The 144,179-nt window shown below is 40.8% G+C and overlaps 1 protein-coding gene across 1 annotated transcript; it reads right to left on the reverse strand.

Moving 5' to 3' along the window:
• Positions 1-23,147: 23,147 nt before the first annotated feature.
• On the reverse strand, positions 23,148-105,562 carry FSHR (follicle stimulating hormone receptor). Its single transcript, XM_063391209.1, has 10 exons — positions 104,999-105,562; positions 76,006-76,077; positions 51,878-51,952; positions 51,413-51,487; positions 44,057-44,128; positions 41,869-41,946; positions 38,231-38,299; positions 38,045-38,119; positions 33,038-33,223; positions 23,148-27,235 (listed from the first exon to the last, which is right to left on the reverse strand). Exons 1-10 carry the CDS (start codon positions 105,148-105,150, stop codon positions 26,008-26,010), a joined length of 2,082 nt encoding a protein of 693 aa, XP_063247279.1. The 5' UTR covers positions 105,151-105,562; the 3' UTR covers positions 23,148-26,007.
• Positions 105,563-144,179: the final 38,617 nt, after the last annotated feature.

A 144,179-nucleotide genomic window follows, 5' to 3' on the forward strand; every position in this document is an offset into this window, starting at 1 on the left:
TAATCACAGAAACAGGGAAAAATGCACTTCCCACCTAATCACAGAAACAGGGGAAAATGCACCTCTTACAGCAGGACTGGTAAAAGATGTATTCAGCTAAGCAGGGCAGGAGTCACAGGTACAGGTTTTAAAAACCCCCATTTCTGGTCAAAGTGACAAGACATTGTGTGGCCAGACCTCTCCTTGGGAGCTGCATGAATCTGAGCCTGCAAAGCAGTTATATGGCTCTAGGTCCTCGTCTGTGTGAGAGGCAGAAATTGAACTGGAGGTGTGAAGACATGGGAAAATTCATAGCATGCCTGGATGCTCTCACTCAGGAGTTTTAAGTGGCTGTAGATCTCTGTGGTTTATGCCTTGGAGAATTAAATTATAGTGAATTAAAGACTCTGCTGCACAAACTCCAGTGATTCATGTGGGGAAGATTTAACCGATTATCAGGCTGTTCCCTCTTCTAGCTGGAGACTTCTTCCAGCAGGGTCATAACTTGGCCTGCCTTCATCCTCTGCAGTGAGTGCTGCAGTTATCACTCTGTCTTATTAATTGCTTACACAATCAATTGCAGTTTGGATTAACTCTCGAGGCAATGAACTGTGGCACCAAGAATTAGAACTTCCCCGGCACCTGCACTTTTGCTCCGGTGCTAGGAATAAACAGAGAGGACAGGCAGGTGGAGAAGGCAGTGTCCTCTGTCATGACAGGTAAATCTTGCAGAGCCAATGTGTTAGGACCCTGAAGCCACCTTAGCATTTTTCTGCAGACTGAATGTGCTTTGAATTATGTGCATCATCTCCTGCCTGCAGTAGGTTTGCTTTGACCTTCCTGAGTGTGTGTGTAAACAGGACCCTAAAAAGAGGAGGCTCTACCCTACCCAGGCAAACAGGAGGGGCAGGACAGCTAAGTGTTCCTGTCACCTGTCACCCCAGGAACAGTCTTGTGGGAATGAAAGGCAATATTGCTATTTGCCTTTTTATGTTGTCTGGTTTTCTTATGGAAGCCATAAGCCCGAGCCTGTTGCCATAGGCAGAGATGCAGAGTGACAAAAGATCTATATTACCCACTCCAAAGAAAAATATGGCAGCGTGTGGCAGGTGTAGAAGGAGCTGAGCCCCATGGGGTGTAAGTTTGGAAGTGTCAGAAGGAAAGGAAATAAAGGGGAGTGAGGGCATGAATAGACTCGTACCTGACCTGGAGAGGATCCCCCGCCTGCAGTGGAAGAAGAAAGGGGATCCTGTGCCTGTGGCCTCTTCTGTGCCTGCTCAGGGTTCCCAAGGAGGGATCTGCACTGGCTGTGGAAGGAGGGCTGAGTGTCAGAAGGCAGAACAGCTCTCCACGTCTTCTGCAGGTCAGGAACAGAAATGCCACACACCGGAAAGCCCAAAGCAACCATCAGGGCCACAAGTCTGGCCTGAGTTAATTCTTACTTGAATTATAAGTGAATCCAAACCAACTCCTCCCCCTTTAATGCAACATTTTGCTGTGGTGGAGAATCAAATTTACCCTTGGGGAATTGATCTGATGATTAAATACAAATGTTATTTAAAAATTGCACTGGATTTTGAGCACCATTTTTTCTAGCCTCAGGTTATAACCATTTGGTATTTGATGTATTTGACTGCTAGATAGGAATTTTTAGAACCTATCCAAGCAGCCCCTGAGGCCTGACGGGATAAATAGCTGAAGCCCCTGGAGATGGTTCTTTGTAAGCGTGCTTTCAAATCCCCCAGTAATTGTCAGGAAATTTCTTGGAATCTTTTCCAACTTTTCAGAGTTGTTTTGAGTGACAGATGCTGTGTTTCCATCACAGATGGGTAAGTCGCATATGCAGAGAAAATCTAAGCTCCCTGCTTCTATCAATACTCTTTAATTATGCACCTAATGACTTCATTTGTCCAGGGTCACCGTGCTGTACTAAGAATTCACACCGAACTGATTATCTGCAAATCTGTCCTGCTGAAGATAATGTTTCCTGTAGAGAGCCAGAGGAATGTTTATCCCCCTGCTGCCTAAAAACACATGCACTTTTTCTAGGTGGCTTTGCTAAAACATGCAAGATGCCTCAGTCAGTGAGCCAGGCTTTCTAGCCCAGCCAATATTCTGCTCTGACTAGTCCATGTTTTACCATGTGAACGCGAGGAGGCTTTTGCAAGGCTGCCGTGTGCCACACTGGGTCTGTGCACACAAGGAAGAATTCAAATAGGCTCATAAACACCGAGGGAACAGAGGGAGACACAGCACAGCACCCGGCACCGCTCTCACTCCACATCCCATAATGGCTTTGTTATCAGGACTAGATGGACTTGTCAAATTTCCTCTCCCCTGCAGAAAAAGAGAGAGAAAAGCTGACAACAGTACATCCCTGAGGGCTGCACACCCGGAGCTAATCTCTGCAGCTCATCCCAAGGCTGTGAAGAGCTGCCTGAGGAACACCAGTTTGTGAAGGCAGCAGAGCCAGCATGCAATTTATTTATAACAGCAGTGAGACCAGGAGGAGCAGTGCTCGGGGGAGGGTAGAGCTCTCCGTGTGGGTTTCATATAATACAGAATGAATATTTAGTCTTTCAGGCCCCTCTTGATGCTGTGAGTTTGCATGGTGATAAGGTGGCTTGCCCATAACCTGCAGATATTAGAGGAGAAGCAGGTCAAATTCTGGTGGTCATAATGCCTAACATCCTAGGGAAATGATGTGATTAATGGGGCTGGAGGCACTTCTTATGTGCCACAGCAGTGAATTGCACAAATAGTAGTCAGCAAAACCAGCACTGTTAATAATTTCAGTGTAATAGGTACGTGTCACTGTGCTATATGGGCATCCAGAAGATTTCTGCAGTGAATGCACTTGGGGGGAGGAGGAGGGGACAGCTGGGCTTAAGCATCATGAAATGTATATTAGAGACATGGAGATACAGGAGGAAGTATATTTGAGAAAGGGTTTGGACATGATTCTCTACACCATAACTTTTAAGTGCCGTCCAAGTGAGAAAGTGAGAGTTTCATCCCTGTGTGAGGGATGAAACTCTGTGGCACTGCAGAGCTGTGGGTGGCACTGCAGAGCTGTGGGTGGCACTGCAGAGCTGTGGGTGGCAGCACATCAGAGGGGTGGTGGGGAGTGGCTGGCAGATGGGTGCCATGGGTCTGGGACAGCTGTCCATCCTCTGGGGAGCTGCCTGCCCAAAGGGACCCCAAAGACCTTAAAGCAGTGTACAAATGAGAGAGAATTAACAAATACTAGCAGAGCACATTCACTCCGGCTGTGTTACTCAAGGTTACAGCAGTGTAAAGAACCAGAGCACTGAGGCATTTGAAAAAAAGTAGATCTGTAGCAGCCTTCCTACCAACACAAGAAGCTTGGGCAATAAATACGAGGAATTACACATTAAAGGAAATTGGATGCCCTCAGGAGTACTGGAGAGCTGGTTGGATGCCTGAAATACCTGGAGTGCCCAAATACTGGGCATAACCTCTGCAGAAACATTAAATTGTGCAGAGAGGTGTGTGTTTTGGGTGCTTGTGATAGGCTGGAAGCAGCTCTCTATCAAAAAGGCCATTTGTACCCCAAAGTGACCTATTTCTAAAAGGCTAAGAGTTCTCACATGTTGATGGTCACCAAGAGGCCACCATCCCCTAATAACCTAAGTGAGTTAAGCAGAGGGAATAAACAAAGAAGGTAGAATTTTGAAGTACATGTACTTTCTTCCATTCACACCATAACCTTAGCATTTCTAAATATGACAGGTAGTTTTCTAAGCACAAAAATCCCCAGAGGTATTTTAAATAGCATTAAGAAAACCCCAGTTACATTTACTGATCCTGACTGGAAGGCAGACATATCCAGCAATTTCCTCTCTTGCTTCCTCTCTGCTTTGAAAAGGGATAATTCTCAAAAGAAAAAAATCATAATGAAAAAAATTGAAACACCAGAGTACACACAGTAATAGAAAACTCTTCAGGAAATGTTTATTAAATTTCAAGCCTCTGCAATTCAGCAGTGGGGGAAAAAGCAGACCACAACCTCCTGCCGATTAGAAGGAAGGGCAGTGATTGTAAGTGAAACCAAATAGGTGTATACACATTCCCAGATAGGAAACTGGGATGTGGGGCTGTTAAATTTAAGATAAAATTCAGAATATTGATAAAAGAGGCTAAAGACAGGGCTGAACAACCTGAGAAACGGATGAAACCTTAGCATTGGTACATGGAGAGTCATAGAGAAGGATGATAAAATTATCTAATACTAAATCTAATACGGATACTGTCTAATTACTATTACTATCAAATACTGATACTAAAAACCTGAAATCTTTATCATGAGGGTGCTGTTGGAACCATGGTAGCTTAAGGATTCAGGTAAAGCAGATTTTCCAGGCAGCGATAAAATCTTCTATTACATCTGCTATCAGCATGATCAAAACTGTTTGATAGTCCAACAAAGATATTGCTTTTCCCCAAAAGCTTTGCCTCAGGACTGTTCAATAGTTGTTTGTTCTTTGCCCAGAAAGAAGGAGAATGATGGTTTCATGTTAAGAACCTGTGTGGTAACACTTTGTCTTCTGTTCTTAATTAGGGAGGATGTTATAGAGCAACTACTGAAATTAAACATTTTAAAATCTCAAGATTACAGTACTTATATCCAGAAGCATTGAAAATGTTGCCTGAGGAGATTTATGAACTGCTTGTACTGATTTCTAGCAAGTCTTGGAGCAAGAGGGCTGAGGGATGCCAGAGCTAATATTATGTCACAATTTAAAAGGGTAAATTGAATGACCCAGCAAATTACAGACAAATTAATCTAGCAACTCTCTGGAGGAGACATCATGTAAAAATAGAAGAGGATCCATAAGTAATGAAAGAAAAATAATAGCAGAAGTATTGCTTTAGGTTTATGAAATATCAGTTTGTTTATCTTAATGATGTTAACACAGTACATTTTTATTTCTGAAAAACAACTGGACATTGCCAAATTGATGGAAACAGTAGTCTGGATATATCGTTGTGGGTGTATCGTGGATACTTGTTTAGAAAGAGAGATTAAAGTTGTTTTTATTACTAGGGTGTGTCTCATTTATCCAAGGCAGAGACGCAAGCTGTCCACTGTATAAATCCTACCCTAGCTAGAGGAGAAGCTGCTGGTAAAAGCCAGCTCTGTAATGCAGCAGAAAAAAAGAGTAAGGACAGAGATGGGAAAGATATTACTCAGGATAAACATAAATATATTTAAGCATGCTTTTCTTTCTTTTATCTTCAAACAGTGATATAATCACCCATGTTATGCTGGGGTCACTTAGATTTCTACCCATGCTTAGTTACCTTCCAAGGGGACTCAGCCCCAGCTGTAAGTTTGCTGCAGGTGATGCTGGGTGAGGTTGACTGTGCCAAGTGGGTACCACTGTCAGTATTGCCTTCCTGGCCTTAACATTTTAGAAATGAGGAATTCCTCGCTGGTTTAAATGGGCAGGGGCATCAGCCTGAAGGGGTGAGAAGGCTCAGCTGGCAAAAAACTGGAAATCTGCTTGGGTTTAAAGCCAGTTAAATATTGTGAAGGGTTGGGCTTTTTGGACAAAGCATTCATTGGTAGTGCTGTTTACACTGCCAGAATCACCATTTTTTTTCTCCAGAATTTTAATAATTCTGTACATCCTTTGCCATTATGTGAAGCTGGTTCTTTGCTATGAACACAAGTGCTCAGCTTGGAGGTCTCAAGACACCTTAACAATCTTCATCCCTGCAATAAAAGTCTCTGGATGGCAAAAAATGTAGAATACCCATCTAACTTTTGTGAAATCAAACACTTAGGCAAAACTCATTAAAAAAAACCAACAAAAACCCAACAACAAAAAAAACCCCAAAATACAGTAAACAAGCAGTTGGAAAAGAATGATTTTGTTTTGAAATACGTTACATGTTGCTATGTGTTAAAGTATATTTTGTTCTAATCTATTCCTATATTTGTAAGCAGGATCTAAAAAGAGATAATCTCATGCAAAGAGCACAGTGACCTGATACATTTACCATTACCATATACTTGTAGAAGCCAAATGAAACAAGAGTGTTTTCATTTCCATGTAAATAAATATGTATTTTAATAACAGCTAATGTTGGTTCATAAAGGGAAGCACACTAGGAGAGTTCTTTAAGAGAAGATTATACTCTCGGTGCAAAATCCTTTCCTAGAAAGTGATTGAAAAGAAATATGAACTTACAAAATATCATCTCCAACACAGAACAGTCTCAGCTCTATTTTTTTTCTGGCTCCCTTAGGAAAGTGGAAAGGCATTATTAAGACATATCAATCAATTTTGGTAGCACCTTTACTGCCTAATATTATCATTGTGTACATACTGATAATTTCTCCACATGCTGTTTACATAGCACATTTTACCCATCCCTGCTTCCTCCTTGTAACAGACACCACAAAAGAGTGCATGATTTGAATAATGCATGTGCACCAAGCGCTCAGTGGTACTTTGACATTACCCACCACTGGCAGAATCCACGAGAAATATAAACAAGAGATGGTCCCTTTCTCTCTGGTACTGTAACCCTTTGATATCAGACATGGTCTGTGCTCCTCACTGGCTTCTCCTTCGGGTTGTATCTTTCAGGAGAAATGTGTCACACAGTGGTGCTCCCAGAATAGATCATAGGTGTATCCAGACATTTAAAAACCTGCACTGTGTTACAACTCTGCTGTCAGACCCTGGGTTTGGCCAAAGTTCAGTCCTGTTTGGATCTCGGGTTTTATCCACACTCACTGCAGACACAGAGTTGTGGTCAAAACTCTAAGAAGTTGTCCCAGCACTGCTTTGGCTCTTACATTCATTGCTTGCTTAGCCTGCTACAAAATAAACTGAAGAAATGGGATGAAAGACCAAAACCTCCAAGTACAGTGTGTCACAGGACACCTGAGTGCATTTCCAGAGTCACAAAACTTTCAAAGGTGAGGCTTTAGCTGAAGAAAAATTCCAGACTGCCCTGAAAAGGGGCCCATACCAAGCAACAGAAAAAGATGGAAAGCAAAGAAACTAAAAGCAGTCAGTCAAGAAACAATGATTGTTGCAAAGTGACCTGTAGAAAAACAGGTTCGAGTCCAAACCAGATGATGAGTTTAACCCTGAACTAAGGATTAAACTGAGGAAAACACAGATGGCCACCTGGAGGGGTTTAAAATCACTGAGCAAACACTGCACTGTCTCCTGTGGACGAGCTCTTGTGCTTCAGAAGAAGGTGGAGAAAGACCAGCCCTTCAGAACCCACGCTGTGTGTGTATAAAGAGGAAGAAAAAAACGAAAGAAGCTCCCACACCTCTGTGCTGGTATAGAGAGGTTTGGGGCATGTGTAAGTAGACAATAAACAGAGTGTGAACAAGCACTATTAACAAGTGAGATCTGATCCACTCCCTGCTCTGCAGATATTGAGAATTTGGAAGTTTCAGGATTGATACAGCAGTCCCATGTCTTAATCCCTTCTTTATACAATCCCATTAATATATCATCCTCATTTTAAAACAGTGGGAAGATCCAGTTCCCACTATCTTCTATGTAGGCAATTTCAGTTTCATGTTTTTTATTAATCAGAACCAGTTTTCCTATTTCCAGTCTGAACTTGTTCTTGATTTACTCATAGCTACTTGATTTTGTATCAGTAGATTTTTAAACTATTATTATTTTCTTGGTATGTTCTTTCAAACTTGTTTAAAAATAATTATGATGATGGTGATGTCACCAAGAACACTGTGTTTGAAAAACAGAATTGGGACAGGCTACCTCTTCTGGCAATGAGCAGTATCTGTTGACTGATTGAGAATGTGACTACTCCTGAAACTTACATTTTTTGGCTAGTACTACTGAAACACTCAACCCATTTCACAATAGACCTCTTGAAAGTTAGAAGTGAGAAAATTATATAAGTGAGTCCAGAATTAGCATTTCAGAGACCTGGGCTCTCTTAGGACACACAGTGCAGTATCTGCATTAGCATCTTCAAACAGAACTGGAGAGTGGTTTGAAATTAATTTCCTGTCCATTTCTCCTCACTCCACTTTTGGTTCCCACTGTGGAGTAGTTTTGGACCACGTGGCCTTTCCAGAGCATGCACCTGATGCACTCTGCTTGTGAATGTGGGTCCAGGTTTACAGGCCCAGACTAGGAATAAGTACACAGCAAGGACTATCCATGTGGGTGCTTTGATCCCAACACAAATGTTGTGGTTCTCTTCGATTTTTCTCCCCACAGCTCCACTCCTTCTGGGCTGTGCTACTTCATCAATTTTAGACATCCTGCATGACCACAGCAAGGGGATTTCAGGATCTGTGCCCCATGTTTTTCATCTGCAAGGCAGGACTAACTTGTGTTTTTTCTTGAGACCATTACAATAATTGGTGACTTGGGCTGGGTCCTTACAACCGTGATCACTGCAATTTTTATGACCTCTTCCTCTTTTTGGTACCAGAAATTTCTCATTGCTGTTAATTAGCAACCAAATGAGCAAAGAAAAAAAACCCCACACCCACTGACAATTAATTTAATGAAAAAACCCCATAGTTTTTGAAGAACTGTTTTTAATTTATTATTTATTTTTGAAACAAAAGAATTCTTTTCAATGTTTTACATTACTTTTTAAAATTTACACAAAGTGTTGTTTTCCATTTAAATGTAACACAAAGTTTGCTTAAAATATGAGGCCTGATTATATAACAGAAAACTATATCCAGCAGAAAACTATATCCAAAGCATTTGAGTTTTAGGTTAAATGTGACCTTTTTACCTCTTCTAGAATATATGTTTCCTAGAGTTTTCCTGTGACATTTTTCAGGTAAATATAAATATTTTCTTCTGACCTAACACAAATTTCTTATAAATTATCAGATCAAACACAAAACTCAGAAAATTACAAACTCACAATTTCCTAAGTTATCCAACAAAACAGTGAAGCCAAGCAAAATAAACTGAGAGTGAGATTACTTCTGAAAGAAAAATCCTTGCGTAACCTCAATACTCAGCACAAGCCTCCTGTGGTTAAACTACATCACTGGAGTGCAGCTTTGAATCCTAGAACAGTCTTTGGTGCACTAATACATCATTAATGTGTCTGCCTTTGCCTCTGAGCTGGCAGAGCATCTCTGCAGAACGTCTCTGCTGGAGCCAAGGAGATGTGCTCCCTCTGGGAAGAAGGGTTTGCAGCTTCATGCAGCTCTGGCTCCAGCGAATGTCAGTCCTCAGGGGGCAGCCACCATAAACAACTGGGGCTCATTTGCAGATGTGCTGAATATATTCACACTTTTAAAGCATTCTCTTTACACCGATTCAGACTCTGCTAACAACAGTAACAAACACTTTTACCGAGATTTGACAACAATTCGGATAGTTTTCTTAATTTTTTTTTCTTTCTTTCTCTTTCTCTCTCTCCCTGTCTCATGAAGCAAAGCTAACAAATACATCTGAATTTCTTCCTTCTTATGCTTGAAATATATAAACTCAGTAACTCTCTTTTACCCAGCAGTGAGAAAGATTTTCCATCATACCCAAAAGTCATGTGATACTCTACTGGTTTCTGGTTCTAGCTCCAGCAGGGCTTTCTTTGAGATCTCTTAGAGACTGCAAATCTTAAGCATAAATTGCAAATGGAATAATTTAGCTGCCTCCAGAGCAGCACAAATTTCTTTTGTCAGAATCTCCATTGATTTGTTTCATGATCATTAATAAAATCCACATGGCAAGTATTCTGGGCCTTCATTCTTCAGAGCTCACAAACAGGAGTTGATAGAATAGACTCTTTGCCAGTCCCTGTTAGATATTTGTTATGCACCAGATTATTTATTTCCTTGTGTTTTTCATACCCCCAGTGGGCTGGATGTGGAAGGCTGCCCAGGTCTGTAAACCACAATTCTCCAACTTGCTTACAGGAACGGACACACTGATTAATTGCAGAGAGACAATTATTTAACACAGGATTTTGATGTTGTAGAGCATCTGTTCCAATAAAGACAGGCCAGTCACTTCAGATTCTGGAAGAAAAACAATAATGTAATGTGTAGCAATATTTCTAAAAAACTCAATTTTTTGCCTATGACCCTCCAATCAAGCAGACAATAAAGAAGAAGACAGATTTTTTTTTCAAAATCAGATTGGCTTGGTTTACCCAGGAGGAACAGTTCTGGGTGGATCTGGAGAGATCTCACTGCAATTCTGCTTTGTGTCTGCACAATTCTGCTTTGTGTCTGTCTTTGTTATTTCTGTCCTTATCCTTGAGGCAGCAAAACAGCTGAGGAGCCTTGAGCTAGCCCTAAGAAGCATGAAGTCTTCTAGCAACCAGAAAAACACTCTGTGCATACGTGATGGAGAGCTGGATGGTCCAGTCCAGGTTTACACCATGATTTAGGATATGAGCTGCTCAGTTTTGTCCCTTCCTGGGTTTAAGGTTAACCCCGCACTGTGATCCTGTGTTGTTAGGCTGGCACTCTGTGTGTTCATTGGGTAAATCATATTTATGTGATGTGAGGTAGAATGCCCTTTGTCTTCAAGCCTTCAGTACTCTTACAAGATCAGTGACAGGAAGGAAATATTAAGGAACCCCAGAATCACAGGATATGCTGAGTTGGAATGGACCCATCAGGACCATCAAGTCCAGCTCCCGGCCCTGCACAAAACACCCCAAAAGTCACACCAAGTACCTGAAAGCATTGTCCAAATGCTTCTTGAACCCTGTCAGCCTCGGTGCCATGACCGATTCCAGTGCCCAGCCACCCTCTGGGGATATAAAACCACATATGTTATGAGCATATGAATAAAGCACACTTTTTGTTGCAGATATTCCTTTACTTATTACTTTACTAATTAATACAATTCAGGCAATCCCATTGGAATGAGTCTCTAGTCTGCTTGCAGTAAGAAAGGCAGCAAACTAGGAATTCTATTTCATGTTCTGATTTTCCTGTTACACAAACCCCCAAGTATATTCCTCAGCAGACATAGATGGTCGCTAACACTGCTTCTAAGAAGAAACAAATATTTTCCAAGGCAGAGCCTCTGTCTATGGTCCTGGAAGCTATAGCTACAGCTTTAATGGGAGCAACCATCCCACAGAGAGCCCCTTGCTCCTCAGACTGACTTCTCCCTTCCATGGTCAGGTTTTGCTGTTGTTGGCAACCTGGCTGTACATTTTTTTTGGAGTCTTGTGGTTGATTGTTGTGGGTCTGGTGTATTGGCTGGAAAAACAACATTCCCTGGGCACTTTTCCCTTCTGGGTGACAAAGAACATTGAAGGGTTGTTCAGTTTGCTTTGCAGTGTTTCCTCTTTCAGAACATATACTGAAGCAGTGCTGTGGGTGTTTGGGGTTCATGATGAGCAGAATGCTTGCCTACATTCCCTCCTCAGGATTTCACACAAACATGACAACCTTTCCAGGAATAGCTCCAGGAACATGGTGGGGTTTCAAGTTTCATTTTGTGGGGGTTTTGCTGTTGCTGTTTTAATTTTCATACTTTTCTCAAATTTTACAAATAAATAATCTGTTTACATCATTATAATTAATAAATAAAGTGTGAACACGTTAAGCCAATATAGGATGCTTATATTCTTGGTATTTTAGATTATGGTGGTATAGGTAGCAATGCAGAAAAAATGAAAATAAGCTTTCTTATTAAAGAACACCAGTTTCTAAATGTAACCACCAAGGAGTATCTGATATTATTAAGCAAACTAAGGGAGAGCACCAGCACTGCAGCCCATCTAAGCTTCCTATATTCAAAATTTGTAACCTGGGCATCAACTCTTGTCCAAGGACATAGGGAAAATACTTATTCCCACAGTTTTCACAAGGAAACTCAGAGGTTCTTCCTCCTCCTGAGGATGTGGAGTGTTTTGTAGGAGTTACTGGGACCTCAGAGAGCTGACCTCTGTACAGGAGTTGTAACCTCAGTATAGCATAACTGACTCACAGAGCACATTGTCTTTTTATTGATACAATTAATCTTTTGTCCCATAAGTGGAAAAACACAGAAATGTATTTTAAAAAGTCCTTGAAAGCACAGTGCTAGTCTTTACCTGTGCAGAGAGAGAAATTCCGAAGTGAATCTGCATCTCTTGTAGGGCTGGAAATAGTCTATTTCTCTGAATTTCCTTCTAGGTGCAATATTTATCTGAGACAGAGGCGAGACAGCACAACAAAATGACATATTTGCAGCACTGTGTGACCAAAGATACATCAAGATGAAATCTGCCTTTTTCCTCTGAGCAAATCTCTTCTGTCAGGCTCCTGTAAGGGTTCATTCACATGTGCAGCCCTGTCTCCAGCTCCTCACCTGGTATTAAATGCATCCTGCCAGCCTCAACAGTAGGGGCAACCGAATCAAAATTTGGGGGTCTTCTACACAGCACAGGAGAAACTACAGTCATGGTGCCAATGATCTGACTCAGCCCTGTTCCAGCTCTTTTTTTTCCCTGTGCACATTCCAATTGACCTGCAGAAGTGCTGATCACTGGCAGAATGGTTGCACAGGGGTTAAATTCTCATCACCTGCCTATGCCTCAGGGATGGATTTACAGGGTTGGCCATGGGTCAAGCCCAACCCTGTGAGCATCACCTGAAGTTCCCTCTCACCCTCCCATGCCAGAACTGAGTGTGCACTTCAGAAACCCTCACAGTCCTTTCCTCTCCTCAGACCCCCAGGAGATGCTGGGTGCCTTGCTGTTTTCTATAGGTGGGACCACAGAATTTCCTTGCACACCCTATCCTAACTCCAAACAGTTGTCTCCCACAGGTGGGAAGCAGAGGAATAAGGAGGGCAAGGTCACAAGCCAGGGTGGAAGAATCCAGCCTCTCCCCTCCCTACCTGTGAACATCCTTGCATTTTGATCACACATTTTAATCGTGCATTTTGAGATAAACTTCGTGCTGTTGTCCTTAAGAAGGGGTGTTTCTCAGTATAGGCATGATGTAATGCTCCTTTTTTGACTTCAGAAAGAAAACAGGCACTGCAGTCTGTGCCTCACTAATGCCTGTGCAGTTCAATAGCTCACTGTGCAGCTGTGTGTGGGAGCACTCCACAGTGTCAGCCTCAGAGCAATTCATCTTCCAGGCACAGCAGCTCCGAGCAGGAACCTCCCTGGCACTGGGCTGACCTGGATGGGGGGAGCAGCCAGGAGGCAGTGCCATGCCAGAGGCTGCTGTGCCTGCTGGTTGCCATCTGGGAGTGATGGTGGATCCAGGCAAATCTTCCCTGCAAGGCATTCTGTGAACGAGGCAGAGTGAGCACTGCGGGATTGCTTTCCTGTGACAGACCTGTCCCACATGGCTCATTCCCATCACCTCTGGCTCCATGGCTCTCTCCTGAGCCAGAAGCTGCAGCAGGAGGGAGCTGCTGTACCCTCCAGTTTGTGCCCTCTGTGGGAGATTTCAGACATTCCCCAGGAATGAAAGCCTGTCCTTTCCACCACCTTACAAGCCTGATGTACATGAGGCATGGAAAGAAAATGTCAGTGTCTCTGTGGGCAGTGGGAAAAATTTCCCTAGATTTTCAGCAGCTTGAAACACTCTCCAGAGACCAGGATAAGGGTGAGCTACCTAAGCACCCTGATGATTCCAAGCAGGTTGGACATTTCATTTGGAGTGTTGCTCATCCACCCCTTTGGGATTATGTGCTTGCTCTTGGATTGCCCCAGGAGCCTGACGTTGCCACGGGCCATGCCCGTCATTTGTACACCAACTTCCCTGGCTGCAAGCTCTTCTGTATTCCCATAGGCAAAATGTCTGATTTTTATGCTGTTCAAAAGTTCTCAGTTACTCAGAAACTTCTGTCAGCTCCTGCTGCTCAGCCTTGGTTTTCATGTCCTTCTCTGAGCCTGAGCCTTGGGCATAAAAGCCTATTGTATTGCCACAAAGCAAGCCCAGAATTTATTAGTATTTTTGCTGTTTCACTAGCACAAAGGGACTGCTGTGAAATTCCATCATGATAAACTCCTCTGGGATGCCACGGCCTGAAACTGATCAAAGATGTTCAGGAAGCAGAGCAGTGAGTGAGCATTTCCAGCTGCTGCATGTGTGCCAGGAATGCTGGAGTCCCCGAGGACCAAAGCAGAGGAGAGTAAGAGTGCTCAGCAGTGGCCTGATGACAGCCAGCACATGGACATTACTATGAAAAAGGAGAGGTGCTTTGTTTTGTTTAAATGCCTCACCTAAATTTAATTTTGTTTAAATGCCTCACCTAAAAGCCTTGCAAGGTCAGAAGTTCTCTGGTATAATGAGCACATTTTCCTGGGGTGTGAAAGCATAGGGTTTGCTAATCTGCAATACCACATTATTTTTACCAGTTGAACTGGTTAGTAAACAATAAAACCTTTCTGCAACTCTTGGGAACCTTAGTTTCTAAGACAGAAAAATAAATCAGAGGTCAAAATGGATCTTTGACCTGAGTGGCTGTACAAGTCACTACATTTTACTTTGCAACAATCTCGAATGTGTCAGGACCTTAAGTCTCTGCAGAAAAATTTATTCCATTTGTCCAAAATGGCTCGGAGGTCAGTGGAAGCTTGACTGAATAGAGTGTGTGTTGCTATGTGAAGACTGTTGGTCTCTAACCTCAAAGCAACAAGCCAGACCTGGTTTTTCTTCTAGTACCATGTGCACATTTTCATTAGTCTACACTAAAATGTCACATTCCTCTTCCAGATAAAATAGAAAAAGCCTGGGAGAAATAATTTTGGTCTAGGAGAAATTTGGAGGAAGAGTGTAGCAGCTGCTTCTCCCTCAGTCATGGGAAGAGAAAGGGTTAAATGAGCTGTCCAGAAAAATTTGGTGAGGCTGAGGCATGAGGAAGCAGGAGGAAATACTCACTGCTCCTGGAAAGCCTGAAGTCCTGGCAGATGCACAGGTGAAGTCTAGATGGACAAACAGCTATTGAGCAGCAGGCTAGCTAATGCAATCCCTTCATATGCTAAATGCTGGATACTGTGGAAATCCAGGGCAGCTGCTTTCTACTTTAAGGGGAAAGGGAAGCTTCTGCATTATTAATAATGGAGACTGGGTATTCTATGCAACTGTGAGTTAATCCCATTAAGGGAATGGATAAGAAACCATGACAAAACTTTCCAAATACAAAAATAGCAAGTGGTCACAAAGCCCCAGGGTGCTTCCAGGGTGCTCTCAGAGAGCTGAGGTGCATTGCACAAGTTTGTCCTGTCCTCTGGCCCCCCACACTCAGCTGGTGGGGTCAGTCCATCACCAGGTCCCCATCTATGGATGCTGTGCCCTCACTGTCTGCCCACAGGGCTTAGCAGGCAGAAAGAAAATGTGCTAAGAGATAGGAATGTGAAGAGGGGAAAATTTCATGTTCACAGCAATTTCCCAGCAACTGGCATTTCTGCTTTCTGGAGCAGCTTCTCAATCCTAGGAGCTTGGCTGGGCCACCTGTGGAGTGTGGGGTTTTTACATCCAGTCAGCCTGATTTTGTGGCTGGGGGCTGCTTAACTGTGCTGCCTTTTTTTTTTTTTTTTTTTTTTTTTTTTTTTTTTTTTTTTTTAAATCTGCAGTGCTTTTAAAGCACAGCAGCTTTCTTTATTATTCCTCTTATTAGCTGGAAAATGCCAGCCAATGTCCTGTAAATAATGTGACAATGTTTTCAAAACTGCTAGCATCTCTGCCTCTCCATCATAATGTACATAAAGCTAGTCCTTCTGAAGGGTTCAGTCTTTGGTTTCAAAAGTCTATCCCAAATCAGGATGGACCCTTTGGGCTAGGCCAAGTTTTATCCTTCCTCTTCTTCTTCTAAGACCCTCAGAAAAAATTGTCCCACCCATCAGTCTCTTGCTCAGGCTCAGGCTTTCTGCCTTGAGCCTCTCTCATCTCCCCTCTCAGCTGCTTGTATGCTTGAGGAGCACAGAATATTCCTGTCAGAAGTGAAACATCCAGGCTGGTTCAAAGGAATGTAACAGAGAGGGAAGCAGAGAGCACTTGAACAAAAAAGAGAGAAAGAGGACACCTGTGGCTTGGGATTGGTGGAGGAAAACACAGAAGAGGATTACAGAAGAGAAATGTGGTACAACTTGGGGAACAATGAAGGAGGCAGGCAGGAGCTGTAATGGTAGCAGAGCTGCAAGTGCCTCCTGCTCCTTGTAACCAGACTGACTGTGTGCTTTCTCCTGCTCTGCACAAGTGGATGCTTTAGCTTTTAAAATGCTATGCACAAAGAGTAGGGGAGACCTGGGGGGCAAACTCTTCCCCCAGTCAAAGCCAGGGCCCTTGAGTATCTGTGGAGCTCAGCTTGCTCTCATGGACCCTGCACATTGAGCCCTTGTAGTTAATGGTGTTCAAGCACCATCTTATTTTGGTGTCCTGGCTCTTAGCAAGGAGCAAGGAGAAGGCACTAGCAAAGCACAACATGCTAATTTCCTCATTTCCCGAGCTCCAGTCCTGCTCCCTTGCTTATCACACGCACCTGTATAAAAACATTCTGCACTAGAACAAGAGAGCTGTATGGAACAGAGGGAGTGCAGGGACTCTTCAGCCCTCTGCCTGCTCTCCTCCACACAGCCCCCACTGTCTGTTTGGCTTTAATGCCCACACAGCAGGTGGGACAATATGTGCTCACTTATTTCACATGCTTTTCTCTGCAGGTTGCTTTGACGCAGAGCGTGAACAAAAGCAATCTGCAAAACACCAAGGTCTTGCTCTCATTTTGCAGCATCTACCAATCTTTCTGGGGAGAGCATGCCCTGCACATACATTTTTGGGTTTGCCATGCTGCACAGACCTGGCGACCTCTGAGGGGTTAAGTAGAGGCTTGAGTCAGTCTGCACACCCTGCTGAGATTGCTGATATTTGATATCATTGCCCAGGAAGCAGAGAGGGATGGGGACTGCCTGTCCCGTGCAGGCGTGTGGCAGGAAGAGAGTTTATTCTGCCACTAGTGGAGATAGCAATACCCTGAGCAGACATGGGAGGACTGCAGCAGTGGTTTATTGCACACAGGCTTTCTGGCACTAGGAAGGGCTTGATTAGGAAAAGATTTTTTTAAGGAAAATATAAGCTAAAACCTAGAGTGATGAGGCAGTGAGCAAATTGCATTCAGTAATGGTGAAAGTGGTGCTTGGTGATGAAATATGAGGGTATTTTTTGTTTATGTGTGTAAATCTGGCTGTAATTCAACAGAGCAGTTCATGTGGTTTGTCTAAGTAAGAGCAGATACAAATCCAAGTCAGAAGCATTGGCAAGCCCACAAGATAGGTTTGGTGGTGTCTCATCATCTTCCAGCCCTTTAACCACCCTCTTGCAAAAGGAAGGGTGTTGGCTTGAAGAGGCTGAGAGCTGAGACACTCAAATCAAACATTCCTTCCCTTTGTCAAGGCTTTCTTCCCTCTGTTTTTTTTTTTTCTTTTTCATACAGCTTGAACAGATAGGAGCTCAGGTGTTCCTGTAGCCTGTCTGCCTCCTTTCTGTGATTTTCAACTCAAAAAAGACTGCCTTGATACCAGGCAATAGGCCACCTGTCTTTTGGGGGAGGGTTTTGCCACACATTTTACTTTAAAGCAGCGTGCTGCTCTGGTGCTGTTCCGTGATGCAGAGCCTTGGAGCCCAAAGTGCACATAAACAAATGTGTGTTAGGAGTGGCTGGGGGTGACGGGGCAGGTGTAGGCCATTTCTCATGGGCAAAGACAAGCCTCCCCTCCTCAACATGCAATTTGCTGCAGTGCAGAGGGCCAGCATAAAACTTACACATCATGTCAGCCCCACTTTAAAAGGTCATTTTTTGTGGAAATAGTCCTTGTGCTGGTTCTGTGAACAGGGATGAATATTGGTCTCTGTGCAGAGCATTGGTGCCTCTAGGAGGCCCAGCTTAAAAAATTAAACAATGCTTTCTTTTTATGAGCCACCTCAGTGCAAATCTTTTCACTCCCCTCATAAGAATTATTTGTATAGTTTTATTTTAAGTAAAAGAAATTTAATTCTCCTTGTCATCCTCTCCCCTCCTTCCCCAACACTTTTTCATCAGAGTTTGCCAACATTAAAAAGAAGCATAAAGCCTTTGAAAGCCTCACTAAGACTCTCTCCTCAGACAGCCATGTTTGCTCAGCTGGCTGAAGAGCACAGGATATGGAAGATTTTGCTTCAATACCACCTGGTTTCTGGTTACACCCTTAAGAAAATAATTCTGCTTCTGAGATATGACAAAAGTTCTTGTTAAGTGCATCTTGTTTTCCTGGATACCATCCATCCATCCATCCATCCATCCATCCATCCATCCATCCATCCATCCATCCATCCATCCATCCATCTCCCTCCCTCCCTCCTTACCTCCCTCCCTTGTTTGCAATTCTCACTCTAGTAGCAGTGAGTGCTTCTCCAGGCTTAACCTTCAAAAGCCTTTTTATTATTTTGGTCTTTTGAGAGAAGAAAACCATGAGGATAAGAAGGGCAATCCTGGAGACCTGCCTTTGTGTCAGCAAGTATTAATTAAATTAGGGCAGATCATCATCTTGTCTCATGCAAAACGCTTCCCTCAAACAGTTTCCCCAGACTAAAGAGATGCTAAAACCCCAGCTTTCAAAGGAGTCCTCCCCATGAATGTTCATGAATCCTGGACAACAGAGGTCCCTCTGGAGCTCCTTGCCTGCCTTGTTCACCGTTGTCTACGTGCAAGTGTTAACTGGAGCTTTGCAGAGTGAGGCAAGTGTGGAGATGGCATTATGCAAACAGCCTCAGCTCCTCTCTCAGCCTCAGGCGCTGCCATCTGTGCCTGGCTGGCAAGGGGACGCCAGACACAGCACCGTGGTGTTTCTCACCTTTTGAAAAAAGGGACAAAGGGTCTTTAATTATGACAGAAGTAACCAGAAGCCACTTGGGCTACAACTCACAGAGGGACTTTTCACAGAAAGGAAATAAATGTATTTGTTGATGAATTATTCTGAGAGAGGAAACAAACCAAAGGATTCTGGATGGTTATTTTCCTGAAATTAGGTCAGACCTAATTAGTTGCATAATTAATTGTCTGATCGCCTAACTAGTTAACTCTTAGAGACCTTTATTGACTCATGGTGACAAATGAGTGCACGCATGCCTTACAGGAGAGGTCCCACTGTGCTTTGCAAACTGCAGCTCCAGCACGGTGAGTTCTGGGACACAGCACTGGTGGTGTGTGTGATACATGGAGGTTTATCTACCTCTAGCAACAAGGAGAGATGCAAAATTGTAATTACATATGTTTACACATGAGATTTGGCTGCCCTCCATGCGTCCTTGGAGGTGTTTGAGCAGTGGTGAGGCTGTTCTGAACACAGGTCACCTATTTCCTCCTCAATTTCTCATGACTTCACAGCTCGCCCTCCTCAGGGACAAAAGCAGGTCTCTTCTGGTGTTCATCAAAACAGGACTAACACCTACAATTAGGGCAGTCAAACTGGGGCGGGGGTGGGGTGTCTCTTCTGAGGATCTGAGAATTATGGCATTTGTCTGGTTTACACAAGAGCAGAAAGGACAGTAAAACTGAGACCAAAAGCACCACCAAGTTTGTGGCTGCATAATGGTGTTCTGTAGGACAGACAGTGAAGCTGAGCACTAGTTATGATGGTATTGTGTGGAAAAATATTCTGAGTGCTGCTATGAAGAAAAACAACACCTTTCTGGGAAAAAATAAGAGTGCTGACGCCTTGAAGGCTTTTTCAATTACTGAGTGTTTTGGTTGACTCCAGTGTAATCACAAGAAAAGACACCACCATCTACAGAAGGAAGGAAAACTGGTACGAAAAGTGGTGGTTGTGGGCAGCAGTGCTTTTTGAAGGAAGGAAGAACAAGCATTTTGGGAGAAAGTAACATTGGGTAGCAGGAGAAGTTCTTGAGGAAAAAAAGCCCAAACCTTGATTAAATTGATGTGGTTGAAAACAGTACCATGGACATGCCACCTCTAGAAAAAACTAGCTCAATGCAATTTTTTTGCCCAGAGCCTCTTACCTCTGCAGAGAAACAGTGTTTCAGCACAGGTAGAGCACTGAGCAAAATCACTGTTTCTGGTGCCATTGTTAAACTCAGTATTTGGCACAGCCCCCTGACAGAGAGACCCCATGGTTATATTCAGAGACCCCATGGATCACAGTGAATCCTCTCTGAGTGCAGGCCCTGGTGGCAGGAATGACAAAAATAGAATGGCTTTGGGCTTTTCTTTGATGTGGGTTCTGGTAGTTCTTGGAGCATTTGGGGAGTTACTTAAAAACTGCCCTGATTTGGCTGTGCTTTTCTAACTTTTGATGTCCCCACTTTATCCAGACTGTGTTTCCTCCCTCCTCCTTCCACAGCCTCCCCAGGGCACTTAGGGTTGCCTCATGCCACCATGACATCTGTGGGACAAGGCAAAAATGCAGCTGGCAACATGGGAGAGGAAAATTGTGGATTACCTGTGTAAAAATTTTGCCCCCCAACAAAGTCCAGGGAATATGTAGAGTCAGAGAGGGGCATCTATTAATACCACCCTGATTTTTGGAACTTGTCTGGCTCAAACAATGATTATTTCAAAGCAGAATGTCTCAGGCTTGACAAAGGGCCAGTCACCCTCACAACAGTCACTCAAACAAATAACCAAAAACAAGAGAGAGAGAAGCTGGAAGGCAGCATAAGAAGACTTGTGCACCCCAGAACAGAGAGCTACGAGCAGCATTCTGATTTCTGGAGAAGTGTTTCTAAGGGATGTAGATTCTGTTCTTTACACAACTGCAGGTAAAAGCAAAGCACTTCCAAGCACAGACAGCACAAACCACCATTGTGGAAAGGGACAAGATGGGATAAAGCTGAGGCAATGAAGAGACAAGAGTATAGATGTCCAAGGGGTGCGTCCCTGTCCACACAGCATAGCCAAGAAAAGAACAAAGTGTCAACATTTAAAGCTCATCAGGCATTTGTAGCTCACAATGAATACACAGAATTGCAGTGCAAGGGTGGCTGGTGATGGTGCAGTGTTGGTGCCTGGATGGCCCCTAAAGGAGATGCTATCTTATTTTTCTCTTCTTATACCAATCTTTTACTTTTAAATCCCACTGACTTTACCTTTAAAATTTATCTCTCCATAGGATTTTTCCACACAAATTTCTATTGCTTTCTTCCTGGGAACTATACTTCAGCCAAACTGCCCCTTTAATACAGAATTTTAGCACTGAATATTCAAATGACTCAACAGAAATGTCCATATTGCTCAATTCTGCCCTGAAATCTTCCACCCACTCACAAATACAGCACATTCCCATCTGTGCACTGCTCTCATTATGAACTTGTTGATTTTTCTTGTTCTTTTTTGGTGGGGGTACAACTTGGTGCAGGTGTCCAGGCTGGGGTAACAAAGACCCAGGTAACACATGGCAAACTCTGCATGAGAGAGAAAACAGAAAGTACAATATTTTAGTTACAGAAAGGTTAAACAAAGTATCCACTCATCATCGTACCTGATGAGTAGGGCCTGGAAACATTTTTTTTTTCTCACCCAGTATCATTTCTGCTGGAAAACCAATTCTTTACAAAAGATTTTCAATGAACTTGGAGAAGTGGAGGGAAAAGGGCTCCTCTGCAGTTTCTTAATGTTTGAAATCCATTCCTGAGTACTTTCATCCCTAATTAAAGGTCACCTACTGGTTTGTGAACAACTGTTAATGAAGAGTTTAATTATCCAGATGACAGCTATAAAATCCTACTCCTGTGCTTGAATATTTTAAAGCAACAATGCCCAGATTTTCAAATATGTGCTTGTAGCCAAGTACTTAGACAAAAGCTCTCACGGAAGAAGAGTGTGTATGTGCAATTCCCATTTGCATACACAATGGGAGATTGCATATGCCCATATTAAAGATGCAAATCTGTGAGGAAGTTTGTACGTGCTTACTTGACCATTTGAACCTGACCCACCTTTCTTTTCTGTTCTTTCATTCAGGGAGGGGAGGGATGGTTAAATTATTCCTTGAGGATAAATTATTTCACATTATTAACTCTTCTGAACAACAAAGCTGCATAAATTAAATGTAAGATTATCTGCTGTGTCCTCAGTGGAATGATTAGGAGGGAATCTACAGGAAAGGAATGTAGTCAAATGATTTGAAGACTTGCTAAATGGGATGCAAATCTCATTTTGAATTCCTAACAATCTCAAACACAGACCTGCCTTCTAATGAGTGAACTCTACTTGGCATATCTGTGCAACTCCCAGAGCAAAGCTGTGAAAAAAAGGGATCATGGTTCATTTTCTCTACTGAGTCAGGTTTTTGTTTTTATTGGCACTTTTTGACCAGGTGCTCCTGGTGCCCCTATTACCTTTACCCACAGTGGCAATTTTCATGATGCTGCCTTTAGTCTGCCAAGCTGAAGTGGTCCCATTTCTCATTTCCCATCACAAAACCTGATGAATGTTTCTTGGGGAGGTCAGGTTTGGGTTCTCCACAAGGTGCATGCCTGAAGGAATGATGCTTCTATTGAAAAGATCAAGAAGTTGCTTTTTGTGTCCTTACTGCCAGCACAGTCTCTTTGTGTCACTCTGGTGATGGCACCGTATAGGCAAAGAGAATTGTAACTCTTTAACTCAGCATTTTTGGGGGCTTGGTGAAGACTAAAATGCAATGAATGGCCACAATGAATGGCCACTCTACCCATAATAGACCAGTTCCTAGGTTTTTCCTGTGTATCAGAGCTAGGCTTTGATTCAGTTTCCTTGTTACCTTTGGCCTGTCTCTCCTATTTACATGAGCATATGTGCACACATAGACACACACTTACTTGTCTGATCAAAATACTAAACAAAAGAGAATTACAAGCCCTGGCTCTAAAAATAAGGGGAAAAAATTAGAATGCATCACAAAAGAAGAGCTGTTCATGTAACTTAAAGAGGAAAAATATGACTGTCTGAGTTCTGTCAGTGGTTAATATCTAATTTCATAAGAAATATGGGTTAATACAAGAGATTTGTTAAAACAAAGACAGGTCAGTCTTTCTGTGTTATTTGCTGAAGAGGTTTCAAGCACACCTTTCTGTGCTTTGTTAACTCTCCAGGAGGCTGCAGGAGGGCTTTCTCTGCAGAGTCTCTCATCCGTAGGTCACAGTGACCTGACTGTGGGGCCTGCACATAAATGGAGCTCTCCAGATAAGCAGCACAACATTTATTGCATACTTTGTCACCATATCTTTGGCCACACGCTTGTTCTCAAGGCACTCAGTTTTGATATTGGTTTTATTAAAATAGATTTCAAAAAAGGAAATGTAAAATAGTTTAGAGATTGCAACATAAATGTTGTGTAAGAGCTGAGGAAATCCACACCAAACACCAGCAGGCTTTTTTGTACATTACAAGCATGGACAAAATGTATCTTGAGGTATTTTTTTCTTATACCACTTTTTCAAATAAAAACACTACTGAAAAAAAAGATACAAAAGGCTAATATCTCACACAGGGAAACACACACGTCCCACAGTGTCCCTCACAATTTGGAAGATTATTAACATTAAAATCAAAAGAATAGCTAAAGCCAAGGAGATCTAAGGACTAGAAGAGGGAGAATTCTTTCTTGGTAACTGCACAGTCAATCTCTCAGCTTTGCATCTGCCACCAAAGCTCCTGAGCAGCATGTGTAGGCAGGATGACATGTCCTCCATGAGGCAAGGTGCCCAATTTTGCAGGCTTTACTTGCTCCTCAAGTATCAACTCGTGTCCTCTGGAAGAAGTCCCATGGGCTAGGTGGCTCAATCTTTTGGGCCTTGGTCTTACTCTGGCTACAAGACACAACCCTGCGAAGTGTCTTTTCAGGGATGTTTATTAGAAAAACATATTTAACTGTCTCCTGATTCTGCAAATGTCTGGGCAATGGGTTTGCATGAAGTAGATGGTCTGTATCAAGCTCATGTGCCTGATGTATCTGTGAAAGGATTTACTAGACTGGCTTCTAGATTACTATGACTGTGCTTTCCTGAGCTGCCAGGCCTCATTCCTGGTAAGTGGACAGAGCTCAGGCAAAAAAGCATGACGTGACACACTGTAACAGTTTTCCCAATTTATCATCAAAAGGGGGGTAGTATTTGCCAAAGACCATCCCTCATTTTTAGCCAAATGGTAGACTCAAGACCCTTTAAAAATATAACTAGATTATTTGTCATTTTGGCATATCATCATTCAGTCACTTTCACTGGGATGGGTTTTAATGGCTGCAGACCAGCACACTGTATATGACATAGAGCATTTGTGGAAAAAAAAATAAAAATTTCCTCTGAGTAGTCAGATGATCTTCCCAGAGATGAAGTGTCTTTCCCACTTTTCTCTTTCATTCTTCCTTTTCCTGGATCATGGAGGGAGTGTTACTTGTGTTGAGTAATGAAATTTCCCCTGCCAAAACACAGTGTCTTTGATCTCCCCTGTTTTATGCACTAGGGAGCTGATAGTTCCTTCCCCGGCTAGGACTGAATGAATAATCACCTCCTGTTGTTCACATAAGAATCAGATGCTGAAATGTGAAGCTGATGACAGGGGAAATTATGGATAGAAGCATCAAGATTTGCTACTGAAATTTTATGAGCTGTAGGTAGGGAACATTCGAAGCACATCACATTTAACCCTGAAGACTCCAACCTTTTATCATTTCATGGGGAAGAACTGTGAGCTGTTTGTGAGATGGGAATGAAGCCCAGGCTGCTCACCTGGTGTTTTCATAATGCACACATATCCACACAGAGACACATAATCGGCATGAGAAAACCCTACTCATCCATGAATCTTTGTTGCAATTTGGAATGATGAACCATGCAAAAATTAGATATTCAAATTATGTAAAAAGTCAGTCAGTACATTCATTGAGATGCTAGTAAAAACCCTTGTAAAATCAGGAAATCTTGATTAATTTTTTTTCTTTCTTCTTATAACCCTTTTCTGTTTGTGTTTTTTTTTTTTTTTTTTTTTTTTTTTTTTTTTGGTATTTCAACATATGCAGCTTATGATTTATTTCAGGTCTTCCAATCTGGACACGACAATGTATGTGTGAAATTTTTTTTTTTTTTTTTTGAAGGGAAGGAGAAATTCTAAAAGGATTATACAGAAAATTAGGATTTCACATGAACTTTTGTGCAGGGATTTAAAAGCCACATCTAGATCCACTGTTCTTTGTGCAGCCCAGGCCAACAACACAAATGCTGCTGTATAGCAAACCTGCCTCACATGTCTTGGGGAGCAGCCCATTGACCCATGCTGGCATACTTAAGGCTTCCAGACACACAAGTGAATTCAACTTTGTGAAAACAGCTTTAGAGAACACCCTTTTTATTATGAAGGGTTTCTCTTGCCCTCGTTCTTGCTCTTTCTTACCTTGAAAACAAACCCTAAACCAGCCAACTCTTTAATACAAACTCAGACGAAACAGGTTTCTCTGAGCCTGCCAATCTAAACCAACACGAATACCACCCAAAGTGACACTTCTGTGCAGAGTAAGGCAGGTCCACACAGTGTGGAACAGCAAAGATCCAGCATAGCTGGAGATGCCTCCTGCCTCCCTGCTGTGCTCAACAGAAATGGAAACATCACAAGATATTCTCATTCCTACCAAGTCTGTGCTAGAGGAGGGCTTAAACTGGCCTTCTGTCTCCTGTAACCCCAGGAGATATGATTAACAAAAAAAGCTAATTATCTGTATTGTTATAAAACAATTCACAGGAAAAGAAGTTAAGTCTATATATTTTTTGAAATTGTATATAACCACTACTTCATTCTCAATAAGCAACGAACATCTCCCTAGAATGAAGGGAATCTCTCCCTGCATGGTGGGAGATACCAGTTTATGTCCTCATTTATTTCTTGAGACAGTTCTACATGAAGACTTTGGCACTTTGTTCTTCAAGAACTAATGAAGATGATATGTCATCTTTGATGGTTGTTCATTGAACAAAAATAGGAAACTGGAAATAATCTTTTTTCATAAAACATAAGTTTGCATTTTATGCTGAAGTCATTATTAAAATTCACATACTTGCAAATGATTAGCACTCTGCCTCAGACACAAATTTATGCAAGTGTTTCAGTTCAAGTGATTCAGGGGAACCAAAGAATAAATAGTGCCATCACTGTTTTTAGCTGCAGGAGGGCAATGGCCATTTCTTGTGTGGAAAGTATGAGCAGATGAGGAGATCTCTGTTCTGTAAATCTGGGCTTGCATTTCACAGCAACCAAACTTGCTCAAGAGAATGAAGAAATCCCTGCGGAAATTCTTTGTGAAAATGGCGTAGAGGAAAGGGTTAGCACAGGAATTGATGGGGTAGAACAAGACCAGGAGGATCTTGGAATTGGACACTGTGATGAGAGGAACCTTGAGTGAGGCCGAAATGGCAAAGAAAGATATTGGTGCCATGCAGAGGAAGTCGGTGAAGATCAGTATGGCCATGCGCTTGGCGATCTTGGTGTCGCTGTTGGAAGAGACGACGTTGGGGTTTCGCACAGTGAAGTAGATGCAGGTGTAGCAGACGCAAATAACGACAAAGGCGAGTACATTCAGCACCAAGAGAAATATAACGTAAGCCTGGGCAAACGGTGTCTCTATGTCCATGGGCAGACAGATGCTGACCTTCATGTAGCTGCTGACCCCGAATATGGGAAGGAGTGCTGCTGTGAAAGCAAAGACCCAGCCAAAAGCCATGATGATGACGGCGTGCCGCAGGCGCAGCTTGCGGTGCAGCTGCATGGCGTAGGTGATGGTGTGCCAGCGCTCCAGGGTGATCACCGTCAGCGTGTACACCGACAGCTCGCTGGCAAACACCGTGAAGAACCCCGCAGCGTTGCATCCTGCCCCCGTCTGCCAGTCGATGGCATAGTTGTAGTACTGGCTTTTGGTCTGGATGTCTACAGAGGCAATAAACAGCAGGTAGATCCCTATGCAGAGGTCTGCAAAGGCCAGGTTGCACATTAGAAAGCGAGGAACAGTGAGTTTGTATTGACTGCTTATTAAAATAATGAGGACAACAGTGTTCCCAGTAATAGCTAAAATGTTGATGAACCATATCAGGACTCTCAGAATGTTGTATCCCATGATATCTTCACATGGATTGAAAGCATCAGGTTTAGGAGAGCAGGCTACCTTAACTACTTCATTGCATAAACCGTAGTCAAATTCATTCTCTGCTGGGTCAAATCCTATGCCGTAGTTAGAAATATAATCTTCAGCTGCAGACCTTCTCTGTAGTTTTTTGCCAGAGTTCTCCTCAAAGTCTTGCTTCACCTGAGATATGCTGCATATCGGATGTAATTCGGTCCTGAAATTGTAAAAAGAGCAGAGTTGGAAGCTAAGAGACACAGTATGAGGCAAAAAACCAACACAAAATCATCCAGTTTCCATTTAACAGCTCACTTTTTCTGTTTAGCTGATTAGATAGATTACCCTGGAGCCTGAAATTAATAGTGCGGCTGGTCCCTATTTATAAAATACTACAAGAGCATGTAAATGACTTGGAAACATCATAAACTGCATGGGGAAGGAAAACCTAATGTTTGCCTAATGCTCACAAAGTAGTTATCCACCTGGATAACACACTCTGTAAGAAGCCTCCCTGATTTGAAACAAATTTCTCACCTCAGCTGTCACATGACAAGCTGATTTGTGCATAGGGGAAATGCATGACAATGAACACCAACGTAAGACTGAGCTTTGAGGCATGAGTCAAGTCAGCTGTGCTCATAAGGAGTCTGTATAACCACAATAATGCTACTGTCTCCTAGAGTTATTTTCAAATTCTCTTTTTCCTAAAGGTTTTGACCACCACCACTGTCTTATAACTCTGTCAGGGCACATAACTCCATTTTGTGCTGTTCGTTTTTAGTACCTCACATCATGTTAGTGACTAGCCAGTAACACAAGTAAATAGCATAAATAAATTCACGCAGCTTTCCAGATAATCTCTAGACAACAGGTGCCAACAGAAACACAAGGCATAGGAGACCATTTTGCTTAAAATAGTTTTTTAAAAGAAGTACATTAGTAATCAAGTGAAGCCAAACCAAACCAAACCAAACCAAACCAAACCAAACCAAACCAAACCAAACCAAACCAAACCAAACCAAATGTTTTAATGGAAACAGTAGTTGCTTTTGTTTCTGTCAGAAAATATTTCTAAACATTTCAAGAATTTTTAATACCACAGGTAAATATTAGCATTTTTGATAGTTTTGTATTTGGCTTTATTCTGTAGAGTATTAGCTCTATGTCCTTCTCCATATCTAGACCTACAGAAGAAACAAATATCTTGGCTGAGATGATGAAAAGATGATCAGCTCCAACAAGACTGCAAATATTAAGAAATATCAAGTATAAACATGAAATGAACAATGAATTTTTACAACAGCTCTGTGGCTGCCTTAGAATTTGGCTGTCCCATGAACTTGCATCCACAGTTTTGGATGCAGACCTAATCTGAATTATGGAATAACACAGTTGAAATTTTGTTGTAAAACCAGTCCAGTTCAGCTCTGCCTACATTCAGCTACAACCCAGACTGCAGTTTAGATGTGTAATTTCTAGGACAGGACCCCAGCTTATCTCCCACCCTGACTCTGAGTACAGCTGACAGAAGAATTCTCTAGGCAAGTAAAGCTAAAATTTTGAACTGGTAGCAGCCTAAAAGGGAAAATTCCTCTTTGTAACCTAATTTTACCCTTTGACTTTCTGCACTCACTATGTCTTCAAAAAATTGAGTTTAAAGGGTCTGCAAAACAGGAAAACTAATGAAGGTCCAGCACCAGAAGGTGAGGGACATTTCCCATGAGATTCTGAACATCCTCTACTATTATCAATATTTTTTATCTTGCCTGTCAACTGAGTCAGAAAACTGATTTTCTGTGAGGTCAAATATGCACTATGAAGGTCACAGTAGCAATAACAAGGCATTACATTTTGCTCTCCTGTGTTCTACTCGCATAAGGATGAGTGAAGGGTCCAGAGTATTGATCAATATATCAACAGTTCTCTGGCTGAAAGGGAATATAAGCTTCCAAGGAGCAATAACAGGAGAAAAAGTCCCTCATTTTTTAGTGCAACAGGCACTTGGGGGCACTGAAAGCTACAGCAATTGGTGGTTCTTTGAAAATGAACCGAGGGAAATGTTTGTAGCCAATCATTTCTCAGCATGAGGTAAAAATAAACTTTTTCTAAAATTTTGAGGTACTGCCTGGACCTAAATATATACTCAGGCAAGAGTGCTATGTAAGGACAATTGAATATTTTTGATTGCTACAATTCATTAATTCTTACCTTAATTTTACAGCCAGTGTCCCAAATAAAACCCGAGTTCCAAGGAATAAGGTGCTTGCTCCAAGGAAGGGTAACAAGGAGTGTCCTGATGGTTCCCTTTATTGGAAGCAGGTAAGATAAAACTCCCAAGGGAAGGAAGAGTCATCCTCTGATACTGACTCCTTGTCATATCTTTGCCCTGTGTTTCTCATCCTTTGGGGTGTGCAGTGCATTTAGAGCAACAAGTCAAACATTATTTGCCAAGGGATGTGTGGGTCCTTGCTTCCTGTTGTGACTGTGGGTGTCATAATACAGTTAATTTATTCCCTCTCTTTGTAAAATTTTCTTACTGTTTAACATTATTTTCAAGTAAGCTCAAGTAAACTAGAAAAATAAACTGGAGAAAGGGCAACTTAGAGAACAAAAATGAAATTGGCAGAGTGCTCTTAACAAAACAAAAATTACTACCCTTCTACAAGTTGTTATTTAAGTTGTTATTTTATGCGCCTCGTCTGGATCTGGTGGCAGCAGGATCTTGTGTGCTGAGAAACACTCTCAGCAGAATAAATAGTCTTGACCTATGTTCTGAAATAAGGCCTATTCAAACCAATCATCCTCACCAAAAAGTGCCATTAAGTGAGTTGTGAGCAACTGATAGTATGTTCTTGTGAGACAGGCCCGAACACCATTCGTGATGCTGCCACATTTTTTGAAAAAATAGGATTTCAAGTGACAGCTCCTCCAAAGAATAACGATCAAGTGTAAGGACAGAGTCATATCAATGCCATTCTTTTGGGCAGAGGGTGATCTTTATGTCAAAGAAAGCCAAAGTCTTGCTGAAGTTCATAATGGTCTGTGTCAAGTTGAGGATTTTAACATCCGGCCTCTGCCCTATCCACACTTCAAGGATATTATTTTCCAGTCACAGAAAAACGTGAGGGGAGTTCAACGTACTGTGCTAGACTTGTCTCAAGAATGCAGCTTGCCTTCTCTTAGGCCAGTACCACAATATTCCATTGTGATCAAACTACAGACCAATATTTAGCATATAGTCCTTACTGGAATGAGAAAAACATCAAAACAGTCTTATGTTTTAACATGTGTCTCAGACTGACAGAGCTCTGCTTGATGTGGCATCCTCCAAAACTTAGGAAGCACTGTTGCTGTAACAGGTTTAAGTTTTCCATTATCACACTAGCATCTGCTAGTCTGCTGCAGACATTTTTTTGGAGAAGTGATTGAGAATGATCCACTATGGTAACTTTGTCTAGGGCCTTGAGAGCTGCAAAACTCTCCAAAAGGGGAAATCAAACAGGAATGGGTAGCCAGAAAGGGGCTGCACATCCCTGTCTTGATTCCTTCCCAGAGTTCCCATGTGAACATCAGCTGCTGCTGTGATCCTTGGAAATGCAATCTGGGGATGATGAGGCATCATTTTTATACTCCCTGGACTACCAGGAAGAATTCTGTGTGCCAAATGGCCACCAGGAATGACCATCTCCTGTGAAAGTGAACGACCAGCCAGGTCACACCAGGCACCACAAGCAATGCCCGCTGTGCTGAGCCAAGCACAGCTCTTACCAAAGGAATATTGAGCGATCAAGTACTATGCCAACTATCAATAACTTTTAAACAGCCTGAGCAGCCTTCAGTGCACATGCAGCTTGTGTCAGCTGTCATGAAAACTGCTTTGAAATGAAAGAGGCTGTAGCTACAGTATGTATGTGTGACTAATCTCTGCTGAAGTGTACAGTAATACTTTCAGTCTTCAAACCAAACACATGCATCCACTTCTCCCTTTAATCTGGGGAGAGAATCTCTGTTTCACACCAATTTCAGTACAAGAGACATGACTGTATGAAAGAAATGACAATTTTTAATTATTATAAAAAGCAGCTGACAGGAAAGGATCATCTAAATATGTTCTCATAATTTTGCATGTATGCTTATGTTTGGTAGAAAATATTAACAATTAAAGGCATAGATAAATATGTTCAATTTTGTTCTGTTGATCAGGGTGGTACAGTTGTGACCAGACTTGCTCCAGAAGCAGCCCCACCTTGGCATGGTGCTCCAGCCCAGTCTGGAACATCCGCAGCGGGGCTATGTGAGCTCTTCAAGGTCTCTTGGCATTTCTTTGTAAAATTACACTTACCCAGGCTGTGGAAGGGGCTGTGTTATGTTCTCCTTGCCTTTGGAAGCCAGGGAAAGGCTTCCAAAATTGCTATACTAAGGGGGAAGGGAGTGCTGTGGACTTCAATTCCATGTAGCGAGTGTGTGGCATGGAAGTTCTTCAAAGCCCAAGTGAGGGGACTAGATACTGAGAGCTTACCACAGGGTCAGGGCTATTTCCTCCTGTAGCTGTCCTTCAGTAGCAACCCTTACTTTGTTTTTGAAAAGTCCAATTGCCTGTTTGAAGGGGTGGATTCTGGGATATGGGTCCTGATTAGCCCAAGCAGCCCAGAACCCAAGTACCTTCAGAAATATAAATCACAGTGATATCAGTTCGTTTGCAGATCCAGAACTAAACACGCTTTCACTGGACTCATTGGAAAATAACACTTTGCCACCAGTTCTGGAAGGGATGGACCCATTTCTGCTTAGAAGCCACCAGGCACTGTGTCTGCATAAGACTGCACAAGTGTGTGAAAACATTGCCTGCTGATCAACTGTTCTAGTGAAAACTTAGCATTTTGGATGAAAACTAGGTGATGGAAGATGCATTCTGTCAGATACTTCTGTTATCACTACAGTCTCCAGCATCACACTTGCATTCTTTCCACAGTTTTGTAAACACATGTAGATGATATTTATTAGCTATCAGCCAACTCAATTTTCCTCCTTTGTCTGGTGACAATAGAATACTAAAAGAAAAGTAAATGGCTATTAAGGGTATTAAAATAGAGATGCTAACAGTTTATGTTTTCTCTGCATGGTTTTACTTTTCTTTGAAGTTTGTGCCACTTCTGAAGATGATGCCTTAAATTGTAACAATGATTCATAGTTTTTTTCCTGCCATGGCAAAGTCCAAGTCTTTCAGGACATACAGAAGAATTTCAAACAGTAAACAAGGGGTTTTGTAGGTACCGGTTCCTCATGTTTTCCAGTGGCACAGATTCAGGAGGTTCATTAATTACGAAATGTGAACATTTCAAGACTGTATGACTGAGGTGAAAATACTCAATGAGAATCACTGATACCTAAAGTCTCACCCCAACTTGCTAATGGAAAATTAAAAACAGCACGGAAAATTACCTTTGCAGTCTAAAAAGACACCTTAGCCTCCTACCCTGCTCTGTTGATTTGTATGAAATGGATCTGCCCTGAAAACATGTCCCAAAATGCTGTGAGTATGAACTCAACAGATAATGTATCCGTGATGCTTGGCTGGGCAGTGCTCCAGCATCAATGAGGCTTTCTGAAAGAAGAGTTTGGGATCACTCAGTGGTCCCGTTGCTCTCCTGGACTGATGAACAAGTGTTGACTAGCTTCTCTGCAAACACAGCCTTCTCTCCAGTTTCCTTCTGAAAAAGTTATCAGATGTTTTCTGTTTAATGTCTTCGGTGTGGCTGCAGGCTGGTCCCAGTGGAAGATGGATTTATGACAGGTGAGGGCAGGGTTGTGTCTATTAAAATTTAACAATTCCCTGCAATGGAGAGGCAGTGCACTGTGTAGCATGCATAAACCTGTATTTATTGTGTATTCATTTATTTCCATCCATTTACTTACCTGCACTGAAGAGACCCTTTTTATGGACATTTTGAGGAATTTTATTTAATTCACTATCAACTGCTGAAAAGCACCAAAAAGAAAAACAAATTAATTCACTTACTTTTGTCTTTTCCAGCTTGTAAATGCACAGCAATGGCTAGGATAGGTGAAGTTTGCCTCAATCAAAGATCTAAATTTGCTTAAGTCAGGAAGCTTTTTTAAATTGTATGTAGACCTTGCTCTTAGCTTCTTAATGAGTTCTAATCCATGACTTGGCAGGAAACTGATTTTCGTGCTGGAAATATCCCTTTAAGAAAACATATGAAAATCTTGGTAAAAAGCAAATTTACTTCTGCTCAACAATGGATATGTGTTTTAGACTGTCCTACTCATTCTCAGAGTAGTGACTGGGAACAGATCAGCTGGAAATCTGCACTGAAAAGATGATCCAGTGCTAAATTGGCTATTCCTCCAGCAAACTGAGCTAATATCCATTGCAAACAACAATCAAGTAATGCTGGTCTCTGAGAGCAAAACAAAAAATGTTCTGGATAAAAATTAGCAGGCATATAAACTATTACTGCCATATGATACTGGGTTTAGTAAGCAGCCAGTAACTGCAGCAATCATCCCAGAATACCCTTAAACAACAACAAAAAAGGCTGATGAAATCACAATTGAAGTTAGATATAGGAACATCACATCATGGGAAGGCTGCTGTGGAAAAGGCAATAAACACAAAGAGAGAAGCTCACATGTGGGTATAGATGTGAGGACAGGTTGGGGATATCAGATTTTGTACTCATTAGGAAGAAAAACAGACTAAAGAGAGACAGGGATGGCATTGTTCAGGCTGTTAGCAACAAAAAAAAATCCTAACAAGACCAAGACTTTTTCAGGGGTTTAGAAAACAAATATAGCACAGACTGAAGCAAAGAAAGGGACACAACTGCAGGAGGTTAGGAGAGATACGTGGAAGGCAATTTCTGTGAGATGGGCTATCGGAGGAAATGATGGAATCAGCAGCCATGAATGTACAAAGCAGAGCATTAGAGGGCTTTTAAAAGGAAATATGTTCTGCAAACAGTCTTGACTTGTGCCATGCAAATGAGGAAAGGGAAGGACAGAGGGTGCTCCATCTCCAGGCCAAGAGATACTGGGGAATCCATCCCCATAGCTGCAGGCTGTAACAGAGGGGCAAAACATCTCCACATTTCCCTTACTGGGACACAAACCACGTCCCTCAGATCATGACAGCCTGAGATCAACTCCTTTCCCTGAAGAGCAAAGGTAAAAGTGAACTGCACAAAATCACCCTTCCCCCTTTAAGCCTTGTGCTCTCTCAGCCTGAGACTGATCCAGGAGGCAGTGTTTGCTGAGGCTGCTCTGCTCTTTATTCTCCCAGAAAAGATTTCTCCCTAATCAAAGAATTGGACTGACAATATTTGCATTTTTCTCCATGTCCCCTTGAAGGTTCAGTTTCCAATTCATCTTTGACAGTGTGATGTCAGGACATGTTATTTGATCTCTATCACCCAACATGCACAAATTGTTTTTATTATCACATTAATACAGGAGAGTGGTGCCATGTGGCAGGGAGACCCGGTTTTAGCAGCATGTAATAAAGTTTAGACACAGTTGCTGTGTACCACACACACATTTTTCACCTCTGTTCTCTGGTCTAGAAAGCAAAATTAACACCAGGAAAGGGCTCTGCTTGAACACCAGCCAAGCCTCTGAAGTTAATAGGCAGTTTGTAAAATTGGTAAAGATGACCTTTGTGTCCATGTTGTGCCTACAGTTGAGGTTTTACATCCAGGCTCTGAAGGAATGTGCCACCTTCAACAACGGGACAATGGGCTGTGGCAGCAGAGGTGCAAACACAAACTCCATTTCCCTGCCCCAACCAGGGACCGTGACTTTTACTGGAAGACAGACTTGTGTACTCCAAAATGCTGTGAACTTCTGCAGGGCAGGCTGAGAGAATCCACACCTCTCACAGAAGAGGTCCTGAGGTCCTGGGGCTGTTTCTACAGGAGCTGAACCTGGCAGCCGATGAGAAATTTTAGGCTATCGATTTCTACCTTGGACGCTTTGAGAGGTAATTAGGTTGCAATGAGCAGCCTCAATTTTCACTCGTGCTGACTACTGCCCTCAGTGCTCTGCCTAATGAAAACTGTCACCCAGAGTATATGCTCATGAGTCAAAAACTAAACAGCAGGTTTCTGCTTAAATCCACAGACAGCATCACTCATGGCATCATTAAGAGAATGTAACTTCATAGTTCTGGCAAGAGCACAGAAAATGTTTTCTTTGGCTTTTTAGCTAAAAATCATTACTGAGTCCAAACTGATATTACATTGAGAGGAAATAAGCAATTATGAATAGGAACGGCACTTAAAAATATCTAAAAGTGTACAGAATCTCTCATCATCTCTAAATAGTTTCAAAGATATTAAATTTTTTTTCCACAAAACTTTTTTCTTCTTATTTAAGAAACTTTTCTGTTTATGCCAATTGTCACACATAAACAGAATTGAGTTAGGGAAAGTGCTTTGCATACCCCTGGTGGGTTTTTTCCAGTATGTCTGTGAGGGATAGCTATGGATACACCACTGACAAGCCCAGAAAATCAAACATAGACATTGTGCTGGTGGTTTAGTAAATTACTCCACCGGGTTACCACACACATACACCTCAGTGCAAAGGTTCTTTGGGATGCTGTGCTCTAGTAAGAGGCTTGATAAATTAAATAAGCCTGACGAACAAGATTATAAACTGGCAGTAGGAAATCAAACCAGAAGGAATCAGCAACTGAAATGTTATGTTATCGTTGTTTGGCTGTGAGTCATCAGCCTTGACAGAGCTGGTGCAGGAACAGCAAAATGAATCTACCTTCTCTTCCAATCACTTCCCTTTCCCACTGGGAGTCCCTGTTGGATTAGCAAAAGTACTGACCAGCTGATGAGGTCTGAAAGGCACCTACAGAAATGGCAAAAAATAGCTCCTGGATCAGAAATCAGCACAGGGTAGGTGGACTGGAGAGAACAATTTTCTGTGTGCTTGTATCTAAACTGATCTCTGGCTGGGCTTCAGGGACTCAGCTGTTGAGCTGGGGATCTAGTGGACCTCTCCTGCAGCCTCCCTATGTGGGATTACGAATGAAGACAAATTGCAAGGGTGGGATGGGCCACAGCCATACCTCACCCTGCATGGAGTCAGGACACAGCCCGAGAGCTAAGGACACCAGCAAAGGCTGGTGCAAGCCACTACAGCTCAGAGAGGAGCAGCAGACAATTAAATGAAACAGTGCAGCTGAAAATTGAAGCTATGAAACGCCAAGCTGGAAACAGAGTGTGTATCTATATAGAAGGAATATGTATAGTTTTGGGATTTATTAGCTATTTGATTTACTGTCCTGCTGTCAATGCCAAAATCCTTTAACTCAAAATTTGATGTCTTTCCAAAAGAGAGATTCTAATTCAGCCAAGAGCTGTAAGTCTGAGAGAGAAATTTATTTGGGAAACTCTGTAGTCTGTACAAGGCCTATGACTGGTGCTGTTTGTGTTTGTCTTTCTTTCACATTACTTTAATATGATTAATTATAAAATAGAAGTTGGCATTAATTGACTCCATAACATTGGTTCAGGAAGATCAAGAGTTAAACCACCTTGATGTTCATTCTATTAAAACACTGCAGTCTGCAACAAGGATTTGGTTGCAGCAACAGCAAAAATAGGATTTGTCCCAGCAAAGATATGATTATAGGTCAATCATTTCTACAAGTGAAAGCACATCCCTAGTGTACAGTACAGTGATGGATGAGTAAGAAGGCTCTTCTTTCATGATCTCATCCAGGATAAAAAGATAATTTCCCATCCACGGAATAGTGGATGTATTGGTAATGGAACAGAAAACTTTTTACACAAATAACTCAGTGTTGGAAATTGAACTATCAAATGAATCTCAGCTACAGGCAAATCAATTTGATAAACCTCCAGAATGTGATTGTATCAAGTATAGCTTGCAAAGAAAATGCATTTACTTTTCGCTACAGGAAACAATGATTTCCCAAAGTAACACCTATGACATTACTGATGAAAAGATTCTCCAGTGTCAGACTTTTCCAAAAAAAAGATGCTCTGAAGAAACAATGGAAGTGGAGCAGAATGCAGTAAACCCAGCTCTTTATATCATAGGTGCACTGACCATCACACAGTAGAAAATAAGACCTTCAGAAGAGCTCTAGACTCAAGGTTAATCAGGCATTTTTTCTTCCTCTTTTCAGATTTGTAACCACTCTAGCATGTGTGTAAAATCTTCCAACAGCTCCAATGACCTCTCTCACTCATTCAGGGCGACTTTTAGCCCTCTCTGGACAACCAGGGCAGATGCAAAGAGAGAAAGGTTCTCATGAATCAGTGAGAGAGAGAAGGAATCCCACATCTCTCTTGCAGCCCTTACACATGGTGGCTTGTGCTCAGAAACACTGAGACAGCTGTACAAACTCATATATTTTTGGACCCTATGGCAAACTGTGGGTTCAGGTAATGGTGGCTGAGATCCATTAGCATCCTTCTGCTGAATTTCCTACTGCTGAGTTCTTGATCGCCAGCTTGTCACCCACCAAGGACATCCTGCTGTAACTGTGTGGGATGTATCTCACACCTATCCCAATCCCCATCCCCATAGGATGGGAATTTTGCTTCAGAATTAAGCCGTACAGATGCAGGGGCAGATCTTTAGTGGCGAGTAATTCAGATTTCAGTTCCAAGAACCACTCATCTGGTCTTGATTTTGCTCAAACAGAAAACCAAAAGCATTTTTTTCTAGAGGAAAAAACAAAGCAGAACGATTCCTCTCCTGCACAGTTTAATAAACTGTGCAAAAGGAACCTGGATCTAAATCTCCCACCCTCAATACTCTCAAAAACTTGAGGACAAAGTATAAATAAAATTTTATACTGAAATTTCAGTTGTGGCTTTCTTTTTTTTATTCAGAACTAGACCTTTGGTCTTGAACTCCAAGGTTTGAAAGATGTTGAAATCCAGACTGGCATTCATATGTTCTTCTCTGACCTTTTCTAAGGAGTCAATAATGAGACAAATTTTATCCAAATATTACTTACAAAACAACGGGTCCATTGGCTCCCTGGAAGACCTCGTTTGGTAATTTTTCTAGGTTGTGATTATCACTTAGGTTTCTGAAAAACATAATATTTTATGCTGAAACAATCTGAGACTAAAAAGAAAAAAAAATCTTGCAGAAGTCACTATCTTCATTTTTCAGAATTGCAAACAACAGAAATAGTTACAGCTCATCCAGGTATGTTCCATTAAATGCATGATTCTCAATGTCCTGAATTCCATTTTTATTGAGCCATCTGCAACAGAGAAAAGAGAGTTGTGCTTTTATTTATGCTTCATGACAAAAATGTATGCAATTCAAAACAGGGAATCTCAAACAAATAACATTATTAAGTGGACATTGAAATGGTGAAATTTCTACAAATTCTAGCCTGTAAGATCCCTGTAAGTAGTTGGAGAAAGGCTTTGGAGGGGGCAGACATGAATAGGGTGGATTAGTGCTACCATCAGAGATGGCAGCTGGAGTAAATTCCTGAAGTAGGGGCAGAGCTGGTGAAGATGCTGGCGCTGCTCATGGCTCCACTGGACAGGCAGCAGAGGAGCCAGGGAGACCAGGGTCCTTCCTGTTGGTGCTGGAAGTGCCACTCGGTTTTACTCTTAGCAAGAAGCTTTTGAAACGCTGGGCCATGGCTTCAACTTTGCCAGTTATTAGGGACAAAAGCCTGCTGTGTGCCATGGGCTCACATCCACCGCCAGGTAGGGGGAGGAGGGGGGCTGACAGTCACTGAGCCAGGCAGGAGGGCAGGAGGGGGCAGCCAAACTGCCCAGAAAGCAGGTGATTCCTCCTACACTGCTGCCTTGACAAATTACACTCCCTGTCTGCTCAGCTCCCCAGTCCTACCTCCCCAGACTCCTTTCCCCACCAGGTGACACAGGTAGTGAACCTGGCAATGGCAGCTCCTGGGGCCCTCTGCCAAGTTTTTACTCTGGTGCATTACCTAATTAACGTTTAATGACCTTCCCTCTGTCCCTCTGCAGTCCTAAAAATTTACATTTAGGTCAGTTATATTTATCATCTTTATGGTGCAATCTTTCATCTTGCTTTAAACGTCACTTTGCAGCTCACGCCCTCTCCAATAGGCAATGACAGATTTGATTGATGGCAAAAATGGCCTGATTTAATTAAACTGTCAGCAAACCCAGACTCTTTCCTAATTCACTTTGAAAGCTGAGCATGCAAGTGACCCACTTATCTGAGGTCTGAGGTGGTGAGCTAAGGTCAGCATGGAAATCAGTCATGGGTCTGGCTGAAAGATTGCTCTTTTGACCATGACAGGCAGATGCACATAGCTCTGTGTCTGTAATGTCTGTCAGGCTGGATCAGGAGAACTGTCACCGTCCCCTTCACTTGCCAGCACTATTAGACATGAGTGAGCAGGCATGGAGGAGAGACAGGTCCCTGCTTACAGCATTTGAAACATTTATTATATTACATTGATCTTATAAATTTGTAGCTGCCAGGCTGATAGATATGTTTTTAATCACACTATTAGCACTTATTGCATTCTCTCACTGAACATGATGTTAATGCAATGAGATACTAAGGTTGTAAAACAGAGTCACTGTAGCCACACAGTGTGGACTATACACTCCTGTCACCTGGCTAATAGCATCTGAGTAGTAAAAAGAGCAAAAAAATTTACCCAAATCCCAAGACCTCATTATGGTACACATAGATAAATTCCTGTAGAGGCAAATTCTCCCCTCACTTCAACCAGCATCCTTACTGATTCCATTAACTCCTGCATTAGCGAGGTAACAAAGGAGGCAGAGATCCAGAGCTTGGACATGGGGACTTTTCCTTGTTGTTTCATGGCTACAGCAGATTTTTAAAACTCCAAAATTCACCCAGTGCAAGAGGTCACTGCCCCTGAGGTATCATTTATACCCTATTTGGGGACTGGAAAGATCCATCTTAGATCATATGTGGCATGAAGACCCGGAAGCAAGGTGAACTTCTTCCATAAATTTCTAGCAGTTCATTAACAAATGTCTCCTCAGTTCCCACCTGTGCCGATTTCATGTATAGCATAAGTTCAGAAGAAATCCAAATTACTGGTGGAAATTTGCTTGGAGCTTGCCACAGCTAAACCTATTGAAATGGTTTCTCCCTAGAATGTGGGGGTTCAGTGGGTCCTGGGTGATTTTAGTCATCTTGATATGCCTACTTTCTCTAAATGATATTGACGTAACCATGACTTTCTGTTGAGCTGCTGTGACTTCAGTTTTGTATAGAAAAACAGCAAATTTGTGTCTAAAATGGACTAAGTTCACCCGAGCACAAGGAAAGCCTCATCAGGGCCTCTCAAAGGGCACATGCAGGGCCTCTGTCCCGAATTGCTCCAGGGAGAACTAGAGCAAAGTCAGGACACTGTCTGACCCGCCAGGTGCTGGAGGCCAGCTCTGCTCACACAGCTCCTGCTGCTCCTGCGCACACTGGTGGGTGCGGGGAGCCCGCGACAATGGGGGGCTGCACCATGAAGGGCAAAGCAGCTGGAAGTGGACATGACCCCCCCACCAGGACAATTTTGTTAGCAAAGCAGCAGTCTGAAGTCCCCAGAGCGGTATCCTTCAATATCCAGGCAATAATCATACTACACAATCATAGTAAGGTTTGGGCTAGAAGGGACCTTAAAGATCACCCAGTTCCAAAGACCCTGCCATGGACAGCAACACCTTCCACTAGACCAGCTTACACAAAGCTCCATCCAACCTGGCCTTTCACATCCACAACTTCTTTGGGCAACCTGTTCCACTGCCTCAACCCCTCACTGTAAAGAATTTCTTCCTGATATAAGCAATGAAACATTTTCGGGGGAGAGGGGGAGGTCAACTTCAAGCTGCTCAAGTGGCACAGAGTGGTCAAAACACAGCAGAACTCTGGCATATTTATCTCACCCTTCAGTGGTATTATGAAAATAAACATAGTATTTGTTGTGCAGTGCTTTCAGAAAAGCGTGTGTGTGTGTGTTTAAAACTTCAGAACTTGAAGTAGAGAGAGGCTGTGCATAACTGATAGGGAAAAGGGAGAGATAAGCTAAATGACTTGTTACTGGACTCTCTTCACTATTGACGGTCTGACCTTGCTCCCCCCAGAATCGACGTGAGCTCAATCAGTCAATTCCAACCTTGCTTTTCTCTCTCAGTGTGCCAGGTAAACCACACAAACATGATGGGAATTTTTTCCAGTCTGGCCACTGGCTAAGTGAAAGGAAGGCACCTTGTTAGCAAGCAAACAGTATGTTTTGATATACAGAGAGAAAGGATCAAAGAAGCCAGCTAGTTCATTAAAATACATGACTGTTCAAATCAAATGTAGAGTCATCTAACCTTGCAGCTCCAAACTGCATTGTGAACGCACCCGTACCAATGCATTAACATTGTGTACAAATCAACCACATTTCCACAACATCTCCATACGTTCTGCCCAAGTAATAAAAGTCTTTGAGTGATGTGTCTGACTGTAAATATTTATGAGTCGTGCCATCCATTTGAACACAATTTGTATCACAGGGAACTGTAGCTGTAGGTGTTCAGCCTTGGCATCAGTAATTACCAAATTTGCTCTCTGATGTGCTTCTAAAATAAAGAGCAGGACGAGAACACAACAAAAAACCCCAAAAGCATTCATTTGTTTCATGGCAGAGAAACAGAATACAGAGATCTCAGGGGCAAGGAAAAATGTAAAATCTCAAATTAAATTTGGAAGTGTATGAAAAAGTGTCCAACTCCTGGTATGCTTGACCCCGTTCTGGAAAAGAAATGAGCTAACAAGGAGAATAATGAATTTGCTATGTCTACTCACAGAATCACACTTTCAGAACTCAGGCCCATGAATGAATTTCTTTCAATTGTACGTATATTGATATTGTCTTGAATATCTCTGAAAAATAAAATACAATAGAAGCTACAACTTTTTGTACTTCTGTGAGGTTTTCAATACAATAATCTGCTTCAAACAAAGTATTTTTCTCTTATATTCAATCTGAAGAAGTACTACAGACAGAGGGTAATAACCAAAGTTTCCAAGACATTTTTTCCCCCAGAGCACAAACCTTCCTGATAAAAAAAAGGCTGGAGCAGAACATTTCCAACACCTCCATACTTTCCTCCGAAATAGGCTGAAGGCATTAAAATGCATAAAAGCCCAGCTCTATAACCCTGAGGTGGATGAAATAGCTCCTCCAGCAAACATACTCCCCAGAAAATGCAATCGGAGGGGCTGCGAGGCCACCCCTTCTCCCAGCCTCCCATCCAGAAGGAGGAAAGCCATTAGCCTTTTTGGCCTGATTCAGCAGGGTACCTACCAGCCCATGAATCATTCCCCAGCTGATGTCAACAGGGTTGCTTATAAGCTTTGTATGTGCTTAAGAACTTAAATGCAGGACCCCTGTCAGTGCAGTTTGTTGAATGGACAAGTAGGAATTGCCGTCTTTCCTCAGTTGTGACTGATACAAAAAAAAAAAAAAAAAGAAAAAAAGAATGTTCTGTTGCTGGCTCAATATAGGCCCCAAAGAAGTTAAATAATGTTACTCATAATTTAGACTGGGGATATGGCTGTTTCCATGCTGTTTCTGTTGGAAAGCATGGAACAAAATTAATTATCTGCAAAGCTTGAAATTAGGCGCGGTTCCAAAATTATCTCATACTGATAGCTCCATACAGCCACAACTCTGCACTGAGTGACACTCACACAGAGGCTTCACTCAGCAAACTGAGGGCAGCAGAGGCAGGAACAGGAGAGAACACAGCATCCATGCAAGAGAACTGTATCTCTCTAATAAAGATTTAACCTTCATAAATTTCAATGCCTTTCTTTGGGACTTAAATATTGGCACAACTGAAGCCAAGGGGAATTTTCTTGTTGACCTCAGCGGGACCAAGGTTTGAACCGAGGTGTAGTTTGGGACTCAGTCAGTATCAAGGTCTATTTGTTCTTACAGGGAGGTGAGGAGTTGCACTTAAAAAATTAAAAGCTCTTGCTGGTACAGGACACAGTAATTCCTATCCAGTTAAAACTGATGATAAACGGTTTTGAAGAGCAATGAACTGAAGTTCTCAGAGTTACAGATGTCAAATGTATTCCTGAAATGGATTTCTTAAATGTCTGTATACTATATTCAGGCATTCCCCTCTATGTTTTACATGCATTTTTATTTATATTAATGGCTATTACTAAGATAGCCATTAATAACTGCAGGATTAATGTTTCTGCAGGTTGAAATCTTCTAATCAAAGATCTGAAGATGCAGAACTTTGGGTGTGAATTAACAATAAATCTTGTCCAAAAAGAATGCTCTCAGTTATACCAAGAAATGATTGAGAAATGTATGTCAAAATATTTTTCAGTCAAAAAGAAACGACGTTTTCCCGATATCTATTTTTTCCACAGAAAAAGTGAAATTAACAGCCTGTTTTCACACAGAATTTTGCACAAATCTTTTTTTCCTCGTGGGCACTGGAATTTTCCATAGTAAAAAAAATCATTCTCTGCGGAAAACAGAAAAGGGTATGGTAGATAATTCCCACAGTTTGGTGTTGAGTTTTGGGGTGGGTTTTTTGGGGTTTTTTTTGGTTATTTTTCTTTCCTGTGTGAAGTGGCCACTTGTGATGGAACTCAGCTCTGAGATCTGACTCTTCCTGTGCAGGTCAGAAAATTTTCACCAGGTGGCAACAGATTTCCACTGCCACCATCCTGGTTTGGATTTCAGCTTCTGAAACAGGAGTCAAAGGCTGTTATCTGTCCCCTGAGCCTCCCAGACACAAGCTCACACTGCAGTTAGAGTTAGAGTGCAAGTTCCAAGGCTTTGTAGAAGGTAGACCTGGAGAGAACTGAGACCTTCTGACATATTATCATCAAGGCCTAAAAAATTACAAATATGCCACTGCAGAGCTAATAAATAAACACGTGGGGAATCATGTCTTGAAAGGCCTCATTGGAGCAGAAGAACAGTCAAAAGCAGCCTTCAAAAAGTGAAAATGTTCAAACTTACAGCAAAACTTTCTGGAAAGAGTGAACCTTGTGGACAGCAGGTAAAAACCGAAGGCCAGTGTTTGATATTAACCTAAGGGGAAGAGAAGATGAAGATTATTCAGTCTGTCCCTGGAAAGAAGGCAGCAACTAATGAAAAAGAAAGAATATTGGTCTTAAAATGGTTTTCATAAAAGGCAGAGTTTAGCCATAAAAGTAGGGTTTCCCAGTAGGAAACTTGACATTGTAATTTAAAAAGTTTTTGTCCAAAGTACATGCTGAATTCTGCCCCACAGAGGTAAAGGGAGAATCCCTAAATTGGATGATAACACAGTCCCCTCCTGATGATCTCAGTAAATTGTCCATATTGATTTCCCAACAATATTCTAAGAAATCAACTGCACTGACACGGGAAAATTATTTTCATAGTAGTTGTTTTAAGACAAAAGTATCAACCCACCATAATTTTAACCTTCTACTACATTAGAGGACAAATTAATTCCAGGGGAAATTAATTGATGAAATTAGGAGAGAATTAGGACATCTTACTCCCCAGCATGTTTGATAGTGATGAGCCAAAACCACGGGAACATTTCAGCAGTTTGTGAAGCTGGAAATGGACCCAAGCCTGTGTCCTTCAGTACCTCCACAGAATTTTGTCAAATTCTGTTATTCAGAGCAGAAGCAAGGACAGGAAAAATGTGATGTTGCCATGCAGCAGGGGATGACTGGTGGGTGCTGATGGCTGGAAGGAGAGCTGAGTGCTGGAGGGAGGAGCTGGACTGGACTGGCTTCTGAACATTTGGGAGCTTTTTCCAGACACCAAAAAATCTCATGTTTACCTCACCAAACAAAGAGAAATTTTGGATTCTTGAAAATTTGATTATATCTTTGCATTTTTAGTATATGAAATGGTAAGAAAGGTAACCTTTCATTAAGAATATTGGTTTCTTAAGGAACATAGGATATGTAAAGTTTTTTATCCTAGCACAATATTCTTTTATCATTAGATGTGACTTTTTTTTACAGAATCATTCATGAATAGCTGAATTGTGATCAAAGGACTGGTTGAGACTGGAAAAAGGTAACATTGTTCATATGATGCTTTTTTATGAACCTAGATTATTTCAGGAGAGTTGCAGTCTTTCAGGTTTCATAATTTGAACTGAAACTGAACACCCCCATGTGACAACCAAATCCTACATTTGGGAACTCAGGGTGACACATAAGTCCATAAAAAAGTCATTCACTTGCATAAGTACTGCTCTGAGCTCCCTGAGATGGTATCTGGGTATCCTCAGATGCTGAAAAGCCAACTTTGATCTGTCTCATCTTGTAACAGAAAGCAATACTTCATATGCAGGGAAAAATTAAAGCAGTATTAGTGAATATTCAAGAAGCCAATTTGGGAAAGTTGCTGAAATGTCAAGACTGTTTCGTCTCAGGATTCAGAGTGGTCTGACACTGCATTAACTTAAAAATAACAGCTGTCACACGTGACCAAGAAAGCACCACAAAAATGCCTTTGAAAAACTATTACATATAGTTAAATAGAAAGCATGATTAATGAAGCAGGTGGATTACACAAGGCCCTTGTTACTTAAAATATTTCTGCACTTACACTTTGTAAAAGGACTTCGTTGAAAAAAATCAGAAGCAATAGGAGAAGAACATGTAACTCCCCCTTACAATATTTTAAAATACACTCTCTAAATTACTGGAGATACACAGGGTTTTAGTGGAAAGCTGCCTTTAATTTTAAATGAGTCATATGCTAAAAATTCATGCAATCCTCTTTTACAAGCCCCTTTTAAACACAAATTATGGCATACATTTCCCTTAGTAGGAAAATGAAGGAGACTGCTGCCAAGTGGTGCGTGGCTACTGCAGGACAGAGAAGACGTAAGAAGCTTTTCCCTCTACAGTCCTTTCCCAAAAAAAATCTCAGTCCTCATGGTGCAGCAATGAAAGGTGACAAGACTCTAACATCTGCTATTCAAACTCTGCTCCCAAGGGCAACTTAATCCCAGCATACCAAAATTCCACATTGTTATCAGGGCTTTCACCATAAACTTGAGAAAAACATCCCCAGTGCCTTGGGTTAGTTCTGATCTTTCCAGTAATTCCAAAGTGTTCGGGGCTCAATTTTCACCAGTGTCAACTGAGCAGCATGGGATGTAGAGGAAAGCATCTTTGACAAATCATTACATATTGAAGTAAATCTACAGGTGGTACAAGGCACTGATTGCACAGAGGCACAGAATGGTGATTAGGAGCAGGAGAGGATGTTCCTTTAATTAAATGCAGAAAAAGAACTGAAAAAATATTTAGCTAGACTGCAGCCTAGATCTTCCCTCTCTTTTTATTCCACCAGCAAATCTCCAGAGGCCTTTAAGTGGATAATCTTTTTAGAATGTGGATAATCCAATTTACTGAATATCTTTCCTGCAGGACAGCTTTGTCAATATATTTACCATACAATGTATACATCCTTAGTAGCCTCCCTTTAAGCAAGTGTCCTCTTTAATCTCTGTTATAACTGAGTCCCCCCTTGCCATGCATAAACAGCTTGGTGAGAACCTTTTATTTTCAGATGGCTGATGGCTGCTTTCCAAGGTATTAATTGTCTTTCTGAAAAGGCTTACTGGAGTCAGCACTTAAGAAAACAGAGCACCACAATCAGCAGAGGAAAAAAAAAATATTTCAGAAACTAATTCCTGGAAGATTCTGGTTGCTTATCTCCAGATATAGCAACGTCTGCTCTTTTTTTGTGCCAAAATGTAGGAGCTATTCTGACAAATCTGGGAATGCAGTTTACCTCATCAATTTACTGTGGGTATTTGCTAAATTGCAAACTCAAGGTAGGCAGAGATAAACACAACTTCACTCAGGAAGCATTATCTTTGTGTCCCTTAATCCCACTGGTTACTTGATGGTGCGTGTGAGCCTGATTCCAGTGAGACATTCCTCTGATTCACGTATCCCAGGCTTCATAAATCTGCAGCCCCCAGCCCTGGGAAAAGAAAGGTCTTTAACTGTGAGGCTGCCAGACAAAGGAAGGAGTGGACCATCAATTCTTCTTATTGAAGTGGCAACTCCAAGGAAGGGATCAGTAATTCTGTGGAATTTCCCCTCTCCTCCAACAATTCAGCTGTATGCTCTCAAAATTAACCTGAAAGGAGCGTTACATTCAAATCTTTGTATTATAAGCTGAGATTGCTAAATACAGGACATCAACACCCCTCAAAAATGAACCAAAGGACACAGATTACATATGAGAACTAATTTTGGAAAAAAAAAGAATTTGAAAAGCCATCACTACATTATTAAAAAGACTATGCCACAGGTCTCCCTAATGAGAGCCAGATAAATAATCTTGTACCCATGAAAAGGTCAGTCAGTTACCATTTTGAAGCAGTCTGTCTCTCTGGCTTGTACCCAAGAAGACCAATTAGCAATTCTCTTCTCTGCTTCTAAAAGACTGGTGAGAAAGTTAAGGTTGCCTGTTTCTAGAAGGTTTAGGCTATTCAGCACTGCATTTTTTCAGCATTTTCATCTCCTTTGTGTTTTTGCCATACTAGTAATGATGATGCAGGAGACAAAAAGAGCGAGCTGAAGAGGAAATGTATTTGTCTCCAAGCTGACAGAGATAAAAGCACATTAATATTCAACAGCTGGTGGCCACAATAAGCCCATGAAGCTGATGAGGGGACTGACAAGGCTAGCTACAGCTCCTTGCCTGCCCATAAACATGACCTAGTGGCTATACAACTATTTTTGTAGAAACACAGAGAAAGCCTTGCAAAAATGTGTTGCAAAGGTCATTAAACTAATGGGCTGTAGTACCTGAGTTCAATTTTGGACATTGAGACTGATTAATTTTTTTTTCTCTGTGTTTTCTAAATGAAAACCACCAGTAAATAGATTTTTTTTTCTGAAAGATTTTCTGCATTGTGTTTTAAGAGTTCTGCGACAGCCACAGAACTGTGTCAGGAATCAGAGCACATGTGTCTTGTACCCTGACAGACTCTCCCCTTAGCTGTGAGCTTCAGAAGAACCACAATGATCCAGGAATGGGCAGGTACCCAAGTCCTTGTGCTTTGAGATACTGGTTGCAACTTGGTCTCTCTGTACCACCTTACACAGTCAGACAGAATCACCTAATCTGTTATGTGACAAGATATTGACAAAATTAATGTGCTATTCCTTCCCAACTTCAAGCAATTAATGTGAAAATTAGGCAATGATGTACAGGTTTACAAGTTTCCAGGTTTTACAGGTTTCCTTTCACAGCCTTAAAATTTTTATGATTTCTGCAATAGCTGTTCCACACAGATGTTTTACCCTTTTATGAATTATTTTAAACTATAGTCCCACATGTTTATAACCTTTTGCTTGTGTATTGTATAGAAAACCCTGATTAACCACCACAACCCCCCTCCTAACTGAACTGAAAACCCATCAATCTATTAACCTCCTTGACATCTTACCTTATATCTTCACTATTGCCTCTTCCTTGCATGTCACAGGAAGGTGACTATGAGGACTGGGTTACCTTTACCAGATGCTGTTTTACAGCCTTCCATCAGGGTTTCTGCTTTGTCATTAAATTAACTATCCTACCCTTTCAAACAGCAAAGCTCTCTGCCTTTTCAGTTTCCAAAAGGGCAAGCACCAGTGAGTGAAGAGAGGGGATGGAGAAAATGGCATCTTTCCTCCAGAAGTGCAGGAGAGAACTCGAAGGTGTGGCTGTATGCAGAGAGATGATCTGAGCATGGTGCTACTCAGCATCACGCCTGGCTCACTGGATGTAGAAAGTCCCCAACAAGAACCTTGTGTCCTGCTCCTGGTTCCCATGTTGGGAAACGATGTAGCTCCATTGAAGCCAACAATATTGCATGAATTTATACCCCCAGTGCATCTTTCTCATCTTTCTCAACCCTTGTTATTAGAAAAAAACCCACAATCATCTATTCAGAAGCTCTGAGCCATGAAACATGCACCTTTTGTACACGACACCTCTAGAGTCATCCAAGAGTGGGGGGTTTTACCTCCTGAAATGAAGGCAGAGAGGAGATGCAGCATAAATCAATAGTAGAGTAAACAACAGAGACGGATTTTATGAACATAAATTAGAGAAAAGCTTTGGCACAAAAATGAATGTGAATTAAGGGGTTGTGAGCAAAACTAGAGGAAAACTTCTAGTCACCAAATCATTGAGTTTCTGGAAAATCCTGTCCTGGAAAATGGAGGAAAGCAGGTAACTGTGAAGAGCATCAAGGATGTCAATAAAGTACTTAATTAATGGGATATATGAAGTGGATCCAGGAAGAAACAGAATACAGCAGCTGGAGAGTCTCTTCTAGCTCTTCACGCTCACAAGAGAAAAAACCTTAAAAACCTTCAAAATGCAGTCTCCTCTGATATCAACTAGAAAGTAAAACAAGCTGAAGAGGACAGGGGAATGATCAGGTAGACAGGCAATTGTCTGTATTTTCAATCTGCTGCTTCTATAGGTCATAGGATTGCTGTTGCAGCTGATTTTTTACATAGGTGGAATCTGAATCTTTGAGTCAACATGCATGGGAGTGTGGAATGAAAAGTGTTCAGAAGAGGCAACATCCACTAGTGGCAAGAGAAAAACTTTCACTATTTCAGATATTTAAAGTGTGAATTTACCTTCACCTATGATTTCTGTGTCCCATATTTAAATAATCACAGAAATTAGTGTGTTCTTTAGTGTGTCCACATTTCTTCTTCAATTTTGTGTGAGATAAATGTGCTCTCATTCTTTCTTCACATCTGTACATCTGACAAATGTACTCCCCATGGCAGCTTGTTCTGGGGATTTTACATGCATAAATAAATGCTGTGGTTTTGTTCTTAGGTGGCCAGAGCAACTCAAAGACAGCAGTCACTGCTGAATGACTCAGGCTTTATATGGGAGGAAAAAAGCACATGAATTCTCCTCATGACAATGCAAACTTAGAGCTTTATTTCCCTACTCTCAAGAGAAAAACTTTGTTTCAGTTATGCAAACACAAAAGTTAAAGTTTACCAAGGTACCTGATGAATTTGATAAAATGGGAATCAGTCTAAATACTGGGAAGAGTGAAAATTTTACCCCAAATCTAGCCACATATTCCACTTCAAGGAGGATTTAAACTAAAATGGTTTCTGTAGTGCTAAATACACCTTATCTCCTTTAGTTCAAGTCCTAAATCTGAAATCTTAAAGTACAAATTCAAAGCAATGCTCCTGGGCATTTTTGAGCCCAGAACCTGTCAGATACCAGTGATCTTCAGAGACTTTCAACACTCCTTGGCTTACTGGGAACTATGCTTACCAGACTACTGACCTGATTTCATAATGTCTTTATGAAATCTCTAACCAGACAATTAAATGCTTACTTTTATGTACTGAAATGTAGAAACCATGACCAGGCCTCTTGTATGAGTAAGGAAAATAAGACTTCTTGTACGAGTAAGGTTTTTTGTGTTAGTCAGGAAAATCAGATGGGATTTGTGTGCTCAGGTGGATGGACATAAAAAATTTAAGTTGGTATCCCGCTGGGTGAATAAACTGGTATCCAGCTCACCAAAGGGCACCATTTGAGCTGTATAAGCTGTGACCATTAAACCCAAATAGTTTTAAATGGAGTTCATTTGACTTCATTGGGGTTTTAATGAAGAAGAGAGATTATTAGTCATTCAAAACCATGAGCTAAAAGCTGTGAAAATATATTTTAGTAACCAGCTTACTTTAAGGAAGCATTCAGTTACCACTGAATTTTGATGGCAACTCCACAGAAGCAGACATGCCAACCACAGTGGTGCAAATGACATTCTTGATGAAGCTGGCTGAGGAAATAAAGCTGTACCAAACTTCAACATGTTTTTATTTTGGGAATCTAATCATCTACATCAGGCATTTATGAAGACCGTGGCTATAGCACTACCTTTGCTAAAGAGAAAAATAATTGAATGCTTAACACCATGTATGTGACATATAACAGAAGGCAGCACCATAGCAAAGACAGATGAGATTTTTTGTTGTTGTTGTTGTTCCTAAGCTCCTAAGCTCAGGAGGAATTTCAACCTAAATTTCTTTCTGTAGATGTAAGAAAGGTCCAGCTTTTCATTTTCAACCTGTTGCTTAGAAAAGCTCAAGGAAACTTGTGTGTGGGACTCCTCTGTGGAATATTTTATCTTCAGCTTTTCTGAGGATGTGCAGGCATGAAAATATGTATTGAAAATGTGCAACTGGTATGAGGAGAGGGAATCATCCTATCACCCAAAATGCTCAGCATCAGATGGGCAGATATGCAGGTGTGTAATTCAAAGTGACTCTAGGACTTGCAAAGAGGAAAAGATCTTACAAATATCTGAGGCTTGGAAGATGTTGGAAGGCATCTTTATCGATGTACACGAGGTTGTTGGCTTTCTCAATTCTTCTGCAAGGAGGAAATGAAACATCAGAGAAAAATATATCAATATATTGATCTTAAAATTGTGTTTGTCCCATGATGTAGTGGAACAATATGCTGAGATTTTCTTTTTGACAGCAGAAGATCTGGATAATTTCAGGGAGCAGCCTACCACAGACAAGCAAACCCCACCACCTTTTGATCTTGGCAGTGATCTGAGAATAAATTTTCACCTGAGCAGGTAAAGAAAGGGACAGCTAGATAAGAAGATGGAAAAGACAAAGGGAGATTTAAAATGTTCCTATAATGCTGCAAATTCCTCAGTGCTTACCTGAACCAAACTGCAAAACCTTTGATACTTGCCTATAATGAATCTTTATAATTGTCTCCTTTGCATTTAGATTGCTCATTACTTACATTTCATGTAGTTTGGGAAGGTTGGAAAACACATTTGCTTCTATGACCTCCAAGGCATCATTCTGTGAGATCTCTCTGAAAAATAATTTAGAAGTCAAGATATTTCAAGTCATGGTGAAGCAGAAACTGGAGAAGTGAAAAATTCATAAGGAGCTTCTTCTCAGATTACTGATGAGTTTTAAAAACAAGGTGGATATCAGATCAGAAAACAGAAACACTGATGAGTACTGCTGTGGCAAACAATAACAACAGTCAGGAACAGAGATCTGAGGCTGGAGTTTGTATCTGCAGCATCAGCCCTGCATGTCCTGCTGTCACCATTCCCTGTGTGTTAGAAGTCAGGGTCTATCCATCATAGGCTGCTGGACTTCTAACATTACTAATTACTGATAGAAATTTAATGAAACCTTTTAACTCAATGAAGAAAAGAGGTGGTGAAGGTGGCTGAAAAACAAAGACAGCTAAAAAGTTCCCAAGAAATATGACACAACTTCAGCAACAGTACACTGCTGTCTTGACCCAATGGAAAGTGAGAGATTAAAATTAAGCCACCAGCAGATGTGCCCTTGTTAACAGTGACATGGTCTGTACACAGGTAATGCCCACTTACAGAGAACTGCAGAATATAAATAGCAGTAAACTCGCTATCACCACACTAGAATGCATCTCCTGCCAGCCCAGAGCACATATTTCTTTGCTTGCTTAATCTGTAGGATGGCAAAGACAGGGCTCAGGCTCTGGTGTAATTTAGAGCTCAGGAGTTCTCCTGATGAATCAAGTGGGCATCACTGCACTGTGCCCTGTCCCAATCACATCACTTATCCTGGCACTGACCGGGAAGGTCAAGGTTAAGACAGCCATGCCAAAAGATTCCTCACTGGCATTTTTTTGGAAATGGTGCCAAAATGTTATTTTCTCAGGCTGAGGTCAGCAGTAGGAAATAAGATTTGTAATACAGCTGTAATTCAGTGATAGTGTCATGGTCTATTGCATTTTAATCATAAGGTAACTGCACACGGCTTTGGAATGAAACCTTGGATAAATAGATTGCAAACTGGACGACACTTGTTCCTGGATATCTTGTTCTTTTGAAATTATGATGGTTGCAAATAGATTCAAATAGGCCTGAGGTAAAATATGAGATTGTAATGTCAGATGCAAAGTCTAAAAATAATCACAAAAATTAATCAGAGGAATAGAAATGTATTCCACTCTCTTCTAAGTAACAGCTGAACCATACCTGACAGATTACCTGCCCATTTAAGACAAATGCCTTGCAAAAGAAGATGTTTTTCAACTATCTCTTCAGTTTTTTAAAAAAAGCCTTAGTGGCTTAATATTTTTAGTTTAATAAGAAGTTTTTGCTCCTGTTTCCTCAAGTTTTTTTATGAAAGAAATCCAGCTCTGCTCTGCTCCAGGAGCTCTAAACTGTCTGGAGAATAAGAAAATAAAAGTACATGAGGACTGACGATAGCTGCTTGGGAGGGTGCATGAGGGATGGGTTTGTTTAGCAGTGCTAAACCACCAGCTCACATGTGAGTGTGTTCCTCTTTATTACTTAATTTTCAGCAGCAACAAAATGTTTCAACTGAGACAGGGATTCCTTCACACCATGTGAGATACACAGCCATTGCAAGGGATGCTTCAAAGACTTTTCATCATCTTCGTGTTTTCTTTAAAAATAATTACAAGATATAACTAGAAATATCCAGAAAAATGGAATGGAATGGAATGGAATGGAATGGAATGGAATGGAATGGAATGGAATGGAATGGAATGGCATGGCATGGCATGGAATGGAATGGAATGGAATGGAATGGAATGGAATGGAATGGAATGGAATGGAATGGAATGGAATAGAATAGAATAGAATAGAATAGAATAGAATAGAATAGAATAGAATAGAATAGAATAGAATAGAATAGAATAGAATAGAATAGAATAGAATCAAACACTCCTGATGAGGTATTTATATGACAGTATAAAATGCACTTGCCTAACTATAGTCTTGATGATTTAACAACATGGGAAGTGTCTCACGCTTTTAAGGTTTTGTTTGGTTTTCTTTGTGCTCTTTTTGGGTGGCCAGGTGTGTATTTGCCATTTCCCACTATCTAAAAACCAGTTGTCGAGAAAAAAGAAAGTCGTCAGAAAAAGCAGCAGGTTTAATACCAAAAAATACATTTTGCAAGAAGATACTTCATGCCATTAAGAAGTTCAGGGAAAAAACGTTGCAGATGCGTTGGCCTTATACAGGGAAAAAAGGGTTATTAAGAAACCATAATACAGTGGTGACCTCACTCAGCAGATAGTGCTGCTGAGGGTAATAATTTTTTATGATCCAATCCGCTATCTAACTTTGGAACAACTTGGATGACACAGCTTTTTAAATGGATTGCTTAAAAATGAATGTTTCTGCATCAGAAGAGTGTTTTGGCTTCCTAAGAGTGTGGTAGGTTATTGGCTTTGTTTTGATTCAAGAAACGGAAGATACAGATCAGATTAAGGTAGGGCACAAGGAGGCCATGGCACTCTGGAAGGCTTGGAGAATGCCTGGTGAAGGAAAGGAATGAAGAGAGGTAGGAAGATAGGAATCTCTGAACTGTTTTTGCAAGATTAGGTTTTTAAAATAGTAAGTTTTTAGAGACTACATTTTAAACAGAATTAAATAACACCTGTGTGAGGGGGCTTTCAGAGATGTGGAAAATGACTTGGCTTCCATTCTAACATTCCCATTCACAGAGGTACAAAGGTGACAGGTTGTTTTTTTTTTTAAGAGGTAATGAAAATATGGACATATGTAAATATATCCATTTAAAATGACTTTTTTTTTTGTCTTCCAGCTGAAACAGACTTCTTTTGCAGCTGTTGAGGTTATGAACATCTCAAGATCAGTAAAAGGAACGGAAGGGGAAAGTGTCAGTGGCAGAAGGCAGTAACCCTTCTGATGCTGGGCTGCATCCTCTGCGTTCTGGGGATTGCAGTGGTGAGGGAGAAGATCCTCTGTCCCTTGCAATGAACTGTATCCTCTGCTACACTCTCTCCAGGAAATCCTGTTGGTGATGACCTTACTCATCATTGTTCTTTGCAGATGAATCCCAGTTTTGGGCACACAAAGCTGACAGGTCTGTTGTTCTGATAAGAGGGATAAATAAAATAAAAACCATTCTGTTTAGGAGATCCATCACAGCATGTGAAAAATAGGCAGCACAGTCTGAGGTTAGGTTGCATAATTTGTGTGAGCTATTTATTCATACCTAGCAAATAGTGCACATCTGCTCCTGGAAATCCCAACTCACACTGTCTTGGATACAGGTGTCCATGACATTAAAAGTGCAAACCACTGCTGTTCACATCAAACAACCAACTCAGCAGACTCAGATCCTCCATAGAGGAGAGCAAATAATACCTGAGGCAGCAGCTACAAAGAGAAAAAAGGGATTGTTGGCTAGTGTTTGTGCAAGTAATTTGTCTTACAGAATAAATACACACAAACAGATGATTGCTCATAATGCAGATCTGATTATATGTCATCAAGAGAGAAGATGGGGCTGTTATTATGTTGTTTGTTTGGAATGAATGGCACTATTAGTGCTGCTGGTAGCTATGGCAGGAAACCCAGCCGGCAATCCCAGCATCACTTCTGAAGCAGACAAGCCTTGGAATAGATGGTGTGCAAAACAGTCAGGGGCAATTTAATAAAAAACCCCCAAATATCCCAACCACCCAGTGGTTGCAAAGTGCTTTGGCATCTGCCTGAGCTTAGTTTTCACTGCATGCAGAGTTGTACTGAAATCAACAGTGATCCTTGAAAGCATAAATTGTTTACTCAAATACAGTCTAAAAGATGAAAAAGCATTCAGTAAAGGCATTCTCCAAAGGTGCAAAGGACAACTGTTTTTATTTTTCTGCAAAGAGAATGTATGACTCTATGATGTGAAATCACACGATTAAGGGACTTCCTCTGATTTGCCACTAAAGTAGCAAACTGGAATTATTATTATTCATTCCCCAGCAACTGAGTGCAGTGTATCATTTCCACGTGTGACAGTCAGAGCCTGTGTTAGAAGAGAGAGAGATGGAAAATGCAATTTGCCTGCAAAGCTGCCCTTAGGCAAGGCCGGGGGTACAACTCCATGGCATCTGTGGCAGAGCCCAGTGTGATCCACAGGAAGGATTCTTCTTCAAACCAGCTGCACTCAGAGTGCAACCTGTGAAAATCAGGATACATAGAAATGGCCCTTTAAACAATTCTATTAGCAAGGGACTTAGAGTTCATAGCAGTTTTTTTGTGGGCCACTAAAGGAAAAGTCTCTTAGAGTAACCAAAGTCTTACAGAAAAAACCAAGACTGTATTAAACTCATAAACTAATGATCTTGGGGTCAAGTGGTCTCATATTTCAAAATAATAAAAGAATAACAGACTGGAAGTTTATGTCTTTTATGATAGGAATTACTTTCCCTATGATAGGAACAGAGTGGAGCATGCAGGGATAGGCCAGAGGTAATTTCTTCTCCTGCTTGGAAATATGACTGTTTTAAAAAATGTGTGTTTATGTATGTGTGCCTATATAGAGATACAGCAGGTTAACAGAGATCAGTAAGTGCTAAGTGGTGCCAAAAGAAGAGCAGAGCATACATGAGGCAGAAGAGCAGCCTAGAGCAGCATTAGCCCCTTACATGATGCCCAGGGACATGGGATTTTGAGCAGGAAGACCTTGTAATTCAAGCAGCAGGAATAACAGAGAGAAACTGCTGCCCACCTGGTGAGCTTGGCTGTCTGATGGCCACAGTAAATGTGGAATTTATGGATTTCTGCATTTCTTCTCCCTGTGGTAGACCAGCAGAGGGGACTGCCCTGTCCGTCAAGGGTTCTCTGCTCCTTGCTTGGTGTGTGCACCTTGCCCACAGGTGTGGCACATGTGAAGAAGAGATTTCCCCCATCTCCAGGAACACAAGTCCTACTTTGTGGTCCTGGTGGTGATTCCATCCCTGTGAACTCCTACAGCCTTCTTTAAATTCCCTTCCAGAGCAGGTATGTACACAGGCTATACACTTGATCTGTTCACCTTGTATTTCCTGGGGTACATTATAATTGGCTCTTTATTGGCTGTTATCCTTCACCTTTGATGCAGTTCTTTTGTGGCATAGCTATCCTGTGGATTCCCAAGAATGCTTTTCTTTCACTCTGTAGGTACCTGCAATCATCAGTGGTAGTGGAGGTTTAAGGTACTGATTCCCAGAGCAGGTGCCCTCACTGTGCCTCCTGTACTGCTACAAATCAACAGCATTGTGTTCATTTAAGGGAAAAGAGAAGGGAAAAAACGCCAGCAACGCTTATTTTCCCCCCTTTCTACACATATAAATACTCTTTAGAGCAATTTTCCAGGTCAGTTTTACTCAGTGGTTTGACTGATGTCACAATTTATGTCAATCTTCAGAAGTAAATGTGGTGTCGCCCAGGCAATCCTGCCCAGCATTCACTGGATGAGCCCCCACGGGACCGGCGTGGGACGTGTCTGAACTGAAAAATTAAACACCTGGCCACCTCTGTCTCCTCTGTCATGGATGGAATGGCTCTTATTTCTTCAGCCTGATCAGAAACAAGCCTGTCTAAAATCTACTTTTGAAAACTTCCCTCTAAAGTGACAGGCAAATGCTACTACATTGATTTTAACAGGTTACAAAAGAAAAGCCATTTTTCTTAAAAATATTAGAGACTTTTGACCTTTAAAAAATAGATAGTTGACACTTTGTCCTGTCACTTTTCCTTGTGAACATGAAAAACTTGTCTCCCTACCATGATTTATTGAACACCAGGGAGTTACAGGGTAATATCTCTTAGCAGATATTGATGTTTCAGAAATGAAATCAAGGACGGACTCTTCTCATCATCACTTTGCTTTGCTGAAGATACACACGTGTTGTACTGGCCTTACTAAATAAGTGGAAAACCTATTTAACCAACTGAACACTAATAACAACTCCACAGTTAGAGCCAGACAGTGTATGCATCAGTCTTTGAGGGAGGTTATCAGGAGGTGCCAATGCTGTGCCTTCCTGTCTTCTCCAAAGGGCATGAAACCATGTTCTCAAATAAAACCCTGCAGGCATGGGAAAAAAATAAAATGCAAATTTCTGCACAACAGGCAGACCAAAGGGGATTTTATTTCCATCGGTGCTTTAGCACCACGCCAGCAATCCAGATGAAAGTCTGTGGAGAGTCTGGTTGCATCAAATTAATTGTCCATGTAACGGTTTTAAATTGCTCTCTCTAATCTGAAAAAGCACATGATTAGTCTGCAGAATTGGGACTGATAACAACCAGATCCAACAGATGAAGCTACATCATTATAAGAATTGATTTTATAATCAGTACAGTTTGGGGGAATAGATATCTCCTCATACTCCAGCACTAAGGGAGTGTATTATACTCCTTTTAGTTTATTGCCAGCAATGCTGAAAATGCATGAAACTTTGTAGGGTCAAACAAGAAAAAGGTTCTTTGGAGGAAATGGCAGCTTTCCACAGAAGTCTGGCTCCCCACAGGCAGCCCAGAGAGATGGGGCTTAGAACCCAGTGGTCCCCAGCCCCTGGGACAGACATATCTGCTGCCCCCAGCTTAGGTATTACTACATTTTATCTTTGACTATGAAAGCTTGCAGCTGTGATAAATGCAGCGGAATAATTTGTGTTATGGTGTATATAAAATGTGATGTAAAAAGCGTTTTGTAAAATAAAATGTACAAGCAGGTCGGGTATGAAGTTGATGAATTTTAGGGTGGACAACACCCAAAGCCAGGAATCCGGGAGAAACAATACCCCTACCGGGAACTCAAACATTAACAGCAGAAAAGAGGGTGGAGCTAGATCAGAGCAACATTAACACCAGAATAAAGGGTAGATGGAGGTCAGAATTAGTCCTCTGGGTGGTGGAACTGTGAAGCACCCAGCCATTAGGGTTGATATGGATCAGGGAGAACGCCTCTTCATTCATGATTTCATCTCCCCATTCACGCCCTGAGGAACTGACTTAATATTCATTTTCTTTGGAAGGCCTATTCAGCAGACCACACGGCAGAAATGAATATGAAGAAGAAAGACTGAAGACAAAGAACTGTGGGGAAATACTCTGCCACCGGCAAAATAAACTGTATAAAGGAGAACCCTGAAAGGGACTAAATTCATGAACGAGGGGAGTTGCAGTGCGATGAAAGCCGTAGCTAAGGCTCACCCAGTGCTGATCCAGGGTCTCGACACTGAACTTCCGATTGCTGGCTTGCCTAAAATTTTTGTTCTGTAATTCTTTAATTAATAAAAAAAAATAATTGGAATTGGCTGGAAATTTATAACACAGCAAAACCAGAAAGATGTGTGTAAAATAGAAACACCCACTCAGTCAATGGCACTTTTTCCCCTCAGGCATGATGGGCTCCAGAGGATGTTGAGACCATGCTGGCAGACAAAGATGGGTGTTCAGCTGAGGAAGGGACCTTCTCCTTAGGAGATGCTGATATTCCTAAACTGTAACTCCTTCCATGGAAATGGGTAAGCAGCATTTATTGCCACTTATCTTGTATTACTCCTCTCTTCGCTTTAGTAGCCAGCTAATGATGAATAAGATGACCTGGGCAGATGAAGAATTTACATTTGAGACAATCATTCAGGAGAGCAGCTGAATGGGGAAGTGTGCCAGTAAATAATTTCTGTGAAAAAATTAATAGGTAGACTGTCTCAGACTGGGAGAACACGTGGCTTCCAGAACCCAAAGTATAGTGACAGCCTTTCCAAACAGATCATCCTGTAGCAGATGCTCCCAGATACTTCAGCAGACAGTTTTGAAACGCTTTAAGGAAGCACACATTCAAAAGAGGCCTCTGGAAGACAGTTCATTATTAATTCAAATACATGACAGAAACAGGAATATCCAGAATAACAAGTGCCTCAGATAGGCACAATTAAATATTTTAGCTAAGAGAGGAAATTCTAAAAAAAATCATTCTTCCTCCTCAATTTTTGAATTAAAAATCCTCCTGAACACTGAGTATTATTCACCAGAGCAAATCATATAGTTCCTACACCCACTTCAGTGAAAGTAAATCTCCATGACTTGACCCATCACAAGAAAAATATTAGTATTGCCTAATGTTAAGCTCAATTATGAATATAGACATCACCCAACAGCTGCCAGCACCATGAACGACATCTTTCAAATGTTCTCCTGAAAGGATTTAGATTTCTCTTATTGAGTGTCAAGAGCTTTCCCTGCGAAATACTCTTTTCCAGCACAGAGATTTCCTTGTCTCCTCTTTTCTATTTGCATTCATTCTTCCCTTCCATAAAAGCTACTTACTATCCTTACATTTTGTGTCTAACTGAAGCCTTGACCCTACAAACCCTTATCCTTGAGCTTTGGCACCAGGCTCAGCTAAGATGGTACTGCACAAATGTTTGTATGATTACATATAGCCTAACCAGGGAAAAGGATATTCTTTTATGCTTCCAAAGCTAAATCCAAACCTCTGCCTTGCTACAGACTGCCAGAGAAAAAACATGCACCACCAAGAAGCAACTAAATCAAAAGCTTTACAAAACAAGTGTGTAACAAGACTTACTTATCTAATTATGATACCATTGGGAGCAGGAAAAAATACCACTAACTCCAAATCTGCAAGTTCTGTATTGGAGGACGCAGAGATGACATGCAGACATGAGAATTACACACAATCCCTAACCCTTTTGCCAAGTGGCAGCAAAGAGGAGCCTGAATCAAAATACGTAGAAGTCTTATTTTACAAATAACTGAACGGTTGTCCACTATGAAACCTTGGAAAACCATATGCTTCCACCTGAGTTATAACCCTTATCAGCAAATACTGCAAGGTTGCACACAGATAAAAAAGGGAGAAGGGAAGATGTCATAAAACTTGGGCCAAAATTCACTATAATAATATGTTTCTGTGTTTGTGTGTATATATACACAATATTCCAACAGAAGCAATAAAAATAATAAACCTATGGCCACAGGATGGTTCTTACTCACTGAAAGCAGGCAGCAGCTGCCTTTCTCCCCATCTCACTCCATTTACAAGAAGGCTGTTGCCACCACTGCTCTGTAACCCACTCTGGAGAAGCACTAAAATAACAAAGGTTTTCTGCTCTTGTGGGGCTTTCATACGGAAATCCTCAGGCTGCACCCAGCCCTTTGATTTGGAGCCCTCAGGAAGAACCATTCCGTAGGAATGAGGCAAACCCCTTGAGGACCCAGAGGCAATTCTCAGCCACTTGGGAACAACCTGTTCCTCCTATGCCAGAGTACTTTGATCTACCTGGGAACCCTTCCCCCCACTGTCCTGGGTCACATAACTGGGGCATAGAAGGAAGTTTGACTGAGAAATGACGCAAAAAGCCTTACTGGAAGTAGGTCTTTCTTTTTCATCAAGAGAAAAGAGGAATCTTCCTCCCTAGCCACAGCCCTAAAGAAGGAGGCTGAAAAAGAAATGTGGCTTGAATAAAAAACCCCATGTTTTCCTTAGAAGCTGCTGTGTCTATTCCTTTGCTAACAGTATTGCATATACTTATGATATTTTTTCTGTCTGACTTCCTGTACTGATTTAAATAAAATGAAACTTACAGTGTTTTCACAGCACGCAAGCCTGGCAAAATCTTTTTGTATTTTCAGTCATGCCCTTTGAGAAAATACTACTGATAAGGGGGAAAAACAATTCTTCAAGAGATCTCAAACCACAGAAATTACCATTTGGAAAAGTTATGCTGATGAAACACACTTAAAAAATAAAGAAAATTAAATCTATCATTTCTGATAAATATCACTGCTTTAGTTGAGACTGAAGATTTCAGACTCTGCAGCAGAGGGAATGAAAATCTATTGGTTTTAATGGTGGGTCTGTATTTACATTAATATTCTACATTTTAGAGGAGCACATATTTTCCTGCAGTTTTGATTAAGTGTTTTCTCTAGAAAGCACACAGCTCAATACACAGAATACAAAAGTACACAAACTTAAAGGCAGTCCTATGACAGCAAATTAGCTCAGATTTAAAGGAATGTTTTTGCATGTTAAATACTGAATTAAAACAAAAAGAAAAAATATATAGTTTTTTTCCCCACCAGATGTGGAAAAAGCACGCATTTTTGAATTATTTTAATAGCAAAATGAAGAAACAAATATAACATAATAAATATTATGAAACATGTTCAGAATTCCCTCTGAAAGATGGTTTGTCTTGAAATTACTCAAATATGGACCAGATCCCTGGACAGAAGGGCATTTTTCTCACATGCACATAGATACAGCAAACAGAAAGGCACCAGCAGCTCTGGTTCTCTTCTATGCTCTTCTACACAAAGGTAACAGGATTGCATTATCCTCTTTCCATCAGTTCCAAGATGGCTCTGCACTGTGGCTGTGGCTAAGAGATCCCCCAAATGAGTCCCTTGTGCTCCATCTGAATGCCTTTGGTGAGGAAAGATTATGCAGCACCTTAGATACATGGAGTTTTAATTTTTGTCTTTGCCCTGGGGGCTAAATTACTGAAATCATGCAATTGGTACTTCAAACTGGCAGGGTCAGGACAGGGGCACCTATTTAACTTCAGGACCACACACAGCCCTACATCAGATGTTTTGGATTTAGTTGATCCTAATGAATTCAAACATACTTGCATATTTTGACTTTTTTAGTGGTTTTTTGGTGGATTTTTTTTTTTTGGTGCGTGTTTGTTTGTTGTTTTTTTTTTCAACTGCCACACACTTCTAATCAATTTTATAACTTATTTTCAGTTAAATAAATGAATCTCTGAGTATGCAAGTCCCAAGAAGCCGCACAGAGAATATTTATCTATGAAGCCTGTTAAAAGAGATTAATGCTACAAAATTACTCCACTTCTGCTCACTCTTTTCCTCTGTGTGCTGCTAAAGTCAATTTAAGGACATTCATCCACTGAAGACTGAGAGGGGCAGAGAAACTCCCCTGGAGTTCAGGTTATGACCTGGACTCAGGACAGGACTCTCTCCCATCTAGAGCTGCGACTCTCCTAGATACATTTCGCCTCATCATTCAAAGAGTTCAGAAGGGTAGCACCAGGATGCGTGCTCTTATATCCTGCTCCCTAAAGATCTGCAGATGGAGACCTGTCAGTAGAGCTCAGCTTTGTCAGTGACATGATCACTTAGGAAGGTGCCAAAGGAGAAGAAGGAAGGCCCCCTTTAAACAGGGAGAATGCACTTGATTTTCTTTTAGGTCACATTTAGTTAAAAGTGAGGTAAAAAAGACTTTATTGATGTGGATGGCAAAATCTTCCATTTATCCACAGATGAGGCAGCCAAAGCAATCAAACCTTCCCACAGTGCCCCACAAAGCAGTGTGGACACCCACTGAGACCACATTTCAAAGTCTGGCCAAAAGAGGCTGCTGCTGCTGACAACCAGCTGTGGCAGCCTTAGCTTGCAATGAATCACCATCTCCTGAGGGCACAGGCTGACATCACCCTCTCATGGTATGCCAGCCATCAGCCTACCCATGTGAAAATAAAACATTCATCACACACACTCGGACTGGATATGAACAAATGACCCAGAAATCTGGGGGGTTCCAAGTCCTATTACCCTCTGCCTGCGCCATTCTCCTGTCACAGGAAACTTGTTGTGACATATTTTGTGTGGGCTGCTGGGTGGAGAACAACCCAAAGCCTACTTTGTCATTTAGTCCTAAAATTATGCATAACTCATTCAACATACAAATAAAAGAAAAAAAAAACCTACCACGAAGGAGGAAAATATGGTAGCAAGGGAAAAACTTCCTTGTTGCATATTAGGTCTTAATTTGAATTCCAGCATATATCTGAATGAATTATATTTTTTAATTTGTTTAACTATGCTAATAGTCACCATGCATGAGTGGTTTTAGCAGTATTTTCCCTTTATATGTATGACTCAAGGATTGCCATAGCAACTGGCTTCCTAATTAGCCTTCAGTTACTAACAATCAATACGATTAGACAAGGTCAGCGCTGGAGTAAGAGCTGGCGTAAGCTCCACAGATTTTAAAAAAGGCTACTGATAGTGAATAACAGCAAGAAGAGGAACAGAGGCTCCTGGATGGTCTTCCACAAAGGAAGGTGGCCTTCCCCAAAGAATGATTATTGCTCTGCCATTACTCACTCTCCTGTGAACCAAAGGAGTTGTGGCAAATGAGAGCTTTGCCCCTTGAGTGCAGAGAGCTTTCAGCCTGCCAACAGGTTTACAAAATACAGGGAATAGAAGCATCCTTACATGTGCAGATAAAAAGACACCTTACTGTCATATTGCTAGGACTGATGTTGACTGCACATCACCAAAATCAAGAACAAATATGTCCTAGATTTTTATGAATATGAAATCAATTTCCCTGTGTGGGAAAGGTGCCTGGAACCTGGAGACTGTCCAGTTCACAGGAAGGTGCTGCCTGGGAGTTAAGCCTGTGCAGTGCTTAGCTGAGATTCCATTAGGAGGCCCTCCCTCTGGAGACCTGAGTGATTGCCCACTGCTGACACAATTCCCTCCTCATTTTTACAGCCTGTTTCAGTCGTTAACATGTTATCTGTTACCCTGAAAGCACAGTGCCTGGCAGCACAGTAGGATGGAAATATAATGTGCTATTCAGAGCTACTCTGGGTCCTGGGAATACAAAACAGGATCCTTGATACTGACAGATGAAGGCTCATGAAAAGCCCCTTCACTTGTTAGTGTGTTTAGGTCTGCTACCAAGAAACACAGGCAAAACTGAGCTTATTTTTAAAAAAACAGTTTGTGTTGTCAATTATGCCTGGGCACATGGCTGTCATGGATGAACTGAAATCCATTTACTTTCTTCTGTAGAAATTCATTGCCTCTTGGTTCTGTCCTCTGTTCCTTCCTGGAGGTTACTCCTCTGCTGCAAATGTTCCTCCAGCCTCAGCTCATAGCACTGGGTCCCCAAACAGAGGGTCAGGATCAGGGAATAGAGGAGCCAGGACGTGGCACATGGTGAAAATGTAACAACAAAAGAATCTGGACAGTGCCTTGATGAGGGAATTTCAAATCATGGGTTTTGAGGAAATGTGTCTTGACCTTCCTCTGCACAGGATGTCTCAAAGAAGGTTAAAAGGGTTTTAAGCTCAAAAAAGACAGCTTTGATTAGAATATCAACTAGGATAATTAACCTTAAAGCAGAAAAATCTTACAGGATATTAGAAGAGAATTGGGAAGATTTTATATCCTCCCTACCCTGACATCCAGTGCCTTTGGAGGTTTGGAGTTCATAGAATCATAGAATAGTACAGGTTGGAAGGGACTTTTCAAAGTCATGCAGTCCATCTTCCCAGAGGGACATCTACTAGCCCAGGTTGCTCAGAGACCAGAACAACCTGACCTGAATGTTGCCACGGATAGCTCATCCACCACCACTCTGGGCAACATATTCCAGTGCTTCAGCACCCAAACAGTCAAAAGCTTCTTCCTTATATGTAATTGACCCTCTTTTAGTTTAAAACCACTACTCCTCGCCCTGTTGCAACAGGCCCTGCTGAAAGGTGTTTCCCCCTCCTTTGTGCAGTCCATCTCTAAACACTGAATGGCCAAGTTCCTCAATGGCTTGTCCCTAGTGGCAGTAAGCTCTGCTCAGACCTCCTGTAAATCCTGTCCATCACCCCTGGGGCTGCTCTCTGCTCTCCAGGGCAGACCTTGAGTGACACATATCCATCTCTGGCCTCTAACTCTCCTACCACTGGCAGCCCCTCAAAGCTGCAAAACCCCTTTATCCCACAAAGGAAATACCCAAAACTTCTTCCTCCAGGGAGCTCTGCTGCTGCCAACTCTCCTAAAGAGCCTCATCTAATTGGGAACAGAAATAATAAATAAGCACGTTCTTTTCACTGCATTGTGCTCACCCCTTCTCACAGCACAGATGGAAAAAGCATAAATCTTAAATATCCAGCACAAGAAGCCTTAAAAATGTGGGGAAAAAAAGATGGAAATCAGATCACAATAAAAACCTAATTCCAAACAAAAGATAAGATTGACAAAGGGATTAGATATGTCTAATGAGGATCTTCACTTCATGATTACACTAGAAAGGATAAACATTTCCAGATAAAGAGGTAAATCTTTGTGCTCTTGAGCAGAAAAGCAAGACAGAAGTAAACAATGCTTCGAAATAACAAAAACTGGTTTAATTCTGTCCCAACATGAAATTCTGCATTATTCCTGCTTTTAGTGAAGAAACTTCTAAGCATAAAACAAAATGTAGAGACCATTCCTGGAATTTGTGCTGAGAATCCCCCTATCTATTTTGTGCATTTCTCCTCAGAGTAGGAAGCACCCTATGAGGTGGACAAAATATATTCTCCATATGGATGAACTATCCCACAGTTGTTCCATAAATGTTCTCTTGAACGTCCTCCTTCAGAAAGTGACATCAACAGCTCTCAGAAGCGAGGTTCTGAACTGGGAAAGTCGAAAGCCTGTCCTTGTCCCCAGCTCCCAGTCTTCTGCTGACTGCTCTGGAAAACTTACAGACATCGAGAGTTCTCCAGCTTTCTGCATTTCTCTCACAACCATTTGTAATTTCCATCAGTGGTATTAGCTCCCCAAGCATTCAAAATACTTTGTGGCTTAGTATCTGTCTACCATTCTAAATCCTAGCAATTTAAATGTTTGCCAGACTACTCTCTATGTATACACCAGCACACATGCATGTATTTAGGTATAAACGTACATATATTCTGCCAGGTGATGAGTAGTTTAGTCACAAAAAGTACACCACTCTTACTTATTTTTAAAGAATTGCACACATATATGGAAGTCTTCATCCAAACCAGGTTCCTGCTCTAGAAATCAAAACAAATATTCACAGTGTTTTGTTAGCAAATTGTTCTTGGCTTGGTCACAAAACAAACAATGGGCAAAATGAATCTCTGGTTTTACACCTGGGATGAATTAGGGCCAGCAGAGCCTTTGATAGAAAAATCAAAATGCAGCTCACTAATAATGATAAAATGCTCAGTTGCCTCTCCACTGAGCAAAGGAGCCATTAAACTAATGATTAAATCCACATCAGTCATTCAGAATAATAAAAATAAAGACTGCAATATAATGTTGTCAGAGAATCAACATCTCCTGCTTAGAAAATAAATGTCTTGACTTCATCTCCACATTTGTTTTCCATAAATACTGAGGGTTGTATCAGCATTTGTATAGCTATGGGAAACACTTCTTCATTGCAACATGTCAATTCCACTAGCATTATTCCTAAATAAACAGAAAAGCTGAATAAAATTAATATGGGAAGGTGTTCCTGAAATCCTCCTGAAATTGAATAGCCATTTCCAATCTGGTGCCAGACTTCTTTCTACAAACAATATTTAGTAGTGGCAACAATAAATATTGAGGCAATATTTATTTGCTCTCATTTAGAGCAAATTGGGCACAATTTCAAGGAGGTCACACCTTTTTCATTCACTCACTGGTACAGTTACAATACACTCAACTAGATTAATAGAAAAAATCCTATAAACCCCTTTTTTTATAGTTAGAAAATAACTAATTTTTTCTTTTTTTCTTAAAAAAATTAATTTTGTATTTACAGTTCTGTTTTCACATCAGTACATTTTAATTCTGAATTCTATTGAGAAATTTGGGAGTTCATATGTAACTAACATACAAAAGGCAACATTTTTTCCAAAATTATTTAGGGATATTAGAATGAATATACTGATTTAATCCAGAAAAAGATAATTATTTAATTCAGGACAATATTCTGATACATCACATGAGAAAAACCATGTATTTTACCATGTTTGAGTGATGAATTATATATGAAAATGTAAAATGTAAATAGAACCAGCAGTTCTGAGTTCTTAGTTCCATGGTATATGCAAATAAATCTAATAAATATACCACTGAGACCCCTTAAGGATTTTTTTTGTGTTAATTAGCAAATACATATTTTTATATTTACAAAGTCACTTAGATGGTCATTTATTCTTGAAAGCATATGAATCTCATAATAAAATACAACTTGAAACTTCCTTTATTTCTAAATAGAGTGAATCTTCTGGAGGAAAGAGATGAAAACTGAAGAAGTGACAGATTCTGAGGAAAAATTTTTGATTTTGCCAGCATCCATCCCTCCCTCTTGGAACAAAAAACCCACCCAAAAGTACCTGAGATAAATGTCAAAAAGCTGGCCAGAAAGCAGATATAGCCTCCTCAGCACATAGTGACCATACCCACGGGAGAAAAGAAGAAAGATTATGGGATTAATTTTGCACCACAGGATGACCATCAATTCTGAGGCTCTCGCTAGGTTTGCCAGACACAATAATCAGCTTCATGCCTCTAACGCAAGGACCGGGACTAGGGCTGCCTTCCAAAACTTAGTGACCCAGAAGAAGGAAATATCTCCGTGTGATGCTGAACCTCCAGCCCATCTGGCACAGCTTCTTGCTCCAGTAATGGCAGGAGAAGCCCAGAAAACAGTCTAAGAGCAGGGCAAGCCAACTGAGAAATAATTTTACTAATTGAGAAAAAAAAAAATTGATAATTCACAACATTTTCAATTACAGAGGTGATTTTTTTTTCTTTTGACTGCTGTGCTGAGAACTTCTTTAAGAACTGTGCATTTCACCCTTAAATCTTATACTGGATGAATGAGGCTTCTTGAGAGCCTACACTTATACATGCAAAAAGGCTATCAGAATTTAGCATGCACTTAGTTTTATCTGTTTTGTTAGCATGGAGAAAGGCAGAAGAACATCAGATCAAAGTTTCCTCTTAAAACAGAGTGGGAACTCCCACAAGCATTTGCCCATGTTTCATGTTTTATGAATTCAGGTAATCTGAACAGTATGTCACTGGGGAGAGGCATTAAAGCATTTAGCATACATTCAGACAAGTTGGTTCCCTTTTTTCCCCCCTCCCTCTGTCTAGACAGCTGTAAAACAGGGACCTGAAATGATGTGCAAGATGATTCTTCCATTAAATACTTCAGTCTTTAGTGCTGGCTTCACACCAGTGCAGTTAATAAATAAAGATTCTGCTAACAGTTCATTACTACAAAGCTCATTCTTGCTCAACAAAAGCAAGTAATGACAAAATGTATTTTCTTTCTATATTTATTTTATCAAAGAAAGCAAGCATCAAGATACTAAACCACATAGAAAGAATTATGAAATATTTCTTTCTTGTGCTCTGATGTGTTTCAATTAAAATATGCAAATATTCGTGTTTTTCTGGGACTTTTTGAATAGAATATTTAGAAAATGTTGATATGGACACTATTAATTGATTTTGCATTTCCTAGCTTCTTCTTCTGAAGGTTTTTACCTTATTTGTAATTTTGTTTCACCCAAGCATTAGCAAAAGACTGAGATCTGATTATCTTTCCCTGAAATGTAGCAAAACTGTAATTAACTCTCTGCTCTTTGACACCAGCAGTGAGTAACTGACATGGATAATAAATTTCTCCTCCAGTTTTTGTAATTGTTCAAGAGATGACAACAGCAACTGCAAGTGGAAGATCTCTTCCACAGATAAGCTTTGGCAGGGAAAAGCAGAATAAGAAGGAGATTTTGCATTTGTCTGATTTGGGCATCATATTTATAGGAAATTTGGTCTGATTATGTTACCCTGTGCAAGCAAAAGAGGTTTCACGTCTGTTCCCTGAGGCACAATCCCCTTGAAAATTCATCATCAGTTATTTGTTCTTTTTGAACGGTTAAAGCTGAAACATAATGCTTTGGTTCATCATGTGCTCTCAAGCCAAAATAAGAAGAAATGTCCGGACAGTTCATGGCCACATGGACAGACAGCAGCACCAGGCCCAGCTCCACCTGGCTCCTCGGCCATGTGGGACACAGGGCCCCAGGAGAAGCTCCTGTGCCTGCCTGCCACATCCCCTGTGTGGGAACCCTCCCAAAGGGGACAAAACAAGACTGGCACACCGTGGCTGCTGGCAGGCTGTCAAACGCACGCCTGGCAGAGGACAAGATTTCTTACATGATTTTGGTGTTGGATCGGAGGCCTGAAGTGCCACCAACCCCTGCACTGAAGAAAAGCCCAGTTCCAACCCGCTGATCACCAACAAACACACGCTGTCAGCTGGGGTGGGCACAGCTGGGACCTGCAAGTCCAGCTGCAGGAGCCAGGAAGCCTCTGTGATTGCTCCCTGCCTGACCAGCAGCCTGCTGACTTGGCCAGGGCTGTAGGGAAAGCCTCACACCGCAGTAATGGCCCCGTTCAAACATTTATTCTTCGGGATAACAGCCTGAATTTTAAATTTCTTTGCCTCTGCTGGTTACTTGCCTTAATGTTTCTGAACAGTAGTCCTCTGTTCCCCGAGAGAAAATGCATAGACTAATTTACATGCATTAAGTAGCATACTTATTTTCACGGCCTGCTCTTAAGATGCAGAAAGTTACACAGAAGTTCCTATAATGTAAATTAGAATTTAATATCCATACAGTTGCATCTTGAGAATATACCCTGGAGTATTTACTACCAAAGGATGACTACCAATTATTTATTTACTACCAAAGGATGACTTTTACCTTATTCAGTATGTATTTTGGTACACAGAATGGTCTGAGTACCTCTTTCACCTTAGGGATGTAAATAAATACTTTTATAAGCATGTTTATAAGCATTGTTTAACTTATATATCACAGTAGATCCTAAAATTCCGTATTTTTCTGCTTGCAAAAAAATAAATAGCAGGTTAATCCAAATGATACAACGAAAGGTAGAAAGCAACTGCTGCCTAGATGCTTTGGCTACACTGAATCATAACCATTTTCCCAAAATAGCTTTAATGAACTTATTTAAGCCCAGTCTTTTGCATGTCAAATGAGGCAGCACACAATACAAGAAAAACTGGAGAAACTGTGAAATGCTGAACAGCTTTCTTGGTAGCAGAAGACACAGACTGCTTGTCCTTAGGTGATCCCGTGATTCCTGCCTCCCCCCTTCCCTCCCATGTCTTTGGGCTCTAAGCTGAAAAGTGTCACACAGTCATGTGCAGGAGCCTAATGACACTGATTTTAGGAGCACATGGGATGGGCTAGCCACTTGCTAGCCCAGGCAGCCTGACAGCTACTGCTGAAGAACGTGTGGATGGTGAATGCATCGATTTGCCAGGTTGTTATAGTTGTTAAAGAAAGTGAAGTCTTCACATTCTGCCAAATACTCTAGGTGAGACTTGCAGCCAAGCCAAGAATTCTGGTCCTTCCCTAGCCACAGAAAGAGAGACACCCCTTGGTTCAAAATTCTGTCTTCTTGTCTCCATTGTCCGCAAGTAACTCCTCTGAGTGTAGATAAAACATAAAAGGTAACTCAGTGTGATCTAACTGAGCCAAGGAAAAGTGTGACTGGCCTTTTAGCCTACAGGGCAAACAGGATAGATCTTAGCATCAGGTTGGTTGTTGTTCACGAAATAAGCTGGTGCTTGTGTATCTACGTCACAGAGCAGCAGCATCTGTCCTTAGGAACTATCACTGGATCCACAGTCTCAACAAAGAGAAAACCAGGAAATCTTAAATGCACTAAGTAGTTGAGTAAATACATGATTCAGGGCTATTTTTATCTACAAATTTGTGAGAAAGCAGTAGATAGCTGCTGTCTTCCACAGACAGAAAACTTTTGTTTCCAGGTGTGTCAGCTCTGATGGATTCCATCAACCCTAAAACTTTAGCTTTCTCCAGAGCTCCTTAAGGGTTTAGCTCATCAAGCTCTGTTATCCATACCATGGCTCATGCTCTTACAATGTGTCTTTGCCAGCATCTGTTAAAGAAATGCCTCCCTCCAATTACTCCAAAATAAAAACAGGGACAGTTATTTTTTTTCTTTTCCTCTGTGACATCTTCTAGTTCAAGAAGTACTTCATCCTCACAGCTGAATTTCCTTAGGCTGCACACAGGCTGGGCTTGGGAGCAAATGATGAACCAAAGCATCATGTTTTAGCTTAAACCCTTCAAAAAGAACAAATAACTGATGATGAATTTTCAAGGGGATTGTGCCTCAGGGAACAGACGTGAAGCCTCCTTTGCTTGCACAGGGTAACATAATCAGACCAAACTTCCTATAAATATGATGCCCAAATCAGGCCTTGTTAGATCAAGATTCATAAATCTACTTTGCCACCTCATAGTAACAGCAGGAAACTCAGCAACAGAAGAACAGAGACTTATTGTTGCTCCTAGCTGTCTCTACTCCAAATTAAGCTCTTTCTGTGCAGGTTGAGGATGACATAGCTGCTACAGAGCATGTCAGATTGATTTTGCCAGCTATGTGCCTGCATGGGACAGCTTTTTAATTTAGTAACTGGAGGGTTAATTAGTTCTAGGAGTGTAAACAAGTTGGTTAAGCAGAAGTCCAGAAGAACTGCCACGTTCCAGGTGAATAAGACCTAGGAGTAGACTAAACATGTAACAAAAATAACCCATCTGTTTTCCTGAACACCTATTGCTAAATTAACACAAAGTCAGAATTGTGCAGAAGTCGGAGAGCTGCTGGCAACAAGATGGCAAGGCTGTTCTTCAGACCTGTGGGATTCTGAAAGAGTTTTCTGTAGGAAAATTCAAGTTGCATGTTTAGTAAGAGAAGCTTCTGATAATTAGAGCCCAGAAGTTTATTTCATAAATTTAAACATTTTATTTAAGAAGAAAAGATCCTTCTCCCAGAACATACTTCAGGAAAATTGTTGCACCATAGAACAGTCTGCAGAACTGCGATTTCATGTTTTGTCAGCAACTGAAGGAATTTTAGATGGTTGAGAAGATAATGACAAACTAGAAAATGGTTCAAATGGTCTCTCATTCTTTCAAAGAAAAAAAAAAAGGCACGAGTATTCCAATGATAATATTCCCAAATTTAAAAAAGAAAAAATCAGATGAAACCCAAAAGATTTTGTCTTGGTAAGTAAAACTGAAGCTTCACCAGGGAGGTCAGATCAACACCTCCATGCCAACATTTCCAAGTCACACTAGTTTTTCCATTATGAATCATTGTCATAAGTGTCCATTCTGGAAAGTCCTTGGACAGTCCAAATAGAAAACAAATGAGACCTTGTCTGGATACTCTGACTGAAAAGTGACATTTTCTGGCAAAATACATCTATTTAAAGGTCTCAGTAGTTTGAACGTTTGGGAAGATACTAAAATGCATAGCAAAAGCAGAAAAATATCAAGGAATTATTTTTCTTTGAAAACCAGAAAATTCAAAAGCCATCATTCACTTTGAAGGGAAATATAACAGAGTTAGGATTTTTAGGGAGGACTCATCTCTGATTTAACCTAGAATCATAGAATCACTACGGTTGGAAAATACAGATATTTCACAGGATATTTATTCTGAGTTGGAAGAGTCCCTCAATGATTACTGAGACCTCCAAAATCCTCAAATCCAACCTTTGACCAAACATCACCACCATGTCAAGTAAACCTGTGATGTCCAGTTGTTTCTTTAACACCTTCAGGGATGTTGACTCCACTACTTCCATGGGCAGCCTGTTCCAATGCCTTAAAACCCTTTCTAGAAATTCTGAAATTCTCCCTGGTCCAACCTTGACCTCCCCCGGCACAGCTTGAGGCCATTTCTTCTTGTCCTTTTTGCCTGGGAGAAGAGTCCAAGCCCCACCTGGCTACAATCTCCTTTCAGGAGGTGTTCTGAGGACAACCAGTCTTTCTGTTAAAGGCTGAGGCAAAGACAGCACTAGGTACCTCAGTGTTTTCCTCATCTTTGGTACCAGTGATTCCCCCTGGGTCCACTGAGGATTTCCTTGGCCCTTTCGTAGTACATATATTTATAAAACTCTTTCATAACCTTTGACAGCAGAGGTCAGATTGAATTCTATCTGAGCTTTTGGCTTTCTAATTTTCTGTCTACATGACCTAATGACATCCTTGCATTCCTCCTGAGTTGCCTGACCTTTCCAAAAGTCATACACTCTATTTTTTTCCCTGGGTTCCTGTGTAAGATCCGTGTTAGCCAGGTTGGTCTTCCTCCCAGATAGCTCATCTTTCAGCACATAAGGACACTGCTTCTGTGCCTTTCAGATCTCCTCCTTGAAGTACGTCCAGCCTGCGTGAATGTCTTTGTTATTAAGGACTCTTTCCCAAAGGACTCTCTGAACCAGTATCTTAAACAGGCCAAAGTCTGCTGTGCCCAAGACAGCCTCTAACCATCACCTTTCCAACTTGTAATCAACTGCTTCATCCCCTATGGATGACTCCAAAGACCACCATTTCCCTCCAAATCCTGGGCTTTAGCACCTACCCTGTTCTCAGAAACACACTTAGGAATGATGTGTTAGTGATGAAAATCACGAGTACAGCTATGCTGGACTGCAGAAGATACTGTTTTTCTTCAGTAACACATTCAGGAAGTATTGTCACTGTTCATTTTTAGCCTACTCAAGTTCTAGGGGAGCACACACACACTACATTGAAGTGTCTCATTTGTATACATCAGGCCATCCACATTTTACCATATGGAGGTATCACATTATTAATAGCTGTTTTCCTTAAATAGGCTACAGTTTGCTTAATCTTTCTTTCTTGTGCATGATCTTGCAAGAGTAAAAAGGCTTTCATACAAGGGCTGTGTTTTTATATGCAAATCCATTATTTGATTTCCCACTTTTTTTGTCCCTGCATTATCATGAATATTTCTGATGAATGTTTTATGGGTTAGGTTTAGGATTTGTGAGCTATTTCACATTTTATCTGTTTGCTATATCATCTGCAAATACCACAGTTTTGTTGATGTTGATTGGTCTCATTTACATATTTATCACACTTTTATTTTCAAGGATGTTTTGCTATAAACTGACTGTCCCCATTTCTCCTCCATGTACTACTAGTAGATAGATGTATTTTCAAACTGAGTCCATTTCCATATATTATTTCTTTTGGTTAACAATAAATCACCACTTAGAAACATCCCATTCAATGCCTTCATACACATCTGACATATGGTTTCTGAGTAATTAAAGATAACAGAAGCAGTTCACAATGCACTTTGCAACCCACTTCACAATCCAAAGTGCTCAGTGACTTTCCATAAAGACTATGCTGAAATGAACCCTCACCACCTTGTTGCTAAATCCCTTACTCATGCACGAGTACAAGGGAGAAGGGTAGAAATGATGCAGAGAAATGTCCTTTGGAGTTTTGCCATGACACACACAGCACTGAAAAAGGTACTGCATTTTAAGTACATTTCCCTACTCCCACTCAGACTGCTCTCAGGTAAACAGCCTGTTTGTGAACCTCTCCTGTCAGGGTGCAAGTGCTGTTCTGTTTCTAAGCAAAATGTGATTTGCCAATATATGAAATATTTCAGAAAAGATCATACATGAGGCAGAGTAGTTCAGGTTGGACAGTGAGTGTTATAATTTCTGGTGCTAGCACCAGCTAAGCCATAGATTTTCTGTTGTTGAAGAGAAGTAGGAAACATATTCCTAAGGGTTTTCTCCCTTCTAGTGGTGGAGCTGCAATTCCTCCACAATAGCATACTAATGAATGCAAGATACATCTGTTCATCAAAGGTGCTCGTAATTGCATCTCCAGGCTGATCATTAAAATTCACAGAAATGAGCTGCTTACACTCTTTGTGTACTAAGATTTTTGGATCTATCACCCATAAGAAACTTACACATTCTGCCAGCTGCCTCAGAACCTGCACAAAACAATCTTATTTATTCATTACTGAAAAGAGAATTAGTTGACCTATTATTAACAGGAATTCTTTCCTCCCTAATCTTTCCACTGTTCCACTCCAAAACTCAAGAAATGATGAGTTTCCTGTGATCTTCTGCTATGGCACTATATTTATTAACTACAATGACACTCCATGCTCAACCAGCCCTTTGACTGAAGACTGCTCGATTGGTGATATGAAAATGTATTTATGACAACATTGTTCTGGAAGGTGTCAATAAAAAAGCATTCCATTTTTTCTTTAAACAGAAAGATAAAACTATATGAAGCTCAGTGACAGGGACTTGCTCACAGGCTGTAATAGGAGCTGCAATCAGAAAGTGCTGCTTGGAGTAAAATAGTTGTTTCCTGATAAATATTGACACAATACATACATTTTCTCTAGGTCAACAAGTCCTGCGAAAGCTCCTTTGGGAATGGCTCTTATCTTGGTGAGGACAAATCTCCTGAAAATAGAGAAAATGGGGTGATTATTTACTATTCATTTACGCAGTAAATTTTACTGATTATTTACGCAGTAGCCTTGCAGCACAGGAGAGGCCTTTCTCAAAGGCACAAGGATGGTCTCTGGGCTGAAGGCTTTGGCATCTAAACACAGATTTAACATTGAAAATTACAGCACAGCACTGGGGCTCTTCAGGGGAAAAAGTGTCCACTGGTAAGTGACATTTCCTTGCTTGCTTCAGGAAGAAACTCAGACTTGCAGCTCTCTGTTTGCTGAGAGGGAACAGCATCTTTCTCAACTACTCTTTTGAGTGATGCTCAAGCACAGGGTGAAGCAACCCTGTGGAGCCAGACTGGGATGAAGTGCTTACTCAAGGCTGTAAAGTGATCCATCCATGCTCATGCAGGAAAATTCCTTAACATGCTGCACAGATAATTTAAGGAGTCAGTTACTGTGTCCAATCATTGCAACTTTAATAATTTTATGGCTTCTCACAGTCTCCTAATTAGCTCATAATGTGCTACAAAATTGGGACTTTGGAATATTTGATCACACGTGCACCACGACAACATTTTTATCATTTTTAAAGGTCACAGAATACACTTTATGAAGAAACCTCATTTGAAATATCATGCAAGCCTTTTTGTTAACCTGGAGTCATCTCCTTTAATTGCAACAAACAAAAAAGAACTAGAAAACTTCTGATGGAACTCAGCAAATAGGGTTTCTACTACTCCTCAGAGAAATAAGTTGTCATCTGCATGACTGTTGTCTTTCACACATTTAATCATTGATAAGAAGCTAGCAGGAAAAAATGCATATACTAACATGGCCTGCTCATCACAAAGCATCAGCTAATATTGGTTGCATTGACAGACAGTTGTTATAATTTTTTTTTCTTTTAAAAAAACCCACTCAACCATGTTACATACATGAACCCATTACATACATACATACATCACACCCCGTAATTCAGTTTCTTAGCCTATTTTTCCATGGAAATAGAAATGAATTTGTCTCTTGTTTCTTTTTCACAGAACATATCTGCCAGACCACTCCTAATTTTTATCATCTCAGAACTGGTTTTGCATGGCTCTTTGGGATCACCTTTCAGCTCAGATGCTCATTGTAAGGTCTACAGGAGGACAGAAATGGGAACTCAGCCTGCTATTACCTGCTTTGCAGTCCTGCAAATTTTAACATAATGCCTCAAAACTAGAGACTTACTTCCTTACCATTCACATAAAGTATTCATGCAATCCTCATCTATGTTTTATTTCAGATGATTAGCTGAGAATTTTCATGGGACATTATCATATTTTAATCAAAATTTTAGGGGAAAAAAACTATTATTCTGTCAGAGTACCAATGTGACAAGTTTCATATTTTTTAAATGTAGGTCTTTACTTGAATCTATCCCCTCATGAGTTAATATTTACTTAAGCAGGAAAAAGTCAATGTACACCTCACCTAGTTCTAGAGATGCCATAATGATTACACTAGGAGTGAACTTGGTCTCACACTTCTTTTAAAATTGAAATTTATGGTATTCTCAGTCGTGAAAGACGATGAAGTCAGTTTGGTATTTCATTATTCTTGTACTATCATTAATGTAAATCAGAAAGAGCTTCAACACACTGTCACACAAGAATTACAGTATTGAGATGATTATGCAAATGTTAGAAGGATAAAAGAGCTTCCAGAAAAAGCCTAACCTGGATTAGGCAATTTGTAAAACCTGACTGAGAACAGGGCTGGTGTAATGCATGCAAAGCTGTGGCTGGGCTTTCAGAGTGGCTGGGTACAATGGATCCTTGCAGAACGCCCAGCAGGCTTAGCGCTACAAAGCTGAACCATCAGGAAACCCTTTAACTTTGATCTGATTTGAAATCTCTCTCAAACTCTGCTTTGTAGAAATGCACGCCTAATTTCTGAGCCCAAGAGAAAGGGCTTTGTCTGAAAAGCCACCTATCATTTTTTTATGGTTGTGTGCTAAAATGAATCCTCTCTCTTCAGGAGAATGTCATTCGGACATTAATTTTTAATTAAACACTGGCCTGTGTGTGCTTCACCACAACAAGAAATTACAGTTTGATACAGAAAAGAATGAAAAGAAGGGAACCTCATTCATAGATGGGGTTACCAATATGAGAAAAGCCACATCTGCATAGAACTAAAAATCAGACCTTGAGTTTCTTTGTTGAAGATCCTGATTTCCTGTGTTAATAAGGTGCCAGAATTCAGAATGCATGTGTCTAATGTCCTGAAGTAGTTAAAACAGAATTGATGTTTAATAGCTGAAATCTCATATTCCACTTAAAAAAAAATAAGGTTAATTGTTTTTAAACATCTTTGAGTGAGCTACAGAAAGCCAGACTTTAAGGCATAACTAACAGTGAAAATTAGAAACAGCTATTCACTGAGTTATCAACTGTATAATGAATATAATCTATTATAACCAGCCAAATTCTCTACTGTCAATAAATCTCAGCAATTAGTCTCCAAGAATCAATCTGTACTTAACATGAGATACTGGCTGTTCAGTACCAATCCTTTCTGAGGTACATGGAGAAAATAAATGGAAACATTTCCTAGGTTTTGTTTCTGGCACTATTTTAGGGTCAAATAAATGAATACAGCCCACCTTTGCTCAAGCATGCTTCATGTCAAGAGAAGCAAGTAAAGAAAAGCTTTCCTTAAAAAAACATGTACTTAAGAGAGAGATGCAGTATTTAGTCCTAAAAATTCATGTTGGCACTTAGGCACCAGCAAGGAAAGCACTGAAAGGCCTAAAAATTCAATGAATGGTGTGAAATTGAAAACCCAGAGCCAGGTGCCCAACACAAGACATGAGGAAGTCCTAGAAGGATTCCAGTGTTGGAGCCACCAAAAACTTAAGAAATGACACAGCAGGAAGCATGGAAAAAGGAAACAAGCCCCAGATGGTCACTGCATTGTGTGAAGGCAATACACATATCAGGGAATAGAAAAATGGCAGTATTAACTGTTGTTAGTCACTATGTAAAAGGATAGATTCAAGTCTGGCCCATTGCTTCAATACATGCCATGATATCCCTAAGACATTTCTAAATCCTGACTTAAATATCTGTTAAAAGTGATTCTTGAGGAATTTATTAGTAGGAACTGAAGACATCTGCTCCAGTTTTACTATCACACTAATACTTTCTATATTTCTCTGGACTGAACATGCAAAATTCCCCCAGATTTTTTCCATTTTTCATTTTAAATTGTTTAATATATCTCTTTATTAAATCATTTTCGTTTGTCTTATGAATGGGTGTGAGTAAACTCCTCTATTGTGAAGTTACTAAAAATGTTGCTACTTAAAGCCAAACCTGTCAGGACAAGGACAGAACCACCTCCTACAGATTTGCTTATTTGTATAGGGACATCTAAACCTGATTGTTTAAAACAGTGGTGTCTTGGTTGTTATGAAGCCACTGACCACAGATGACTTGCACTTTATGCCACTGTGAAGAACAAACAACACAAATGCATCTTGTTTCTCTATGGCTGTGTCTATACAGTATCACAGAAGTATCATTGTAACAAATTAATCTCAAAGCCTAAAGAGGACATGATGCAAGGAACAGAAATTAGCAGGTACTGCTAAAATGTTCCTGAATAACCCTCTAACATTTCCAGTTGTGAAGAGATTTATTGATCTTTTCTTAAAATAGAGTCTTCTTCGGCTGAAGTAGTTCAGACAGGCACAGCGTAAGATATGAAGGAAAAAAAAATCCTCAGAAAAATTAATGTTCTCTCATCCAGCCCCATATGATTCCAGTGATAGAAAAGAGATTGACCTCACCATGAAAGGATGGAGGACTGGATGTCATTATTCAAATATCTGATGCTTAAGGTATGGGTGATTAAAAAAGACTTGTTAAATTAAAAGATAATAAAAGTGGACCTATGCAGGTCATTTCTGCTAATTGTCTCTGAAAAAAAATGCAAAGGAAATCTGTGAAGTCAAAGTAACTGCCCTGTGTTTGTGAGGTTAGCCATTTGTGTTCAGAATGGTGTATTTTACATATTCATCAAATGGATTTTCAGACCCTGGTTGCTCAAGTTTTTCTTGAACAATTATTAAGGTGCTCTTTGGCATAAATTTTCCACCAGAACTTGCTCTCACACTGCTTTGGTGTCCCCTCCTCCCAGCCCCCTTCCTTGGAAAAAGCCTGCCACTGGCAATAACCTTGCACAACAAAGAACTGCACTGATTATCAAAAACTAGACTGGTTAAAAAAAATAAAACGATTGCTGCATCATAAAGCCTGGCTGAATGTAGGTCTTTCAAAACACTCTTTAAAACTCATTTCTTAGATCTACTTAAGTCACACACAGTTAATCAGAAAAGTGTGTGCATTGTAGAATTATCTTCCCTGCCTCATGTAAATTGCAAATTCTTGACGTTAAAATGAACTATATCATGCAGATACTATAAACTTTATAACTTAAACACCAAAGGAAAATAAAATAAAAAGCCAAAAAGATTCAGTGACCATAATGCTAAATCACCCACTTTGTTTCCAAATAAATAAATGTGATAGGATTTTGAAGAACATTTTTACTTTAATCTCTGAGCTAATAGACTGATGCTATCACCTTCTAATCCTCTGCAGCAATGTGCATTTTGTCAAACAAAGATTTATAGTGAAAATTAATTTACTCTCTGTAATTCTTTTTGGTTGTTTCTTTGTTGTTTCTTTGTTTTTTGCTTCTTGCTTTGGAGATGTGCTGGAGGTTTCAGCACAAGCAACAGATGAATTTTTGCTTTACATCAGGGGAAGACAAAATGATTCTATGACCTATTTAGTGTGCTCTTGATTAAATGCATGAATCAACAAGATCCTGCATCCTGGTAGGTTTTTTTTTTTTTCTTTTGTTTTTGCTTGATTAGGCAATACAACAGTGAAGGACTATTTTGCTTTTCACTCTGTAAAAGGAGACAAATAGATACTGCAGACCACAACCCAGATGGTGTAAATCAATTGATCTGTGTCACTTTGGCCCTAAACTTCTGTCCTAATTCTCACTAGAGTGAATAATGAGATTCCTTAGAGCTAAATGCGATTTAATTTAAATTTATGAAGAACATTTATAAGCCTCCAGCTCACTGAAATGGGTCCACACTGTCATATGACTTCACTGTGACTAGAGTCTGGTTCTAGTGAACATCTCACTGGGAAGGGACATATGTACATACATGTGAACATTAAAGTATTTCTCCTACTCAGTTGCCTAGGTGGAAAATTTCTGGAATCTATTAAGTAGGTTGTAGGTGCTTTCAGACAAAGCTATATTTTCCCTTTCCTAACAGCAGGTAGAGAGGAGTATGAAAGTCATAAATTGGATGCTAAAACATCAGGCTTCAAAAACCATCAAGCTAAATGCAAAACCATTGGGTTTATTTGCTTTTTGGTATTAAAGTCTTTAGAGTGCATTCATATCATGCTGCCAAGCTATTTTCAACAGTCATGAGGCTTTAATTTAAGAATGGGAAAAGATTTGTATTAGTCACCTCAATTCCATGGGATCCTGAAGTAGGGACTTTGTAAAGCTGAGTAAAGCAGGGCCATGAGGAATGGCACAGACAGTGACAAAAAACATCTCCCACCATCCAGCTCATCTTTTCAGAGAGATATGGCACTATTTTAAGAGAAAACCAAAGCCAAGCAGAATATTTTTCTTAGAATAACTATTCATGTAACTGCAGATTCATTTCAAAGAGTGGACTCCGATAGCACAAGCACACTTGAATAATGGAGGAAGAGCTTTGCAATTCATTTGTTCAACGGAGACACGATCCATGGATTTGAATGTCTGAGAGGCCCTACTTCACACATATGTAAATGGATTTTTGAGAGAAAGAGCGTAATCCCTTGCTAACATGCACAATCTGGATTGAAGCATCTGATCATTGCTACACCTAATGTGCTTAAATCAGCTGCTCATCCCTTTTAAATGCTTGAGAAAGAAGTTATCTAGACAGTGCAGCTGGTTTATTCCTCTTGTGGGATAATAAAAGCTGGTAAAGGTGAGTATTCCAAGGAAAATCTAGGCAGTTCATATTTTATGAAGAAGACAGAAAACTTAGGGTTAATCTGGGAGGGAACGCGTCCTCCTTTCAGGAAGGCTACTTAGGAACCTCTTTAGGTCTGGGAGTAATGTAAAGGGCATCTGTGAGAAAGAGAAAATATTTTGGTTTGTGAGCTATTAAAGCAAGTATTGTACAGACAAAGTAAATACAATTAGAACTGTGATTATAAAGTTATTAATGATGTCTGTCTGCTTTGCAGGTCTGAATCTAAAAGACAGTAAGTGCGGCAGCTGATGAAAAATCACTCCTTAATCTTTATCAGTGGCCTCCCATAAAAATCAATTTCCTCTTCTTTTTGGAATTAGATTAGAAGGATAATTAACTGTACTGATTGCACTCCTATTCTAAATTTAGTTAACACTTACCAGTGTAATAATGCCCCCCAGCCACAAAAAGCTGCAGGAAAGCGTTTCAAGATCACACCCCCAATATCCTGCAGGCTTTTCACTTGCAGAGTGCCCACAACACCACAGCATGGATAACAACGTGCCTGTTTTCCCAGCAGAGCTGTGATGCTGCTCCCACAGGCACACTGCAAATTTGCTGTGGGATTTGTTATTCCCGGAGGAACTTGCTTAGGTCAGCTAATTAATTGCACACAGCTGCCCGTAGGCAGCTAACAGCTGATAAGGAGAGATAAGGAAACAGAAAACTGTTGAGAAAAAGGAAAAACAAACAACAAAACAACCAAGCACCTAAAAGATTGTAAAAGTGGTCAAGCAATGGGCTTGAAGAGCTTACTCTCCCTCCTCCCTAACTTAGTTTTCCAAAGCCATGGCATGTTTAGTCTCAGCACTGATAGCCTTTTCATTTCTGGACAAAGCACACACTGTCCTCAGTAGCACTGCTACATCCCCCACGGCAGCAGATAGGTTCCTTCTGAGGTCACACGTGCACCCAGTTAAAAATAAAACTCCAAGGTGCTTTTAAATAGCTCTGCTCGAATAGGGTAGGAGGAATCTGGATGTGGAGGAGCAGGAAAGAAAAAAAAAAAAAAAAAAAAAAAAAAAAAAAAAAAAAAAAAAAAAAAAAAAAAAAAGAGAGAGAGAGAGGATGGCAAAACTCCCAACCAGAAAAAGGAATGCAACACCAAGGCTTTTACTTGTTCTGAGATATTTAATGGTCACCAGTTATTGTAGTTATTTCAGTGTATTTAGGTTGGGTTGATTTACATTGAGGTAAAGCTGGAGAGGCACAAGAGTTGTGATTATTCAGACCAGCTGCTTGTGTGTGTTAACTCACTTTGTAAAGTCCCTGACAATTAATTTTGTTGAAGATTTAGGTGCAAGCAGCAGTAGCACACAAGACATGTCACAAACACAAATGACATCAGGTAAAGCAGGCAAAGCAATGCTGTCTTGGCAGGAAGGATCCCCTCCCTACTTTAGGCTTACCCAGAGCTGTAGCAAAGCAAAGCTGGAGCTCTGGATTCCTCTACAGTATATACACACAGAGAAAAAAAGGCTTTGCTGCTGAGCACAAATTGCAACAAACAAGTCATCTTTAGGCCTCTGAGCAGAATCACAGTTATCAGGTTCGCATCTGGGAAGAGTTTAACTGCTTGGAATGAGTTACCACAAAAAAGGACAGCAGTAAGCTTGAAAGCACAGTAAAAATTGCTTCTATTAATGTCAAAGGCATACTGTGAAAAGTGTTCTGTGTAAGATAAATAACACAAGTGAATGAAGTTATCCTGTCCTGGTTACAGAGAGGCAGGAAATAGTGATTACTTTATTTTTACAAATAGCTATACTTTTATTAGTATTGATTATCCTGTAAGACACCATGCTACTTTTAGAAGAGCACACCCTTGTTCCTCACAGCTTACTCACAGGGGCCTTTGAGAAATGCACAGCATGTGATGAATGTACAACTTCCTTAAAACCTGACCTTGATATCTGCAACCATCTTTACGGTGTGGAGGAGCCATTAAAAATTCATTTACTCTGAGCACATTCTTGGTGTTACATCTATTTATATTAACATCTCTGCATACTTTCCTAACAAAAGGAACATTGTACAAGTACTGGGTATTTTGTTCTTGCAAAAACAATCTTTTACTTTGTGTTCTTTCCCATGGGCAACTTGTCAAGGCAAATATGGTTCTGGAAAATGTCCACAGTCCAATCAGATGGGAGGCTTTTTAGGTATTGTCTTTACAGCTTTCTTCCCCTTTTTTGATTCAGTGCAAGAATAGCCATCCTGCTCACACACAGCCAGTCGCTTAGACTCTTCCTGTCTCAAGAGTGTGTCAAAAAAATCTTACTTCACAGCAGGGAGAGAACAGGGGTTTGTTCATCATCTGAGGTCATCCCCGAAGGGTGGCAAGTGTTCCTTGTGTGTAGTGTTTCTACCTCTAAGACTTTGGGACTTTCTATGTTGGCAGGCCCACCATACATGATGATATTTTTATCGATCGAGACAAATCCTCCAGGGACAAAATCTCAGAAGTTCTGAGTTGGGTGCCTCAGGAAAGGTAAAAGAGAAAAGGAAGCTTTTCTGCAAAAGTTCTTGCTGAACCATCAGCGGATAGCAAAACAGCAAATACTACCTGTGATACTTACCTGTATCACTTTATCTTGATGAATTCGTTAGAAACAGCTAGAGTGCTTTTTATCTCCTTTCTCATCCATATCTTCATAGGCACTAAACCTGTGCTGCTTAATGGGACACAGCTAAAATATCCCAGAATATTAATGAAATAGAAAGAAAGACACTCGCTGTTACATTCCCTGCTTAGCACACAGTAACTGGGTCCCCACCAAATATTTGGATTAATTTGGATACATGCAAAGGCTTGTTTGAAGTTGTAATGAGACATCAGATACTCCTGATGCCAGAGCAGTCAGAAACCATTTAAGAAACAGTACTTGGACACTCGACTGTACTCCTCTTCCCTATCTGAACATAAGCTTTGCAAAAGTAAATATTCTCTCTGCTATCTATTACGCGCTGTATTTTCTAAAAAGCAGCGTGAGTGTCCAACACAGCTAACTCAACTGGAATTCTTGGAAAACAGCCTCTCTGGGAGGAGGGGTCCCAGAGGCAAACAGCACCTACCCTGCTCTTCCCAGGACACCAGTCAGACTTGTGCTAACACAGCTGTCCTGAACAACAGAAATGTACTGGGCCTGTGCCACATGCTCCTGCTTCTCCTACACCATGGCAAGTGGAGAATTTACTTCTTTTTAACTACTGAAGCCCACATTTAAATTTTAAATGCTCAAGTTTCGAAATAACATTAAAAGTGACAAAGCAGAAAAAAATCCCCAACTTTGGTCACTCCAGCACCACGCAAAAAAGGACAAAAAGGACAAAAAAGGACATCTCCTCTGGCCATGCATTCCTCTAGTCTGAATATCTCTGCTGACTCTTTCAGGGACAGAGAAGCTGGCTCCTGGAATTGCTGCAGCATGTGCAAGAGGGTGAACCATGAAGCCCACCAAGAATGGGAGTACCCAGGAGATTAAAGTGAGCAACAGGTTCCAGTAATTGTAAAAGAGCTCACAGTCCTCTCACTGTAATGCACTTTTCATATTCTATTCAAGTCCTGTAAACATTCCTGTTCACTGCCATTGCTCACTACACACTCCCATATCACTGGTCCTCTTCCCAGTCACAGAGCTTCCCATTGCAAGAGCTTTTCTCAGCTCATCTCTTGGGGATTGCTCAGGGAAACAATCACAGGGATATCAACTGGAGGCGCCTGGACTCTTCCAATATTGTCCTGTACTCTCCTGAGAGTATCTCTGCTCCCTCACAGTCTTTCTCTGTTATTGAGGTCCCTTCCCCATAGACATCACCAATTTGATAGGGAATGAAAAAGCAAGGAATTCGCCTTACTTCTCCTAGTACAAAAACAAATAAATAATTAAATTTTCCCATTATTTTAGCAGGAAATACCTTGCCACTGCAAAAATCTAAGTTTATCTATCTGCCTTCCATTAGCCATGGATTTATTTTCACATATTAAAGTGATGCTCCCGAGTAAATACAGCATGGCAGCTAGTGTGCCACTATCCTTAAAAATACTAACAGTACTATTTCCTTTAAGACTGACAGGTCTCTTTTCAGTAATACACAGGACAAAGCCTGCACTGCTGTCAAGCATGGATCTTTATTGCATTTGAAAGTGAATAGTATTGTTTCAGAAAGAGGCCATCTTGACCACACTGGCAACTGAAATGCCAGGTTGTGTTCAGAATAAAGATGGGCTTCGTGCTTTCACCTTCAGAGTGCTTCTCAAACATGAACGCTCCATGGAGCACTTAAAAAAAATAAACATACATGGTCCTCCTAAAAAGGGTGATAGAAGAGTGAAGTAGAGATGGGAGAAGCTTGACCTGCACGTGGCACAGCTGCAGATCATGGAAGACCTCTAAGAAAGAGTTTAGCAGTTATGCCTGGGAAATGATATTCTTTGCAACACCCAACCTCAGTGGATGAGACTTCTGCCCCCTTCCTACACACCCTTCCATCATATTTCTTGATTTGAATGTGACATAAGCTCTCTAAATGACTGTGATAGGCATCTCCTTGCATAAAACTGGGTAAAAAAGGCATGTAGATGTGGCACTTGCTGATACCATTTAATGCTTTCAGCACCTCATTCAGACTCCTATTTCATTGCACAGAATTGGCTCCACAAGACACCACCAAAAATAAATGTGACAAAAACACTTCAGCATTCCTTAATAATGAAAATATTAAAAGAATGTCTCAGCTCACCACAAATTCTTTTCCTAGGTAATTTTGATAATCTTTATAAAATCAGGCTAATTGAACAGCCAGTGCATAGTCTCAATTGTCCCTTACTCTTCTCCCAGGCCCTCTTTGGGAGGCAGACTTGAAGGCAAATTCAGGCTCATAATACTCTAAATGCTTAAGGGGTTTTTGTCACTTGCTTGCTGCACTCTTTTTCTAAAACCATCCTCTCCCTTCTCTCCTGTAAAAACAGAGGGTGAAGTTCTGATCCCTTCCATCTCAAAAAGGGTATTTGACTACTGGGAAAGGTAAAGAGGAGTGCACTACTGCTGATCAAAGACATGATATGACTTTTGTAAGAGGAATAACCAATTTGACTTTCTGGCATGGAAAGCTTAAAGGGATGCTAGAGGTCCACAGAAGTCCTGGAGAGGGTAGGCAAGGACTGCTGCTTCAACACAAATGTCAGGCAATCCCCTGGACTGGAATTATTTAGAGCCTGGAGGAGTATTGTGTTAAATTATCTTGAATGCTTGTCTGATTCTTATGCTACCCTTGGCAGCTCCTAAGACTCCCTGTTGTGCATAGGATACTTGATTCACTTGCAGCCATAGCTGATACTGCAGGGACAGAGCAGGCAAAGGAGGGGGTCCCTTCCTACAAAAGGAAAAACTTACCATGACCTGCCTTTGCTGGGCTGTAACCCTGCCTGGAGACCCAGGGGCAAGGCAGTGGAAACTGGGAATAGCATGGCCTCAGCTGGAGCTGATGGGTGAAATTTGAGTTGCTGACCCCTTGCTGAAGATGCTCTCTGGGCCATACAATATCGCTGTGAAGGCTTGGGGCAAGATCATGTAAACAGCTGTGGGGAGTTTCTTTCTTACTGCATCTGAACAACTGTGGTTTTACTTGAATGTTGGTTGTAGCAAGTATCCCATCAATAATCTACCTGTGGCTTTCAAGTCAAAGCAAAGATATCTTCCTAATGCACTACATAAGGCATTTCTAACCTATAAAGACATATTCAGCAAAACTGGCTCCATCTTGCTGTGCCCATATTGATTCTGAATTAAAGCACAGTGTTTTCAAAGCCAGACCAAGGCTTCAGAGGATATTACTCTGTGTTACCTTGTGCCTGTTTCCTTCATGACAATATCAAGGCTTATGTTTTGCCTGATTGATTTCAGCTGATAGTTCTGACACACTGCAAAAGCAATTGCAGGCTTTAGACTGTGAGGATGACCAAGCAGACCTCAGCATAACTTAGGAACTATGAGATTTTTTTTACTGTGAAAAGATTACATTACAGCAGCAAACACTGAAAAATGCACTAGGCACAATATGCAGTCCCTGCACAAGCAGGATACTCAGAGAGCTTGGAACCAGTCAAATAATTTGGAACTTAAATATTTAAATAATCGTGTTAAACTGGGGTACAGAAGGCCCAATAGCATCACCTACAAAACACACTGACAGTAAATAAAATATCACTAAGTCACTAAATGCTGATCTTTGCCCAGAAATTCAAAGCCAGCTTGGTGCTGAAAAGTGTCTATTTCTTTAAGGTTCCTTTTTTAATGTGTTTGGAATAATAAGGGCTTCATTCATTCAATTTATCTAAGTCTGAATAAAGGTATTTATTTTTAGAGAACCCAGCCCTGGGGTGATAACCCAGCCCTTAGACAAACCTGTGCTGCCCAGGAAATACAGGGAAAATACTTCCTCTGCTGGCTCTTAGTTTAGGAACATGGTGACTCCCATGAACTCCAAGATGGGAAGATTGGATTTAAGAAAATACTTTTTTTTCTAGCATAAAGGTAATGCTTTGATTTAAGCCAACAGAGAACAATACACAGGGGGCCACATTCTGAACAAAACCTGCATGAAAAAGAGCCATGTAAACTTTCCTTAGTTCACTTCATGTATCAGAAAAAGGAATCTAAACCCCCCTGCTTGCACTGGAGGTGTGAAACAAAATGCCTTTTTTCTCAGAGAGAAACAGAGGACCGAAAAAACCCCCACAGAACAGAACTCTGCTTGAAAACAAAGTGAAAATAAATCAGCACTGAATGGATTAGCTTCAGATCAGACTGCCTAGAGCAGACTGATCTGAAACAGCAGAGCACTCAGGGCTTGTGTTTTTTAAATTAGTTTTAATAAATAGAATCAATAGCTCAAATTATGAAGAAGAACAAAAGCATAGATCAAATCGATCAAGGCTGTAGCTTATCATTATAAGCCAAGGGGTGTCTTCTCTTGTCTGAATGTGATAAGATGGCAAAAGAATCCACTTGCAGCTTTTCAGTATCTCTCCCAAAACAGCTGTACACAGAACTGGATACTGAAAATACTCCAGGTTATCCAAACATAAACACAGACTCCCTTTCCTGTTCCCTAAAGGAAAAAAAAACAAAAACCAAAATAATAAATAAGACCCAAAAATAATCTTTTTTTTTCCCCTGAAGATAAATGCAGGAATTTACAGGGAGGACAGAACTAAATAGATAAGCAAGCACCAAGTATCCTTCATTATATATGGGATTTAAAGCACAGGTGAAGAGATTCTTGGTCAGATCACTAGAAAAGTGTCTTTTCAGGAAGTGGGTTTGGAAAGGGTGTTGGAGAACACTCAGAAGTTCTCTCTAACCCCAGTGCCCAGCCAAGAATTATCCACTGGAAGGGAACAAGGCAGGTGCCCTTTACTTCAATCAGGCTTTGGGCAATGGGAGGGGATAGGTGCACACAGGCACCTTGTTTTCCCCTTTTAGGCTTTCTGTTTGTTTTGTTGGACTCTTTTTCTAAAGGGACTTTCCTCCCCCGGAAGCTGCAGTGTCTTACTAATAGGAGGACCTGGTCACTGAGGAGCTCCCCTTTCATCACAGGAGTTTTATCCTGAACACACCAAGCATCAGCTCTGAGGAATAAGTGCCACAAAGAAAATTAAAGCACTTGAACACCCTCAAGTCCCCTTTTTTCTGCCCTCCAATAAAACTTTTTTGTTAAATTTAAGCCAAGTACAAACTTCCAGTCCTGAATTTATTTTATCAAATACGGTAAAACTGAAGAGGTTTTTGGCATGCTATGGGACAGCACCCCAGATGTGTGAGAACAATGCAAAGTGCTGATAACCTCTGCTAACGCCTATTCATTCACAGGTTGAAAAGCTGGCATCAGTTATGTGGACTTTGTGCTCATGTAGAGCACATAAGAGTCTTTTTCATTGTTGTGGTTGAATTATAGATAAACAGCAGAAGAGGAATAGTAATCTTGTAATAATAGAATATATGACAGATGTACTACTGAAAGTCATTCACATGCTCCAGTGGTGAGCATGGTTCAAAACCTACTGGAATAGACTTTCATCTTGCTAATAAATATTCAGAGACTTTATAGTCTTCAAGGACGTAATATTGAACATCTGACAGAAAATTCAGTGTGGATCCATAAGCATTTTTTATTACATTTCGATCGGAAGTAAATTCCTTAATGTTTATAGCAAGCAGTGCCTTTGCCAGAAGACACAGAACTTTCCTGGGGAAAGTACCCAGTGGTTAACTTTAAGTCCAACAAAATAAACAAAATAACAATTATGATTCAAGTGTCGTGTAATTTATTTTCTACTCAGTGAGGAAGAATTGATTTTCCCAGCAGTGTCACTTTACACTGTAATGATTATTGCACATAAGACAACTTAAGAAAATGACGCAAAAACAAACTAGATGGGCTGCAGATCATTGGCTCACCTTGAAGAGAGAGTTAGAGAAACATAAGATACAGTACCAGATGTCAGGGTCCTTGAAACCCCTGCTCTCCTTCCACCTCCTTGATGTCTCATATTAAAATAATAAAAAAAAACCCAAACCCACAACATTTCCAGCAGGGATAAAACAGCACATCTTGCCAGTCTGAGGGCATCTGCTAAATTAAAAACAATGATAACTTGCTCTGACAGAAGGTAATTAAAGGGTATAAGTTGTATAAGAACTTGGCTATTTCAAATGCTCTCACTTTATTCTAAATATCCATTCATGAGTCACATGAGAAAAACACTGCCACGACTCCTTGGCTTCTGTTAGCTGACACTTCAGTGCTGATGATCAAGTGCTAAAGCAATGCAGTAAAAGATTGGGCCCAATATTACGACACAATCTAATGGAAATCAATAGGAATTCTTCCACTGATTTTTCAATATGTATTGGACAGACAATTTATTGCATGCAGAAACCTGAATAATGGGAACAGAGGTTAACCAATCAGTGGTGCAGTGATAACCTCTTCATGCTGAGATGGAATTGTTCCAATCAGAGTTTCTAACAAAAAAATGAGTTGGCCTCACATTCTTCTCTGGCGACATCCACAATCAGCCAACGTTCCGTACATTAAGTGCTGCACATCTTATCTAGCTGATAGAATTTGCTGCAAGAGGCTTGGTTAACCATGTTTGGTTTAGCTTAAGGGCAAGCAAAAATGACAGTCAGCATCAACCACCGAACCTGAAATGTCCCCGCAAAGTTTCCCACTCACCCTTCCAGAATCATTAAGTGTTCCCTCAGATTTATTTCAAAGATCTGCATCATTACTCTATTCTAATTGCAGCTTCCTTGTAGAATCTCCTATCTTTTTCCTCTGTTTTACATGGCAAAAAGTCTTTTAAGTTTCAAAGACAAGCTGGCCTTGCAAAAAAATGTGAGAATGAATGGATTTTGTAGCTGATTACTTTGTCAAGAAAATGTGCTGCTAATTTACACCCCTTGACCTGTTGGGTTAGATTCAGTGCTTGTTATTTCAGCTCTTTTGATTATTTCACCTCAGTAGCCAACCACTTTTTTTTTTTTTTTTTTAATGTGACATTTATATCTATTCTTGCGAATGGATTGTTCAAAGAGTAGATATGATCGCAGTCAGTCTCTCTCACCTTCTCAGAGTGCTTCTGGCAATGAGAAAATGAACATTTGCTCTGAGTTTGACAGTTTACAACTGTAAAGGATGTTTATTTCCCAGAGCTTTGTTTATAAGGCTGCAGTGTTTAAAAGAATATTCTCTGCTGCTTTTGGACTCCCTCTCCATCCCCTTCCCCAGCTCCATTGCCCTTCTCTGGAGTCTCTCCACCCCCTCAATATCTTCCTTTAGTGAGAGGCCCACAACTGGACACAGCACTTCAGGTGTGGCCTCACCAGTGCCAAGTACAGGGGGACAACACTGCCCTGGTCTTGCTGCCCACACTATTCTTGAGACAGCCCAGGATGCCATTGGCTTTCTTGGTCACCTGGGCACAGGCTGGCTCATGTTCAGCCCTGCCAACCAGCACCAGCAGGTCCTTTTCTACTGGGCAGTTTTCCAGTCACTCTGCCCCCAGCCTGTCGTGCTGCACAGATTGTTGTGGTCTAAGAGCAGGATCAGCACTTGGTCTTGCTGAACCTCACACTCTTGTTCTCAGTCCATCTATCCTGCCTATACAGATCCCTCTGCAGAGCTTCCTCCTCTCAGCTTGGTGCTGTCTGCAATCGAGGGTGCCCTTGATACCCTCATCCAGGTCATCAACAAAGATATTGAACAGGACTGGCCCAAATACTGAGCCCTGGGGCTCACCACTAGGCACCTACTGGATGTGGCACCCTTCACCACCACTCCCTGGGTCCAGCCATCCAGCCAGTTCTTAACCCAGCTAGGATGCACCCATCCAAGCTGTGGGCTGCCAGCTTTTCCAGGAGAACGCTGTGGGAGACAGCATTAAAGACTGCACTGAAGTCCAGGCAGACTTTATCCACAGGCTTTCCCTCATCCACTAGGCAGGTCACCTGGTCATAAAGGATCAGGCTGGTCAGACAGGGTATGCCTCTAAAGCCCTGCTGACTGCGCCTGATTCCTTAGTTATCTGAGATGTGCTCACACTGTGAGCACTTGTGATCACACTCGAGGTGATCTGTTCCATAATCTTCCCTGGCACCGAGATCACGTTGACAGGGCTCTAGTTTCCTGGATGCTTCTTCCAGCCCTTCTTGTGGATGGATGTGACATTGTCCACCCTCCAGTTTTCTGGAACTTCCCTGGTTAAACAGGACTGATGGTAAATGAGGGACAGGGGCTTGGTGAGCCCTTCCACCAGCTCCCTTGGTGCTCACATCTGTTGCCAAAGACTTGTGAGTTTCTAGGTGTCCCACCATATCACTGATTACTTCCTCCTGGATTACAGGGGGTCTATTTTCTCTCCACCTCTGTCTACCAGCTCAGGGGGCTGGTTACCCTGAGAAAAACTGGTCTTACTGTCCAAGAGACAAAAAAGAAATTAAGCATCACAGCCTCTTCTTCATCCTCTATAACAAGCATTAAAAATATAGAAAGCCAAAACAAAAATATTTTCTGCCTTTGTGTATGCTTTTTGATTCTCCTATCTGCTTCACTCAAGGGTAATCTTCCAAGGCACAGAAATATTTTAGCTGATTATCCTTTATCTGGCAGAAGTAGCCTCTCAGTGAGTATTGCTATTTCAGCATGGAGATTGCAGGGAATGACTAGTGATTGGTTTGACACTGTTTTCTTTCTGCACAGCTTTTTCCATCACCACCCCTTCAATAAGATCAGCAATGGTGAAGACCATTCAGATGACCATGCAAGCTAGGATAGCTTGGAAAGCATGATCCTAGGTATATTGGCAGAGGAAACATGGGCAGTAGCTTCTATTAGGCAGCTGATACTGAGGTTGGAAAAAGACCTTCCACTGGGAGGAGCTCAAAGCCACAGAAGCTCCTACACTGATGTTATACTTGATGTTGAAGGTGAAATTTAGACCTCCATGTAGTTTGGGTGCACCTTTTTCTCTCTTTGGGCCATTTTTAGAAAAACAGTTGGCATCTTATTGAAGCTCAAGGCTTCTAGGACTGAGATCCATCCTGAATCACTTGATTCAAACAGATTAACAAAACCCTGAGTGTTGCTATGCAACATAGTCTGAAGCCCAAAGCTGTTCATAAAAGTAGGATACCAGCGTGTGGTGTTTTACGGAAATCTATAAACTCCTTTATACAATGGACATTGTAAAGATGTGCTCTAGCTGGCAAGTCAGGCTAATAAAAATAGCAGTCTGCCTCCCCACCAGATCAGAGGTTAACAAACGTTCTGTGGAATGCAGAAAATCTTCAAGGAGATGCAAGCAGGAACTTCTAAGGCACCCCTTGCCTCATTGCCTATTTTAGCTGATAACCACCGTGTGCGCTCAGCCTGGAGAACACTAAAGAGATGAATCCACACCTAAAACCAAGGCCAGATCCTGGCAGCCTGACACAGAGGGCAAAAAAAAAGCAAAGTCTTTTGAAGCCTTGAACAAAGACCCAGTCTCGCTGATTTCCAGTGCCGCCACAGCGTCTCTTCCAGACAGCATCCACACTTCTGGCAGACAAACAAAATGGCAAAGCCTGAGCTGGTGCTGGTCCACAGTCCTACAAGCCATCCCCACCAGACCAGGGCAGCAGTACACCCAAGGGCAAGCACTCAGTGGGAACCTCATGGAGACTGCTGGCTCCACATCCAGCCTGTACAGTGCTGTTAAGCTCTTGACGGACATGCTCCAATTTCTAGGGTAAAGTGTTCAAATACCAACACGATTTCTGGGGTGTGGGCCCAGGCAGTGTGCTCAGCCACACTGACACAACACAGCAATAACGTGTAGAAAAATGAAGGAAGTAAAAAAAATATTGTTTATTATATGAATATTGTAAATATGTATTTAAAATTTCCTGTAGATGCAACATTCATACATTTGTGAAGATCTTTAGCTAAGGAGAAATATACAGAGAGCAATTAAACTCATAAAAGGGTGAAAACCTTCCAATTAGTGCTCCATAGGCAGCCCTACTGACCATAACAGAGCCAACAGTTAGCCGTAATTGAAATACTCACAAAAAAATCGCCACCTCAGCTGTCTTTGAATTACTGACTGCAACACTGCTGTGAAATGCTGCTTTTCTAATACAGCGACAGAAACTGATGCAAGAAAAGTACAGAAAGAAAGTGGAAAAGGTGATGATGCAGATGTACCAAGTCAATAAAAATGCATTTGGGGGGAAAAGCCTTGAAACTTTACGCCTCACTTGACATTAAAAAATAGTAGAGTTATAACTTTCTCTGCTGAGAAATAGTTATTAGAAAGAAATACAAATATACAAGAGGTAATTTTTTTTTGTTTGCTATTTGGAAAAGGGAAATATTTTGCCATATGAGAACAGTCTGGTGAATAAGGTGGGTCTAAGCCACTGGGTTAAACCCTGTACTCTGGGGAAATTGCTTGTCTTTTGCAACCCATAGCTTTGCTGTTACTGTAATTGATAAAATTACATTTGCATCCTTACCAGGAATGCTGTGAAATGTTAATAATTGTAGAATACTTTGTGAACCTTAAGACAGTCTTATCAATTCCAGGCGGCCCATCAAAACAATTAAAATCTCCCCATACAATTTAAAATAAATGCAATTTTTTTACCTATTTCATTTGCGCTTTCAATGCCCATTTTATTTTCCCCCACAGTGGTTTGCTGTCTACTGCAATAGCACAAAGTCCTGACTCTGCAAATATGTGCAGACAGGTACTCTTGCACCTGCAGTTTGTCCCACTGGGAAGCAGCGGAGCTGCCTGGGCAAGCGATTAGGATGTTTATGAATGCCTGTGGAATCAGACCCTGGATTTTCTTGTAGGGTATTCCCTCATAGGGGCCACTAATGCTGATTTCAAAGGACTGGAGAATGAGTTCTGGGCTTCATCTGCCATGGCAACAAATATACTGCAGATAGGAAATTACAGCTCGTGGGATTCGGATGCAGTGACTATTCCCCCAAACCAGTCATTCCACCTAGAGAGAGTTGTTCTGCCAAGGCATTTCTTGGTCTGCTGTCATTTTCTAGCACTGCCTGTGCTTCTTTTATGACTCTTCACTTGCCAAAAATGAAAAGCAAAAATTCCCATAGCAGCTCTGTTGGCCAGAGAAAACTTTGGGGACAAGAGTTGTTTTTTAGCATCAACCAACTGTCTTTCCATGGGTTTATAGCTCCTCAACTTATACCTTGCTTGTTCAAATTTATGTGTGACTATAAATATTCTGGCTGGGAGACTGGACTCCAAGGGAAGACTCTTCAGAATTGATTGCTTCCCAGTAGTTATCAAGAAGGCAAAAATGGATTTGGCTGATCTCTGCTCCTTTTTTTTTAAAGCTGTGGAGAGACTAGAGATGCCAGAGAAAGCAGCAGAGGTGGTGCTTCCACTGCTGGAGACAGATGTGCTTTCTTATCTTGGTGAATGTTGGTGGCTTTTGCAGCCATGAATGTTTCCCACAGAACAGGATACCCTTCGACAAAGGGTCTGGTCCTCAAAAATGCCTATTGGGCTACTAAAGGCAATAGTCTAATGTTTTTATACCATGTGATGGTACAAGTGAAAAAAAGAAAAGCTTACCCTGAAGGTAAGCACTGAAATCCAAACCTCTCAAAGCCAAGTGTAGGCAGGGCTGTTACGCCAGAGATTATTTCTAAGCACAAGACACAGCACAGAATACGAAACCATTAAAAAGCTTTCAAAGCTGTGTTCAAAACAAAACCACTGTAATTCTTAGCCTACCTATGTGACGATCCTTTTCAGTGAAAAAAAACCACCTTAAATAACCACACATCACTTCTTCCCAGCCCATGCTCCTGGTTTTGGGGGAAAGGGACAGGCAAAGGGTCCCTCCTTCCATTATTACTTTCTCTTGCCTCAGCCTGGGGCATTTTAGGAGTTACAGCTGTAGATCCATGCTACTGTTTTCCAATCTCCTCTTCTTTGCCCAGGGCCAAACTGGTGGAGGAAGAAGTTACACACAGACACCTTATGCACATAACACAAGTGTGTGGACACACCTCTTGGGGGAGGATCTGGTTTTGGGGTAAGAGGGAGGGAAGATGTCTTCATAAGTATCCCATGGTACCCCAAAATTTTATGTTTAGAACATAAATATAGGACATCAGAAACTCTCCTGAAAAAACAAGCACTACTTTCTTTTCCAATCTTCACACAGTCCATCCAGTTCTTTATTGCATGCTATTATTTCAAATTAAAAAAAAAAATCTTCTGATCTTCATTTGAAAGTATATTCCCCCCTTGCTCCACTCTGAAACAAAAGATGAATCAAACACTGAAAACTTGGAAATTTTCCCCACTGCATGTTTATGCACACAGTGTTTCTGGAAAAATCACCGAAGATTCACAAATTTCTGACTAATAGATATTTACAAATTAATTCCAATTAACTGGCTGTATTTGGACAAGGCTTCATATCAGGAAGTACATCCTCACGTATGTGGATATGGGGAAACTATGCCAATAGGACCATTCTCAGAATAATGCTCCATAGGCATTCAGAAAACAGAATTTCCAGGCAAATATGTCAAAAACTGACTAGTAATAACATTCTTGAACAGATAAGAGAGTGAGCAGAGCTGAAAGCTTCATCCTGCAGCTCACCCAGTGGGTAGATGCTTAAAACTGAGGCTGTCCTGTCTGTATGAAGATCTGTTACCTTTAAGGATACAGCATTATTTAGTTAGTCCAGGCAAAGAGAGAGGCTCAGCAAACTCAACAAACTTATAAAAAGCAAGGACTTGTTCGGCTGAGTTGGGTTGGAGGCTGTTTTCATTTCACTCAGACACATATCTCCCTCTGCATATAATAACAGTCTGTAAACTCTTCTCTAGCTACCCAGGAGCAAATGATTGTAGGTGGCTTGATAAGGTAATGGGAGATAAAAAGCATTCCTACCTTCCAGGCTGAGCTCCTGAAAGACTTAAGGATAGTTAGAGGAAAACAACGAGCAAAAGTAAACAAACCACAAGCTTTTCTGACCCTAGACCCTCAAGATCAAAGAAATTACACCTGAGTAAAAGGCAGAAATTGGGCTCCTTATTATACTGTGTGCAAGACAATTATAAGAAATAATTTTCTATACTCTTACATGAAATCCATGCTTGGTCTGACCTATAATTTGAAATAAGCTTCATTTTAATGACTTAAATTTCACTGCTAATAAGAGCAGCCCAATCAAACCACAGGCAAAGTGTGTGAAATAATTTACAGATTTTGTCTGAAAAGGTCAAGGTCTTAAACAAAGAAAAGTGACTTTTCCTACCAGAGTGCGTGCCCCTCACTGTGTAAAGCTAATAGACTGCTATGAAAAATAATACCTGTCTTTTGTGACCAAACTGTGTTGTTTACTGAACACACACACACACACAGACACATACACTCATTCCCAGTCAGCTGCTGCCAAAATGAACAACACATGGCTGAGAGAGGTCCCCATTGCCAGGCGGTGAAAATGAAAGGAGTTCTTTCCACTGAAGTTAATGAAGCTATGACATTTAAATTAACTGTGAGCCTACCCCAATTATCTGTTAACTTGCCTGCACAAGGACTCAGGAAAGTTAAGCTGAACTAACTAAACTGCCAACAAGAGAGGGGAGAGTGAGGCATGTTGAACTCTGCATGGTTTTCTTTGGCTTCTCAGTTGGGTGTCTCACAGGTTTGCTTATTTTTCTTTGGCAGATAACTCTGCTTGGCTCTGCAGGACCCCCTCCTGCACACAAACTGCTGGCAGTTAGAGCAGGTCTCCCTTTGGGATGTATATTCTTACTTAGCATCTCTCCTCGGTCCAACTCTTTTCCTGTTTTCGTGGCATTCCTCAACCACTCCCTTCCGTCACCCTTGTTAAAGTCTCACAGAAGCAATGCTTCCAGTGACATGTCAGCCTGATGAGACCATCTGCAAAGAAAACCCTGGAGGTGCACAGTAGACTTGCTCCTGCTGGCTTATCAGGTGATACATTTTATGTGTGATACTCTTCCAGAGGAATGTGATTTGCAGCTTTTAAAGACACATCCCACTGGGGATCTCTTCTACAGGAATCATCTCAGAAACGTATCTGGGATTATCAAGTATTTGAGAAGCTTTCTTTTAATTTTATTTTTTATTTAAGTGGCATGGCCTGGGATATTGAGGGAGATAATAAGCTTTACTCTTCAAGACTGCAGTGCTGATATAAATTTTCTAAGTGTCTGATCTATAATATTATTAACTCAAATTCCCAAGATGCCATTTGTAAACCTGACCGGGGAGTTAAAGCACAAGGGCACAAATACAGGGATAACAGATGAACTGTCCCGGCTTGGTAGCTCTTACATTACAGCAACTTGTACCCTGCTGGGTCAGACCATGAGTGGCACCCACACACGTATCCCTTTCTGCATCCCTCTCTTCGTAAATACCCCGAGCTCCCCATGTAAGGGATGGGAAGGAGGCTCCCTGAAGCTGAGACTAAACCACATAAGCACTTTAATGTCACTCAAAATTGTGAAAGCATTTCCCTAGAGCTCTGACTGTGCTCTGCTCTCCCAGCTAGCAGTAGTCATCTTTCTGTGATACTCAATAGGATTCCCTGTGCCAAAGTATCTCTGCATGGGATGAGAGATGGAGTTAATACATTTTAATATTAGACAGGAGAAGGCAACAAAGTCTGAAATACAGTGTTTTACTTCTGCAGAGTGAAAACTGATGAGTTGTGAGAAATTGTCGTAAGGGGATTAAATGAAGCTAGGAAATCATCCATACTGTTGAAGTGTTTAGCTTAACATACCATTTAGAGCAGGGGAAATTAACAGCTGTGTGACACCAGTGAATTCATGACTTCTCAGATCAGCTTAGTGATTCATGTTCTTGTTGGAGAAGTAAAAGATAGAGCTCCATTCTGCAATGCCCCCTAGGTTTACCAGCTTTGCCATTTTTACCACATTTTAGTTTAAAACTACTAATTTCAGATCTTAGTAGGGCTTTTCTTTCCTGGCACGCCTCAACACTAACTTTGGTATTTACCAGATCCCATCTCATGAATAACATTACTGTCAAAGTCTCCTGGGTTTTTAACTATATTCATGACTTGAATGGGGAGACACACAAGCTGAAGACACCATACTTGAGACAAGAAGATGTAAATCCTGCAAATGACTACTTTAATCTTCCAAACACTTAAGAAAAACATTATTATCTCATTCAGTAGGCACGTTTTGATTCATCGTAGGAACTGCACCAGAACACATCTAAGATGTCTGAGAGAGACTTTATTTCAGGACATGGAGCTCATCAGCCCAGGAGCCCATTTTGCCTATTTTCAGATGTGTGGGGATGTGACACAGGTTGGGGTGTGTGTGTGTGTGTGTGTGTGTGTGTGTGTTTGTGACAGAGACTGCTGGAAAAAAACTGAATTTATACATTGAGAGAATCTCTCTGTAGCTGACCCCAGTGAAGGGCATCAGCTTGGTATTCTCCCAATGCTGCATGCAAACAAAATCAAGTCTTGGCTTTCACTGTTTCCCTGCAAAAAGCTCAGTCATTTAGCAAGTCATTAAATTTTAAGTGAATGCACTTCCATTTCAAAGATATATTTTATACACACATACATACATACACACACACATATAGACAACTATACACTTTCAGACTTGGCCATACCTCTCTCACACATTCATCAAGCTGCAGAGCCCATAAGTAAGGTGAGAGCCCTGTGCAAATATTTATTTATAGAGACAGGAGCAAGCCAGCAGAGTGCAAAGCAGCTTCCACTGTGTGCAGTATAACTCCCTGTTCAAGCTCCTGAAGGTTTAGAAACGGAATGTTTCTGTAAAGATATTTGGTCTTTTATACCAGCCCAGTGTCTGTCCTGCTGAGTTTATTATACTTTTGTGTAGTTTTCTTCTGCTTCTTTCTCTTCCTCTCTTATGATCTGCCTATTTCTTTTTATCCTCCCAATTAAAGTGCCAAATATGGAATCCAGCCTAAGCAGTGGACCACCACACTGATACACAGACAGGAATCTTACAGCAGCTCTGTCGCTTTCTGTTTCGAAGTAGGAACTGATCATAAATTCAGGAAGAGAAGAATGTAACCCTAACAGATGCAAAGCTGGTTTGAATTAAAAGCTAAAATAATTTAAAAGTCTTTAGTCAGCAGTCACATGTTCTCAATATGCTCTGCTGTGAAAACATTCTCACCTCATTCCTGAAAAAAATGTGGGTTTATTGATTAATTGTGTGATTAACCACCACAACACAGAGAGTTCAAAGCTTCATGGGTCTTAGTTTCATCAGTTTACTTTATCCCCTCACACCTTGCCTTTCTTAGGTTAAGGTCAGTCCATCAGTATAAACACCAAGGAAGAAGTGTAGCTGTTTGCAGGTTTCAGTGTAATCTCAACTCTAAGTGTGAAAGAATAAAAAAAATCCTAATTGCAGCTGTCAATAACAGTGTTGCAGCTACAATTCACATCATTTGCAGCTTCTGTGGCTGAGAAGCACATCTGACTCAGTACGTAACACAGGACTTGCTATTTCTAGGCAGCTGATGTTTTAGTGCTCAGACATCTACTCAGCCTTGACTTGATAGTCTAAAGTAAATATCCTTGAGCAATTGCACAAAAACACCTATGCAGCGAGCAAGTAAAAAACCCTGCTGTTTATAGTTTGCAGATGCTTGGGAGAAAACACTCTATATAACATACCTCTAAGCTGCTCTGACAATGGCTAAACTGCCTCCTAGAATCACGGAATCATCATGGCTGGAAAACAACTCCTAGATAACTGAGTCCAGCCGTGAAGCCAGCACCACCTTGTTCACCACTAAACCATGTCCCCAAGTGCCACATCCACCCACAACACTTACAGGGATGGTGATTCCACCACTTCCCTGGGCAGCCTATTCCAATGCCTGATGACCCTTTCAGGGAAGAAAGTTTTCCTAATATTGAACCTAAACTGCCCCTGGCACAACTTGAGGCCATTTCCTGTAATCCTGTTACTTGGTGCTATTCAAATGTTTCTGCTTAAAGTAGTTTGTTAAATCTTAAGAAGGATCCCTTCTGAGAATGTTATTTTGATCCGCATTACTATCTCAAAGCAAGACCTCTAATGAATAAATAAAATCCTGCTGAATACTGATGATGGATTATAAAACCTGACACTGGATTTTAAGGGTGGAACAGATCTTCAAGGAGCAAACTGCCTGCAGTTGCTACTGATTCACTCCCTTCCCTCCTCCTCCGAGGCAATTAATTGTTAATACTTGACACAGGTGAGTCTACATTTCCCATCTGAACTGCTGGCCTCTGGTTTCTAATGGATTCACTCCAAAGTCAGAGACATCTCTGAGGCATTTTGGTATCTATTAAAAAATACCAAAAATTCTTCTATCCAGGCAAAGATTATAAAGCAAAACAGCTAACAACCACAGCCTCCCCTGTAACATGCCAGCTGCAGAGTGCTTGGAAATATGCAAAAAACAATGTACAAACCAAGCTGTAATTATCCTCTCATGAGATTTTGGCCTGTAAGTGAAAAAGTAGGTGTGGCCAAAATTAGAGTGATGAAAGCCCGTGGATTCTGATCCTTGCTCTGTTTCCACAGGTAAGTATACAATGAAATCACTCACTGTAAGAGGCTATCAGCCTTCTCCTTGCAACACCCTTGCTAAAGCAGATGCTAATCCAGCCAGGATGAAACCCCTGTCCCATGCACCACACTGCAGAGGTCATGTTTCCTTTGGAGCCCAAGATCTCTCTGTTGGGAAGACAATCACAAAGAAATCCCTCAAGGCAGCAGGTGTTCAGGACCAGCCCTCAAACACTAAGAAAATAATAACAATTTAAAAATTCAGCAATGGCAAAGAGATAATTGTTAGTGAGGGCCCTGTTTTCACCTTTATAATGAGTTTTCCTACCAAATGTCAGAGCTGGCTGCCACATGCCAGTGTCACAACTTCAGACATACCTGTAGTGAAATAGAAACATACAGCAGTGGGAGAGTGCTTGATCAGCTTGAGGCTGATCAGGCTCCTGTTCTTGCTCTAAAGCATTCACCAGCATGCCATTCAACAATTTAAAGGCACTAGGGAAGGACTCTAAGATAACTTAGGAAAGCTATCAAGATCATGTAAGGGAAGGTGAAGAGCTGTAAGTGTACTGAAGAAACCCCTGTCCTTTATATGAAATAAAACCAGACTGCATCCAGGCTCCCAGAATGAGCTCTTAAGTGAAAAAAGTACCTTGCAGAAGCTGTTCAAAGCAAGAAGTCTCTGCTTGTGTCCTGTATGGGGTTCTTAGACACCATGGCCTTCTGTGCTTAAGTTGGTACACTGATTTAAAACCCTTTTCACTCACTGAGATTTTTGAGAAAACATAAAGCAAGAAGATTCTTCTGCTACCAGGAGTGCACCTGCAGTGTCATCTGTAGCAGTAAAACCTATTTTAGTCACCCAAATCACCCCACTGGGCACTCAGTGGAGAGATGCAGAGGAAAGCACTTTTCTAGAGTTCCCCTTGATCCTGGAGGAAAAATCTAAGATTTATTTGTCACTTGATAGCTCTTCAGCTAATGTATCTGGCTTTGGTAATGCTAAGGTTTGGTATATTCAAAGCCACTCTAGGCAGTTTTCAAATTTTCAAGGCATGCTGAAATCAGTCCCAGGGCTATACTGATGGAATGGGTCCTGAATTACTTCCTGAGAAACCAAAAGCTGGTTTATTTTGAGAAAGTGAGAAGAGGGTCAAGTTGAGAGATTTTTACTCCAGTATTTGCACAGTACTGGCAGAAGGAAAGATTTGTTTGTTGATTTCAGTCACACTAATGTTGTATTCAGCCTGTTTCAGAGGATAACACTTGTGCTAAGAACCCACAAATTAGCATCCTCAACAAACTCTCAAGAAGTTAACAAGGAGAGAACAAATCCCATTTTACTAACAGGTGCTTTTCAGTGATACTCTACTTTGCAGAAATAATTAAAAAATGCTTTTGCTTAATCCCTAGAAGGCAGACCTTAACTGTGTAATCTAAAGAAACAATCAAAGCAAAATTAAACAAAATTAGCTGTATACGCCTGGAGCACAGTTCACTCAGGATTCAGATGACCTAAATCACAGATGGATTAGTTTTCCTTCTAGTTGTGAGAATGATTTAAACTTTTACTGACCTTTTGTGGTTAATTCAGACATTTCTCTCAAGTTTTCACCACAGTCTGTTTAGTCAGTGAGCATAAAAACTCCTCCTTCTGAACAAAACAAAACTTCTGCCCTAGGAAAACTGGCATAATAACCACGGATATACTGTGGTGTGTAAAACTGGGATTTTTCTAACTAGTGACACATCATTCTTCATTGTATCCTCCCTTCAAACTTGCCACTCCACTTATTAATCCAAGGCTTTATCCAGAACTACTCCTTTCGGTTTTGCTTCAGGTTGTAACAGTGCCAGATGTCTGTGGGGGTGTTGGCAAAGGGTGATATAATTTGCCCTAAAACTATTACAATGAGAACAATCACTTGCAGTTATATACTTGCCATTGCCCAAGTTCGTTTGCTTGCCTGTGCTACTGACACAGAAAACAGCTGCCACAAACTATTGCTCATGTTACTTTTATGAGAAATAACGAGAAGCTTTGAGATAGACAAAACCCCTCCTCTATCTTCACATTGTTCACTCTCTGCAACCACAGCCACGCTGCTCCTCTGGTGGAGGAGGATCCCTCCCTGAACATTTACCAGAATCTTTTCTGCAATGCCTTTGAGATTTCAAAGGGAAAACATCAAGCTGCGTCTCGGCAAACAAGCGCAAACCTTTGGAAAGCTCCTGAAGTACAAACAAACACTCATCATCAAGTTGTTTGGGGCAGAAAAGTTGCTCTGCACATTCCAACAACGCTAAAGCGAAGCTGTTAAGAAAGCTCAGACTTTATGCTTCAAACTACTGTCGCAGCACCAAGGATGCTTGTTTCAAATTTAGCCTGTACTTTGCATTACAACGTGCAGAATCCTTTCCTAACAGAGATCTTGCAATGAGCACGATCAGAGAAATGGAGAGGAGTTTCAAGGTGTAATTAAGCGAGCGTCGGAGGAAGGGCTGTGCCCTGCAAACAGCTGGCATGGAGTCTCCCAAGTGACTCCCTTCAAACCTGACCTTTGGCTTGCCAAGCAGCAGCTCATTTGGAGAGCCACCCCAAGGCTGCTGCTGCTCCCAGCCGCTCCCTTTCCCTACTTACAGCTCGGTGGTGTTGGCAGGGATGTCCCGGGGAACCTGGACCACCTGGCTCTCCTGGCAGATGAAGACCCTGCCCAGGCAGCGACAGGCAGGGTGCTGGCAGCCCAGGCAGCCCGCCAGGAGCAGCAGCAAGCAGGCAAGGGCTGCAGACATCTCTGCCTTCCCATCTGTGCCCGTCTCCTTTATCTGAAAGGCAAGGAAGGCAGAGACCTCCCAGGCCAACTCCCTGGATGGAAGATCCGCCCCAAAAGCTGGGACAAACCATGTGGCTCTTAGGGGATGACTTCTCAGCAAGTTTCACTTCATGACCCCAGATTCCTTATGGCGTTGGAGTGCAAATAGAGATGAGCAATGCTGATTTTTCATGACACAAGTACTTTGTATTTCAAGTGGTGTTGAAAGCCGGGGGCCCAGCTGTACTAACCAGGGCTCTTTTAATACACTGGGAAAAGGTTCTTCCTTCTCAGCTACACTATTTTTCATATATTGCTTGGTGAGACCAAGGGACAACAAAGCATTTTTACTTTCTACAGCCCAGACCCTTTTTTTCCCTGAAGGAGAAGCACTGTGCTTATGGCACTATTTATGCTCCCGTTCATGGATCCAAGGCCCCCTGCTTTTGTATTGCTCCTAGGAAAATGTAAGGTGCTATTAATTTTCTATAGTCTATTTCATGGGGTAAAAGCTCTACAGACCTGAAGCCAGAGCTAAATAAGGCCTTTTTTTTTCATAGCTGTGATTATTTCTCATGCAGTTGCTGATTCATCTCCTTCTGTTCTTTGGCACCTTTATTGGAACCCAAATGGAAGAAAAATCCACAACACAAATTGTCCCTTTGGACCGGTAAACTGATTTCATCATCTGGAACAGAAACCCCAGGAATACTGTCAAATGACTTTTTGTGACACAACAGGAGGATAAGAGCTTTAGGAATATCATCAGAAGGCTTGAATGCCGAATCTTGTCTTTGAGTCCCTATTTGGTATGTTTACTCTTTTGACTGAGCTAAAATATCTCACTACAAATATTAATCCTTGAGGAAGGGGCCTTGTGAACTCTTTGATGTCACTGAGTCAAGCTGCACCAGGCCACTGCCCAGAACCAGGGCTTCTCTACAAGACACCTGAAATGAGCATTTTGACATAAAAGTGTCAGGTTTTTTTCTTTTTATAATTATTTTTTAAAAAAATGGTTGAGTGTGTTGTTTATTTGTTTTTCTTTTAAACTGTAAATAGTTGTTTCAGACATACAGAGCTTATAAATCATGTGCATTTTAAATAAGTGAGGGAGCCGTGGGTGATTCTGCTGAACCTGACTCACATTTAATCCCTCCCATTGCTTGAAAGAATTTCTTAATCTTGTTAAAAGCTGCTGTTAGCTTGTTTGTTGTGTTTTTTAAATTGTTGTATTTTTTTCTTTCATAATGAAAAAGCATTAACAAATGTAATGAGACAAAAACCAGCATCTTTTCTCTGAATTGTGCTGACCAAAAGTTTCCATGATTCTTATTTTTAAAAAAGCTTCATAATACAAACGCTTTTTAAGGGAAATAATTAGGATTTTTTAAATAACTACAATAATTTGTAAACTTAACTGAAGAATTATCCCAATTGTACCAAATATTTGTTATTCCTCCCCCCTTTAAACCTACTAAAGAGAAAAATTTCTATTCACATAGGAAAAAAAATTAGGAAAAATCGTGACAATCTTTTTCTTACAATGGTAGACTTATAATGAGTTGTAAGAGTATTCTTTTAGTTGTATGTGTAAAAGAGAGTCCATTTTTCTAAGTTTCATGAGAACGACGGTGACTGCCAGAAAAAAAGAATTTCTAAAACCTTAGTGACTTTTTCCTTATCTCTCTTCCCTTTCCTTTGAAAGATCTTCAACCTACATGGTCTTCTGAAACAAGTAAAACCTTCAGTCACCTTCATCCTCAGTGGGATGAAAACTGCAGAATTGTACCCCATGATCAAACAAATTCCTGTTTAGTTAAATTTTTGCAGTAGCCCACTGAAAGTTGGAATAACGACACTCTTCAGGATTTAAGCAAATGCCAGGAAGACAAATAAAGTGAGGCTTTTGAGGTTTTGTCTTTTCAATACAAAGTCTTTAATTCCTGCAGTCATAGACTAAAAGCAGGCTGAAAAAAATCTCCAAAATACAGAATGTGAAGTTTGAGGAATCTAAAGGGTGCAAGAATATTTGGATATAGAGGAATTTAAGCTGTATCTCTTATTACTGAAATACATCAGTATAAATGGTCATATTATAATGATGAAATGGATAGTGGTATTTATGACATAGTTGAAAAAGTGGTAACATTCTCTGAATGTCAAAACAATTTTCACTGGTATGAAGACATAGCAATTTGATTAACTTTGGGTTTCATGTATCAAACTACAAAAATTATCTCAGATGATAGCAATAATTCTTCTATATGCAAAAGTCGGGAGGTCAAAAAATATCACAAGGATTACAAGGCATTTTTCCAATTATTAGTGGAAACCAAAACTATAATAAGTATATTTTATTTTAATACAACTAGTAAAACAGAGATATTTTAAAACATCGGGTCAGGCTCAGCAGCAAATCGTGGGAGGTTGTCGCTTTTCCATTTATGTCTGGTGAGGCCATTTTATCAGTACAGTACACATTGCTCCACTTTCACTTCCATCAGTTAAGAATGAGATGACAATTATTAAGTGATATAAACCCCTTACCCAGACTGCAAGCTTCTCTTGTAATACCGCAGAGATAAGACTTTGATGGAAATATGCAAGTATCTGTACGTTCAGTAAAATCAGGCTAGTATGCTAAACAGAGCTGATATTTCATTCATATTGGAACAAGCTCTAAATCAGGACCACACTAAAACTCCCCGAGGATACAGAAAGATTCAGAAGGATCTCTGAGTTGTTTTAAACATATGGTCCAAGCTCTTAGAGAATAGATTCTAGTGTCTATTAATGTTTTAAACTGGGAAACCCTGTCCTGGTTCTGCACATGACTGTCAAATGGCACACAGCCACATCAGCACAGTCCTCTGCATGGATTAATGAGCTGGTGATCCTCTTACTCCCAGTTCAGGAGCACAGTTATCTCCTCTTGGGAAGATAATTCTTGTAAAAGAGGGTGGGAAAAACTTCCTGGTATATTTCTGTGGAACTTGTACTCCCAAGCCATTCCTGAGTGCCACTTTGGAGCTACGACCATGCCTGAAAACCCACAGGACATGTTGCAGGGGACCACCATCAGAGCATCATGTGCTAGGAGCAAGGATGAACTGTCATTGAGATTCCTGCTGCTGAATGTGTAAATGCAGAAATGATAGTGCTTTCAGATATTTATGAGAGCCTTATCTTTGCATCCATTTGCAGAAGAACTATGCTCCAGCTGGCAAATTGGTCTTGAGAGTGTAAACTGTTTTCCTGAGTAAGAAAACAGAAATTTCCCCAAATTGAAGCACTGTAGCAACAGAGATGCAATTAAGTGAATTATGACAGATATTCAATGATGATGTTAAGATTATGAAATTAGATGGTGTCTGGGACAAACAGTTAATTCAAGGTTATACAGTCAAGAGGGGATCTTTTTTTAAATGGTAGTAAGGGAGCCTGCTTGATAGGACTGGCCTCTAAAAATAGCTGTGGTTGAATTTTGCAATCACTGAGCTAGAGGAACCAAGGGGATCTACAGACTCCATCCTCTGACCAAGCAGTAGTGCCTGTCCTGAGCCATACTGTCCCCTGGATCAATGAGGTTTCAGTGGGAAATAAAATGAGCCATCCCAATTGTCTCTCTTGCCCTCAAAAAACTTGCTTCAAAGGCAGCTCTGAGCCCTTTCACCACAGTGTAGATGTGGCCAGGTCAGCACCTAAATCCAGCTGTTGAATGTGTGGGAGCAGCTCTTTTCCTCAAGGCAGGAAGGTCACCAGGTGCTGGCGTGCATCAACCTACAGGCAAGCAAGGTCACAGCAACATCTACTTGTGTTTCTCTCCTTTGAAACACAGCATGACAGCTCATTAAGTAAATACTGTTTCTACTGATGTTTCCCAGCCTCAGAACAGTGTTTAATTACTCAATGCCTTTTTATCAGAGACTTTGCTTAACAATAAGCATTCTCTAAAACTGTGTAGGCAAATCAACTGCATGAACAGATGACATAAAAAAACCCCAACACATCCAAAAGAGGTTTATCTTTGCAGAGTGGATATTTCTTTGTCTTTTAATGATTTCCAGCACATAGTTTCTCCCTGTGGCTTTACAAGCAGCAATAGCCTCTATTGTCCTGACTGCCATGCTATGAAACGAAAAAGGTGTTTTCTATCCAGAAAAGCTGGCAATGTGAGCTGAAGCAGATCCTAAAAGGAAATCAGAGGAAATTACTAAAAAGGACTTTGACATATTACTGATTTACCTTTTGTGAATGACCAACATGGGTCTTAAAACAGCATGTCATTGAGGCAAACATTGAGATCACTGACCTGATAAAAATACGTTTTAGGCACTTTCCAGAAATAGCCGTTCAGAACAGAATATTTTTAGCTTCACCTTTTTCTGTGAATGGGTATATTTTTAAATACATTTGAATGGACAGACTTTATCTGTGCCCTCGGTGTCGAGAACATAAAACAATAAAGCAGCCTAATAAAAGCAGTATTATTGCTCTCAGTTCCTTTAGCCATCTGCTCGCTGAAGCTTCGCCTGCAAAACGGAGTGAAGCTGAGACGGTAAATCAGCCACCAGAGGGAGTGCATTGACTCGGGAACGGGACACACACGGAGGGAAGGGATTAGAAATCGCATGGAGCTATGCTCATGATGATTTCCTGCGACTGTCTGACTCCTGACTTCACACCTTGGCTGTGATGCGTTGCTCCCTTGTTAAACTGCACCCCTGCAGAAACCAGAGCTGCACATCGCATGGAGCTGTGCCCAATGCAGCAATAAGCAGCTGCACTGTGGCTCTCACTTCCCTCCTCCTTGAAGGCGAATTAGGGTCTTGTGTAAACAGCCCTACCTATCTATTTAGCTCAGGAAGGACACTGCCCAGCATGGAAGGGTCTCAGACACTTCTAATGTTTCTGCTGACACTTCTCAGCAGTGAGCTTGTGCTTGTGCTATGGACTGGGGGAACAGGAGAGTTTTGACTTTATTTCAGTTTGCCCCAATACTTTTATGGCTTTGATGGCTAACAAGGTCCCACTCAGCCCTTTATCTGTGTGATATTTCTGAGGCAATCTGAGGATATAAGCACCTCAAGTATTTCCAGACCACGGGAGACATATGCAAGAGACAAGAGTGAAGTTAGAGAATAATCTTTGTCACTCCATCTAGTGCTGCTCCTCGGGTTCAGGTCTGTTCATCCCCAGTCGATAATAAAAGACGCAGCCCATCTGCTAGGTTTCTATCACATGTCTGCAGAAGCACAGTTATAGAAGTACTTTTTCTCTGCACTGTCCGTGAGTGGGTTTGACTAGACCAAAATAATGCACAAGAGACACCAAAGCCTGCCTAGAATCACACTTTGCATGATATATTCTCCTCTGACGCCTTTCCCAGCCAGCAAAAGGTACCTGGAGGTCAGAGGTGTGAGGCAAGAGAAACCTTGCCTGACTGTGGAGTCAAGGAGCCCTGCCCACAGCATCAATACCCATGCACTGCTCACGTCAGCACCAGGGGAAACTCATGGAGTTTGTCCAACAGGGACAAACACAAAGCCCCAAACCTGTGGAGGACAAACTCTCTGCAGTGATCAGGCTGGGCACTGCCTGTTCAGGGAGCAGCTCTGCTGGTAAATTGAGAGATGTAATTATTCCCTGTTACTCGGGACTTTTGGACCACATGGACAGCACTGCATCCATTCTGCGATGCCCAGTAGAAAGCAGACATCATTCAACTGAGGGAGAGCAGGGAAGAGCCAAGAGGGCAAGGGCAGGAGCACTTGCTCTGTGAGCTGAAGCTGTGAGAGCAGGATTTGTTCAGCCTAGGGAAGGAGTGGCCTGTGGGCACTTAAAAGTAGCCCCCAGTGACCATGAAGGGGTGGCCTGTGGACACATGGAAGCAGTCCCCAGGATTGCTACAGGATGGACCCAGGCTCACTGCAGAGGTGAAGGGTGGGAGAGCAAAAAGCAACAGACTTGGGGTGAAATAAGTGGCATCCAGAGTGGCTACAAGGAGATGATTTTTCACCTTGGGGACGGTGAAGCAGCGGCACAGCTGCTGGAGAGGTTGTACTCTCTCCTTCCATAGAGGCTTGAAAGACCAGACTGAATAAGTCCCTGAGCAACCCAGTTTGACCTCACACTGAGCAACATGTGGGACCTCCCTAGGTTCCTCTTCCGCCTGAATTCTTTTGTGATTCTACTTACAGCTCAGGGAGAAAAAAAATCTCACTAAGATGTTTAAAATAGAGACTGACTATTCATGCTTTTCCTCAAAGCTACACTGCCAGTTGCTTTTGAGCATGGTTACAATATACTGCTCAGCTATTAGTCTTTAATCTCTAGAGAAAGGAGAAATGTTTGTCAGCATGAATAAAATAGACTGGAAATGCTTTCTGTCCACCATTTCGAAGTTCACAAACCTTTCATTCAGGACAGTTTAGCAAAAAACCTGAAGTTTTTGCTCATTAGAATTCAAGAGGCTATTAATTCTTTCAAGTGCAATTTATTATGACATAAAATGAATTAAAGAAACTTTAATGATGCCTCCACAACATGCCATAATTATCATCTCATATTAAAGAAAGAGAGCTGCCTGGCAGAGCATACATGAGAAGTTTCAAAGATTGAAATACAGATATTTCAATATCTGTAAAAATAAAATTTGTTTAATTCCTCTTGTACTTAAAATTGGCCCATAGACACTGCTAACAACCTGTTGTTTGGCCATTTGGAACCCAAATTTCCTTAAGTTCATTCATGCTGGGTGAGCATTTCCAGCATTAAAATACATTAAAGAGGTCTGAAATGGAAATATCTTTACAATATACCTATCTTCTACTTTTTTGACCTCATGCAGCCTGAGAGAAACCATCTCTGCATGAGAAAAGGAAGAACTCAGCTGTGATTGATACATGAAAGACACTAAATATCCTTCTGGGAAATTAATTTCATTCTGACACTTAATAAAAAAGAAAAAAAAGAGGCAAGAGTGAAAAATTAACATTTGTTAAGGCCTCTAAAGAAGATGCAGATGACTAACTAATCCCTATAGCAGATTGAAGAAGAAGGAGAAAAGGAAAAAGAAACATTGTGCAATTAGAGTAGGTTATTAATATTGATAGAAGGAGGTTAAAAAAGTGGCTCAATTACTTTGCAGGAGTTACAGTGTTTTGTATACTTTTACCTTCATGACAGGTAGGCTAAATAAGCTGCCTGAGGTGACAATGAGGAGCCAAAGAGTCACAGAGTCTTATTTTAGCACTAAACAGTGTGAATGAATATTGCACATTTGTTTTAAAGCATCCTTGAAGATCATCCAAGGTTTTTCCTACTTTTGCTGGAGCTTTTACAGCAAAGAAAAAAAGTTGTTTTACTTCATTCAGTGGCTGATGTGAAACGACATCTAAATATTGTTCTGATCTCTGGCAGCCATTTTCCTCTCCCACTCATCTGGGAGCTTCCTGCTGGGACTCCTCCGCTGCTGCTGAACAATACTGCTTTCCACAAAAAGATCTACTGGAATTAATAGGATTATTTATGGAACAAGGTTCTGCCAAACATGGCTAAAAAATTCAAGATCTGCCCCTTAGCATATAAAATAATGAAAAGTGACACAGGCACTTAAAAGCAAGCAAATGAGCATTGGAAGGAAAGCTGGGCATGTCTGAGTCTTTACACAGCTGTAGCCCTGGAAAAAATGAAAAAGAACAGCTCCAAGTTGCTTCAGAAAGCTCCAATTTGTGCTGTAAGACTGTCCAATGATATATTCATCCTTGGAATAGTTGTCCTTTGACACCTTTTCTGTCAGGAAGCAGATTATTGCATGGAAGGTGACAAAGAGGAGCCTCCAATCCTTGATCTGCCTGCAATTGCTCTCAGTGCAGCGGGAGCAGGTCAGGCACAGCTCTCTGCAAGAGGAGAAGAATAAGGTCCTGACATTGCTCTTAAGGCACAGAATGGAACGGCAGGTAGGCTAATGAGATTCTGCAGACTATGAAAAAGAAGCTTTTCCATTTCTCTGAGGTGCTTTATGGTCCTTATTACCATGTTATCAAAGTGCTTCACAGCTCCAATGCCCATTTTTGTCCCAACTTCTGTAGCAAAAAAAAGACCTCCAGCATAATTTTACAGATGATGTCAGGGAAACTAATGGCACATCTACTGCCTGGTGGTGGGTAGATCCCCCAGGCTGCAGCCAGAGACCCCAGAAAGGTGCAGATTTGTGCACAACAGATATTAACCCAGCGCCATGGGCCCAAGCTGGGGTCCTGAGCTGCAAACACACACATGGGCCTTCTGACCTCCCCCTGGTCCACCTGCAGCTAATTTTGGCTTCTGCACTGTGCTTCTCTGCACATCCAGCTGTGACCTGCAAAGCAGAAGCATCTCTGCTGCCTGCAGGGGTTCACTGGCACCCACCATGGGAAGCTGGGGAAGGTCAAAGATGCACTGTGGTTCCTCCTCACATCCCAGCCGAGATCTCAAATTTCCCTTGTCTCTGAAATCCCATCCCACCTGACACTTCCATAGGACTTACTTGCTCTTGAAAGGATTCAAACAAACTTTACAAGCCACAGTTGAAGTCCTGACAGATGTATAGCTACCCAAATTGAAATCTGGCTAGTGTTCCAAAGACTGACCTGTGTAGGAAAAGCAAGTGCTAACAGATTTGTGTTAGCCTGCCCACCCTGACAGATTGCATGTCTTTCACTCAGAAGGGCTCCTGTGGCTGCTACCACCCTTGTGACAATGCTGGGATATACTTCACTATATGGGTTAGAGAAGAAAACTTTTAGATATTGAAAAGACACTTAAATCTGTTGAATTTTGTAAGCTAAAAGCTTACAAAGAAAAAGAAAGAAAACACCACGCATTTCACTCTTCTTACCTCAATGTATTTCTTTTTTCTTATCTCTACTACAATTTTCCTTACTCTTTCACTCCCATGACATGGTTTAGCATGATATAATTTATCAACAATTGACACATACTGTTATATGAGATGAAAAAAACCACTTTTGGGACTAAGCAGACCACAGTTTAGGCAAAACAACCCAAACCAAACTGCAAGACTGTTTTACCTTTCATGGCCACCTTCCTTTGGTGGTTTCAAGATGGACCACAAAGGTGAAACACAATCTCTTAAACACTGTCAAATGAAGTAACGACGACCAGACCTTGACTAATTTTTTCTTGCCCAGATGAAGTTCAAAGTGCTTGGAGACCCAAAAGCTCCCAGGTGAGGTTTCTGTACTGTCTCTTAGAAAGTGATATGATTATATTTTACAAGCCTGTTCTGCATGTTCTCCAAGCTGAACAGAAGTCTCATTAGGGCTCATTAGCTCATGCTCAGTGCTAACCAGTGTTTCTCCTGGTAAAACTCCTGACTGGCCTGGCCTGTGGGTAAAGTGACATCACCTTTTTTGGCAGAGTAACATGCGGTGTGCCCTTGGCAGCTGCAGTGTCAGCCTTGGGGACATCACTGTTGTTTGTCCAAATGCAAAGCAAGAGAATATTTCTGTACACCCTCCCAAACCACAGCAGCTCTGGGAAGGGGAAAGATGGCACCTTGGCCACACAGCATGCCCTCTTTGGGATGCAGGAAGGCTGAAAATTCCCTTACAGATTCCCAGCTGAATTATCTGTTAAGCCTCAGCTTGGAGTGCTGCCTGCCCTTGGGAGCCAGTTATGCTTGCTGGCTGCTGTGCAGGAGCAGAGGAGTTTGTATGCCTTGGGGATGTGGGGCTACTGTTGGGGCCAGTTTAGCTTCCATGCCCTTCCATGCACGGCAGTGTAAATGTAAATTCCAGGGAAAATTCATTTCCAAACTCTACTGACATTCACCAAACTTTGAAGGTTTTCTATGTTTGTGCCATCTCCCACAGCCCCCAAAACCATTTCAGCATCATCATGCAAAAACCATGAAGCAAAGCTGGTTTCAATGGTGGATCCATTGAGTACATGTTGACATGGTATTTATACCTGCTGAAAATGAGTATGCCGATAAAAGAAATGAAAAAGTGCCAACAGGATACAGCTCACAGTACACAATATGGAGGGATGAGAAGGAGCCAGGCCATACTGTCCTTGACTTTAGTGCAGCTATGCCAGAGCACCACTGCTGAAGGTTCAGACTGCAGCAGCCTGGATAAACAGCTTGCCTCTGTATCAGAGCAGCAGCAGAGAGACATCAAAAAGGTCATAAATCTCAGAGAGTGGTGCTAGGGATGTGCTGCTGGGCCCAAATATAATCAGCTTTTATGGAGAGCTTTCCATCGCTTGCTCTTGAGGCCTAATTGCAAGACATTATCTGGCCAAACAGAGTATGAAGTAGCAGGTAATAATGATTGCCTGCAGGAACCTCAGGTAGTGCAGCACACGAGATGAGGAGCTATTCTTACCTCGCTTATTACCCAGGAGCTGATTCAAGGAGTAGTTACAGTTGTGCCATTAAGCCACTGGTCACCCTCATACATCTCAATTCAAATTCATTACAGGAGTGATTTTACCAAATGCTAGCAGTGACACTGAACTGTGGGAAGAGAACTGACTTTTGAACGAGGTATAAAATGACTTACAAAGACTTTCTTTAGAGAAAAAAAGATTGAAGAGATTAAAATATTTAGCCTCTGGATGTTATGCAACCTTGACATCCTGGCATTAACAGTATGCACACATACATAAAGAAAAAAAGAATGACTAACAGTCAAGGTACACAAATCAAGGAACAATAGTCAAGCCACTACAAAGGTCTATAAAGCTTTTGGAGAAACAGAAACCCAGACCAAGTATGCCCTTCAGATAGGATATTTGTTCAAATCTAAAGCTACCTCAGTGACAGAACACCAGAAAGTCATCCAGCTTCTGGGCAGAAAGCTTGCCAGCAGCAGCAGCAGCAGCAGGAAGAAGTTCCCAAGGCTGATCATGGCCAATATTCACACTTTCACATCCTACCACAAACTCTGGTTTTTATCACTGACAGACCACAGCTGCTGTAAGGAGCATTCTCCCTTGTGTGTAGGAGAAGGTGACATTTCTGCCATGTATGAAGGTGACAGCATCAAAGTTAAGCATCTGTAAATAGCTCCTGTTTCATCTCTTTCCTTCTTTGCCTTCAACTGATCTGTCAATGTCATGTGGCACACTTCTGACAGCAGGCCAAGGCAAAAGAGTAAATACTATTTGATCCTACTTAGTTTTCTGATCCCATGATGAGATTAGAGCTCCAGATTCATTACAGAAAAATCAAACATTTCTCAGATACTAAACTCTGAATCCACCCCATTCTGCAAAAAGCTTGAAACAATACATTCCACAGTCCCAACTGTACTTGATTTCTCAGCCCAACCCGAATGCTGAAGCCAGATGCTACCTACAAAGGGAACTGACTGTGGCACAGCATGGGGCAGGAGCAGGCTGGAAACAGAGAAAGGTCCAGTATTCAAATTTTCTCCCATTTATTTTGAAGTGCATCCTCCAGGACTAGGATGGGGAGAGGATTGTAGAGGAGGATTAGGTCCAGAAACATCACTAGAACAGGAAGAGGGGCACAGGACCGCTCTGAACAGCATCCAGGTAGTGGTAAGGATGTCCCTTAGGAAGCTGCTGGCAGTGACTCCTCTGTGCTGAGAGGAAACAGAGAGCCAGAGAGGGTAGATAATACAATTACACTGGTTAACTTCAGCTCCACATGGCCAGTAACCTTTGCAGAAACCAGTGGCAGTCATCCAGGGAGTGTAAGAGAACTCAGCTCAAGTAGTTGAGTTATTAATGGCAATTTGCAAGCAGACCAACCACCTAAAATATCCTCCAATCTGAAGAATGGGTACAATATCAATCCTTAAGATAAGGTTCCACAGAGATCGGAGGAATCACAGGCCTGTAATCATGAAAATGCTGGGCAAATTAAAAGAAACTCTAATAAAGGATGCATCTACAGAGTGTGGAAAACTGCCAGAGCTGTGAAAAACTGCTAAGGGAAATCCTGCCTTGCAGATCCTTGCAGAAAAGGGAAATATATTTGTATCTCCAAAAGGTTTTTGACCAAACTCTTCACCAAAGTGAAATAGCTAAGGGAGAAAAGGAAGAGTTCTGACTGGGTTAAAAAAAAGGGAAAAATAGCTAGGGTCAAACTGAAGAGACTGGAAAAAAGAGCTGATCTGAAAATATTTGGTAAAAGTCTGAAAAATAAGGGTTGGCATGGAAGTAAAGGATTGGAATAAACTTTTTACTATCTTTTTCATTCTAAGGGCTATGTGCTATGAAATGAAGCCAGGAGAGCTGGTTTTGAACAGCAGAAAACAGATCTGTGTTATTCCTTGTTATTGTGGGTGCAAGAGTGGACACTGATTCAAGGGAAAATTGTATGATTACCTGAAAAAGAGATGATTTAGGGTTCTAAATGAACAAGCCACAAGAGAGTTAGGAAATCACCAGAGAGGTATGAAGTTGGAGACTGAGAGGATGTTAGGGGAAGGTTTTACATAAGTCTGCCTGCTTTAGGTGTCCATTTAAGAGCACTTTGGAGACAGAATAGCAAATCCTTGGTTTGAATGTTGTCACCCGAATTAAGACTCCACAACAGCCAGTCCTGGCTTAAAGAGAATTAGCTTTCTACAGTAGCTGAAACCTTCCACTATGATAATAGAAATACTTAATTTATGTTAATCACCAAAGTTTTCTCTTTAAAATTCTCACTGTTTTGTATAGAAGTTATAACAGTGAAATATACTGGAACTGACAATTATGGAAATGGGAGACACTTTCTAGCAGTGAGCTCTTGAGTCATATATCTCTACTGCCTCCAGATTCATGTAAGACAGTGGTACTTTACTAAGATTTGAAATCATTGCTTGCCAAGTAGATGTCTAATTTTATGAATTTGGGTTGTTTTATACATACCAAAATCATAACTCATGTGTAAACTTGGAGAATATTCCTGGGTTAGGGACTCCCACTGGCAAGGGACGGCTTGCCCTGTTCTGAAGAGATGCAGCAAAGTATTCCTTTTTTGCTTTTCTGTTAAACTAATCTAATTCTGGGCACCTATAGCAAGCAGACCTCTTTTTTTTTTTTGTTCCAGAGTAAAAAAAGGAGAAAAGATGTTTCTCTGATCATTGACTTCAAGTTTGCTTGCAGAAGAAGGAAGCAAGAGCACCTGAACTAAGAGGTAGAGTAACTGCAGCCCTGCCTTAAGCAGCATTACTAGCAAATTTTCACAAGTACAGAAGTCAGCATAATTCAGCTGTGAAACACCTAATTATATGTGCTCCCGACCCTAGGTTCTCTCACAGAAACACAGGACATTGCATGATCTTTTGATGGTTTCTTTTTTCAAAGTGGTAAAGAAATTATTTTGCAAATTGTCTTTGCTTTAGAGGCTTTAAAAATTTCGCTGTTCAGTGAAATATTGAGATAAAACACAAAGAAAGATGCCTTTTTTTTTTTTTTTTTTGGGTCCTAAAAGCTAGATGTGATTATGAAAGAAAAAGAGTTATTTTTTAGGAATTGTAGAGTCCTATGAAACAAAAAGCCTTAGCAAGTGCAATGATCAGTGGCAAATGCCTTGATTTGGAACTTCTGATGTATTTTAACTTAATGTTCTTTATCCTTTGATAATGATTCTAAGAATTTTAGTGGATTGCCAAAATAATGCATTGATAGCAACCTGTATAGAAAGAGTTTGTGAACTATTTAATTTCCCTACAGACCTCAGCACTTGCCTGAGTCCTGCTATGTACCCAACAATCATGACATTTGCTGTGCTTAAATAGGGACCAAACACCATGCTAGTCTGTGGACTTTTTGGACATTAATATTTACCTTAGGTTTTGGATTTGGCTTGGTTTAGCCTAATTTTTACTTAGTCCTTTGAGTCTATGAGATGTTTTGTCAATAAATGATGATGATGTTTTGCACATGTGGCAATCCTTGCCCCTGTGTGTCTTAACAAACTGCATTAGCAGAACACTATCTGTCCACAGCCTCTGGGAAACTCTGTAAAAACAAGTTTGAAGATAAAATACTTCTCTTCCCAAGGATGCTTCAACTTCTAGAAGATGTCCTTGACTTGGATACATCAAGCTCTTAGTAACAAGGTTCTCATGTTCCCTGAAACCAAGGTGCTCAATATTTTTCTGTCTATCCCATTTATTTTGATGTTTCTTGTTCAAAAAAATACCAGACCACCAAACCAAACACGAAAAACCCATCAAACCCGTCAAACCCCAAATAACTGAATTTCTAATAAAATCTGTCTTTTACATTTTCAATTTTTTCTGATTTCTCACTACCCAGGATGCTGCAAGCCCTGGCCAGCTGCAATTCCCAACTCCCAGAGGCTGCAGAATCTGTCTCGGGAGGTACCACACTGATGCATACACAGCCTCTGGATTTTTCACCTCTCCATCTTCTGCTTATGGAAAATGTGGAGCTTAGCAGCACACAAAGGATCAGAGCTCCATGTTGTCAGCTCCATTTTCGGGCATTTCACTCCCTAGCTTTGCATATTCAACATTTTTATTCATACATGGTGCCCCTCCCCAGCTGCCTTGGAGTTCTGTCAGCTTATGAAGTTTGTCTGAATATGAATTGAAACACAGTGTCACAGAATTGCATAGCAAGGGAATGTGATCAAAAAGAGATCACATTTGACAGAAAGGCAGAAAGAGAAGGAAGGATGGTGACAAAGAGTTAATGTTTAGACTCCTCAAATAAATTGCATCATCGGGGTTAGCAGTTTCTAGTGATTTTGGTGATTCTATTTAGCACTGAAAATGCTGTTTGCTGCTTGGCATTTCAGTGCTTACATAATTTATAGTCTATTATTTGATAATGTATTGAAGCAGGTTGCTGTCTTTGGCACCATCAAAGGTGTCTGCTAATTCACTGCTTGACCTTCTCTGCATGCATGTAAAATGGAAAAGAAGTGGTGCAGGGCACACTGCGGCAGTTCCAAAAACAGCTCAGTGTTCAGACAGTTTGATTTGGCTGAACCTTACCACCAAACTACAGTTTTATTTGTCTATGCTTGGAAAAAGTAGCAAAGAGGTGGAAAAGGAGCCTTTTAAAAGACTAGGGCATTCTGTTCTGTCTGTCTTCTCCAGACAAGTATCATTTTGTACTCAAGGCAGCAAAAATGTCCTGACATTAGGCTGCAACTGGACAGATTGTGCTCCTACCTAACCCCATGTCCATGTAGCCAAAGGTGTCCTCTCCTGAGTGTCCAAAGGTGTGCATCCCTGAGAAGAGGATCTATGCTAATAGCCAGCATACATATGGAAAGAAGGATTCTGCTTGTATACAGGAACATTTATGGAAGTATTTCAGCTTTTGAATGCTGAACACAAACAGATTGCATCCAGTTTCCCAAGAGGTTTAAAATGCTAGATAAAATGGATCTACAGAAGTCCTCAAAAACCTCTGGGAAAACCAGACAGAAATATCAGTCCTGAAGAACGCTTTGCTTCATGTATTCCCTGTAATAGGAGGGACAGAATGTTGCTGGAATGTCACAAATGGAAGAAAGCTCCAAGGCTGTCCTCTGGCAGGGCCTCCTCAGCAGTGCCCAGCAGACCCTGCAGTGACCAGCTGGGGGGTAATTTACCTGGGCCACAGAGTCCCAGTTCTGTGAACAAGAAGCAATGATTTTTAGGCACCAGCAAATACCCATTGGCTTCAGTTTGGACTGCAAAACCAGGGACCTGATGTGGAAATACAGAAAAAACAAAAAACAAAACAACCACAAAAGAAACACCCCACAAAATAAAATTAATTTATACCTCTATTACTCTGCTGGTGCAGGTTCACCGAAGGGAGGATATGAAAGTTCACATGAAGTGGCAGAGCTGTCACCTGTCCCTCACAGGCTTCACCCTAACAGCCCACACTACACCTGCTGCTCTAGACCTGTCCCACAGCAAAAGCACATTCCAATATTTCTTTTCCTTTTTGATTTCCATTTTGTATCTGATCTTGTAGAAAAACAAGTAGAGAGGTGAGTCAAGGAAAATTTAAATAAGTTGTTAGTGCCAAAGTCATTGAAAAGGTTGATAAATCAGAGATGCCTGGTAGGGGCATAAGATGAAGAAGGCTTCATCATGGCAGGGTTTTCTTGATGCTCTTTTCCCCAAGCATGACTTTTCTTTTCCCTTGTGAGCCACTTTTATGTTATGGAGAAACAGTTGAGAGCCACAGACACATGCTAACTGTAATTGATCAAGGACAAAATGAATAATTTACTTTCTGAAAAAGAGATCATCTATATTGCTATAGACTTTTCAGGAAAGAACTTTTTCCCTGATGTTACAGCCATCCATTTCAGCTGCATTTACATGTGGCAAGAGCACTGCTTTCTTTCTAAACTGGCACATCCCAGCAGAATTGCCCACCTTTTTTTTTTGTTTCAGTGCTTCTGATGTTAAAGAACATGAATTAGTCACAAAGAATTCCATACATCTTCAAAACATTTCTGTTAAATAAATGCATACTTAATTCCCCCCACCCTTGATTATCCACAGTGAGGAATAATTATTTGAATTGTTGAAGATGATGAATCCCAGGCAGCTCTCTATGTATGGCTACACCCACCCTGTCTTTGTCAGACCTGTTCCCACGTCTGACAGTTTGTGCTACTTTGGCACAAGAATTTATAATTTTATAGATTGATACATATTTCTGTGATAGCAATATCAAAATTTTTTTTTAATTGTCAAAACAAAAAAGAAAAACAACCTAGCAGAAAAGGTTGAATAAGATATGAGAATTCTCCAGGAAATAAAAAAAAAGATGCAAATAGCTAAACTCAAACAACTTCACTGAACACAAAATATATATAAGAATAGTCAGAAGGTCAACAACCCTGCCATTTTTCTTGATCCTCTTTTAAACTTCTCATTTTAAGATATACATAAACTCTACATAAAAACTACAATTTAAAAAATGCACGTGCAGTGTAACTAAATTCACCATTTACTTAAAGAAACCCAACAAACCAAACAGATTTAAAAACCCTTTTCCCTTTAAAAAGGTAGACTTTTTCCAGTGGGTGGTAAGAAAGGGGGAATTTTTCCCAGAACAGGAAAATGACATACACACACAACTGCAGATGCCTGCCTGTCTGGCACAGACTGCTGTCTGGATGCACAGCGAGCTGCCTTTTCTAGAAAGAGTAAGCATGCTGCTTGCAAAAGTGCTAAACACTCACGGAAATCAGAGCTTAAACGACTGTCTGTGCCCTAGAGATATCCTCCCTGTTCAGACCTGAAGAACAAAAAAGGAGAAAGGCTCTGAGGGAAGAACCATGACATCCACCTATTTATTGTAGGAGGGGTCGGTGCTGCATTTGCAGCATCTCTGAAGTGAGCTGCTAAATACAGAACCACTTAGACGTGCCAGCATGAAGTCCTCTCGTTTTATGAGCCAACGTGTGGTGTGTGAAATGTGGTGAAGGCAGGCCAGGGAGATGCTCAGGAAGGCAGCGAAGGTGATTAGCATAGAGTGACTCAGATCATTGGCCATGCCGAATTGCTAACAAAGAGAATCTGGCACAAACATGAACGCAGGGAAAGCAAAGCCTGCATACAGATCTATTGATAGGTGCTAAAAGATAAAGAACTGAAAGCCAGAAGGGAGATGTGTATTAGCCATCACATTGGGAAGAAAAAAGAAAGGTAAGATAAAAAATATTGCTAAGAACAATAACAGAAACACCAGACAGCTGATTGAAATGCTGCATAAGCATTATGATCTCCCCCAAAAAATAAGCCAGAAGAGACCTATCATGAATTTATACAAGAATAAGCAACAATAATTTTAAACTTTTTATTTACCTGTAATTTTCAAGGTGACTCCCTACCAACCTAGGATCCCAGCAACAGGAGAGTTTGCTGAGAGAGCAGTGCTTTCTTTCCAGAGAGGCACTTCCAAATATTACCATCCTGCTTGTACCACTCAAGTGATTAGAAAAAACATCAAAATCACAGTTCGGGGACAAAAAAGACCCCAAAAACACACACTGAAAAAAACCCAAACAAACCAACACCAAAAAACCTTCACACACACAAAGAAAGAGGTTTAAGTTAAAGAAAGCTGCGAGGAGTGAGAAAAGGAGAGGTGCAAGGAGAATGTGAAATAGAGCCATCTGTAATCCCCAGTGCTGCAGCTATTTCAGGAAGAAAGGGGTGAGTGGTGTGTGCACAGCCCAAGGTTGCAGAGGGCTTTAGTTCAGAGGATGATGTCTGCAGTGCAATTCCAGGAAAAGCAAGGAGTGTATGCACAGCCAAAGCCAGGCACCTGTCACTCAGCTGCTACATTTGCAGCTGTACTATCAAATGAATCTTTTGATTCCAGCTGGGCTGTGGTGCCAGATGCAATATTGTTAAAACAACAGTGATAAGCAGCAATCTTAGGCTGGGCAAGTGTGACCAACTGCAGGTGATGGAAAATAAGTCTTCTGAAGCCAGCTGGCAGCAGCAGGCTGTGACTAAAAGCTGCACAAAATGAAATCTGATCTTGTTTAGGGTTTACACTTGTTTACAGAAGTATTGTATAAAGCAAGCAGCTTTCTGCAGAGTTGTCAGTGACTGAGGACATTGGGCAGAGCTCGGGTCTTGTCTAAATAGCTGCTCAAAACAAAGGCAAAGGAAAACTACAAAGGGGCTGGTCTATATGAGGCAGGTATGGACTTTGGGCAGCAGTGGAGGCTTTAGAATCCTAGTGCTCCTAAAATTTTGAGTGAATGTCACCAGTGGCAATAAAACATGGAAGAGCTTAAACTTGGATAGAGGAAATACTGTGAAAGGAAGTGAACGATCCAAAGGGCCAACAAGACTCTGCCAAAGGACAAGGCAATGTTCCTACCCCTTGCTGTGCAGAAGTATCTGCTGCCATCACAGGATTAAGAGACACCAGGGTGGGAAGGTGTGCCAAAAAAAGTCTGTGTCCATAGTGCAGGAACTAAGAATGTTCACATCAGCAATTAAGAAAAGGCAGGCAAAAGCTGGCCCCAAATTTACAAAGATTATCATGGCAAAAAAAGATGTACCACAGTGAGGAGGGTAGTACAACTGCTCACTGAAGAAGTTTCCCGGAGGTGCCAGGAGAGGCATCAGAGCCACTCCCAGGCTGACTTACTACAGTTGTGGCACCTTTACAAACAGATTTCTTCACAAACAGCCCATTCAGATTTACGTGCCTAGGGACCATGTGACACCTAAATAGTGCAGGAGTGCTCACTGCACATCTATCTTGCATGAAGGCAGCACCATTTTGCAGTGTATCTTACACTGGCACTAAATCCCTTTTATTATGAAAGAGGGTGGAATCTTAGTAGGATTCCAGATATTTAAAAAGTTTTATTGTTATATTTATTGACAACACATAATAAAGTTTCTTCCAGCATTCATTGGCTTTTTAACTGCCTCACTTATACCTTATAAATGCAGGAATTTTTTCTTTCTTTTTTTTTTTTTTTTTCCTTTTTTTCTTTTCTTTTTTTTTTTTTTTTTTTTTTAGATTTATCTCTTTGTTAAGAACAGGAATGGAATACCTTGGAAACAAAAAACCACAGGCCTTTCACAGAATGATTAACTAAGGGAATCATTCATTAAATTTCAAATGCCCGTGCAACCTAGTATGGAGGCATAGAAGCAGGATGGTGAAAGTGGTGAAAGTACTTCAGTGATAGATTAAAGAGACTACAAAATTTAAGAGTAATGATAAAGACAGGATGTGTAACCATAATCTCATAAGACCAAGCATAAATAATGCTGCCAGTTTGCTGCAGCATCTGCAATTTCTGAAATAGGATTCAGCCCATTCTGGTGTCACTGTTGGGATAGTTCATAAGCTCTCTTCAAGACACCTGGATGAATACCTTCAATCTGAATATTCATGAGCTTGCTTTGAGGGTATGTGTTTGAATTAAAAACCATTTTACTTTGGCTTTACATCACCTTTTATCTTTGTACGCTACAGATTTGTTTTAATCACTTTACCAAATCTCCGACTCTTGTTTTAAACCACATCAGCATGATGAAGCAGTGCTGCCTTCCCTTTCTGTGGCACAGGGACATCAGAGGACAGTGTGAAGCTGGCAGGCTTGCAGAAATCTGCTTCACTCTGCACTGACTTTGAACTCCTCCTCATGGTGTAGCCTGCCATTCTCATTACCACACAGTAACTTGTTCCTGGTAGAACTTGTTCCTTGCAGCAGAAACATCTTTAAAATTCAATTTCCAAGAGCTCTCCACCCTTGCTCAACGCAGCAACCCTCTATACCTGAGCATAAGGACAATGAAGAATCAAATATCTTTGGCACAACAAAATGAAATGAATACATAAGAAAAAAATAAATACTAGTGCCTGTGGAAATGTTCTGCATGGAGACCTATGGACTTCTGGTTCATGGGAACTAAGGATGATTCTGACCAAGCCATTTAATCCCATGCTGGTCCTTGGAGCTCAGTGTGTCTTGTCAACCATCAAAGCAAAGGATGTAATGAATAATCCACATTATCCATTAAAAAAAACAAACAAAGAAAATCAAACTCCTTGACTTTCCTCAACCACTATGCTTCTTTTCTGCCATGAATGCACTTAATTTCTTATCTGAAATTTCAATTATTACAAAAACAGGTCAGGTGGAGTGAAGGGATTACAATTAACTTCTTTTTGTGCTAATGCAGTTCATAATCATTAAAGGAAAACAAGAAAGGAAACAAAAATCTAAAGGTTTTGATCCTCAAACATACCTGCTGATACCTGGGCCACCTCTGTATTGCATTTGCCAACCCTCAATCATGGCATGTCAGGGTCTGGACACAAATAGTTTTCCTAATCAAGCCTGACTGTCTTTGAGTGTGTTTGCAAATATTTTTCAGGTAAACTGGGTGAAAATATATTATTAAAGGACCCATGCTTGATCTGTGAGCTATTTGCTTTGACTGTTGGCTGCTTCCTGCTGTGGGAGTGATGTGACAGAATGGCCACCAGGAAAAGGAAAACATAACCTGTGTGAATTGAGACAGATAATATGGCTCCCTGTACAAACAAACATTTGGCTTGAGAGCCCCTGTATTTTATAACATTTGTAAATCTTTCTATTGGACAAGGCTGTGCAGGGAATGATGTAATGACACAAGTGTTGTGACTTGTGATGAATGTTTGGGCACCACTGTAAAATCAGATAGCAGGAAAAAATCCTAACAAATAACAAATATTTTTGTTTTCTGGATAATGTAAAAATAGAGAATTTATCGATGGACTTCTTTATGTTGATAAAACCTTCTACCAATCACCACCTTTTTCAGACAAGGGGAACCGCATCCCTGCCTGGAGCCAACAAAGTAGTTGTCAGTCTGTACATTTCATCAATTTGTTTAATGCCAGCAAAAAGCCTTCTGTACCCACAAGTTGTAAGGGGAGCCTGGTGGGGCAGCCACACTGGTAACAGCTGTTCACAGATACCACATTCCTGAGGACAGAGCCAGAGCCCAGACAGGCTCCAGGCTCTGCTAAAAAGATGTCACACCAGTGCCTCTCCTACCAAAGTGACCAGCCAGAACCAAGGATGGCTCAGTGGGACAGGTGCCATGCCACAGCAACACTAACTTACTGGTGAGTTTAAATTACCAGCATCTACAAAATTCAAGAGGCTCAAGAAATGAAAGTGAGATTTGCAAGTCACATTGCCCAAGCACCCCATGTACCCAGAATCAGCCAGGAGCATCTTACCTAGGTACAGCTGGATCTGCTCGAGGACGTTTTTCAGAGCTCACTCACCGTTTACTCTGAAACTCTCCTCCTTCCCCCCTCTGCCTTTAAAGTAAATGATGTCTCACTGCCAGAAGCAGAGCAAATAACGAGAACATAATTTACTTCACAGGGACTATGGGTCACCAATTGGCTACAGCTGTGAGAAAGGTAAATGTGCTCTTAAACTCCATTACCAGAGATATTCCAATACAGATCTAATAGAAAAGCTATTCTGCAAGACATTCTGCAAGGTAGGTTGTATATAAACAGATATTTGCTTAACTCTGTATTTCCAGCTGATCATTAAATTGCTCTGAATCTTGCCAATATTTTGGAAAATATTTGCAATTTACCAATTCAGAATTCAAATATAGCCTCATTGTATACCAGATTTCTAGTCCTGAATACTTTCTTATGGGAGAAATGAATAAATAGAGATTACTGGCAAATGGGGAAGCCTTACAAGGTAATAAAGTGAACAACTTTTACATTTTAGTCAAAACAGCAAACTTAATGATGAAATGTAAGTTTCACTTCTTTTTCCCAGCGAGTCATGGGGAGAATGCTTTTAAAAGCTGTTTACATCCTTCTACCCCAGCCCCTACCAGAATTAACAAACTAAAAAATCAGGTTTTGAACATCCTATGCTGACCTGACAAAATTGAAAATAAAAAGGTGAGGGCTTTTTTGTTGTTTTGCTTTTTGTTTTGGTCTTTTTTTATGTTATTATAGGACTATAGTATGGCACTCTGGAGACTTCAATGGCAAGGTATTAAAATATCTGGACAATTTAAAGAACCTCTCATACTCTCCCCAGAAATCATCTTTACTATGCAGTTACTTGCTGTATTTTATTAGACAAGAGTGAAATAAAATTGCCTTCTTATCAGAATGTAATCATTGCACTGGTCTTGGTGACAAGATGTGAATCAGCAGTGTGCATACTCCAGGGTAGGTGTCAAAGACAAAGGAAAAGCACTGGGAGAGTTGTAAAATCTGGATGTGCTTGCTCTCCTCCTCTCCCCTGTCTGCCCTTATCGTGGTGTTTGTCCCATCCTGTGGGGATGCTTGTTCTCTGAGGATGCTTCAGTGGCCAGGGCCCCTGCTGGCCCGAGGCACTGCTGGCTGCCAGCTGTGGCACAAGCCACTCCACACACTGCTGCTCTGATGGTGACAGTGGCCTGTGGAGAGATAAAATGTGACCAAGAAGCTAATACCAGCTACATTTCAGATGCTGTGCCCTGCCTCTTTTTCTTTTTAGTTTTTTTTAAATTTCCTGTCCATCTGCTGATGGTGGTTGCATTATTTTTCTTTCTCCCCTCATTTTAGGACAAGCCTTCAAATTGTACTTGCCATAATGAGCCAAATCTGCCCAGTCTCTTCTGTGCCACATGCAGCAATACTGAATGATGCACTCCAGGAATCACCAGGGTTTGTTAGAGCTTTGAAGCTGAATAACAGGGTCTGTGTGTTCTCAGTGTTTAATTTTTCATTTCTTGCAGCCATGAGCAAGACTAGAAGGACTCTGGGAAGGAAGCTTTGGGGTCAGCTTTCAATATTTGATGCTATTAACAAGCTAGGACACCTTCAGAAATTCTACATCAGCTTTGAAAGGAAACAGACACAAATGTTAAAGTTACTATACAAATGTTTATAGAGATGGAAAAGATATGCTGCAGAGCCAGTTTCACCAAGAAATATTGACTGTGTTGGGGCTTATGTGCTTAACTATTTCATTGCATGGATTTTATAGGTGACATTTGAAAAAGGTTAATGCATTCATCTTATTTTTAGCTAAGGGGGACCACAGACTATCGTGTAATGTGGTGTCATCATATATATACTGAATAAAAGGAGTTTTATAGAAAACTTTAAAACTATATCAAATGTTAATACCTAAGTAAAAATACACATTTTAAATCAATATTTTTTGTTGTAGTTTAGTTAATCTCAAGGCAATGATAACAGGAATATTGCAGTGCGATTTCTCGAAAGTTTAAAATGAATGTAGGAAAGCAAATTTCATAACAACTTGCCTCTTTGCCTCATTGAAACAACACTTTGGGGTATATGTTCTCAGACAGAGCCAGTACACAGTGCTCAATGTTTTCCAGAGGTACAGTAAGTACCACCATTGTACAAGAACCTCATAATTTAGCTATTGACTGAACAAAACATGATGACTTCACTTAAAAAAATTACACAACTCCTCAGACAGAGTTAGGACCCTATAAAGAATCATCAGCTGAATGTTGTTTTCGAAGTTCATCTACTGTGTATCACACATTTTCTTGTTGTCCTTTGCAGTTTTAACAAGGTACAGAACAGCACATCCTGAAGATTGCTCACTAGAGCCTCTCGTTCCCCATGGGCAGACTGTCTAATAAATAGTCTGTGTCTGTACCAGCAGAAATACCCCTAGCCTAGTCAAAGTTAAGAACTGGCCAGGCTGACCCAGGTGAAAATGAAATTCCATTCTAACTTTCCTCCAGAGCTGAGGAAACTGGTGCTATCAGTCTCTGGTGAGGACTCTAAAGCACCGTGCTCATCTCGATGTTTGTGGGGTCATTTCATGTCATCCCTGACTTGATTATGAACTACCTAGCCAGAAGCCATTGGCATCATGTTTTAGGTAAAGCTGGGATGAGGAACACTTGAGCCTGCTGTCCTGCAGGTTTTGGTTGAAGCTTTAGTCAAGAGAAGAGAGGATCTGTGGAAGGTCTGTTCCCTTCCTCTCAACAGCAAGAGCGACAGCATCATGACAGAGGGAGGGAGCACTCACTGATCCATGATGCCCAAGTGGTTCTCTGACAGCAGGGAAGGAAGCTCAGCCTCCAGGCTGTGCTCCCAGCCCTGTTCTGACCATTGTGAAGCTGAGCTGATAAACTAAGATGGAGTATGAAAGTATGAACCAGTGAAAACAGGCCCCAAAAGCACAAATTTCTAGATGAAAGCACACCTAGTGATTAAAGGCCCTGGCTCTGCTTTGCAAGGCAAAGCATCAATGTCAAGAAGTTCCTGGAAAAGGAACTTTTCATGAGGTTGAACATACAGATCTGTGTAGAGTTTGGAGGGCGGGATATCATCAGCTAAATGAATCACTGTTACAGGAAAAAATGCAGTGCTCACCCATAGTGGCACAGATAATCTCTTGTATTTAATAGAAGCTTTGAAATACTCGACTTTTCCACAAAATCTCTGCGCATTCCTCCTTTTACAAACTTCAACTGTTTGTGCAGACCTCACAGGCAGACGACTTGATACAGGATAGCAGTCTGGTTTACTGCCTCTCTTCCGAGCAGCTGCTGAGGTTTTGCAGAGCCAAATTGATGATTGTTATCTCAAATGACCTCTTAATGACTCTTACACAGCACATAGATCACAAAGTTCTGGAGGTCACCATTGCAGAAGTGTTTGCTGCACATATTACTTTTGGAATAAGGATCAACTTATGTCTCCTGCAAAGTCACTGCTAGTCTCCATTATAGTTCACTTTCATCAAAAATGGAGCAGTTCTTGACACGTTCTCATGTCTGCTACATAACTCATATTGACTACTTGCATTTTTTATATTGTAATCTAAATATGACATAAAAAATAATTTACAGTCAAACATTTCATTTTTACCATCCCATAGTGACATTCAGCTTTCCTAGTTCTAACTGCCCATATGTCCACTGAGACCAATCATTCTCTACTGACAGATCCATTTTTAGAAAGAAATGAGAAAAATCTTTCATATGCCTTGCAACGTAGCCACATGGAAAAGTTTCATGTCGATGCTCTTTCTGTCTGCAGCAGGCAAGTGCTCAAGGAAACCAAGTTAAGTCACTACCAGAAACCAAAATTGAATCTTCTCTTTGTACAAATGTGGAAAATACCTGCTCTTGATGACTGGCAAACTTCTTACAATGCAAGTATCACACAAACAAGGTAAGTCCAAGCAAGGAGAGACTCAGAGCACATGAATGGTAGAACTCCTCAGAAAAGACAATCCACAGATCCCAGAGCCATCTTGTTTTCTATCTCTGCCTTCTTATTACCCTCCTGGGTAATAGGTAACCCAAATTATGTTAAAAAATTATGCCCTGTGAATTCCCCAGGGTACTTTTAGAGTCCAAGGGAGTGCGTGCACATGGGTGGGGATGAGAAAGGACCCAGAGAAAAAATTATTTTTCATCTTCTTTAGCCAAAAAGAATAAATAAAGATTTTGAGGTTGTCAGTCTTGAAATAAGCATGTAAGCTTGCCTAATAAAAATATATTATAATTTCAAGTACCTGGGAAGTGTCTTGCCTTTCACAATTTCTGGTGAGTGTAGGATTAATTTCTAGGGTTTGGTACTTCTATGCATACCCAAAATTTGCTAACACATCCCCTCATGAACATAGGACAAGAGAGAGAAATGGGTAGATAGAGGTGTATAATTCTAGGATAAAATCCAGTGCTCCCAAACTGTTTGTCTGTGTGCCAGGACTGTTTAGCACAGCCCCAATGACAGCAGAACAGGGAGGAGACAGTGGCTGTTGGCTGAATTGGGTTTTAGCAGTGTTCATCCATTGCTTATTCATGAGCAGCACAGGAGCCTCAGGTCTGGCTGATCAAATGATTAAGTTCTTTTTTTGTTTAACCTGAGAGCCAAATTGTAAACTTTATTAGCCTAGGGGTGATACCAGAAAGGTGAAAAAAGAGGAATGTGATCATTATCCCTGAAGTTTTGCAAAAAATGCAATATTTACAGAAACCAATTTAGAAGAAGAAACTTCTTCAGACACACTGGAAAGGAATATAAAATCTGCCTTTATACCTGAGAATGAATCTGGCTCTGTAAGACAAGTGATGTATGACAACAGCAGATGCAGCAGAAAACAAAACCAAGGGTAGAACACGATTCGACACAACAAGATCTCAACAACTGTATGTATTAGTTACTGGTGGATGCTGAATCCTGCCATATCACTGAATGTTTAAGAATAAGTCTGTATACACACTCTGTAATTGAATGTCAAGAAAAATGAAAATATATTGTTTTATTGCTACTGTTCATTGATTTATCGAAGTGATTTATTGTCATTGGACATGAGGACCAACAAATCATTTTGCTGACACCATCAGCTGCCTTAACTAGGTTGTCAGTTCATGACATTAAAGGTAATGGATGATGATTATTTTACTGTAATGGGTTTAATCAGTGCTTTGAATGACTTAGCAGTCGTGTCATAGTATAGCCAAGTCATCATTCATCAAGGCGGCATTTTGTTTACCAACATCATCTATAATTCATCTGATTGTTGACAATCATCAACAAATACCTCTCTGGCTACGTTTTTTCAGAAATGAAAATCTGCACGGCTGCAGCATACTAACTAACCCCAGTTTACAACCAGAGGAGAAACACGGGAAGCTGCTTGCTCCTCTCTGAGAAGAGGAGCTGTCAGCCTGAAGAGGCACTGCCAGCCGAGGCTGCATTCCCCTGGGCTGTGTTTCAGCCCAGCACTAGGATTTACAGCTTTCTGAAGCACACAGTGCTTGTTCTGTTCTATGGGAATGCTCTGAATTGAATTCTGCATTACACAGAAATTTAGGCTTATTTTAGAAAAAGAGAAGTACAACAAACCTGCTCTCTATTCCCAACAGAGAAAGAAGTGCAAGCATCACCTTCTGTTTTTCTCTCCCTGAATGAGACTGAATCATATGCTTATTTGTACGAAGATTGAGTTACTTATGGAGAACTCTAGATTCATAAAATATCCTGTTAACTTCGTGGAAAAGGGTGCAGTAGTTGAAACATTGTCATTTTAAGACAGGCCTTTAGATTATTACTTGTGTTATGTCTTTTATGGGTAAGGGTCAACATAAAAATTGCTAAAAAAGTTTCATATTGAGTTTCATATTAAGGGTAACAGCTTAATTAGACACACAGTTAGATTATTAACACAAATTACTGGAACCTTTATAGAGCTCCACTAGCTTCCCTTCTAGCTTTTAGTGCAAACTTTTCTCTGACATTTGCATCACATATCTCAACATTTATATTCTACTTATCTACTGTTGCATGGACAGGAAGCTACTTTAGATGTAGCAAAAGAAGAGTATCAAAGTTCTGCCTTCAGACGTGAGCAAGACCCTGGCTGAGTAAAAGACAAGTGGCAGCTGTTCCAGATACCATAATGGAAAAGGAAATAATTTCAAAGTTATGTGAAAATATTTTACATTTCAAAAACATATTTGATTATTGTGTATAAATATGTAAGAGACCAGCAGACATGGAGTTTAAAGAAAAGATATTTGAAAAGAATGTTTAAAGTGAAAATAATCCTCTTTTTCTTATTCCATACTCAAGGTTTTCCCTACAAATCTTAAAACTATGAGAAATGAATGCATTTTCTGAATAGGTGGAACAGATTTTGAGGGTGCAAGTAGGATAAGGAATAAAAGTTACCTTCAAGGCCAAGAGCAAACACAAACCAGTGTTCCAGTCCAAAGACTAGACTAGAGCTGTCTGATGTGCAAAAAAAAAAAAAAAAAAAGGATTAAAAAAAAAAAAAAAGAAAAAAAAAAGAAAAAAAAGAAAAAAGGAAAAAGAAGGGAAAAAAAAAGGCAGCGCCTAAACCACTATGGAAATTATTAAATTATACCCTTCTTGTTCCTGAGAAAATGTATGACCAGATGTATAAGCACCCATACCTACTTTGTCATCAAAATTGTGAAGATATACAGTGAAATACAGACAGCACCATATATCATTAGGAATAGGTTATCATGCAAATTAGTAATATCCTGGCAGTGTCCTAGACTGGGATATCCATGGATTAAAGATGGTCTGCAGTGGAGAAGTTACTTTTACTAGAGCTAAAAGGACATTAAATAAGCTATTGGAGATGTCTTCTGACCCTAAGAGTCTTTCACATGCAGAAGTGAAGCTGAAGTGAATAGAAAGAACTGATGAAGAATCTCATGTAGTTAACAAATGTCATTACTATAAAATGGAAAGATACCAATGCTGGTGCAAGCCCGAGACTACAGAAAACATACTCAGTTAGTAAGGATTGTTTAATCATTTTAAAAGCAACAGAAATTAGTATCAAACAGAAAGTACAAACCAAACTCCTAACAAGCTTTGGAAAATTCCAAATTTGCAGTCCCTAAATATTGAGTATTTTCCCAGAACATGATCTTGAAGACTGAAATACTGCCTTTATTAGCATCTGGGCAGTTATATATGATTTCATCTGCAGAAACTCCTAATTCAGTCAGACATTGCATTCTTAAAATTTTGCTGTGTTTTTGCCTAAATACCTTATTCAACATTGCAAGATTTTTGAACTAGATGTCTTCTTGGAAAGGCTTTTTTTACAGAGTTCAGTTTGCATGAATAACATGCTGGATGTTTCTTCATGAATTTAGCAACTCTTGTGTCTTCTAAATCTGAGGCAAATTTAGCTATGTGGATATTGTCCCTGCATTTAGGATATGAAACCGAAGCTTAAATGCTGTAGGGTCCAGGTTTGCTGACTTGGCAGGCAGCAGGGTGCCTCATCACAAAGATGTTATCACATTGAGCAGAACGGTCTGTCTAAAAAGCAGTTGCTAGATCTTTCAGGAGATGAAGCAAACGTTAGATACATGCAAATAGAGTACCTCAGTCAGAGAAGCTCAATATTTGGTCTATCCTTAATTTTTTTCTTGATAAAATCTGGTTTGGGAAGGAGGTTTGAGTTTCTCTTTAGCTTGGGGTTGGTTTTTTTCCTGAACTGGTTGAAGGTGAAAACTCAAATCTGATTGATGCCAGGAAAACCTTTTTCTATAGAAACATTCCCTTACTTCCACCACCTGTCATTGCCCTTGCATGCTCTGACCAAGATATTAATAAAATCTCCCCTTCTTAAAACTGAGGAACCAGAGGTCTGTATGGTCAGAGGGTGTGTACCCACAGCTTTCTCCCTCAGTATTTCTGAGATGGTGAGCCAGCACGTAGAGCCTCCTTTTAAAGGAACATTTTCTTTGTAAGGTGTTTTACTGATGCCAGTAGCAGCACTGGGCATATTAATAGCAAAAGAAATGAGGCACATTAATAACAAGTGCCTCCATGGAGCTGCTTTCATGACACTGATTTCAGAACATACTCAGCTATTTGGTGGAAACCACGCACACAAAGTGAACTTTGGAAGCAGTGTCTGGGTTGGAGTTCATGCCCCTCTAAGGCGAGGTCTCTGACAACCAGGGTGGCAAGAAGCGCTGTTGTGGGAAATGCTTGAGTAATGCCTGCACTGCAGGCAGCAGAGGAGGCAGCAGAGCTGCTGAGCTTTAATCTACACATGTCCAGCAGTGCCAGCACCGAAGATACAGCAGCACTGACTTCAGCCAGCAACGCATCAGCAACAGCCTGAAGCCCACGCTGCTGTGTCTTCATTTATCCTCATGTTTCATCAAGTCTCCAGAGAGTGTGGGGGGGGTCTGAAATCCCTCAGCACAGGATTGATTTGAGTGTCTTGCAGAGATAATTCACACGTCAATACTGTTAACCATTTCATTTTTTCTTATGAAGGAAGGGAAGGATGATAACAAATCACATTGGAATCTAGTTTCGAGCTTCCAACAAACTCAGCAAATCAAGAACTGGAAGCTATACTCAGCTGAATAAAATGGTAAGGGGCATGTCAGGCAGTCAAATCTGAAAATCATAGTATGGACAGGCAAAAGAGATGTCCAGGATCAATTTACAAAAAGCAAAGATTTTCTTCCAAAATGATGTATCCATAGGAGCATGCCTGCCGAAGAGTTTCTAGAAGCAACAATTAGTCAAAAGGCTTGTGCTTCATTAGAGGAGTGAAATCAATGCAGTCAGTGGCTGTTAGGAAATAATTGAGAGATGACATACAGCTTCTTTACAGGAGAAAAGCCAGAGCAACTGCCTTAAACCAAAATGCAAACAGGCAAGCTTTTAGACCAGAAAAGAGTAAGTTAGTATTTCAGTAAGAGTCCTGAAAGAAATCACGCATGAAAGTACTCCTAGCTTAAACTGGCTTCATACAAACAGAATCCTGAGTATTCCTTTAACAGACCAGTGGAAAACTAGACCAGCAAATCTCACTTTTTAAACCAATTGAACTAATAAAAATTGTAATAAAGAAATAAGCAGCACACAGGCAAATAAACACAACATAGGAAAGCCAGGGCACAAAGCTGTGCCTCACAAGGGTATTCAGGCTCTCTGAAAGAGATGATAAATGGGATGAGGCCATTTCAATTGATCTTCTATACTTGGATTTCCAATGAGGTTTTGACAAGTTTTCTCACAAAAGGGTTTTAAAAAAATTAAAACTGTGTGGAACTAAAGGAAGGTCCTTTCCAGAATAAATGACTTATTAACAGGCAGAATGTAAAGAATGAAAATAAATAGTGATTTTCTTATGATAGGGAAGTCAAACAGTGAACCCATACAAGTCGTCCCAACTGCATTTAAAGCTCAGGAAAGGAATAAATAGTGAGATGACAGTTTCTTGATGATTCAAAATTACTCAGGGCACTAAAAATGAAAACTGATTACGAGAAGCAGGAGAAAGATCTCACAATGCTGAATGATGGGACAATCAATCAATGTCAGGTGGAATTTAAAACATAGCATTTGAGGGAAAAATAGTCTAAATATATATATTAAGGTACTGTAAATTACCCCCCCCCAGCCTTCAGGAAAGATCTTGGGGTCATTATTGACAGTTCTTTGAAAATGTTGGTTCATGGATCAGGAGCAGTGAGGAAGGAAAACAGAATAGTAAGAATCATTAATAAAGGATGACAAACAGGAGCAAAAACATCATTATGGCACTTTATAAACCCATGGTGTTCCCACAGTTTGAATTCTGCATGTCTTTCTAGGCACCCCATGTCTAAAAGTATAGAGCAGCAGAAGAAAACAGATAAAGACCATCAAACAATCCCAGAAAAAAATGCAGTATCCATACAAAGAAAGATCACACAGACTAAGGTTTTTTAAACTTAGAAATCAATGGTCAAGGAATGGTAGGAGAGATTTATGGAAAAATAAGGAATATCATTACAAAGGAGTTTAGAGAACAAGTTATTCATTATGCCTCAGTCTGATTTGATGCTTCTTAATTTAAACATTATCAGGCAGCAGATTAAATGTGTAAAAGACATTAAGACAAAAAAAGCACATTTATCTTTTTGACCACAATCTATACCTAAAATGTCAAAATTAATTGCCAAGGACACAGTGGGAACCAGCAACGAAACAATACTTGAAAAAAAACCCCAACCAACCAACCACTACATAAACAATGGCTAAATTAATGAAAGGAATGACCTGTGAGAGCCTGAAAGGTGTGACTAACAGAGCAGGCTTATCTGTAGCCTGTTGTAGCATCATATACTCATTTTCTTCTTCTGTAGTAAGCCCAGATCTCTTTGCTCTCACTGAGATCTTCCCTTTCCTAGCTGACCAATTTTGACTATTCTATTTAGAAAAGGATTTCAAAATACAGGAAGCATAGGGGTTGAAGTGCTTGCTGGAAGCTCAAAATGTAACTAAAATAATGATTCAGGTTTGATGAGAAGAAGATGCACCCAGAGTATTCTCTCCATGGTGCTGTATTTACCTGAATCTACACTATATATAAAAATAAATATATATGCACACATATAAAGAAGCAGGATAAATATTTTTTGCATCCTTTATGACTCTCACATGCAATAAGGATCTTAACCCTGTTGAGGAAATATGGCTGAAAATTGAACCATAAATTTGAGTCTGCTCCTCTGATCAATATAGATCATCTTGCACTCTTTACTTCACTGCATTAGTGTGAAGAATAGAGCAAAACCTCAAAAATGTCCATTAGAGTGTGACATATCCTGATGCACATAGAGAGGCAGAGACTCTCTAGCCTTCCCAGTCCCTTTGGAAACTGCACTGGACTTCAGAATATTGGTTCAGTGGCCTGCTTAAGAGAAGAGGATTATTTTTACTTCCCAGTGAATTTCATGCTTTCAAGTTCACTCAAACAAAATGAGGGCAAATTGAGCTGAAAAATAAAAAAAAGCAACGGGTATCTGTGAATCAGCTGAAGGAAGCTCCAGCTCCATCCTCCATGGAAACTGATCTTTTTCCTCATTTTCCTGAATTTGGTGACAGTGACTGCACCAAGTTTGTAAGCAGCTCTGCCTGGCTTAATAATAATACACTGGCAAAGAGAAATACATTCTTCCTCTGGTTTTTATTGCCTGCAAAATGCCATGAGAGTTTCAAATTCAAGCAATCAATGTGAAGGAGAATAGACCATAAAAGCAAAGATTATTGCCTCAGAAATAGCTCTACTTTCCCTATCTCTCAATAATGAGGCAAGAACTTTATGGAAGATTTGACAGTGTCTGGTGCATGGTATAAAGGAGAAAGAAACACATATATGATTTGATACCAGGAAAAAAAAAATTGGATTTTACACAGCTTGGAAGAGAGAGCTGGAAAGAGCAGCCTCTTGTCTTTGCAAGTAATGCTCTTAAGTTAAAATGTGATCTTAACGCTTCTATTCTGCACCAAGAAAATGAAATGCAACCACCAGAGAAAAGTGCAAAAAGTCAAATGTATTCCTGCAAAAAAGCAGTGTGCAAATTGCATGCAAATGAGTTGTCATTTTCTAAGAGCACATCTCCTTCCATTAGAAAAGGAAAACCTAACTGAAAAGCATGCTGTTCACATGGTGTTTGTAAGCTATTAAGGTAGTCTGAAAGTGATGCTCTGCAAACTCTATTTTCATCTGTTTCTTGCTGATGAAATACACTCAAAGACCTACTTTTAAAACATACACAAAGTTAATTTATTCTTCAGTATGAAGCAGAGAGACATTCTGGGGTGTCTTTGATCATGAAGTCATACCTTGTTATGAAATATATGCCAGATGCTTAGATTCAGAGGGACTGGATTTTTTGGTAAAACTCTGTCACTGGAATATATTTTCTTTACCTTGAACATTTTGAAACATCAGTTTTCAAATTCCTTCAGAAATTATTTCCAATGTATTGGTGCTGGTTCAGATATTTTCTTTTTACTTTCCCATTATTATGCATATGTCAAAATTACATCAAACTCATCTAGACTACTAATATGAATTTCTTATCTACTCTGGAAATGCTTAAATAGCAGTTATTTAAAATCTCAAACATACAGCTCAAATAGAGACAGCTTAACATAAAAAACCCCTACCTTCATTTCCCCAAAATGACTGAATTTTCACTAACAGCTAAAGCTACATTGTCCTTAAGGATATTAAAAACAAAACTTGAAAGAAAATTTTTATTTTCACCCTTGTTCATAGTGTCTGTGCTTAGAGTAATATGCCATGAAATGGTGCAGGAAATATCCATATTTTAGAACTTCTACTTTGCTTTTTTCAAAACAGACTGTTTATTTGGGGGAGGGAGGTAATGAACCTCGAGGAAAATTTCAATAATGTTCTTTTTTTTGGAAACACAATGAAAACACCTACTGACATATCAACATTCACCAGAAAGAGAAAAACACACTGAGAACACCTCTGCCTTGCAATGCAAGACCCTTCAGAGGCTCCTCATGCTCTAAACCAATTTTTGAAGAGATTGAGTGGTTGAACTCATTTAGATCCTGCAGCACTGATGGGTGTGAGGCTTTAATGGCTGGAAAAATCTGGGACATAAAGCGTATGGGCCAGCGTTCACCATCTGCGTTACCGGAGTGACAGGGGGGAATATTCTGAAAAGCAACATATCTGTGTGAGCAAACTTGGGCAGTATGGCTAAAAGTCATCTGACAGCCAGCCTCACCAGAGATTAATTACAGTCCAAATTAGAGACAAATATGGCAAATGTGCAACTTTAACGGCTAAAAATTTCCTCTCTTTTCAAATATGTTTTTCATGTTATATTTTGAGACAAAAATATAATATCAGTCTCAAAATATCCTCATTCCCTTTTTAATATAACATTTATTCTGATATGTTGATTTTTGTTCATCTCTGAGCAGGAATTTAACAGTAGATTAGATCACTTTAGAGCTTTTGTTACTATGGTAACACTGCACTGCTGTTATATTTCTTCACCTCCAATCTTGATTTTGAGGTGAGTGGCTATATTTATTCCTGTCCTTTACAGGATCTCAGTGTGATGGAAAAGCATTTGGTAGAAGAAAAATGTTAGCATAAGCTCCCACGGTAAGGTGGGAAGTCCACAGTGGCTAATTTGCGCTGAAGGTCAAGTGTGCAGTGGGTTAAATGCATTCACTTAACTTTTAAAGTCTTTCAGTTCTAAATTAAATTAAATTATAAGTGAGTAAAGTTTGTGCTGGTCACCCTCGAGTTGCCTCTCTGAAAAGCTTAGGAACAGTATGGCACTAGAGAGGTGTTCTGAGAAGAGACCAACTCCAGCTCCTCCAAGAGGTGAGACATACATCATCCAACAAAAAGATGGAGAAAACCAACCCAGCAGCATCAGACTGATGTTGCTTTTATGCTCTACAAAACCTTCTGCTTCATTGAAGCTACAGCCCATACTGCAGAAATTTCCTGCAGATTAGGACCACAGGGTGAGATTGTCCTCATCCTCAGAGTGTCCAGTTGTCCTCCATGCAGATCAAACTGCCCATGTACTGCTGCTGTGGAAAATTAATTTCCCAGCTGCCTGCACTGCACCTGGCTTTACTGGCCTACAGTAGTGGGTACCTCAAATGAACACCAAGTATTCACAAAAATACAGATAGTATTGGAAGCCAGGTTCATTAAAAACATCACCTGACACTTGGCCCTGGAGAATTTTCTTTCATGTTGCTTATAATTCTGTTAAACTGACCTGAAGCTTAAAGATAGGATGTTTATCCATTGAATGTTTAGATGTGCATCATAGGATGGTTTGAAAGGGACCATAAAGATCACCTAGTTCCAGCCCCCTGCCATGGGCAGGGACACCTTCCACTAGACCAGGCTGCTCAGAGACTCATTTAGTGTAGCCAGGAGCACTCCCAGGGTGGGAGCATAATCTCCTCAGTCTTCCTCTACAGAAAGAGAAAGACTTCTCAGGTAAAGTAGCTTACAATATAGAAAGCCTCCCGAATAAAATGGCCTTTGGGAGGCTGGGCTTTCTCTCAGAAAATTAAGGAAGTATAAGGATACTTTCTTATTAAGCTATGACTTATGTTGTGAATAGTCTTTCGAGGCATTTATAGCAAGCTTGTATTTTCAGGGGAAAATTTAAGAAAAATGCTAGGGCAATTTTTGATGTAGAATTACAGAAAAAAATCTACAGTTTTCCCATATGGCTTTTGTCTGGGACATGTCTTTCATCATCCTGTGGAAATCAAGCCAAATTCTGTCAACTCAGGAACCTGTAAAATATATAGCTCACACACAGAGGTAAGACTCTTCCACCTTCAAAATAAATCCTCTCTTCCCTCTCTTCCCAGCCATGTTAGAACCTCACCTCTCAACCTCCACTCCCAAGGGAGCAGGCAGCATTGTTCCATCCCCTCCAAGCTCCCAAAAGGCGCGTGCAAACCCCTCGGCTTTAGGCAGCAGGCAGGATTAATTGCTCTTTAATTAGGCAATGCGTTGTGTCTGCCTAGTTCTCCCAGTGACCACAGGGTGGCGATCGTGTCCTGCGCGATCAAATTAATGGCTCTTGGCTCACAAGGTCACTTTGCACAAATAAACATCATGTACATCCTCTCGAAGGATCCTTCTGATTCCTTGTCTTAATGCTGAAAAATTGCAGTATTCATCATATCCCACCTGTGCCTGATTCTTTTTGCCATTAATCTAAATCCCCACTCTTAGCTTATTTCATCAGTTGGTCTCATTTCATTTTTCTCCTCATCTGGCAACGAGTCCAATGAAAATTATAGCATGATGTCATGCAGGAATTCATTTCCACCCAGCAATATTTTTAGGGGTTGCAGGCTACCTCTCATAAAGATATCTGATTGAATAGTAACTGGTAAACACAAAACTGCATATCAAGTAGCATAACTCACTCCAGCGGCTCACTAAAGCTTCATTGGGTTTGTCCTTGAGGCAATGAAGTACCTACTTAATATTTCACCATCTCTTTGATCATCTTTATAACATTTAGTTACCAAAGAACAGTAGCTGAAATGTAGCATCTGCTTGTCAAAAAAAGAAAAAAAGAAGGAAAAAAGAGCACATTTTAATTTTATTTTTTTACCTTCTCTTTCTAATGAGATTGATTGAGACATAAAGATGACAGGTATTTGCATAGAAGCCAAGAGCAATTCCACAGGAACAAGTGAATCTGCATTAGTAATAGCAGCAAAATAATGAAAATACAGAAATCATTCCGAGCACAATAACAGCTATGGTTGCATTTAACAATTACAAAGAGTGAATTGATCATATCTGGGAGGAAGACAACATTCTTTGGGGATTAAAGCACACTGACAATTTCTTGCTAAGGATGACAGCTTGTTTTGCCTATGACTTGTGTGATTGTTTCCCTGTGTGGCTGTAAATTCTCTCAGAGAAGACCAGATTGGCAAAACTCAAGTCTACTTCATACAGGACCAAGGGAGTGTGCATAGAAGAAGAGGAGAATCAGATTCTGCAATAGTCACTCCTCCTGGATGTTCACAGATTTTCCAATTTGGCTTTAAAATAAAAATATATTAGCATCTAGCTAGGCAAACTTAAGTTTACATATAAAGTAGGCCAGGTTGATCTTGATGGAGTGAGAGAACCTGTCTGGAATAAAGATGATTATGCTCTACAGGAAAAATAAGAATGGGCAGCTTATTTGGGATGCAAATATTTTGACATTTATTCAGTGCTTTACTTGGCATCAGCAGCAGAAATAGCTCATATCTCTTCCTGTACCACTGACAGAGACCTCAGGAGGAAAGGCCAAAAATACTGAAAAACCCAATAGCTAGGTGTAGTATTACTGGGCAGAAATCTTGGGCTCTAGAATCAGAGTGCCTTGACTTTCACAGCCCTGAATCAACTGGGCTGGTTAAAGACATGTACCTCTCTCCAGAGCAGAGTGTGAAGTGTGCTGGTAGAGCAAAATTCAGTTCACTTGGTAAATATACACAATTTTGTCACACAACTCGGCAAAAAAAGATTCATCCTTTCCCAGCCTTTGCTTTGAAGCACCAGATCTGCATTTGGGATCAGGACTAGCTGGCTCTTGGGTAAGAACTTTTGTTGACATGTGTCTGGCTTCTATCCCCATGTGAATGAAACACTGCAGCACTGGTAGGAATTCTCCCATATTCCCAGGGGCACAAAAGTTGTAGCTCATGTCAGTACACTCAGGGTGCAAACCCATCCCTGCATGCTGAGCATCACCAGCACTGACATTCAGCAAATAGAGAGAGAAGGTTCCTGGCCAAGAGAAGACAAAACCTGTCACTTTGCTAATCTCCAGGACAACTTTGGCTCACGGGAGGCTCCACTAAGTGGAAGCAGCTACAGGTAGGAAGCTTGCTAGATGTGGTGGTTGAATCAGCCAGTGCATAGTCAGGGCTGGAAGATCTTTCCAAACATGCCAGCACTGGAAACAGCTGAGGGGACATCAGGAAAACTTGGGGTGGGGAACTGAAAGACAAGGAAAACAAGTTTTAGCCCTTCAAGGAGGGTCAGTGAAGAAGCTGAGAAACAGAAGAAACAAGAACTAACTCTCATCTGTGGCAACTCTTTACTCCTGGTAAAGGAGAGAGCCTGTACTCCTGGTAAAGCCTGTTTCAGAGAGATTCAGATGCCCTTGAAAGGAAAGAACACCTTGAGACTGAGTTCTTTAACCATTTAAATGACTCTGCCTTGCTTCTATGGGTAGGCAAATTTACTTGGCAATTTGCTAAGTTGCAATCAAGCTATCAGACATACCTTTCCTGGGTGTCTGTCCCTGTGAGTTTCAACTTGATATCAGTAGGCAGAGACAGACACAGAAATCCTCCTGAGGTGGGGAACTTGTCAGCAGGGGGGCTAACACTGGGTAACACTGGGAGAGGGAGCTCAGACAGGCAAAGGGAGGTCAGACTCTCACAGCTCTCCTTTCTCAGGGTCTAGCAAGTCCCTTCATGCAAAGAGACTTGCAGTACTCACTCTGTTGGGGTCACTACCCCAGAATAAACAAGATACAAAAATGATGCTTTGACTTTGTCCCCTCATATAGCAGAACTGGTGCAGCAGTGTGTGTTGTTCTCCTTTTCCTCCTCCTTGCTCCCCTTTGGGAGTGTAGCAATGAGTTTGTGCTGCCCTGT

Source organism: Prinia subflava, chromosome 2 (assembly GCF_021018805.1).
Source record: "Prinia subflava isolate CZ2003 ecotype Zambia chromosome 2, Cam_Psub_1.2, whole genome shotgun sequence".
NCBI lineage: Eukaryota > Metazoa > Chordata > Aves > Passeriformes > Cisticolidae > Prinia > Prinia subflava.

Bases quoted from the DNA above. Each gene is read 5' to 3' on its own strand.
- FSHR (XM_063391209.1), bottom strand. From the start codon at position 105,150: ATGTCTGCAGCCCTTGCCTGCTTGCTGCTGCTCCTGGCGGGCTGCCTG. The intron at 41,947-44,056 runs GTAAGTTTGAAC...TTTATTTTTCAG, and splicing joins TCTTTCCAGAAAGTTTTGCT to AGATATTCAAGACAATATCA. The intron at 27,236-33,037 runs GTAAGTGAATTA...TTACAATTTCAG, and splicing joins ACAAGCTGGAAAAGACAAAA to GACCGAATTACATCCGATAT.